Genomic DNA, 121896 nt, shown 5'->3' with positions numbered 1-121896 from the left:
ATCCATGCATGCATGATTGGCTAGATCCAACCAGTCGTGTGTTGTTTGTGACTGTCGACGGTGGTGGCCAACGGCTGAGAGTAGTCTTGGGTGGTTGGGGGTATTTTGGGTATTATTCATATAAATAGAGAGTGATTTATGTCAAAAAAATTAATATGTAAGGTTAAAAAAGGCATTTCGCACATTTGACCTATTGTTATTTAATAGATATATAAGAGCATGTGTCCAAAATGTTTATAATTAAGGGTAGAATTAGATGAACTGTGGATATCGTAATAAAAAAATAACACACTTTAATCTGGTCAAAACAGTCAGATCCATGCATGGCTGGCTAGGTCCAACCGGTCGTGTGCTGTTTCGATGACTGTCGGCGTTGGTGGCCAACGGCTAACAGTAGTCTTAGATAGTTGGGGATATTTAGATTCATTTGTGTAAATAGAGAGTATTTATGTCCAAAAAATTAATATATAAAGTTATAGAAGTCATTTCGCACAATTGGTAATTGTTATTAAAGATATTAAGAGCATGTGTCAAAATGTTTATTAATTAAGGGTAGAATTAGTATGAACTGCGAGTTACTCAATAATAAAAAAAAATAACACATTTTCATAATAAAAAAAAACACATTTTCAGATGGTAATCAAATTACCTCCTTTTACTACAATAATCAAATATTAGATTAACGATTACAAAATCTTTCGTTACTTGACACCTAAATGTGATAATTACGGATTGAAATATAGATTATCAATGTCATTTTTTATAACCCGAACCAAACGCTACAATAGTAAAAAGAACTCATTAAACCCACTCAAGTTTCAGTGTCCCACCCGTAACCATTGAGAATAATAGCCGCCCTAATAACTGGTTTCTAAAGCTGTTGATACGAGTAAAAACAAAAACTGAATTAAATAAAACGACATTATGCCTAATAAACTTGATATTCGGGCAACAAAATGATTTAAGTAATAATTTAGCTTCAAGAGATGGTGCACTAGTGGAGGACAAATCACATTTCACATTCATTAAATCACAGAAATGAGACTATTCTATCATCCAACTTGAATACAGGTTGGCCCCTCATTGTCAACAACCCAATGCAAGTCACAACTCAAAAGAATATCTGTACAAATAAATGTTTTATACACAGTTAAATTGGGCTGGTCATCCTAAAAAAGCGTTAGCATTTTGGTATGCTTGATCCTCACACTTCGAAGAGCCATCCTCTGTGACTTGGAGTGACTTGCCGATTATTAAGGAATCAATGTAATTCCGGAGCCTATACCGGTCTGAGTTTGTGAGAGAAAATGGTGGGTTGAGTATGAGAGATGGTGCTTCCTTTAGCAGGAAGCTTATCAATGCACTGCTTTTGAATACAACAAAGCTGCACTTTCTCATCACCCATGAGTCATCTACCTGCCAAGACATACAACTTTTTAAGTGAAAGTGGACAGCTAGTTACTTCAAGCAACATCTACTATCACCATTTCAAAATTTTATAGGGAATTCATATATCTTGTCTTTCTACTTATGACAGATCTAGAAACAACTTTGGCTCAGTGTTTTCATGTTTTGTAATCCTTATAAGAGGAAATTCCTCTAATTTGTGTCTCCAGCATGCTATAAATTTTGTTAATTGGATGCAGACAAGCATGATTTTGAAAATAATCAATCAGTAAGCCTCAGAGATACTTCAATCCAGGAGACAGTTACGTCTCAAAGGGCAAAGTTTGCAAGCCCCCTGTCCCCAAGGAAACAAAAACACGTGATAATTCTTCCATGACATGAGACTTATAAGCGTAGCACATTACCTCACCAATAAGTTCAATTAGTAAACAAATACAAGTTAAAATGGAGGGGAAAGAAAATACTTACACCACCAGTCTTCCCAGAGCAAGGGCAGCCTGAAATATCGTCTCCATTGCACAGGCATCTCTGTACCTCTGCAATCATATAAAACATAAAATATAGAATGAAAACGCGCACTGCCTTAGAAAAGAAGGAATAACAATAGAATCAGTGGATGGAATCATGTGATCTATAGGCTATAACTGTAAACCAACATAAGAAAACAGATAGGAAAAATGGAACATTTCTGTATAATTAAGAAATAAGTAAATAACCAAGCCATACCAGGCTCAATGACCTTGGCAAGTTCCTCAGCATGCTCAACTTCCCGAGAAATTCCCTCTCAATCTGAGAGGACATATCCTCTAGCCCTAGTGCGTTACATCACGACATTCTTCTGTATCAGGGTACCATGTTTCTGTCGGAGCTCCTCAACCTAGTAGTCTCTTGACTTGGACTACCATCCATAGCCGAGGCAGCCTGTGGATGACAAATATGCAGTGCCTGCTTCCAATTGCCAGAATCACAAGCTGGATTGAGAACGCTTCTAGATGCCTACTGCCTCCATCTATTCAAATAACAGTAAAATATCAAAATTTAAAACTAAGCAATACGATTGACAACTAGATTTTTGAGGTTACAATTATAATAAGTTTGAGTTGATCACACCAAGAAGCAGTGTTTTCAACATTTGTAAATGAGATTGCTGTTCTGATATATTTGCAAAACTACATTGTGTGGGTTCATGCGAAGAAGATTTTGGTGAAAGATAGTTTTTTCTGTTATGAAATTAGAGATGAAGTCTACAATGGGAATTGTAAGACCATGCTTAATGAAGAAAGAATAGTAATGATCTTTGCAGCTTCATGTGGATTTACATTTATTGATTACATATTTTCAGAGGAAACACTGGAAATCTTAAGCCTGGAATTCTAGAATTCAATCATTCCTCTTCTCATCTGGGTTTGACTCATCATATGAGTCAAGAGCTCCACAACTTTGCTCATTGGAGGCCTGAATGACGATCTTCTGCTACACAAAGAGGGCAATTTCTATCATTCTATCAATCTTCCCTTGTAGGATTCATTTTCAGTCTGGGATCATTACTTCCTGGCCCTTCTTGTGTCATGTGTTGTTTAGTCGCCCATTGTACCAAATTATTGCACTCGTCGTGAGGAGTAGTGATTGAAATCGGAAGCTGTCTTTCCACTCAATAGCTCCAACAGGACAACACCATAGCTGTACACATCTGCTTTGCTCAATATTTTGGTTCATCATCCATTCTGGAGCCAAGTATCCTCTCGTGCCACGCACCTTGGAAAACCCTGCGTCATGCGGTCTTTGAACAGCTTTGACAGACAAGTCGGCCACTTTAGGTTCAAGATGATCATCCAACAGGATATTTTGAGGTTTCACATCACAGTGGAGTACCCACTCTAGGCACTCTTCATGTAGATATGACAAACCCCTTGCAGTTCCTACTGCAATGTTGTATCTTGTTCCAGTCTAATTTGCTGGCTGAATCACTGAATAAGATTTTATCCAGTGAACCATTTTCCAATACTCATAAACAACAAACTTGTGCTCATTCTCAGCACAAAATCCCCAGTTTCACCAAATTCCTGTGATTGACTTCTATGATGCTCACCTCCGCCAAAATTCAGCATCTCCTTGCAAAACGCCTCCCAGTCTCTTCACGGCTATAACTCTTTCGTCTTCCAGAACTCCTTTGTAAACTGTCCCGAAGCCCCCAGTTCCTATCTCTTGCTTGAAATTCTTGTTGCCCTTTTCAGTTCCGCATAAGTGAAACGCTTGAAGCCCATGGCTAGTACAATGTATCCCATATGGCCAATTCCTCATGTATGTGCTTCCTGAAGACATACCACCATGCAAACCAATGCAAATTATTTCAATGACTGCGAAGGCACTCACGAAGGCAATCAAATATTTGATGTACGAGTTCTTGTGCTGTTTTTCCTCCCACCACATTGCCTCCAAGAACAAGAGCTTCATTTGAACAGTTCAGGTCATTTGCCCACCTTCCTCGGCTCAGAGAAGAAAATACGTTCCTTAAGAATCTTATATGCATATTGAGGGCTTTACTCGGTACACGAAGCCGTTTAGGAGAGTACCTTTCGGATAGCAGCTGCCTTGTCATCGTCGAATATCCAAACCCCTTGCATTGCAATCACTGACACCGATTCCTGCATTCTTCGAAGGAAATGCGTTACCATAAGGTAACCAAGTCATATCCATAGAAATCTGTGTTATTAAGCTGCATGAAATCCAATTTAGGTGGATACAAGGCAATTAAACGAAGGAGCGCAACCCTTGGACCAGTCGAATGATCATTTCTGTTGAAACCATCAGGGCAAATGCAAGTGATTGCGGGCTGTAAACGAAATACCATTTTCACCCACAACCCATGAACATAGCAATATAAACTTAACAGGGACCATGGATTTTCCATAGCCCGGTTGAATCATCTAAACTATACAATCTCAAAATTCCATCATAATCTAATGTTAAGCGCTCTTTGGACCGACTCCATAATCAGTTGCTTTGAATACAAAATTATCACTTGATCAAATGTCCAAATCATTTAGAATTGCTTTTCTGGTGCTATATAGGTGGTTCTGCACTACAAATACGGTCACCGCTGAACTTGGCAGTAGACACTTGACAATAGAGGACCATTGAAGATGAGATTCAAAACATTATTATCATCGAATTTCAAATTATAAACTCCCGATAAGTATGTACCTCGACTTCTCATAGAGACCAAGGTTGTGTTCTTGGTAAATGGCTGAGATGGAAGGAGTGTGTCCGTGGGAAATTCAAAACTCTCCCAGATGATCCTCTTGGCTTGGTTGACCAGTACCAAATTTCCTGTTTCAAGAAGCCGAGCTCGACACCTGCATTTGTTAATGTGTCAGTTGACCATACTACTGATTCATCTTCATCAGTCAAGACCAGATTCCCATTTCCACGGAGGGTTAATGTGGAAGCCTTCCATTAACTGGTTTGTCTCTGTTGGCCATCCAAACCACGGTCTTGTTACAGAGTTAGTGAACATATTGCAAAACAATATGCATTAGTGCCAACCTCGTAAAATCCACCAGAGAATGTCCCCTTGGTGAAGCTAGGAAATCATTCTCTTTGCAACAGCCAAGGAGCTTCCGCCGCTTAAATTGGAAACCCTGTGACCATGCTGGAGCCCAGGCCACTGGTATTAATATCAAGAGAATGAACAAATCAAGAAATCTCATTGTGGGGGGTTTTGCAAAAGATAACTCTCGAATAATCTTTCTGAAGCTTGATAAAAGACTAAAAGGTTGCTCCTGTAAGAGTATTATAAATGTCTCAGACTATTATAAAATAAAATTTATTCCTGATTGGAAAACTATAGATTATCTAAATGACTAAAAAATTGACATTCAACAAATCGTGTGGACCACGAGGGGGCTTTATAACATTCTGACTGCTTAATTGAAGACCAAAATGAAAAGGAAAGGAACTGAAGACATTATATATATATTTATTTTAACTTAAGATTAGGCCGAGAGGAACAATGACTGAATAGTAGTATCTAAGGCCATCTAAAAAGAGCATATTCATATAAACAAAGAGACTTTTATGATTTTTTAATGTAAAAAAACAAATTTTTATTCAAATTAATAGATCTTTAAATTTTAAGAGAAAAAATATATTTTTTCAAGAAAAAAACTTAATAAAATACATAAAAATTGTAATTTATTTTAAAATAATGAAATGACTCTCTAAACGTGGAGAGTTAAATTTACTCTTAATTTATATTTAAAGAATAAAAAATTATAAATACTTATTTGTATGATAATAAAGAGTTTAAGTCATATAAAAATACCCCTGTTATCTCCTTTGTCCTGATTTGTTTAAGAGTAATGGTCTTCGAAAGACAGCTATGTCAACGCGATAATGCTTAGACTTGGTGGCTTTATTTATACGTGGTTGACTTGATAAACTGGATTAATGTAAGATCATTATTTATCAAATCATTGCAAGAAACAATATTTTTTTCTTTTTCTCACGAATTAAACCGTTCTATTTTTTTTCTTTTTTTTACTTTCTCTCTTTCTCTGCGCACAACTGTAGCAATATGAGTCTGCAATAATATGTGCTGACATGAAGTACATTTTTCCGATCTGAAGAAAATTTCATTTTTTTTGTGTTGTGTGAGGGAGTTGAGATTCCAGCTATGGAGGCAATTTCTGTTTAGTGTTACTTGTATAATGAAAATCTGCTCAATCACTGAGAAATGATGTGCTTGCCTCAATAACACTCATATTTCAAGCAGCAGACTGTTAAAAAGATTAATTCGAGTTTCCTTCGAATCCAATTAGATCAGGGTTTGTGATGAATATCTGGTCAAATATAATAAAATATCTTACTCGTTCTATAATAAGCAATATGAACAGTACATTTTTGTGACTGAAAGACATAATTTTTCATTTTTCTTTGTGCCAGTGTTTGTTGAGCTGTTTGAGGTGATGATTCCAGCTATGGATGGTCAATTTTTGTTAGTCTCTACTTGTATAATGAAAATCTGCTCATCACTGAGAAATATTGTTGCTTGCCAATCAAATACCCTATAAAAGCAAGACTGTTGAAAAGACTAATTCGGTTTGCTTCTGATCGTATTAGATCAGGTTTTGTGATGAGTGCCTGGTCAAATATAATAAAATATCTTACTCGTTCACTTAATAATGCACAAATGTAACAATCAGTTTTAACATTAATAACCTCTATGTTTTTGTTTCTGTGGCTCCCGGTAATCAAAAACCGCAATTTAATTTCTTTCTTCTTTTCCTCTGATATAATAATTTCTTTTTCCTCTTTCTCTGATGACCTTATACTGTCAAAAATCAAAATTGTCTTTCTGGAATAAAGCATTCTTTTATTTACTTACATGCTACATCTGCAAAATGCTTTAAACTGATCTTACATGATAAACTGTGTATCCAATCATGAAAGCACAAAAATATACTCTAGCTAGAAAACGGAAGATGTTACAGCTGAAGTGCGTTAGTGATTGCCTGGACTAGGGACTTCAGATTCAGTTTCACATTCCAACAGGGTCGGACTACTGAATCCATTGTTGGTCTCTTGTTTCGATCTTCTCCACACAGGATATACCAATTTCAACAATGCTGCAACCTGTTTCTCACTAAACTTTCCATTCAATCTTGGATCCACCATGTCCTCTTCTATGTGTTCTTTCCACATTGAATTTTCCTTTTCACCAATCTGGTGTATCTTGTCAGCTCCGATCCTGCTCCTCACCATCCTCTACCACCCAATTCGAAAGTCGAATTCCTTTCACCATCTCTAGAATCACAACTCCAAAACTGTAAACATCAACTTGGCAGTGGCAGTAATAGGATGATTCAGAGCCCACTCTGGAGCCATGTAACCTTTCATTCCTCTAATTGAGAGAATTCAGAACCATGCTGCCCCTCTGAGACAACTTAGCCAGCCCAAACTGCAATCTTGGGCTCAAATTGTCCAAAAGAATTTTCAGGCTTCACGTCACAATGAATAACCCATTCCAGGCACTCGTGATGAAGATAAGCTAAACCCTTGGCTGTCCCCAAGGCAACTTTGAACCTTTCTTTCCATCCCAGAAAACCTTGTGAGAATATGTGCATGTCCAGATTGATTTTCCACATACTCATAGACTAAGAGTCTATGTCTGCCTTCGGAACAGTACCCCCACATTCTCATAGGTTCATGTGATAGGTGCGGGGGAGTTTATTAAAAAGACATTTGAAGTTTCCATTTAATTAAAAGGCTACAAGTTTTAAAATGTTAACTAAATAGCCATATTATTGATTAAGGGTAATTAGTGCTAATTAAGATAATGATCTTTTCAAAATTATACTATATTTCCACAAACCCGAAATGTTGCACATAAACCCAAAAACGTTCTTCTTCCCTCCGCCATTAACGCATCTACCTCTGATCTTTTCTTCTTCTTGGTTCGTCTACATCTTCTTCTTCCTCTGCATCTTCTTCTTCTTCCTCCTGTATATTCTTCTCCTCATTCCTCTATATCTTCTTGTTCCCCGCCATTAACACTTTCTTCTTCCCCACAATAACATCTTCTCGGCAAAGACCCACTCCTCTCTCCTGACATTTCGTCTAAGTATGTGTATCCTTTTTACATTTATATTTAGATTTACAAAGATTAATAATGGATGGGGTTTGGGTTATGATTTTGATTTAGTTGTTAGGTTGTTGGGTTGTGTTTGATATAATGCAAGTTGAAAGGAGTGAAATTTGTTGAAATTTGTTCTGGGTATTTATTTTCTTGGGTATGATGGATCGATTGTAGGTGGAGATGACTGAAAAGTGTTCTGGGTACGATGGATCGTTAAGCGATCTGGTAGGTCTGGTAATGCAGCAGATAGATCGCTTAAGCGATCAGGTATGGTGCATATGATCGCTTAAGCGATTGGTTAAGTTGCTGTATGGGAGCAGATCACTTAAGCGATCAGTAAATGGCATAAGAACGCTTAAGCGATCATGGTTGTTTATACTGGATCGCTTAAGCGATCAAGTGTATCGCTTAAGCGATCTAGTATAAATAACCATGATCTTAAGCGATACATCAGACCAAATATGCGAATGTGCAGATTCTTTTAAAATATTTGAACCCTTAGTACAGCATTTAAGAATATTGTTTTTCTTGCATTACAGGTAGTTGGCTATTATTATACATGGGACAAGTTGTTTTGGGTGTGAATATTTTGGTGAGTGGGTGGAGGAAGAAAGTAGGTGGAAGTGGATGGGAAGAGCAAAGAAGTTATACCAATTGCTGTGAGCACAGAGGTTAGTTTTGATGAGTTGATTGATGAAATAATTAGAAGAGGTAATTTGAGTTGCTCGCGTAGTGATATAGTTGTGAAGTATATTTAAGCAGAGCTCCTGAAAATTATAAGGTAGCTCCTGCTATATTAAAGTCGGATGAAAGTGTGAAGGTATTATGATTGATATGGCCAATAGTGGTTCGATGCGATTTTAAGGGTTTCTATGTAGAAAAACCGTTGGAGTTGGTTCAAGGAAGGGAATAACGAGGATGTAGGCGGAGATTTGCCTGGTTTTAATTTGAACTACGAGGCCATTGATTTGTTAGCTGAAAAATCAAGAGTAGAAGGTGAATTGGGTGGTGAGAAGGACACTATAGAAGAGGTGGTGATGGGGGGCAGAATGAAAATGTTGAGGAGGAGGACCCCGTAGATGTTCCCACAGATGTAAAGATTCCTTAAATACAGATTATGCAGAAGGCGTACATTGTGAGGAAGAGAACACTATGGTCGTTTATGTAGGTCAAAGGGGGCAATTGGAGCAGTAGTGAATCAGCTCATGTCTTTACGGATGGATCGGAGTTGCACATAGGGTATATTTGACAACAAAGAGGAAGTGGTGAGGAAGCTAAAACTTGTTGCTGTGAAAGGTAATTTTGAGTTCATCACCAAAAGTCAAATTCATTGGTTGTGACGGTTGCATGTCGTGACCGAAATTGCAAGTGGCGGATTTTATAGAAGGTTGGCGGAGTCGGAAAAGTTTATTCTTAGCACATAAATGAGACACATGGTGTGTAGTGATATCGACAAGCGTCCGTCGATGTGTTATTGGACAATTGTCAAAATCGGTTCGTCGAAGGGAAAGGTCCATCTCCTAAAGACATCAGAGACTGTGCGCACAGAGTTGGGAGTGCTGTTAGTTCATGGAAATGTTGGAAAGGGAGACAACATGCACAAGATTTTGTGAGGGGCACGCCGGAGCACAGGTACGCAGTATTAGAAGCATACCGTTATATGCTGAGTTGACAAACCAAGGTAGCAAGACGGCTTTGAAGTGGGACAGGAATATGATGTTTAAATATTTTTTGTTGCTTATGGTTCTGCTATAAGGGGTTTTGTAAACATGAGAAAGGTGTTGGCTGTTGATGGTTGCTTTCTGACGGGAAAGTATGGAGGTACATTGTTGGTGGCCACTGCACAGGACAGCGAGAATCACACATATCCTGTTGCATGGGTGTGGTTGACTCTGAGAATGACGAGTCGTGGACTTGGTTTTTTCAGCAGTTACGTACGATAGTGCCGACAGTGACGAGTTGTGCATAATACTGATAAGCACACATCTATAAAGAAGGGGATTGCCACTATTTACCGTCAAGCACATCACGGATTCTATATGAGGCACCTTGGTGAGAACATAAAACAAAAGTTTAAGGTGGCTGGCCTCCTTCAGACATACTACATGGCAGCAAAATTATCGGGTTGATGAGTTCGAGGAGCACTTCCAGCAAATCCGAATGAAGGATGTTAGAGTTGCTAAGTATCTTAAGCATGATGTTGGTTCGAGAGATGGAGTAGAGCTTACTTTCCTGAAGAAGGTTTGATGTCATGAACCGAAACCTAGCTGAGTCCATAAATTCGAAGTTGTTATAGAAAGAGAGTTTCCAATAGTTGCACTTTTTGATGCAATCCAAAGGACACTGTCGCGGTGGTTCCATAAGCGTCGTACGGAGTCAGATAATTTACTACAACCCTTGTTCCGTCAGCTGAAAAATTATACGAGAACGTATGGAACTGTCAAATGCACTGTTTGCCTATCCTCTTAATGCTCAAGAGTTCACTGTGCGCGGCTATGGTCGGATGCTCTAGTTAACCTTGTTAGAAAAACTTGCAGCTGTAAAGTGTTTGACATTCACGTTACCTTGTCCTCATGCACTAGCAGCACTAAAACAACAACGGAAGCCAGATTTTGTTCAAGAATTTACATGGAACTTTGCTCCCCTCTCTATATGACAGATCATACATGCTAGCATATTCAGAAACAATATATCCGGTGCCTCCAGAAGAGCAGTGGGTGTGCCGCCAGAGATGGCTGACATTATCCTCCAGCCGCCATTCAAGAAGACACCAAAGGGGAGAAAAAGGGTTAAGCATATTCCATCAGCCTTTGAGGTTCCCGAAAGAGAATAAGTGCTCAATTTGCAAGCAAACTGGCCACAAGAGAAGCAGTTGCCAGAAGTAATTAGGTTCGGAAGGATGAAATTGAGGGAGTTGCGAAGGGCAACCATGATGAGTTATTGTTTTCAATATTGATGTTTTAAATTTTATTGCTACCTTAATAATTATCTTTATATTGTGCATTCTTATTACATGGTCTAAATATTTGTTGGTGATTTTAGGTGGAATTAGATTGTCAAATTGAGGAAAAATTATGGAATTAATACGTGTTGGTAATTTTAGTTTGTCAAAATTCGGGAGAAAATGTGCAAAAGTATACATTGCCCACGATCGCTTAAGCGACTAAGTGTATCGCTTAAGCGACAAAGGTTTTCGTTACAGGATCGCTTAAGCGATAAACAGATCGCTTAAGCGATCGTGCACCTGGACTGATTGATTCTCCCCAGGTGAATGATCGCTTAAGCGATCCGTGTATCGCTTAATCGACCATGGGAAAAAGAAAGATTCGCTAAGCGATATCACGGATCGCTTAAGCAATCATGCACCTGGGCAGATTTGTTTCTGCCAACCACATGATCGCTTAAGCGATCGTTTTATCGCTTAATCGACCATGGGAAAAGAAGATTCGCTAAGCGATATCACAGATCGCTTAAGGATCATGCACCTGGGCAGATTTGCTTCTGCCAATCACATGATCGCTTAAGCGATCCACTGTATCGCTTAAGCGATTCTTGTGCAAATGATTTTAAAATTTAACAGATCACCCCCACTACCCACGGTGCCAGATTTTGGCCACCGGAGCCGGAATCTTATGGAAAGGTCGTTACGATGCACAGTGGTCGGATCTGCCCAATAGGGCCTTATATGGCCTTTTCCGGCCAGACGACCAGGGATGTGGCGGAAAAGGCCAGATGATCCGCCAGAACTGGCCGTAGACGAAAGGAGAGGTCCAGATCTTACCGTCTTCGACAGCCAAAATTATGGCCGTCATTGCGGTCAACGATGGCCAACATTTGGCCGTCATTGACCGTCAACGTCGCATTTCATTGAAAGTCCGTGACGGCAAGATGTGGCCTTTTCCGGCCACATCACGGTGGATTGGCGGAAAAGGTCACAAGTGGCCATTACCGGACATTTTCGGTGTTTGTTGCTGTCGGCGGTAGCCAGAATCTAGGAAGTTGGGTGGGTGGGGGTGTTTGGATTTTTAAACTTTGTGTATGCTCAAAATTAATTACTTAATGGGTCGAAAATTAATTAAAATATACTAATATTTCGGAAATAATTAAGCAAACAAATAAAAAATATACTGAATGAATCGTAAACCCCATGTTTAGTATAGCCATAAACAGGTGCTTGAACGAATCATAAACCCTATAGGGTTCATACTGACGTGTAAAAGAACTGTATGTTTAATATAAATGTAATAAGGAACAGGTGCTCTGAACGAATCGTAAACCCTATAGGGTTCATACTGACGTGTAAAAGAAGTATGTTTAATATAAATGAATAACGGAACAGGTGCTCTGAACGAATCGTAAACCCTATAGGGTTCAACTGACGTGTAAAAGAACGTATGTTTAATATAAATGTAAAAGGCACAGGGCTCTGGAAATTAATTCACTTAATGGGTCGAAAATTAATAAAAAATATATATATTTCGTAAAAATTAAGCAAACAAATATAAAAATATACTGAAAGAATCGTTAACCCATATGTTTAGTATAGTCATAAACAGGTGCTTTGAACGAATCGTAAACCCTATAGGGTTCATACTGACGTGCAAAAGAAATGTATGTTTATATAATTGTAATAACGGAACAGGTGCTCTGAACAATCGTATGAACCCTATAGGGTTCATACGACGTGCACAAAGAACGTATGTTAATATAAATGTAATAACGGAACAGGTGCTTGAACATTCGTCAACCCTATAGGGTTCATACTGACGTGCAAAAGAACTGTATGTTAATATAGTTCTTTTACAAGCAGTATGAATTGTATCGCTTAAGCGATTCTTTCTAAAAGAAACATGGTGCTTAAGCGATTCCTCTTAAAAAACAATGGTCGCTAAGCGACCAAATATACGCTTAAGGACTCCCTTAAGACACATGGTCGCTTAAGCGATTTAGGATCGCTTAAGCGATCTTTTCCGAGGCCGAATGACTTGCCCAGACTATGATCGCTTAAGCGACCCACCAGTAGCGTAAACGATTCTTTCTAAAAGCATGTGGTCGCTTAAGCGATCATAAGCGATCGTTTCCGAGGCAGAATGGCTTCTGCCTAGACTATAATCGCTTAAGCGACCCATCTGTACGCTTAAGTGATTCTTTCTAAAAGCAGGTGTGCTTAAGCGATCGTTCCGAGGCAGAATTGGCTTCTGCCCAGACTATGATCGCTTAAGCGACCCACCTGTATCTCTTAAGCGATTCTTTCTAAAAGCATAGTGGTGCTTAAGCGATCATAGACGCTTTACGATCGTTTCCGAGGCAGAATCCAGACTATGATCGCTTAAGCGACCCACCTCTATCGCTAAGCGATTCTTTCTAAAAGCATGTGGTCGCTTAAGCGATCATAGATCGCTTAAGCGATCGTTTCCGAGCAGAATTGACTTGCCCAGACAATGATCGTTAAGCGACCAACTGTATCGCTTAAGCGATTCTTCCTAAAGACATGTGGTCACTTAAGCGATCTGTGATGCTAAGCGACCTTTCTAGGCAGAATGACATCTGCCCGACATGATTGCTTAAGCGACCCTACGTATCGCTTAAGCGATTCTTTCTAAAATGACATCTGCCCACACCTTGGTCGCCTAAGCGATCTAAGCGATTGTTTGGAAAAGTCTTGGTGTTTAAGAGAAATATGTGGACAAACAAAAATATTATATGGACACACCATACATAGTAAATTCAAACTACTGATGAATTATCTTATAGGACAAACAAAAATATATCCCAAATATCAGATCCAATTCTTTACAATGATCACACATAGATAGTAAATGTTTACAATCCTGTACACTGCCTTATTTAGTTTTGATGCCAAAGAGTTTAGAGTCCACAGGGAATGGTACAGGGCAGTCCATGCTTGAAAAGATGCCCACGAAATCATTCTTCGATGCTTTTGGCTCTGAACTAGCATCCAACAAATTCAAGATGGTGCCTCCGTTGACTTCTGTGGAGATTGACCATTCCATCTTCATAAACTACAAGTCAAAAACTCAGTGTCAACAGTTGAAGTTATAGGTTTGAATAAAACAATCAACTCAAAAAACCCAAGTATGAACATCAAAATCACATAAACTACAAAATTCAGCGTCCAACATTCATACCTTTGATTGGGTTCTAGTCACTCAAAACGGATCCATTGCCCATGGAAGCAGTGACAGCCCAGCGCTCCGACGGTCTCTCATTGTTTCGTCATTCAAGCTGTCCATCGGGCTGTTGGTCATGTCAAACTGAATAAATTTCAGGGCATATGCCCCACATTCAGCGCTACAATAGGAAGAAGACATTAGCATTATAATAAACTATAGAACAAGTTTGATGTAAGTTAGTTTTAACAAAATTTACCTTGACTCATTTATTGGGCAGGTAGAGTGCTGAATTGGCCACTTTCGATAGTACCTGATCATCGAAGTGCCCAAACATGCCGCTGTCACGCAACGCCGCGGGAACAAACTGGACAGTGGGTCCACTCGACCTCCAACTGCTTGTCTCGACAAATGGTTGGGTTGCAGTCAAGGATCTTCAGAAACCCCTCCTCTAGATGCGCAACAGCGTATCAGTGCATCTGTTGACGAGGATGATGCAAGTACACTCTTTTAACAAAGGACCAACCGTGGCCATATTTGGGCCGACCCCCCTTACGACTGCATAATCCTGTCATCAAACCGGAAATCATCAGGGATGCAGTCCGCTGTTGTGCAGCCAATCGTTTTCACTTCGTCATTGCCTACATCACTAGCAACGGCATTTTTAATTAAAGTGCGATATGCCAAAACAAGCGTTTGTCTAAACGCCACATCGGTGATAGCACGGGGATACAACAGATCACCATCACTAGTCTGTCGTAGCCTCATCAGTGCCAATATCTCATCGAGTGCTGCATCAATAAAAACAACCAGATAAGTATAGAAAACACATGCAAAAATAGGAAAATTATGGAAAATAAATCACCGAGTCCTCAAGCCACGTTCCATCGTCAACAACTTCTGAAACCATTCCGGGGTAAACCCCTGTCTTACACTTATATGGCCATCAATTCCGATCCATTGTAATAGGCATAAAAGAGTTTTTTCCTTTCCTCTATTGTGCCTATACAAATCGACATTTGAGTCCAATTTCCCTTCCCCACTCCTCCCCCTTCCTCCATTTTACATCCTGCTTCCTTCGCCCCCCAACTCCCCCTCTCCTATCACCGCCCCACTTCCACCACAACCTCCTCAAACCTCCATTTCTGGTTGTTCCTCCATTGTTTCTCATTTCTTCTTCTTTACCTGGTCACTACCATGTAAGGCGATTTCACAACTGTCTTTCGGCTCTCTCTTTTAAGTCGTTTGCACTTCAACCGCCTTTAATTCTCCACCAACTTCTCTCCATTGTACCAACTCGCCCTCCATTGTACCTACTTTTTCTTCCCACCTTATCCACTTTCTTCTCCACCCTTTCATTGTTTCTTCATCTTCTCAAGCTTTGCATAAGGCTATGTAAAACTCTCAAACAGGCCGTTTATGAGGCAACAACCTCATTTCCCTACGCCGAGTCTCGGCAAAGCGGTACTTGTTATACCGGTTTGCTGAGGCATACGAACCTCTTCCTCCCTTTTCCTCCTCATCCTCGGCCCCCCGAGCTTCATTATCTCATCAACGACATTGTCAAGCAATGGCCCTGCAACTGCCATCACATGCGTGACCCTTTAGGTCCCGCATCAGGCGGTCTATCTGTTCATCCCTTTCATCCCCATTGCTCTGAAAGATGTGACATAGTCCTCTTCCGCTTATCCCCAATAGCGGTCAAAAGGGACGGACGACTCCTGCAATAAGAAATAAAAATCAATCAGATGAAGCAAAAAAAAGCAACTGCATATTCAAAAGTTACTCTCAATCTTACCCCAGCTGCTTGAATCTCAATATTATTGGCATAACCCAATGGTACAGCTCTCGAATGCCACCGCAACATCCTAGGAAATTGTGTTGCACTCACATTTTTGCTCCTCCCCCCCGCTTGCGAAGACAGGGATGGCCCGTACATCCAAGCCTACATTGTAAGAAAACAGTCATGTCATTATTCAAACACACTATTATAAAAAATATAAACATAGAGCTATTAATATTTACCTGCATTGCCCATGGGAAGCCAAACAAAATATACGTGCTTGGTTTAGCCTCCCGCCCCATTCGACATGCTTTAACTCCCATGTCTGGTTTTTTCAGGCTCTTGATGGTTCGCTCAAATGATATCCGTCCCCACGGATAAGAATTAAAGAACTCCAAGTCGTTACAAACAGCAACCAATCTTTCTCACAGCTTTTGTTGAGTCACAGCCAATAAGATAGAATGTAAACAATATCAAGCACACTTTTATCTTCTCTGCATCACTAAAACGAACTGTATATAGCCTCTTCTCTAAAACTTTTCCTGGAATAGACTTGCCCCTTTCAAAACCTTTTTACAAAGTTTATGCTCTCGCACTCGTCCTTACTGCGCTGCCTCCGCCTTAGTTGGCATTCCCGATCCTAAGCCGTCACCAACGCATACCATTATACCAAACGTAGTGGCTTTCCCCACACGAACCACATTTCATTTTTTTTTTGTTGCATTTTTATGAGTGCATCAACATGTAATGCACTCCCTGCCCCCAAAATGACTTTTTCCACTTTTTTCCGTTCTTAAAAACTGACCGAAACAAGTGCCACCAAAATCTCTTTCACCGTGCCTCATTCTAGCTAAAATGGCCCTTATTCTGTCCAAACCTCCCAGCTCAACCTCACCGTCACCCTTGCAGGGAGTAGGGTACCTTCTCACATAGGCTCCAACTCGTACTCTCTACAGTTTACGGTCCGCACAATCTGCACAATCGATATAATAAAATGTCATCAAAAAAAATAAACCAAAACCACTGTAGTCGCTTAATCGGATCGCTTAGAGATCTTTCTGGCTCATGCAAGATCGCTTAAGCGATTAAATCGCTAAGCGACCAGAGTTAACTGAGAATCTTAATCTGTGATTTGCCCAGACCTAAGATTGTAAGCGACCAAGAGTAAAACTCATGATCTCTTAAGCGATCTTTGGTCTGGGCAGAATCATCTGCCCAGATCTCAGATCGCTTAAGCGATCATTTATCGCTTAAGCGATCATTGCTGCGATCACGAGTAAAACAGAATAATCGCTTAAGCGATACAATGATCGCTTAAGCGAAATACAAGTACATTCCCAAACTACGTACCCTCTTCGCCGGCCTCTCCTCGTCGCCTGGATCTCCGGTGACTCCTCCTGGCCGAATTCTCGCCGGAATCAACCTCCTGGCCTGAATTCTCTCCGGAATCCTCCTTCTGGCCTGAATTCTCGCTGACTCCTCGTCTTCAGAACCCTTTGCTGGTTCTTCCCCTGTTCTTGTGCCGCCGGCATCACTTCTACATGTGGACCACTTCAATGGTCAGATGATACACGGAGCAACCATTGAACTGCTTGCGCCACCGGAATCTAGGATCGAAGTGGCGTTGGGTTCCCTCCTCATTGTCAGTGTCACTCATGGTTTTGGATTGAATTTGGTGTCAAAGTTTGCAGTTCGATCGAAATCTGGACTGTATCTCGGGAATGGCACAGTTTTCGTTACAGTTAAGGAAACGATTTTAGGGTTCAACAAATCGATCGAAAATCGCGACTATATCGCCGAAAATCGCGACTGTATTCGGTTTAGGGTTCAAGAAATGATTTAGGGTGCAAATCAATTGGTGTTTGCATCAGAAAAAATCGCGTCTCCTTTTGTTCAAGAAATCGCGTTTTCACTGATGAATTTGATTAAGCGACGTGAATAGTTAGTGGGGCTGTATTGCGAAATTTCAAATTTTGAAACTTCTCATATTTCTGATTCGGCCCAAATAGTTTTAATCTTTTCATTTTAACACCATTTTACGTGTTAATTAATCTAACTATGTCACGTCATCTTCTCTAAATTATAAAAATTTGATGAACAGTTTCAAGGCCATTTCTTAAATACATACTTGGGGGGACCGGGCAGCTAAATTTTCTCGATAGATTGCTCCGATTGTACTCACTTCTGCAAAACACTTCTTCTCCTTGATACAAATCTCCAGTCTCTTGACAGCCACCACCCTTTCATCTCCCAAAAAACCCTTAAACACAGCCCCGAACCTCCGCTACCAATCTCTTCTTTGAAATTTTTCGTGCCTTCTGAGTTCAGCATAACGGAATCTTGAACTGTAGTTGACAGTACACGATATCCGTCTTTAGTAAAGATGGCACACATGTCTTCTATAAACCGAGCCAACCTAATAGAAGGAAGATAAATCAATTGCACCAATAGCTAATGCAAACCAGTACATATAAAACCATCTCACTCTCTTGCCAGTAGTGTCATACATGGAAGGGGATCCATCATAATTATAGATTCTTGACATACAGGATTGCTGCCATTGAGACTATCGGATTTGATGCCTCAACACTGACTGGAAACTTCAAATATAGCTGCCTGGAAATGTTGGAGAACGGTAGCCATTGAAAAGTGCACTTTTTTGTGTAACAAAGCCTCCGTTCACCTATAGCTAATGCTCACACTGGCAATCACAAGCATAATTTCTTGCGAGATTCCATTGAGTAGCGTACTGTAATTGAGATCAAACGCATAGAAATTACTTTTTGAACCGTCAAATTCAGCTGCTGTGAGTTTGAACAAGTTCTGTTGAACTTAGGCTACAACCTTTGTTCCAATTATCGGTTCAGTTACCTCATAGCCTGGAGGGCTGAGCACTTGGGCTTCTGGTGTAGATACACAAATCCCATTTCTACCACAAATCCCATGAACTTTACATTGCTCATAATAGCTTGCCATGAAATCATCCATGATCCGTCAAATGTTAGGCTATAAAAGCCTGAGATTCCCACTCAATCCATAGTTAGCTTCTTTTGATCCCAAAGCCCACATCAAAAGCTCTAAATTGCCACTGTCATTGATAAGAAACTGCCTGCTGTGTGCTCTTATCATACATCAATCTCAGCACATATCATTATCAAAATAAACACATAAAATACCCAGAAGCATAATTCCTTTACCTAATCTGGAAATCAGCTGTGTGCTCTTTGTAAAACGTTGGTTTGGAGAATGTATTCGGTAGGATAATCAAAGCTTTGCCATAGAATTTTACCATCGCGTTCGTAAAACAAAGATTTCCAGTATCCAAAAGCTCTGCTCTATAGCACTAGTAGAGGTAGTGTTAGTCATCCAAATTACCGAATCATCAAACATCGGTTAGTACCATGGCACCATTTCGCGGAGAGTAACTTTTGAGCCCTGCCCATTGACTGGTCTGTCACGGGTGCCATCCAAACAACAATCTTTCTTTAGAATTGGTGAACAGATTGAGAACCAATAAGCATTTTGACCAAGGCCATAAAAACCCACAGGTGAAAGTTTGTCTGGGGATGATAACACGTCTGAAGCATCTTCAACTGATAGTGAAGAGCCTTACGCAACAAGTTTTGGCTTTTCGAAGTATTGAAAGATAAGAGTAGGAAAAGAGAACAATGAAAAAAGGGGAATTTGGGAAATGGCAAGGATTGGAACCCCATGCTTGCAGAAAAAGATGTTAGGGAGGAACGGAGTACGGCTTTATGCGGCTCTCTTTCTGATAAAGTTTGATGGAAAGATCAGTTTGATTTACAAAAGAGTATTAAATAGTGTTTGAAATTAACTTGCATAAAAGCAGATGTTATGGCTGAACTTGAGAAGTATAAGACACCAAGTACTGTTAGACCGATCGTCACAGTCTAAAAATTAAACCTAAGTACGTAGTTAGCGGTAAGCAGGATCGAATCCACAGGGAGCAAGACTAAAAAAATAATGTATTTAAGTACCGAAAATGAATTGGCAATGGATAATGAAACTAAATAGACTAATGCAAATAATGAAATAGTGCAATTAAAACTAATGAAAACTTATAATAAAAATGTTGCCGTTACGGTTTTGGTCCGACACGAGACCGACTCAACAAGTCTCCTCCACCCTCTACGACCCTAAACCTAAAGGCAAGGTAAATCAATGAAATGGTTTCCGACACTCTAGGTAAATCTATCCTGTCTCACCCGATCACTCAAGTCGATTGGTTAAAGACTATCATTGAACGTCGATAAACGCTACAAGGCAATACCACTAGTGGTACGCGATTAACAAATACAATCTGTCAACCGTAATATCCAATCAACAACTTCACAATAAACGAACAATAGTAGAAATTAAATTAAATCCAAACACACATCAATTACAATCGATGCGAAGTAATGTAAGCAATATTCATCATTAATTATTCCAAACCAACGTTATCATTCACAAGTCTTGAAAACATTAAATCAATGGACAACATATTCTCACAAGTTATGCCCAAATCACTATTAAAGTATCGAAATCAATCATGAAACGAAACAAATATAATCCGAAGCACAATACTACCAAATGTCCTATAATCGGGCTCATCCAACTAGTCGAGAGCTGATGAGGAGAGTCGTGGAGTCAATCCCGATCTGCCTATGCGGTAACAGACAACGGGAGCTTAGACGTCATGATGGTGATGACGGAGGCCGAAACGGGAAACGGAGTTGACCATGCGGAGAGGAGGTAACCGACAGGATATGGTGCGGAAAAGGGGCGAAAACGACAATGGACAGCCCGAATAGAACAGCCGCGGTTCGCCGGAAAACGTTAATGTTCCGGGGGGTCTCCGGAAAACGGTGGCGGAAATGGGAACCAAAGGTACCGATGGAAAGCTGGTGATGGGGGAGTTCAGATCAGGGCCGGGGAGGTGAGAAGTCGCCGGAAATGAGCAGGATCTGCCGGAAGAGAAGAGTCGCGACGGCAAAACCGCGGATTCCGGCGGTTTTCGCGGCGGCTGAGCTTGGAAATGCTGGATCCGGTATGGGAATGAAGATCTACCCTGGGGAGCTGGAAAGTCACCGAAAAACGGCCAAACTGGCCGGGAAGACGAAACGACGCGGTGGAAGACGAAGCGTCGCGGCGTAGTGGTTGGCTCACGGTGGTGATGAAGCGATGATGGTGATATGTGGTCGGGAAGCCGAAGAGTCGCCGGAGGTGGAAGACGAAGGGTCGCCGGAGTGGAAGACGAAGGGTCGCCGGAAAAATCTATGGATGGCAGCCTCCTGTTCACGCGATCTGCACTTTTCTTTTATAGTGCATATTGCAAAATTTCAGTTTTTTAGCCCTGCACAATTGAAAAGTGACAAAATCAGCCCCTTTAAATATGACATTTTACCCCCTAAACAGCTATAATGAGACAAAATTACCTAATCCATAAACCACAACTAATATCAACTCATATTTCAACATCATTCCAACAACGTTAAATCAAAGAAAATATATAGGAAGCGATTTTTCATGAATAAATTCATAAATCTTTAATGTCTCAATATACTTCAATTAACACAAATGGGGTATTTTTATCACCAAAATAGAGTCACTTTCATGACTCTAACACACTCCCCAACTTACTCTTTGCTCGTCCTCGAGTAAGTTAAGGAACTCTTTCAACTTCTCACAAAACCATACCACAACAATCATCAACAACCAGAATCATTCAAAAGGTAAAGTGAGAATTTGAACATACAAGTAAAACACAATCCTAAATAAAGAACTAAAGTTTCTGTCAAGATTGCCACTCCATTCAAGCTTCTCAAAACACATTTCATTCATATCACAATGTTAAAATGTCATGCAAAACTCCCCAACTTATTGACACGCAAATAATGCTCATTTTCACACAAGATTTTACATATAATTTCTTTTATTCATCACCCTTTTTTTTTTTTTTTTTTTTTTTTTCTTGTCTTAACTTCTTAAGCTTTCTAGAAGGTCCGTGTAACGGGTTTTAGGTCAATGACTCCCAAACCAAACGGCTATAGGGCACTAAATGGAAACACTCCTCGAACTTACTCACCGAACCAACTAGGCTACAAGTCAAGACTTTATTTCTTATTTCTTTTCTTTTTTTATAAAGCTCATGATCTAGTAATGATTTCTTAAGCTTTCTAGAGGACCCATGTAACGAGCTTTAGGCCAACCATCCCAAGCAGAATAGCTTTAGGGGATTAGGTGTAGAACACCCCTCGAGTCGTAATCACTGAGTAACTAGGCTAACAAATCAAAACCAAAATCATCAAGCAACATTTAAGCACCTAATACAGGCAGGATAATAAATGAAAATTTGCTCCAGGGCATGTAAAATATGTGGGAGACTTGCATAAACACTAAAACACCTGACATTTACACAAAACATGCTAACCACAATTATGGACAACCTAGCACAAAACAGAACCAATAGTTCAATGTTTAAAACCAGTTGCACAAAAATTTTCAAAAACCTCACAAAACCTTTCAATAGCACTTTAATTGCTTCTAAAATGGTGTAATTATGCATGAATTCATGAAAAAATTTAAAAATAACTCACTTTAGTTCACTTTAACCACTTTTGGCACTTACAGACAAGATTCAATATTTTCAACAAAAACATCATCATGCCACAAAAATTTAAGCACACTCTCCACAAACAGCATCATCAATAACACTTCACAAAATATCACACATCTCCAAAAAGTCTCATAACAACACTTCACAAAAATATAAAATCAAACAACACTCCCCAACTTCAAATGTCATTGTCCTCAATGACCCACAACTACAAATATCCTCCCACTAGCATCCAATGATCTCAAATGGCAATATGATCAAATAACATTAAAATCCTCCAACAAATTTGAGAAACAAGAAAATCTAACAATAATAGCATGTAAGGTGGAGATACAAACCTGAGAACAATGGTGGGGGCTGTCACACAGAGTTGTGAAGCATGCATAGGCGTAGCCTTGGACTAGTTAATGGTTTCCAAACATGACCAATCCTGCGAAGACAAAAACAACAAAACTAAAAGCAATAAAAACAAATTTACAAAGATGGGTGCCTCCCACAACCGCTAGTTTAAAGTCTTCAGACAGACTCAATGCACGACATGGCTAATGGGTTCTAATAAGAAAACACCTCAATCACCTCTCCATCATTAATGCCATCGACATAGGTTAAGTCTTTGGCCATTCACCTTAAAAACTGTCCCGTTTTGGGTTTGGATTTCAACAGCTCCGTGAAGAGAAACATTAAGAACATAAAGGGCCATCCCACCGTGACCGAAGCTTCCCCGGAAAGAGGCGAAGCTTAGAGTTAAAGAGCCACACTTTTTGATTATGAGAGAAGACTTCCTAACAATGTGTTATCGTGAAAAAGCTTAGTTTCTCTTTAGAGATGCGAGAGTTCCATAAGCTTCGTGTCTTAGCTCATCTAACTCCGAAAGTTGAGTTTCCTATGGGTCCCCGGCCGTGGTCATATAAAATTGAATTTCCTTGTGGCCCAATATGCTCTATGTTCAAGTTGCTTTACAGGTAATGGCATGCTTTCCAAAAACAAACCGATAAGGGACATGCCAATAGGGGTGACGATTGCGGTCGATAGCCCAAGTGACATCATTCAGACGCATTGACCAAATCCTTCGATCGGGCCGTCATTTTCTCTAAGATAGTCTTAATTTCCCTATTAGCACGTTCCACTTGTACACTAGTTGAGGGTGATAAGGTGTGGCAACTCGATGGGTGATTGAGTACTTTTTCAATAGTAAGCAAAGTGTCTATGTGAAATGTGAGCCACCATCACTGAGATTGCGCGCGGATGGACCGAAATGGCTAAGATGGCGGATTGAACAAAGTTGACGCACCTTAGATCATTGGTCTAGTGGCAATGGCTTCTACTCATTAGACACATAATCAACTGCAAGCAAAGATATTCAAAGCCAAAAGATGAGGGAAATGGACCCATGAAATCAATTACCCCACACATCAAACACTTCCACAATCAAAATAGGATTCAGGGCATCATATCTCGTCTACCAATTATTCCCTACTTTTGACAGAGTACAAGCAGCAATAAAAGAATGCTCACGAAAAAGAGGAGGCCAATAGAAACCACGCTGGAGACCTGTTAAAGCGGTCTCTTTGCCCACTATAATGACCACCACAAGCATAAGAATGACAAAATGCAAGTACATCCTAAACTGTGGTCGGGAACCACATCTCCTAACTATCTGGTCCGCACACACCCGAAAAGTCCAGGTTTCTCCAAAAATAATGCTGATGGTTGCAAAGAAATGATCTTTCTGAGTTTTGGTCCACCTAATGGTAAGTGTCCACGGCCAGTAATTGCGATATGGGCATACCAATGTGCTTTGGATTGGGATATCGCAAACAATTGCTCATCCGGAAAGATTCATTCACAACATTGGCTAGGACAACTCTGAAGAGTCTAGACAGGGTCGTGCGACCACTTATCACTACCCTTTTTATCTTTGATTTCTAGATCAACTCTTGCACAAACAAATCCATCGAATTAGTCTAGCTTAGTGTCTTTCTTGGCTAACAAATACCTGACTGTAACGTGGTCTGTAAAGACAACTATCCTAGACCCAAGAAGATAAGACCGGAACTTATCAAGGGAAACCACTAACCGCAAGCAACTCTTTCTCCGTGGTGTGTAATTACCTTGAGCATCGGAGAGGTCTTGCTTGCACGTAGTATCCACAAGGCTTTTTATTCCCCGTTGGGCCAAGGAGTGCAACAATGGCTATAGTCCGACGCTCACCACATCACTCAAAAGGTAGGTTGCACATGCAGGAGGTTGATAATGGGTGCTTGTGGTCAAGCTTCATTCAAAATGGTAAAGGCTACATCTACAGAGTCATCAAAAACAAATGGCACATCTTAGCAAGAAAATCACACCAAGGCTTGGAGATCTTGCTACAATTGAATTCTGGAGAAACGCCATAAAGCCTTGACATGGCCTAGGAAAGATGCTAATATTGTTTGACCGACGAAGCGGGGGTAAGTTTAGAAAATCACCTCTATCAACACCTTGCCTTATCCACGTGATATCCCCCTCCTTGGAACTACCATGAACCTAAGACAATTCTCCCTCTTGAACCATGAAGAGGCTCTTTTCCCACTAAGCAAGACATAGATTGGTCTCTTTGCAAACGTTACAAACACCAAACTCGAGTTTTTTTCGAACAATCATCCAAAGATGTACCAAACACAAGAAAATCATCCATGAGAACTTCAAGGATTGACCACCCATGTCGAGAAAATATCGGATACCAGCACCTGAAAACGTGCCGGTGCATGCACAACCGCAAGGGCATGCGACGAAAGGCAAAACGCCAAAAGGAATGAGAACGGGTCTTTTCCGTTCTTCGGGGGCAACTGGTACTGGTTATATCGGAATAGCCATCCAGAAAACAATCGAAAGCTTGCCCTGCATTTTTCTAGGATGTTGGTCAATAAATGTGGAGCGGGAAGGATTTTCCTAGTGGCTAGGTTGAGCTTCCTAGTAATCATGCAAACGTCTCCTCCTGTGTGGAGTACCGGGGGTGTTGGGAGATTCGCTACCCTTTTTACATTTCAACAACAGTGAGGGCCACTCTTTTAGGTACAAAATGGGGTTGGAACTCACCCCTTGGCTGTCGGATATAGTAAATGATACCGTATCAATCCAGTTTGATCACCTCTTTCTTCAACTACCGCTCCTCATGTTCGGGTTTAACCCTCTTTGAGCTTCATTGCACCTGTTTAGGAGTTCTCCTCACAAAAGTATTGGCGATTGCTGCAACAAAGACAGGGCAATCCCCTACGTCAAATCGGCTACCGCCAACGCGTTGCTTCTTATGTTGCTTATCAAGACCGCCACTAATCTTTCACTCTTGTCATATCTAGAGTTGGCGGCAATGAATCACGGGTAATTCTTGTGGGGTTCCTAGGCGAAAAATACTTAGAGTCTCAGGCCAGGCTTGTCAACCTAAGATTGTGGTGAGACTCAATGGACCTCGGTTGTGTCCCGTCTTAGACACATTGGTAAGTTTTCATACTTGATGTGTCCAAGGGTCGACGCTCTAAAGTGGGCGACCTAGCTGTATACGCACTAACTCCTGAATATCTCACAACACACTCAAAGCTAGATACGTCTCACCAAATGGATTCAATAAGAGTGTAAATTGGCATATCACATAACATCTGGTGGGCAGACCTCCCCAGACTGTCAATAGCATCAACATGACACTCGTTATCGTCCTCACGGCATTGGGGTCCCTAACCCAGCATTACCACATAAGTCCTCAATTTCTATTCCCCAAAGACCTTCATCTCTCCAGATCTACAGTTCAATGCCAGCATTGCGCGTACATAAAAAGGTCTCCAAATAATCGGTGGCCATACTTCACTGCTACGTATACTCCATGTCTAGACCAGAAAACCACCGAATTATTTTCCTCAACCTTAATAACACGTCTCTAATTAGGCCCATAGATTTTGACCGATCGTGTCAGCTAACTGTAGTATGACTTCAGTCGACTTGAGCTCACCTAAGTTAAACTGTTTATACTCCCGGAATGGGAATAAGTTCACGCCCGCCCCTAAGTCTAAGGAGTGCTACTATCAATCGTTGAACATTACCTATCACACAAGAATAATAGGAGCTTGGATCTTTTAACGTTGGGGGAATTGCGTTTGAGCAACCGCACTTACATTTTTCCGTAAAATGTACAGTCTTAGGTTGTGAGATTTCATTTTATCTCTTTTGCGTGCCACAAGTCGTTTGAGGCTTTGGATAAAGCAGGTACTTGCTATGGCATCCCTAAGAGTGGATGTAATCTGCACCGTCTTAACACAACTCAATCATTTCATCCATCCCTAGCGCTTTTTCCTAGAGTGGGGAAAATTTGGGGCCGCTCTAAGCCCTGAGGAAGGGTGATCTCGGTATGTACGATGCAGGGGAATGGGTCATTCTCCCCAACTTTTTCACTTAACCGGGTCTCGAACATCACTCAACAAGAGGCTCACTATCACTCTCTTTGCTTGGTCCATACCTACGAAGGTCTTTCTATGACCCCCTGGAATTTACTTCCTAAAGGCCTAAATAGCTCTCGGCCGCTCCGAAGAGTCATCAGGCCTTAGCTGTTCGGAAAAAAACCTCTCTGCTGAGAACCCACTAGGGTTACCCTAGGACGGAATAGGCAAAGGCCTGGTTCCCTCCTTTGACTGTGCGGCTATTGACCAATCTGGGTCTCTAGCTTACTACTAGATGGGAATGGGAATGGAAGTTGGGTATTCTGCTCTTAAATTCCTGGAAACTAGCATTCAGCTGTGTTAGTCTGCATGGTTTGAAGCAATTGGGAGCCATCATTGATTCTAAAGAACAGACACCGGAGTAGGCTGATGAACGGGAGTGTGAGAACCTGGTGATGGGTGTTGGATGGAAGGTGCTCCCTATAATGGCCTTGCTGATTTGAAGGTGTTCCGGTATGGCAGTTATAGGACATTCTGAGGGTGTTGTGGCTTCCATGAAAAATAGTGGTGGGTACGACACCAGGATTGTATTGTGGTCGATTACGGATCGCTCGTCTGGAAGCCTTGTGACAACTGCACGTGTCCCAAACGGGTCAGGGGCAGGTTCTCAATCTGGATGCGTCAAGAGTGGATGTGCATGCAAAACTCCTGATTCACCTTCTGAGAGGATTCGATTTCGGGGTGCCCTGTATAGATACAAACTGGTCAAATCGGTGGGCCAACACCTTAACTTGGAAAATAATGTTCATCGAACCGTGACACCTCATCACGCCACCTCTGGATGGCTGCCATGGAGGGATAGCATTCTAGACGCAGAAATGTGGTGCCTTGAATTTTCACTTAGGTCTCGAAGAGTTGCCATAAACTCATTCTAGTCCTGTGCATAAAGTTCCTCCACAGAGGCGGTATACATATTCCTATGCCTCTTGTGAGGCCGTCAGAAACTCGACTCATTGCCACCGAGGGATGCATGAGGGACACTTCCTAAGCATTTCTTCAAACGTTTTTCCCCAAACTCTCATAAATCCTCGCCATCAAAGTGACCGCGAAACTAGTAATGGGCTCGTCGTAGGCTGTTGGTTTTAACAATGGGATACTACTTTTTAGGAACCTTCATTGCATGGGGTCAAAGAGATAATGGACCCTGTGCACCAAGAATTGATGCCACTGTTTGGCTCGATACTTAAGTGCAAAATGGGAACAAAAATTAAGCGCACGACATCTTCTTAACATGTGAAGTCTAACTATGGAGCAAAACCTCTAAAAATCATCTAAGTGTTTGTTTGGCTCCCCATTTTAAATTCCCATGAATAATTTGGCACAATGGAGACACTAGTTTTGGCTCATAGTGGCCTGTATTGTTCTGGACATGGGGGATATGGATACATGAGGCTGACGTGTAGGTGGTGGGTACCCGCGAAATGTTGGCTAAGGGGCACATGGCGGGGTTCATCCTGGTCAGCAATCCTACGTGCTTGTTTTCTATCTTTACAATGTAGCGTTCAATTCAAGATTCAAAGGGAATAACTCTTCGTTAAAAGACCTTTAGTTTGCAATGCATCACCAAAAACACACAAAAGGCCAACAAGCAACGCATAGCAACAAAGTCAAAGAAAATAAACTCAATGACAAACTAAGAAAACAAATTTTATTTAAGCACAGAAACAAACTAAAAAAAATCTAAAAATCTAACGAAAACTATACGCAAGAAATTTCCACAACAAATGTTTAAGCAAAATAAATTTATCAATGCAACCTAAACAGATTATTAATAAGGACAAAAATCAAAACGTTAACGGAGAATTTACAATCGGGACGTGCAGGTATCTTCAATGCTCACGGACACGCTTGAAGCGTTTTTCCCAATTTGCAAAGTGCCTGCAAAACAAAAACAACACAAAGGAAACACCTATGCCACATGAAAATAAAAATAGAAACAAAAGGATAAATGAAATTACGAAACAACCTAAAAAGAAAATAATTAACTAAAAAGCAAAGAGACAAACTAAACGGGACACAAATTTAAAACAATCACCCAAAACAAATAATCACAGAAGAAAATAAACACCAATAAAACAACAAAAACAACAAAGATTAAATTAACCTAGAATAAAAACTATAACTACCCAAACAAACAAAGTCAAAAGACGTTGCTCACCGGGCAACGGCTGCCAATTTTGTTAAAGACCTATCGTCACAGTCTAAAACTTAAACAAGTACCCGTAGCTAGCGGTTAAGCCAGGATCGAAAGCCAGGGGAGCAAGGACTAACCACCTAATGTATTTTCTTGTGGATTAAGTAGCGAAAATGAAATGGCAATGGATTAATGAAAACTAAATAGAATACAATGCAAATAATGAAATAGTGCAATAAAACTAATGAAAACTTTATAATAAAATGTTGCGTTACGGTTTTGTCCGACACGAGACCGGACGCACCCAAGTTCCTCACCCTCACGGATCCCTAAACCTCACAGGCAAGGGAAATCAATGAACTGGTTCCGGACACTCAGGTATATTTATCCTGTATACCCGATCACTCAAGTTCGATTGGTTAAAGACATCATGAACGTCGCATAAACGACTACAAGCAAATACCACTAGTTGAGTACGCGATAAACAATACAATCTGTTCAACACGTAATATTCCAATCCAACCAATCTTCACAATAAACGCAACCTAGTAGAAATAAATAAAATCCAAACAACTCAATACAATACGATGCGAAGTAATGTAAGCATATTCTATTTAATTATTCCAAACCACCGGTGATCATGCAACAAGTTTCTTGAAAACATCTAAATCACAAGGGACAACAATAGGCCTCAAAACATTATGCCCAAATCATATAACGTATCAAATCAATAATGAAACGAAAAACAAATATAATCCGAAGCACAAACGACCCAAATGTCCTTAATCGGGAAATCCAAAAGTCGAGAGCTGATGAGGAGAGTCGTGGAGTCAATCCCGATCGCTATGCCGTACGACAACCGGGAGCTTAGCGCTCATGATGGTTGTGATGAGGAGCGCCGAAACGGTTGGAAACGGATTGTGACATGGAGGCAGAGGAGGTAACCGACAGCGAGTATGTGCGAAAAGGGGCGAAAACGCACCAATGGACAGCCCGGCATACGAACAGCCGCGGTTCGCGGGAAAACGGTAAATTTTCCGGCGGGGTCTCCGGAGGAAAAACCGGTGGCGGAAGGAAATGGGAACAAAGGGACCGATGGAAAGCTCTGGTGATGGGGAGTTCGAATCAGGTCCAGGCGGAGGTGAGAAGTCGCCGGAAAATTGAGCAGGATCGGCCTGGAAGAGGAAAGAGTCGCGAGGCAAAAACCGGGATTCCGGCGGGTTTTCGCGGTGTGCTGAAGCTTGGACAGCGGATATCCGGCTATGGGGGAATGAAGATATAACCTTGGGGAGCTGGAAAGAAAGGTCACCGGGGGAAACGGCCAAAAAAATGGCCCCCGGAAATACGAAACGACGCGATGGAAGACGAAGCGTCGCGGAGTGGTGGTTGGCACGGCTGGCGCGATTGCCAATAGCGATGATTTGGTGACCTCCAGGAGACCCCAGGCCGACAGAGAAGACCCCGCCACACGCCCCAGTCGCCGGAGGTGGAAGCGAAAAGGGTCGTCGGAAAAACTCTATGGATGGCAGAGCTTTCCTGTTACACGCGATCGCCACTTTTCTTTATAGTGAAATTGCAAAATTTCAGTTTAGTCCCTACACAATTGAAAAGTGACAAAAATCAGCCCTTAAAATATGACAATTTTACCCCCCTAAACAGCATAAATGAGACAAAATTACCCTAATCCATACAACCACAACCTAATAGAAACTTAGATATTTTCAAAATCATGTCCAAAACGGTAATTCATAAGAAAAATATTAGGAAGCGATTTTCATTGGCATTAAATCAAAATTCTTTAATGTATCAATATACTTAATTTAATCACAAATGGGGTATCTTTTATCACCAAAAATTAGAGTCACTTGTCAGGGACTATATGTTAGACTTTTACAATATGGTCCTGCACTTCTCCTTAATTACATTTTGGTCCCTGTTGATGTGGTCATACGGTTGTGTCTCTTGGGCAGTTGTCTTTGATGGAAAGACAACTGCATATAAGAAAGAGAAGTTTACAGGTCCCCATTCGATGCATTTTTTATTCCCAAAACCATCACCCAAAATTGCAGTCAAGTGGAAGATCCTGTAATTCATAAAGGAGCAAGAAGATCAAAGAAGTAATTGCTATGGCTGGAGGTTTGTCATTTATTTCCGCATATATTCCATGGAGTTTTTTAAACTGAAATTGATTGTATTGTAAATGAATATTGGAATATGAATATGTTTTACATATTAATCACATCCTCGCATAAGAATAAAAATGTTTGAATATTAATAACTACCGGATTCTTATTAATAATTCATACCTCCTTATCTTAATGCATGAAGCCATGAACATTGAACAGTACATTTTTTCCGTGATCTGAAAGACATAATTTTTCATTTTTCTTTGTGCCAGTGTTTGTTGAGCTGTTTGAGGTGATGATTCCAGCTATGGATGGTCAATTTCTTGTTTAGTCTCTACTTGTATAATGAAAATCTGCTCATTCACTGAGAAATGATGTTGCTTGCCAATCAAATACACTCATATTACAAGCAGCAGACAGTTAAAAAGATTAATTCGAGTTTGCTTCTGAATCCAATTAGATCAGGGTTTGTGATGAGTATCTGATCAAATATGATAAAATATCTTACTTGTTCAACTTAATAATGCATAATATGATAACAATCAGTTTTAAAATTAATAACCTCTATGTTTTTGTTTTTGTGGCTACCAGTAATAAAAAACCAGCAATTTTAATTCTTTCTTCTTTTTCCTCTGATTTTATAATAATTTCTTTTTCCTCTTTTCTCTGATGACCTAATACTGTCAAACATAATCAAAATTGTTCTTTTCTGGAATATAAGCATTCTTTTATTTTGTTCATATGCTACATCTGAAAATGCTTTAAGCTGATCTTACACGATAAACTGTGTATCCTAATCATGAAAGCACAAAAATATACTCTAGCTAGAAAAGGGAAGATGTTTACAGCTGAAGTGCAGTTAGTGATTGCCTGGACTGGGGACTTCAGATTCAGTTTCACATTCCAACAGGGTCCGGACTACTGAATCCATCGTTGGTCTCTTGTTTCGATCTTCCTCCACACAGGATATACCAATTTCAACCAATGCTGCAACCTGTTTCTCACTAAACTTTCCATTCAATGTTGGATCCACCATGTCCTCTATCCATGTGTTCTCTCCACATTGAATTTTCCTTTTCACGCATCTGGTGTATCTTGTCAGCTTCGATTCCTGCTCCTCACCATCCTCTACCACCCAATTTGAAAGCCTAATTCCTTTCAACATCTCTAGAATCACAACTCCAAAACTGTAAACATCAACTTTGGCAGTAATAGGATGATTTAGAGCCCACTCTGGAGCCATGTAACCTTTCGTTCCTCGAATCTGAGAGAATTCAGAACCATAGCTGCCCCTTTGAGACAACTTAGCCAGCCCAAAATCTGCAATCTTGGGCTCAAATTCACTGTCCAAAAGAATATTTTCAGGCTTCACGTCACAATGAATAACCCATTCCAGGCACTCGTGGTGAAGATAAGCTAAACCCTTGGCTGTCCCCAAGGCAACTTTGAACCTTTCTTTCCATCCCAGAAAACCTGGTGAGAATATGTGCTTGTCCAGTGATTGATTTTCCACATACTCATAGACTAAGAGTCTATGTCTGCCTTCTGAACAGTACCCCCACATTCTCACTAGGTTCATGTGATAGATTGTTCCAATTATACTCACTTCTGCCCAAAACACTTCTTCTCCTTGATACAAATCTGTTAGTCTCTTGACAGCCACCATCCTTTCATCTCCCAAAACACCCTTAAACACAGCCCCGGAACCTCCTCTACCAATTTCTTCTTTGAAATTTTTCGTTGCCTTCTTGAGTTCAGCATAACTGAATCCCTTGAACTGAGTTGAAAGTGCACGATATCCGTCTTCTATTAAAGATGGCACACCATGTCTTCTATAAACGAGCCACCAACCTAATAGAAGGAAGATAACTTCAATTGCACCAATAGCTAATGCAAACCAGTACATATAAATCCATCTCACTCTCTTGCCAGTAGTGTCATACATGGAAGGTGATCCCATCATAATTATAGATTCTTGACATACAGGATTGCTGCCATTGAGACTATCGGGTTCTGATGCCTCAACACTGACTGGAAACTTCAAATATATGCTGCCTGGAAATGTTGGAGAACGGTAGCCATTGAAAAGTGCACTTTTTGTGTAACAAAGCCCTTCCCCGTTCAGCCTATAGCTAAATGCTTCACACTGGCAATCATCCAAGCATAATTTCTTGCAAGATTCCATTGATGTAGCCTTACTGTAATGGAGATCAAACCCATAGAAATCTACTTTTTGAACCTCGATAAATTTCAGTTGCTGTGAGTTTGAACAAGTTCTGTTGAACTTAGGCTTACAACCTTTGTTCCAATTATCCGGTTCAGTTACCTCATAGCCTGGAGGGCATGAGCACTTGGGCTCTGGTGTAGATACACAAATCCCATTTCTACCACAAATCCCATGAACTTTACATTGCTCCATAATAGCTTGCCATGAAATCATCCATGATCCTGTCAAATTGTTGAGGCTATAAAGCCTGAGATTCCCATCATAATCCATAGTTAGCCTTCTTTTGATCCCAAAGCCCACATCAAAAGCTCTAAATTGCCACTTGTCACTTGATAAGAAACTGCCTGTTTCATCTAAAAAAGCTATTCTACTACTGTTATACGATGTTCTTCCATTTTGCCACACATTATAATCAGGATTAGGCCAATACACACTTGAAATATCGGGTCCATCATACATCAATCTCAATACATTATCATTATCAAAATAAGACATAAAATACCCAGAAGCATAATTTCCTTTACCTAATCTGGAAATCAGCTGTGTGCTCTTTGTAAAAAGTTGGTTTGGAAGAAGTGTATCGCTAGGATAATCAAAGCTTTGCCATAGAATTTTACCATCTGCATTCGTTAAAACAAGATTTCCAGTATCCAAAAGCTCTGCTCTATAAGCACTGGTAGAGGTAGTGTTAGTCATCCAAATTACCGAATCATCAACATCGGTTAGTACCATGGCACCATTTCGCCGGAAAGTAACTTTTGAGCCATGCCCATTGACTGGTCTGTCACGGTTAGCCATCCAAACAACACTTCTTTCTTTAGAATTGGTGAACCAGATTGAAAACCAATAAGCATTTTGACCAAGGCCATAAAACCCACAGGTGAAAGTTTTGTCTGGGGATGATAACACGTCTGAAGCATCTTCAACTGATAGTGAAGAGCCTCTACGCAACAAGTTTTGGCTTTTCGAAGTATTGAAAGATAAGAGTAAGGAAAAGAGAACAATGAAAAAAGTGGGAAATTTGGGAAATGGCAAGGATTGGAACCCCATGCTTGCAGAAAAAGATGTTATGGGAGGAACGGAGTACAGGCTTTATGCGGCTCTCTTTCTTGAATAAAGTTTGATGGAAAGATCAGTTTGATTTACAAAAAGAGTATTAAATAGTGTTTGAAATTAACTTGCATAAAAGCAGATGTTATTGGCTGAAACTTGAGAAGAATAAGACACCAAGTACCATGATTTCTACTTCTCACGTGCTGCAAGAAGAGAGATACTGGAAGGTGTAGAATTAGGGAACTTTTGAGGTACGGCCAGCCAGCCAATGGGGAGGCGTCTCAAAGCAAACCTTCAACATTAGACGACTGGACTTGTATCACTTGTCTACGTCTCTTTCTTCGGTGTAAATTTGAGACTTTAGTTGGCGGGCGGCGGACTTCTCGTCTGGGTTAGGAAATTTTTTATTATCTTTTTAAAAGATAGTGATAAATTGAAAAGTATTACGAGCTAGATAACCATCAAGATTAACGAAAAATATCATATTAACACGTTTGGTTTGGTTAAATTGTCTAGTATAAATAATTAATATATTTGATTGAAAGAAATAAAATATTATTGGAGGTATTTTTATTGAATTATCTTTTCTTTTTAATATTATTATTATTCAAAGTATTACTTTTAACCCCTAATATTTGAGAATTTTGTTAAAACATCACAACAACAAAAGTTTAAAATTTAATAAAATACTCTCAGCCATCCAAAGTAACTGGCGAGTGCTGGCCATTACCACTAGCCACCATCGACAATTGTTGGAACGGTGCATGACCGGTCAGATATGGCTGACTGTGCATCGATTTGGCAGGAAACGACCATATCCATTCTAATCGTTTTTAGCCTTTGATCTGGTCAGAAACAACCAGATCCATGCATGCATGATTGGCTAGATCCAACCAGTCGTGTGCTGTTTTGATGACTGTCGACGGTGGTGGCCAACGGCTGAGAGTAGTCTTGGGTGGTTGGGGGTATTTTGGGTATTATTCATATAAATAGAGAGTATTTATGTCAAAAAAATTAATATGTAAGGTTAAAAAAGGCATTTCGCACATTTGACCTAATTGTTATTTAATAGATATATAAGAGCATGTGTCCAAAATGTTTATTAATTAAGGGTAGAATTAGTATGAACTGTGGATTATCCGATAATAAAAAAATAACACACTTTAATCTGGTCAAAAACAGTCAGATCCATGCATGGCTGGCTAGGTCCAACCGGTCGTGTGCTGTTTCGATGACTGTCGGCGTTGGTGGCCAACGGCTAACAGTAGTCTTAGATAGTTGGGGATATTTTAGATATCATTTGTGTAAATAGAGAGTATTTATGTCCAAAAAATTAATATATAAAGTTATAGAAGTCATTTCGCACATTTGATTTAATTGTTATTTAATAGATATATAAGAGCATGTGTCAAAAATGTTTATTAATTAAGGGTAGAATTAGTATGAACTGCGAGTTACTCAATAATAAAAAAAATAACACATTTTTCATAATAAAAAAATAACACATTTTTCAGATGGTAATCAAATTACCTCCTATTTTACCTACAATAATCAAATATTAGTATTAATCGATTACCAAAATCTTTCGTTACTTGACACCTAAATGTGATAATTACCGGATTGAAATATAGATTATCAATGTCATTTTTTATAACCCCGAACCAAACGCTACAATAGTAAAAAAGAACTCATTAAACCCACTCAAGTTTCAGTGTCCCACCCGTAACCCAATTGAGAATAATAGCCGCCCTTAATAAACTGGTATTCTAAAGCTGTTGATACGAGTAAAAACAAAAACTGAATTAAATAAAACGACATTATGCCTAATAAACTTGATATTCGGGCAACAAAATGATTTAAGTAATAATTTAGCTTCAAGAGATGGTGCACTAGTGGAGAACAAATTCACATTTCATCATTCATTAAATCACAGAAATGAGACTATTCTATCATCCAACTTGAATACAGGTTGGCCCCTCATTTGTCAACAACCCAATTGCAAGTCACAACTCAAAAGAATATCTGTACAAATAAATGTTTTATACACAGTTAAAATTGGGCTGGTCATCCTAAAAAAGCGTTAGCATTTTGGCTTATGCTTGATCCTCACACTTCAGAAGAGCCATCCTCTGTGACTTGGAGTGACCTTGCCGATTATTAAGGATATCAATGTAATTCCGGAGCCTATACCGGTCTGAGTTTGTGAGAGAAAATGGTGGGTTGAGTATGAGAGATGGTGCTTCCTTTAGCAGGAAGCTTATCAATTGCACTGCTTTTGAATACAACAAAGCTGCACTTTCCATATCACCCATGAGCTCATCTACCTGCCAAGACATACAACTTTTTAAGTGAAAGTGGACAGCTAGTTTACTTCAAGCAACATCTTACTATCACCATATTTCAAAATTTTATAGGGGAATTCATATATCTTGTCTTTCATTACTTATGACAGATCTAGAAACAACTTTGGCTCAGTGTTTTTTCATGTTTTGTAATCCTTATAAGAGGAAATTCCTTTAATTTGTGTCTCCAGCATGCTACAAATTTTGTTAATTGGATGCAGACAAGCATGATTTTGAAAATAATCAATCAGTAAGCCTCAGAGATACTTCAATCCAGGAGACAGTTACGTCAAAAGGGCATAAGTTTGCAAGCCCCCTGTCCCCCGAGGAAACAAAAACACGTGATAATTCTTCCATGACATGAGACTTTATAAGCGTAGCACATTACCTCACCAATAAGTTCAATTAGTAAACAAATACAAGTTAAAATGGAAGGGGGAAAGAAAATACTTACACCACCATGTCTTCCCAGAGCAAGGGCAGCCTGAAATATCGTCTCCATTGCATCAGGCATCTCTGTACCTCCTGCAATCATTATAAAACATAAAATTATAGAATGAAAACGCGCAACTGCCTTAGAAAAGAAGCAGATAACAATAGAATCAGTGGATGGAATCATGTGATCTCATAGGCTATAACTAACTGTAAACCAACATAAGAAAACAGATAGGAAAAATGGAACATTTCTGTATAATTAAGAAATAAGTAAATAACCAAGCCCATACCAGGCTCAATGACCTTGGCAAGTTCCTCAGCATGCTCAACTTCCCGGAGAAATTCCCTCTCAATCTGAGAGGACATATCCTCTAGCCCTAGCGCGTTAACATCACGACATTCTTCTGTATCAGGAGTACCATGTTTCTTGCTGGAGCTCCTCAACCTAGTAGTCTCTTGACTTGGACTACCATCCATAGCCGAGGCAGCCTGTGTATGACAAATATGCAGTGCCTGCTTCCATATTGCAAGAATCACAAGCTGGATTGAGAACGCTTCTAGATGCCTACCTGCCTCCATCTATTCAAATAACAGTAAAATATCAAAATTTAAAACTAAGCAGTACGATTGAAAACTAGATTTTTGAGGTTTATAATACTTTAAAGAGAATCGTGAGGATATATAATAGAAGCACATAGCACACATGTAAGCAGCTATAATAGTTTGGTATTGAGTAAATTCAAAAGTTTAATACATCTAGACCATTTATAAGTCTATTGAATGACGAGGGAACGGCAATTAAAGTTCACCTAATCCAGACCTTTAAAGTCTAATTGGCTATTATGTACACTGGGCAGCTTCTGTCATGAAACACAAATTATTTTCCCTAATAATTCAAAATTAACACCCTCAATAATACCTATAAGGTCCTACTACTTGTATAAGCTCAGTTTAATATGTCCTTCAAGTACATAATGCTAAGGCCACGGCACTATACAGTAGTGAAAGAATCTAACATAAGTACAAATGAAACAAGTAATAGCTGATCCTGAGAAAATATTTAGACAATTGTGCCATATCAAATAAATAGATTAGGAACACAAACTTTGAGTAATTTTTGCAATGGGCTAAATATGATCACCTTCTGCAAGATATTATTTATGATTCATTCCCCATTACATAATCCACTTTCAACTAAGCAAGACATTTGTTTATTTAACAGACCCTGAACAAACTGGTTTGTTGCACGAACAGGCAAGCCATAACTTACCTTGCAACGTACTAATTCTGTGATGGAAGATGCATACTTCTGCAATGACTTTATCCTTGTCATGCCATGAGTTGATGGCTGCTCAAAAGCATCTCCAATATCCATGGATCCAAGTGAAGTCCCAGGAGCAGAACTCTGACTTTCCAGGCTTCCAATGCAACATATGTTACTGTTTGTGGAACCAATAATTGTCATAGGGGCAGTCGATGTAGTGTTGCTAGCAATAGATGTTCTGGGTGGACTATTAGATTTGTATGGGATGTGGCTTGGCTTTGATATACTCGCCGAAGAGGATGACACTTCTATAGGGGGTCCAGAGACAAGAACATAATCTTGATCAATTAGTTCCAGTGAATCTGCAACTGAAAATATTAAATAAAACAAATATAGTTTGTTAAGCCATTTCTTTGGATCTTGATGGTACATTACTTAAGAGAAAAGTGGCATGTAGTGGTATTCTTCATACCTCTTGACCGAGTCTCTGCTGATCTGTGGTCCATGGATTTTGGAGGTTCACTTAGTTTTTCATCTGAAAACTTATTGCTATCAATCCTAAAACCAGTACTTTCTAACTTATATCTGACAGTACTGCCATCTCTGGATGTAAGATCCTTGTTGTTTAAAGGATTTGATGTTGCTTGCCTTACATCAACTTTTGCATCTACAGCAAACCCATAAGTAGACTTCATTGAGGTTCTCCTTCTCAAAAATGAAGGGCTCCCCTCAGGACCGCTAGAATCATCATCTAGAAAGAAAGGTAGACAATCATCTTGAGAACTTTCCTCCGTGTCCCTCACAGAATTACTTTCAAGGAATGGAAAACCATCTGTTGATCTAGATGACCTACTCCTGCATACAAAGACGAGATCATCATTTTAAATATTGTTATATCAATATCATGAGGACTGATAAGCCTGTCTCGTTTACCTCAAAAGCCTATCCGGTTGCCTCTGAGAAAGGAATGGGTGATTGAAGAACTCCTCAAATGTCAGCCGTTCAACTATAAATACCAGAAAAACAGAAGATTCAGAAAATAAGGCATCACATTTTAGATAATAATCAATAAGGAACCAACAACTCTGATTCCAGAAAATATATATAGTGAACATTTAACACCAACTAGAAACAGTTTGCTTTTTAGTCCAGACCTTCCTTTTTCAAAGATCTCCTGTTCTTGTAGCATGGCACTGCACGCCTTTAGACTATTTAAGTTTCCACTTACAAGCTACATTGCAAATACATACCAGGATTACGCCGCAACAATTTCTTGCATAAATCTTTGCAGTCAGCACTTAAACCTTTCGCACCCAGAGGAAAATGCAATTCAGTTGATTTGACAATGTTCTGGAGCAACTGTGCAACAAAAGAGACAGAAAATATAAGTCAGGAAAGCTGTAAAAAGCTGCAAAATTACCAACTAGTACTACTACAAATTCATAATATAAGGTTCCATTTCCACGCAATCCATATGCCAATTTAGATGCATAGAAAAGAGAACTGAGTTAATTTAAACCTGCATCTGGTTGCTTCCAGTAAATGGGGTTTTCCCAGTCACAAGCTGAAAAAAAATGGCACCAACACTCCAGAGATCTGCCTGCGTATTCAGTTCAAGGTTAGGCAATCACAGAAAATGCTTATGAAGGCCTCCCATATTAAAAGTGTGAATCTCACCTTAGCATCATATTTTTGAAGTTGCATTATCTCTGGAGCCATGTAAAGGGGTGAACCACACAAGGTTTCTGCAAGGCCTCTAGGTTGCAAAGATCTGCCCGAAGAATAATATAAAAATCAAATTTGGACTACCACAACGTTTCTTGTCATACATACATTTGAACTGACACGTAGAAGTGGTATGTGTTAAGAAACTACATAAAATTCATTCTCCAGCTATATGAAATCAGATAAAAACACAATAATAAAGAGAGACAACTAACAGAACTACAAAGTCTTAGTTTTTTAGCAAAGATAAAATGAACAACTTGCGTGTAGCCACATAAGACAACCACATATATAAGGATTAAAATGTGGGCTCACCCACAATGATCCATGGGAAGCAAAAAAGTGAAGCAAGATGTGTGTGTGAGAAAGAGAAGAGACATTAACAGTAATAGATGGTGATAACAATGTTAATGATATACCTTGCAAATCCAAAATCAGCAATCTTCAAAACAGCATTGCTATCATCTGTGGAGAGAAGGAGATTCTGTACAAAAATTATATATACTATTAAGTAAATTGTTACATAGAAAAAAGATTTAATTGTTTTCATGTCCAAAATCAATATGTATAAAACATTCCCTTATGTCATCAGTAAAGTAACTTCTTACAAGGCAATTTCTTAGCCTTCTACAATCTCATTGAATAATTTACTCGCTTAAATGATACCATGTTAATTCAATTTCAAACTTAAATGTGTTTATAATTACAGACCCAACGCGAAAAATTATGTTTCAAACAAACCTGGGGCTTTAAATCCCGATGTATAAGATTATTGTCTCGAAGAACTTGTAAGCCCGCAGCTGTCAAGTACAAAATTTTCCAAGTATCACAACATGACCAAGTCAACCAAAATGCAACAGAAAACAAAGAACAAGAACAAGAAAATTCTTTTTCACATACCCAACTGCTTCATGAAGTGCTTCGCAGTTTCTTCCGGAACACATCCATGACGTTGAATATACATAGAAAGATCACCACCTTTACAATACTCCAATACAAGATGTAACTTCCCAGGAACCTATAATAAGACGCCAAAATTTAACAAAACTATATTAACACACCATAAAATTTCATGAGCTTATAATGTCTCTCTAATTAGAATAAGATAATAAATAGACTAACCTCAATTATGTCATGTAATCGAATAATATGAGGATGATTAATCCTCTTCAAAATAAAAATCTCCGACATGAGACTGTCTTGTAACTTCTTGTTGAGTCGACCCGTGACGATCTCTTTTATCGCCACTTCAGTTCCATGGATTCGGTGCCTGGCGTGCCACACCACCGAGAACGAACCCGACCCGATTTGCCGGCCCACCAAGTAGTCCCCAACCACCCGGCCCCTCCCCGTCGTTTGAGCCATTTAAAAACTCGAAAACCCTAAGTTTCGGGTCCGAATTTGCTCCTAATAATGGAATTGAAGAGTTCGTTGGATCCTCTGAAGATTCGAACCAAATTCAGAAGGATCGAATTGGCTGTTTCCTATTCGGTTGGGTTTTGATAAAATTATATGGGAGGAGATGTGTTTAATGTAAGATCCGATTTCAATTAATTAAAGATTAAAAAACACCAAAACAGTGTAATCGTGTGATTAATTGAGAAAATAATTAAAGATTAGTAGAGTTTTGATTTGATTGCTTCTGTCTAGAGGGAAGGGAAGCGTGGAGCTAGAAGTTAAAGAAGAGATTAAGGAGATAATGTTAGCATGTAGACGGTTGTAGGATGCACCGGAGGTGGCTTGTCTTCTGGATTGAGCAAGCCGTTGCTTGTTGGTCTGTTATTGGTCAGTTATGTGTCGTGTTATGGATAAGTGGTGATGCAAATCGAGTCTAAGTTAAATTTTGTATGATCTAAAGACGTGGCAGTCAATGATTGGTGGAAAAATAAAAGCACTTTCTGACTTTTAATATGCTTTTTATTTAATGTTAGGCAATAGTCTTCTTCAGCTCCTTTTGAATGAAAATATGTAAAATGGACAAAATTATATAATAAAAAAATTGGGGCATATTGGACATTGGATTTGCTTTAGTTTTTTTTTTTTTTTAAATATAATTTCGAATTCTTTTATATATATATATATAATTGTTCTTAAGCCTTATGAAAAAGAAAATTGTTACTCTTGACCTCTTTTTGTCTTAAACTTGTAATAAGAAGTCAATGATTGTACGTTGACTACTTTTGAGTTAGGGTAAATCTTAAATTAAAAAAAAAAATCTAATAAATTATTAGAATAAGAAAAAAGCGTAATTAACAGATGAAATATTCTAGTTAATTTTATTTTTTTTATAATAAATACAATTATACTAACATCAATAAGAGTATGATTATAAACTCTATTTCTTAAAATCTGAGTCAAATTTAAGAATTATTTTACCTTATTTAATACTTTTAGTATAACCTAATTTAATCTAAGAATAATGTTATGCACATAAAGTTGAAATTCAAATATATGTTACAATTGATTTGATAACACCATCTTACTTATATGATAATGATAAAAGTTAAGAATAATACTATAAATACAATATTAAACTTTTATCCAATATTTTTTGTTACATAATGTTTTATAAGAAATATTATATAAAAATATTGTACACATAGAATTATCCAAAAATCAAGTAATTTATGAAATAATTTACCTCGTTGTTTGGAATGCACGTAGCTTTATTGTATGTTTATTTTATTTGCACCGTATGAGAATGATAGGTCTGACCCCATCAATTTTCAAAAAGACTAAAAACTCTTATTTACATGTTATTTAAAGATATGATACTTTCAAGAGTCTTTTGGTAATTTAAGGTTTGTTATTTTTTTTCTGAAAAACCGATTAGCTTTTGCAACTTAACAATCTATTAAGAGAGAAATGAAGTTAACCCTTATTTTAAAAATAAAAATAAAAACATGGTTTTATCTCTTATATTAAGTTAATCGTAATCTTACACGGTCCTAAATGAACATCGAAAATTTTTATCCGAAATAATGTGTCATTTGTTAGGAAACGATCTAACCCATGGCAGCAGAAAACAAAAATTTTAGAGCACAGATCGTTTCCCATTAAACCAAGATCATGGCATAAATTATACAGTTTATATGTTAAATCAAAATCTGCAGTAATATGAATAATCAAAGTAAAGTTTAGAGTTCATACGCACGTTTGGAGGCTCTTTCAAACTTGTCTCTGCCTGTGTTCGTTACCGATTCAAAATAGAATCAAACCAGCGGTAATCCACACGAAGATAACCCGAAAAGTTAAAGAGGGATTTGCTAGATCCTCTTTAGCTTCAAGAATCAAATCAAGAATCAAAGAAACTTTGATTCAATAAAGTAAGGGTGGCGTGAGACTTGGGAGAGGGCTGTGTGGGTTTTCTTTTCTTTCAAAGAAAATGATTGAATGAATTCCCTTACTTTAATTCACATAACATTGCACTTATATAGTGCACATAAAACCCTATTCCAATAAGGAATATGCTTGGGTTTCAACCCAAACAGCTCCTGTGTCCAAACACTCCCAATCATGATATTTTTATTATAATTATTATTATTTTCAGTTAAACTAAGTTAATGTATTTATAGAAATACATTAACATATATATGTGTACATATATTTAAATATAATCTCACTTTTTTAATTTTAATATCAAATTAAATATAGGCAATAACCTAAACAAATTTAATTGTACTGTGAGATTACCAAAATACCATTTTGCCCTAAAAGACGAAAACGCTCCTTGCACAAACTGATTCTTAAATTATTTTCTACATGTGTGACTAGTAGGCTTCTCATCATACTAGCAGTGAGTAGTATCGCGATTAAAATCAATTAATCATCTCACTGCACACAGACCAAGATTGACCCCTAACAAGGTATCATGGCCACCTGATAGATTCGGATTCAGCAAAATAGTTACCTGTCAATGATATGGTTACCGTGCAATCAAATCTTTTCATCATCTGTTATCTTAACGAGATTAGGGTATAGAAATAGTGTCAACCTTAGTTTACTATATATATATATATATATATATATATATATTATATATATATATATATAATATATATATATATATATATATATATATATATTATATATATATATAATCTATATATATATATATTATATATATATATATATATATTTGTATTCAGTTATTGGACCAATGACCAGAATAATGAATTAGATTGAACAACAACTCAATCTCACTGTGATCACAGATTTATTGTCATTGTCATTAACTGAATTGCGTCGTGAGCTAACTTCTCCCATACCCATGAGTGATGAATCATCTGTCAATCTACCATAGTCTTGCTACACTTCTCGATGTAGTCAATCACTACCGTATTGATAGCTCTGAATAGAACTGCGTTAGGCTAGTGTCAAACTATACCAATCGGTGCACAAGACGCTCTGGTGATCTCAATCTAAGGATCATATGCACCACCATTCGTTAGAGAATTTGTTCTATAGACACTAGGGTTACCATCTATATGGAATCCTCTGGTGGGTTAGTTTAGTGAACTTGCCTACAGCAAGCAACCATATGTTGCACCAGGTTGTCACCCAACAACCTTAACAAGTGAGATCTATCACTGTCTTTCGACAAGATCGTTCAATACTATGATAGTCTTACCGTATTATCTATGCCTTTGGTCAGAATAATACTGAGGTTACGGATGTTTCTAGAATGACCATCATATGTGCTCATAAGATTCTCACTATCAATATTTGAAACACTTGATACCCTCGTCACGGTTCAACCATTCTATGGACATATATCAATACATACAACTATGATTTTACATGATATAGTAGATAATGTCTTTTATTGATTAACAAACATTATTACGAATAGTTAATTCCACAATAATTGATTAGCTCTAGGACACATACTCTAACATCATTTATATATTACTTACTATATCAACTCTTTATTTATTTACTCTTAACACGTCCTAAATGAAAATCTAAAAATTTTATCCGAAATAATATGTCATTGATATATTACTTACTATGTCAACTCTTCATTTATAAATGAGTAATATTACATATATAATATTTGATACAACATTTTTCATACAATATTATATAGCAAAATATGATTGATTGATTTTAAATTAAAATTAAACTTTTATCTAATTATCTTTTGCCACATAATATTGTATGTGTAGTATTATTTTTTATAAATATCACATAGGATAAAACAAATAATTTTGGGATATTTATAATGATAGACCGAGCTGATCTTAAATTAAATATAAAAAAGATAGCTTTAATGGCAGCAGTGTCTGGGTGGTGTAGTTGGTTATCACGCTAGTCTCACACACTAGAGGTCCCTGGTTCGAACCCGGCTCAGACAATATTAATTTAAATTTTTGGANCTGTGGTGATCTCAATCTAAGGATCACATGCACCACCATTCGTTAGAGAATTTGTGATATAGACACTATGGTTACCATCTATATGGAATCCTCTAGTGGGTCAATCTAGTGAACTTGCCTACAGCAAGCAACCATGTGTTACACCAAGTTGTCACCCAACAACCTTAACAAGTGAGATCTATCACTGTCTTTAGACAGGATTGTTCAATACTATGATAGCCTTACCGTATTATCTGTGCCTTTAGTCAGAATAATACTGGGGCTACGGATGTTTCTAGAATAACCACCATATGTGCTCATAGGGTTCTCACTATCAAGATTTGAAATACTTGATACCCTCGTCACGGTTCAACCATTCTATGGACATATATCAATACATACAACTATGGTTTTACATGATATAGTAGATAATGTCTTTTATTGATTAATAAACATTATTACGAATAGTTAATTCCATAATAATTGATGGGCTCTATAACACCTACTCCAACATTATTTATATATTACTTACTATGTCAACTCTTCATTTATAAATGAGTAATATTACATATACAATATTTTATACGACATTTCTCATATAATATTATGTGACAAAATATGATTGGTTGATTTTAAATTAAAATTAAACTTTGACCTAATTATCTTTTGCCACATAATATTGTATGTGTAGTATTATTTTTTATAAATTAATATCACATAGGATAAAACAAATAATCTTGGGATATTTATAATGATAGACCGAGCTGGTCTTAAATTAAATATAAAAAAGATAGCTTCGAAAGCAGCATTGTCTGGGTGGTGTAGTTGGTTATCACGCTAGTCTCACACACTAGAGGTCCCCGGTTCGAACCCGGGCTCAGACAGTATGAATCCAAATTTTTGGAATTTTAATAAAAAGCTTTCTTCATTTTTAATTAAAATCAGTTTATCTCTGAAAATTACAATTCACAACTAACCGTCTCTCCGTTAAAACGCTTCCACTACACAAAACAAAAACAACATCAATAACAGTATCTCCATCTCACAAAATCCACAACTTCGAAATCGACTATTTGCTCCTTCTTTCCTTTACTCTAGGGTTTCCTGCGCGCTTCATTTTCTTTTATTCCGTACAAGACTAATCGTTTTCTAGGGTTCAGTACAGCTGAAGTTGATAATCAAATGGATTGGGGGAATGTAACTGCAGAAGATCTGATCGACGCGCTTCGTGAAGTTGACTGGTCAAATCCACCCCGTCCTCTCTCCGAATTCTTCTCCAGATTCACCTTCCCCCGATCATATGCCAAATGGAACAGCCGACTCAAATGCAATCTCTACTAGTACGATCGTTTTTGCTTTTATGTTAATCTTGTTTTGATGTTCAGTTCCATTATTTTTAATGTTTTTGATTCGATCACTTTGGTTTCTGATCGTCGTTTCAAAGGTTGCCATGAGAAAATAACTTAATTAGGTTGTGTGAGAGAGTTAGCTGCAAAGTAATTTGAAGATTAGGGCTTAATTTCAATGATTTGTTTTGAATTGAACCGGTATGATTTCTGATGTAAATCTTTATAATCAGCTTACCTGCTGAGGATCCTTCCGAGAGTAAATTGAAAATTTATTTTCGAACTGTAGATATCTGTTAGCTTTCAGCGTAGTTGAGTTGAGGTTTGTGTTTCTCGGTATGGTTATCCTTAAACTGATGCTTTAGATGTGTGTGGTATGTTTTACTTTGTCTTATTAACAAATGGATGCATGGTTGAAAATCCAAGAATGGAAGTTACACTTTCTTGGTTTTTACCATTGGGTTGACATTTTACTAGCTTTGATATTAACATATGAGCTTTACATGTTTTTGCAGCTACCGAACAAACTACTTCATCATGATTACTCTTATTCTGGGTGAGTGGAGAAACTAGCTTTAGTTCATCACTTTTCTGTTTTATGCATGTGTTTATTTTGTTCTTAATTATGTTTTTCCAACTGCAGGATTGGGTTTCCTTAGAAAGCCATTTGCCATTGTTGCTGCTTTTTTGACAGCGCTTAGCATTGCATTTCTGAATGACAGGTAAGCTGTTTCACACCTGCTATCTCTCAGTAAGCATTTGCATTTTCATGCGTGCATGCGATGCATTTTAATAATGGTTTGAGTCTGGAGGCACAGAATTAACTTGGTTAAAATTTTGTACGTGAGAGTATGTATGGTGGGTTCTATACTTAAATTTTGTTTCCTTCGAGAAACAAACTTATGTTGTTTAATGCCTCCCTGAACTTACTCATTTGGTAAAATATTGTAATTTACCTTATCCTTTTGGATCTGAGTGAGCTAAGTCTGTTGGGATAATAAGATTCTTGATGTGGAAGAATTGCAAATCCAAATGCAACAAACATATTCTTGACCCTAAATTTCCAATCCCATGCCTACTGTGTGAAAACAACAAATAGTGTCTCATACATGAGGGCCTTTACTGAGATGGTAAAGTGTTTTTATTGGGATAGATCTTAAGCTTAAATATTTCCTATTTGAGAAAAGGAATAATGTTCCTGTAGTTATGATTATAGTGTTTTCTTTCACACCTAGTTGTTAAGAATTCTCTGTACAGCTTTGCAGGTACTTTTAGTGAGAAGGTATCAAGAACTGTGAGACAATTCTCTCCACATCTAGCTGCAAAGATGAGGCCTCCTCTTACGTAAGTTCATTTTCTGGTTATTTTGTTTGCAGAGCATCTGAAATTGCTACTTTAATTCATGCTTTTATTGTTTCCAGACCTGTAATTCGTGGACGTCCATCAGCTAAAAGAACAATCCACATATGTGGTCGGCCCCGTTGGGTGTTTGTCTTGCTATTTTCTTCTGGTATTTAAGCTATCAATTTTTTTCTTTTCAAGTAAACTGATAAAAACCTATCCAGTTCTTGACTGGAAATAGTATTAAATATCAACTGATTGTATGTCTTTCCCTTCTAGTGAGTTTCATCCTTTGGTATGTTTCCTGTGGTCTATTGACTGTCCTATGGGCACTTGCTATTGGACTTCTTGGTATGTTGACCCCGAACCTTTTGCAATTTTTTTTTTTTTTTGCCTTTAGCTCTTTTATATTGTTTATCTATCTCACTTTCTCTTTCACAGCCACAATCCTCCATGCAAGTTTCAGAACACCTAACTTGAAAGCACGTTTAAATACATTCCGAGAGGAATTCCGTGCGGTTTGGCGCAATTATAGCGAGCTGTAGCTGATGTCAGCTCTATAGGAAGTGAGTATTTTGAAAAGTTATTATTATTTTTTATATATTTAAATTATGGTCTTATTATTCAGCATGTCTACCTACATTCGTTAGTATCATATTATCAGCAGTTGCTGTCGTTACAAGTTTCTTTTCCAGTGCATGGTAGCTTAGCATCCTCTTATTCTTCTTATGCTTTTCTAGTTTTCAGCTATTTGTTACTGAATTCAATTTTATTTTTGTAATAGTTTATCATAATCTAATGAAATTTTGTTAATATAAAGGAAATATTAAGAGTTTACGAAATCAATTTTGTTAATATTTTGGGCCCTTTTTGTAATTTTAAGTCAATTGAGATTTTTTATGGACTTTCAATGGTAGTTTATAATTTGTACTTGGCATAAAGGTTTATATTTGAATTCTAAATTTCTTGTCTCTAAATTAAATTGATGAATGTTGTTTGCATGCAGTTAAGATGAATTGAAAATAATCTTTCTTTTTACATGGTTTTATTTCTGATTTGATTGAGTTTATAATCTCCGTTTCGTAGGATAAACATGGTTTAATAATGAAACTTATGAAAACAAGGGAACTCATCAGACCAAATACCTCTGTACCTGGCACGGTGTCAATGTGAATTTATATCATTGGCTATAAATTTAAACATTCATCTTGACACACTTGTTCTTTGAACAGTGGACACTACTTACTAAGTATTGCTGTGTTGTGTTAATTTCTCTCTTTTTTTTCTCCATTTTATGTGCTGCATTCTTTATAACATGTTGATCTTTGGCTTAACAAGAAGTTGTTTTTAGCTTTTTATTGCTCCTACTAGTCCTAGATGTGTTTTGGGAATCCATGTTTTGAATATAAAGGGTAAAACAGTCCATTTGTAACAATCGTCTTATATTTTAGATTATGAACTACATTGGTTATACCAATAAATGGCATTGGCCGGTGCATTCAATAATTTTCCCTTTAAGGCCAGTCTTATACGAGGATTGAGCTAGAGCCTAAGATCTTTACATTTATTAATTTTTCATTGTTATTTTTTTGCAATTATTTGAGATTGTATTAACAGCATTCTCTTTTATGCAGGGATTGAGTTTTTCATTGTGAAGCTTATACAGCTTCTTGTTCTGGATTGGGCTTTAATTGCTGCTGCTGTTGCTATAAAATAATTTCCTATAGGAGGACTAGATTTCTCAGGTAAAGCTGCCCAGTATTTGCAGATCCACCAGAGGGGTGTAAATTGTCAGGGCCTTTTGTTTTTGTAAAGCAAACTGTTTTCATTGTTTCCCTTGTTGGAAGAAGTTTTAGGGGATGTTTTTTACTGCACCAAAAAAAGGAAAAAAGAAAAAAAAAAAGTGTAGTATTTTCGGGCAAGTTCTTGTTATTACACCTGCTAGTAGTCTAAATCTTTAATGCAGAGATATTTACTGAACCATTCATGACTTTTATTAGTATATAGTGTAACCTTTCATTCTCTTTCATTTAAACTTATAAATCATACGAGTGGCTTGCATACTACGTATTGAGTGCTCCTTCAATTGAGCGCCTCCAAAGATAAATTTTTTATGTGGGAGACTAGTCATATATTATAGACTGTAGCATTGTCCTGATAATCTTTTGCACTTTTTATTTATGAGTAATGCTACAGTTATCGATGGGTGTGCATCGAATTTATGCACCAATGACGTGACAAAATCATAACCGTTGATTTATTATAAATTAATAATTAATCAACGGTCAGGATTTTATTACGTCATTCGGTGCATAATTTTGGTGTACACTTTTTGATAACTCTATCATTTTCCTTTATTTATTTATCTTTTGCACCACATGCCGAGGTGGCATCTCTTGTACGACTAGTGGACTATATCACCTAGAAGATCTTGGACAACCTAAAAATGAGATCATTGTTTCAAAAATCGGCCTGGCCCAGACGGTTGAATCGAGACTTGGAGCTTTCATCGGATCAGGTTACAAATTTTTCTATTTATTGAAAATCTTAAAAATTAGGATATCAATCCGTGAACAATTGAAGGCTGAAATGTTAGGGTTTTTGAAGAGGAATGGTCTATGAGTGCAATGTGGCAATAGCGTCAATTTTTGATGAGTGAATCGATCGGAAATTTCAAAACAATGTCATCGAAAAAAGCTCGTTGTTGTCAGCGATTGGGGAGGCGAACAGGAGAGGGGTGAGATTAGTTTTGGTCAGGAGGCTGAGAGGAGTGTTTTCGTGGTGATGGGGAGTGTTGTCATCGTTGGAAACATGTCCTATTTGATGACACTGATGGTGGTGTTTGGGGTGTTTTCGCAAGATTTTAAACCTATAGGAACTTGCTGTAATTTTTAGGGATATTTTTATTAGATTTCAAACCTTTGGACATGATTTGACTTGCCGGTCAAACCAGGACCCGACCACTTTGCCGGGTTTTACCCCAGGTTGGGTTTCGAAACATTGCATGAGATTACAAGTCGGAAAGAAACAGCATGATTTAAAAAAGGGTAACAATCTTAAGACATTCTATTTACGTGCAGAAAAATGATTACACCAAATTAGGTTCCAAGGCATCCACACTGCGCAAAGATTGAATCTACAGCTCAGGAGGGATCACTTGTACGTTTGAGAAACCATTGTCGTTACTACGATGTCCAAAGGCATTAAGTATTTAATTGAAATGGTTTCTTTATTCAGAACTTTGCTTAAGTGCCAGTTAATTGAATAGCATGATTTGAGGTTCTCACGCTGTGTGAATGGAATGATTTAGAATATGGTCCAGTGTGTTCTGTAATGGTCTAACCCTTTCAAAAGGTTAAGAGGTTGCCGTGAAGCAACTTCTTTGCATCTTTTAATTCTTTCCCAACCGTCCATCATTCTTTTAAGATTCATAACTACAGTCTACATATTGATATGTTCACATAACCTAAAATAATCAATTATAAATGCTGGTATTTTAAGTGGTTTAACTCTGTTTAATTCATATATATAAGATGGTGGTGGTGGGGTTCCAAAGGGTGCAACAGAGAATAATTTCAAAAGGGGCCTTTTAGTTATGCCCATATATTTTTAATAGCTGTAGACAATGAATTATTAAACCCCTTTACAAGATACGATTATGAAAGCAAGTGTTTGTGTCGGTCGTCGTGTTGAGCATCTAAATAAAGATTTGCTTATCTAAAGTATTGAGGTTTCCTTGAAGATACAACTCATTTATGACTTAACACAAGATCATATATTAAATTAATGCATCTAAACACGTTCCTATTTAACTACTTGTCCCATCAAATCAATATACATCGAGATGAAAAATTAAACTCTATGTGCCTTTTAGAGAAATAGAATTGAGGTTTCAACTACCGTAGCTGTAAAATTCTCAGGCTGGTCCCATGTTATTTCGGCCTCTTTTCAAGCTCTGTCCATGTGCACCACTAATATTCTCTCCCCCTCTCTTTAGCTGCCACCATTTCTCTTTTTCTCTTGAGAGAGTTTACCAATACCATTCACCCAGCCGCTTGCCAGCCGTGTCATATGACAATAAAGTTTGGCAGTTCAGTGCTGAGACGATGAGAAAAAGAATCAAAAGGTGCAAAAAGAAGTATCATTATGGAGCATTACCTGAACTGGGCACAGGCTTTGGCCTCTGCGTGGGGCTTCATGTTATTGGTAGGTCTCTTGTGCTGTTGTCTCAGCACACAACCTCGCCAACATGGCGATATAGCTGGTACTGGCGGTGGTAGTTGCAGTTGTGACGGTGGTTATGCCGGCGTGTGATCATCAAGCTTCAAGACAACTCAGTTTTTTTTTTTTTCCTCATACATACAGAGTATGCCTGTATTTTTTTTTTTTTGTTTTTCCCTGTAAACTTATATATAATTCTTTTTCTCCTTCTGGTTAGGGGATCGGTTTTAATGCTTGCAGTATTGAAGTATAGGAAAAAGTGAAAGGTTTTGGTTGAATTTTGTTTGCGACTACTAAAGAATTTTATTTCAAGAATTGATTCTTGTACAGTGGATTTTATCAGTCTGATTCTTGTTAAATCTAGAGTCTATAAATTATATGATATTTATCTTGAAGCCACCCTGTATGTTACAATTCTGCTCACTTTTAACTTCTTTTAACATATTTTTGGTGGTATTTATATATATTCTTGGAATGATATTGTACATTCATTATGTAATAAACTGATCAATATTTCTATTAGCTGATTCCCTCAACACTGTTGTTTCACAGGAAGCCTTCTTCCTCTTCATTCTCCTCACCGTTTAACAATACTCTTCTTGTCCAAATAAAAAAAAAAAAAAAAAAAAATCTCTGCGAGAAAGACTTTGAATCTAATTTCAGCTCAGTTTCCATTGATGGTGGTTGTACCAAAAGCAGGCCTCGAAGAAAAGAAACCAACTTTCCTTGGAAATTTAGTGTGTCTCAACCTTTCAACTACTCATATAACTTGACGTACGCCATCCACTGATAACACAAAAACTACATATTCCCCAATACAAAATCTAAAATCCTGATAAAATAAAACTTAATTTTGATAAGGTGAAAGAACAGTTTGTAAATAAATTATATGTATGCAGAAGACAAGTAATATAGCTGGTGACTTCAATCTTTCGTAGTGATTGAGATTGGATTCGATGAATGTAACGAATTTATGAACACACCTTTAATGTTCCAACACCTTCCAAACAAATGGGGAGACAACACTGTTACTGGCGCTCTGATTTTGCCCTTTTTAAATGCGGAAAACATATTGTCTCCTTCAGTTTGCCATTCTGGCTTCTTTGGTCTATACTAAATATTTCATCATTTCCTTCATTAAACTTCAAGTTTACCGTCCACAGATTTGCTGCTTTTTAAATTTGTTTAATGGTCTATTGTTCTGTGCTTGGGATGTCGATGGGGCGGCTGGGTTGAGTACTGAGAAATTTATGTCCTGCCCACCTCTTTTATGAATACCCAAATCCGTCCTATTATCTATTCTCAAAAGTGGGACGGGTTTGGGTTATTTTTTTCGAGAAAGCCTTGGATCGTCTCATTTAATCCACTTTTGTATATATATATATAAATAAATCTAACACAATGTATATACAAACTATTTTTTGAATAAATTACAAAATTATACATAACAACTTGAATTATCTAATATAAAATTATATTCAAAGTTTAATAATTCTCCACCAAAATTATACAAAGTTTATATAATTTTATAAAAATCTAATTTCAAATAACGTAAAATCATAATTCATATCTAATCTAACTACTTAATTTAACAGTATAAAATAAAAAAATATATATAATATAAAGTTAATGTGCATACAATTATAAAGTTAAATAAAATATATGATGTTAGTAATTATAAATTAAACAATTTAATTACATAATTTATTTCAGATTGGTAAATGAAGAAATTACAGTAAATATATTTGAAGTAATAAGTTTTTGGTGGTTAGGGTTTTCTTTTGTTTAAAAAAAAAAAAAAAAGTAAACAGTATACCTTTTATAGATAATACTTATAATTTAATGTTAAATATTATATATAATTATTTGTTCATGATACTATCCAAATCAACCACCCAAAATTTTACTATCTAAATCCAACTCATTAAGGTGGGGCTTTAACTACGGGTTATTTTGACATCTCTATTCCTGTGGTGAGTGCACAAAGTAAAATTAAGAGCTCAATTCGCGGTTCCATCTGAACCCTGCTTGCCTCCGAAATTGATCAGAAATTGGAGAGATCTTTTTATTTATCACCACAAAAGTACGTAATTAAAATACGGCGTTTAATTTAAGAAAGAACGAACGATTTTGTGTTTACAAGAAAATGACATTTCATCCATTTTGAATGGTTTTCTACGACTTGTATAAATGTCCATTAATTATTAAAAGAAATATCGTTTCGTTCAAAATTTTGAAATAAAAGAGACAATTCAAAAGGAGAAAATTAATATAAACGAAAATTGGAACACCATTGACCTGATAATATATTTAAGAAGCTCCTGCTCATGGGGAGATTCTAAAAAGCTCAGTTATAATTCATGGGCTGCTTTAGCGTGTTAAAGCAAAGAAAAGGCAACAGCCGATCCTGCCCTGCTAAATAGTGATAAGAGGGAGAAAACATAGCAAAAATTGTTTAGTGCCTGCTGTACCGAGTTCTTCCAGTCCTGTATTTCTGCCACTACTGCAGAAGCTGCAGAAGCTGTCGGAGGTGGAGATGGCGAGGTGGAGGATGCGGCGGTGGAGGTGGAGGATGCGGCGGCGGAGGTGGAGGAGGATAATTAGGCGTTCGCCGTTTTAATTTGTTGTGCGCGCGAGATTAAGATTCACGATTCATTAGTTTACCTCATTATCTATGTTTTGAGCAGTTTTCTAGTGTTAACGTTGCCATATTCTTTTATCTGTTACCAAAAGATTAAACTTTACAATAATGATTATATTAATTGGTTTATATTATTAAAAACGATTGATCAGCATCAAAGCCATAATTTTACAGTAAAAACTTCCGTGGCTTGTATTCAATCATTCTTTTACTTTATAATGTCTATTTAAATTCTTATTATTAAAATAATGTGTAGTTGTCAATTAGGTATATAAAACTTGAGCATAATTTTAAATTTAATGGGTTGACCTTGACACAATAAAAGGTACAAGTAATAAATTGCACTCAAATTAAATTCCCGTAAACTGCAAACCAGTCAGCTCCGCTAACCCTCCATTTTTTTAACCATTAACCAGAACCGCGTTCAGTTTCTTTGAAAGTCATAAAGTAGTTTGTTTCAGAAACATATTCCTGTTTTCAACGTTCTTATATTAAAAAAGAATGGGGAGCTCATTGGATCATGCGTAATGGCAGATAGAAAATGGATTTGGAAATGGGTCGGATTTATCCTCTTTTTCGTTTTTTCTTTATTGTTTTAATTGTTTCTTGTGTCAAAAAACTAGTAAAAAGGGCGGATTTGGTCGTCGTCGGATTCAAAACCATGGAGGAAGTGGAACGGCTGGAGGTGTTGCGATAAGCACAAATGATGGAGGTTATAATTCGCTGGAGCTGCTGCTGCTGCTGTTGCGTGAGCATAAATGATGGAGGTTATCATGGTGCTGCAGGCGATGGAGGTGGTTTTGGTGGCGGCGGTGGGGGAGGAGGAGGAGGAGATGGTGGTGGCGGCGGCTGTTAAAATTGTAAATATAGAGACCAAATGTATATATGGTGCTTCTTATTAGCTGGTGGAAGGTAAGCCAGCGTGATTATGACCTCAGTCTGTTTTTGTATACACTGTTTTCAGGCTGTAAATAGCCTGTAAAAATTGTTGGTTCATTTATATAAAACATGTATGTTTTTCATTTGAATGTGCTTTAATATTAAAAAAAAAATTATTCATATGAATTAGAATTATATTCATACTTCAAATAAAAAAAAAAATGTCACTTTACACTAGAATCTGTGTGCATTTGTACACAAATTCGTTATTTTTTTATTATATATCTAATCCATGGACCTAAGAGACTATCATTAGTTATTTCATTTAATGTATATCTTAATCCAATGGACCTAAGAGAAGCTATCATTAGTTATTTCATTTTAATGTTAATTCAACAAACCATTATATATAACGAATTAATGGTCAAGAATTTGACATTTTTTATAGTTAATAATAAAATTGTATATTATTCTCGAATTTGAGTGGTATAGGTTTTTATTTCTAGATAACAGAGAATTTACTAAATTAAATCAATCATCTATCATGGATAATATTATGTAAAATTAAAGAAGAACATCCTAGAAATTTTTAGATGCAATCTTATGCATAGGAACAGATTACATAGCTGGCTTAATTTTACACAAAACTTGGCATGGTGACACCCCAGGTCGCTATAAGAACATTGTTGAATATAAAAAATCAATTTATCATATTCACTCTTCTATTATTTTTTTCGTATTACTTTGTATATACATTTTTTTAAGATTTTTTTTTTTACATTTAATATTATTATAAATTTTAAGACTATATGACTGTAAACCTGATTATGATTCTTGATGTCCAAAGCCCCTGACAACTATTTAGGCCTGGGGCAGTAAAAAGTTGGCTCAAGTTATCTTAATAATAATTGAATTCTGCATTGATTTATTAGAAAGATTAATGGAATTAATTAGATTACGTAAAAGAATTTGTCACAATTCGAGGAATTGACCCTGAGAATTGGAATCCACACACGTAATCAAAGCACTGTGACAGTCAAAGCTTAGGAATATTCAATTCCTTAACGAATCAACAACCAAGTTTTGTTGAATTAAGACTTATCTGAAACCCTGTTCTGGTCACTTTTGCTTGAATATCAAATATGTCGAACTATATATAAAACGAAAAGGCCATGGATATACTATAACGTTCTGGTATTATTGTTGAGGGTAATCAATGGAAACTTGGAAAATAGCAATCTAATATTTGTATCGTTTTTCGCTTTCTTCACAGTTTTAGCTTGTCTTTGCCGCCGTCATCGTTGGGTAGGATTTGCTGGTGGTAGTTTCGGTGGTGCTCATCATCATCATCATCATCATGGTGCAGCTGCAGCTGCAGCGCAGGCATAGGCTTTGGTGGCACCGATTTCGGTGGAGCTGGAGGAGGAGGGCTGTGGCGGCGGCGGCGACGCGGTGCTGTGGTGGAGGAGCAAGTGCATGCTAAACCTGATGTCAATTTATGTTGAATCATATATCTGTGTCCACATAATGTCTTCTTGTATTTTTTTATATAAATCAACATTCCCAAGTATGGTAGAATTTTATTCCATTTTTTATTTTTTAATTAATTTATTCTTGTAATTGTTGAAGTTGTACTTCTTGCTGTTTTAATTCCTTATTCATATTATTTGAAGATGAACCAAGTAGGAGTTGAGAGAAATTTTGAAACTTGTACGTTTACTTTTGTTGTTTCAATGGAATTTGTTAGAAAAACACTAATTAAAATTAATAAAGACAATTAGTTGGGTACCCCTCAGGTTCAATCCTTAATGATCCTACTTATTGCCCACTACACATTTCGTCTCTAACAGTTGGCTTAATTTTAGTCCCATAAAATTTTTGTTTATTGTATTTTGGTCCTTCAGCATGTTTTAATAACCAATCTGGGGTGAAACCCGACAAAGTGTCGGGTCTCGGTTAATCGATTTCACCGGCAGGTCAAACCAAGTCCGTTTTGAGAATATTTGTGACCCTATGCAAGAGTTACTTTGAAGGTCTCTAATAATATAAGCATATATTAAAAAAATTATTTCAAATTTATTTTTCTTGCCTTTTGAGATGCAAAATCACTAGGAGAGTGGACGACTACCGATGGGCTAATAGGGTCAGGTTGGTGGGGGGTTTTAGAGAGCAGATATTGGAGAAGCGATGGGTGGCGAAATGGGTGATTTCCGATGCCAAGATTGACCTGAAAAGGTTTGAGAAGTCGCGGCCCAAAAGGTATCGGTGGTCGGCGATTGGCAGAGTAAACAGATGAGGTATGATAGGGGTTTTGGTGAGAGGGCTCAAGGGAGGAAGATGGTGGTGTCGGGGAAAGCCAACAACGCTGAGTACTTGCTGAAAAGACTGGAAATGGTTGTCACACGTGGTGGAGTTGGGTTGCGAGATTTGTCAAAAATTGGTCAAATGAAGGGCTATCAAGGTGGGAAAACACTTGGGAAATGATAAAGTGATGATTCTGGTCGCTTTGGCGAGAAAATCGGCTGGAATCAACTCCAAATGACCGGTGGCAAAAGAGGGGTGGAGATGATTTATGTGAATATCGAATTTTGGGATTGAATTGGGGGTGAGTAATTTGAGACATGTAAATGACCATTTTAACCTTTCATTGTTAAAGGAAATTCAATGTGTTAATTTAGGGGTATAAATTGGAATATGTAAAACTAGAGGTACAAATTTGCTATTTCGTCAAACTTTGGGTGAGAATATATGTATAAAGTTTATAATAAATTTGAGTCCTTTTTACTTTTTTTATTTTTTTTTTATTTTATTTTTTTTTTTGTGTCTGAATAAGAAATTATAGATTATTTTCATTTTTGTAATATATTCAAAAAAAAATTATAAAAAAATTGGGCCCTTTTTTACCCTATTTTTGGGAGGCCCTCACCTGCCTACCCCTTGAGCCGGCCCTGCTTGCCGAAAAGATCGAAAATGGTTGTCGCGGGTGGTGGAGTTGGGTTGTGAGATTTGTCAAAAATTGGTCAAATGAAGGGCTATCAAGGTGGGAAAACACTTGGGAAATGATAAAGTGATGATTCTGGGCGCTTTGGTGAGAAAATCGACTGGAATCAGCTCCAAACGACCGGCGGCGAAAGAGGGGTGAAGATGATTTATGTGAATATCGAATTTTTGGATTGAATTGGGGCTGAGTAATTTGAGACATGTAAATGACCATTTTAGCCTTTCATTGTTAAAGGAAATTCAATGTGTTAATTTAGGAGTATAAATTGGAATATATAAAACTAGAAGTACAAAGTTGCTATTTCGTCAAACTTTGGGTGAGAATATATGTATAAAGTTTATAATAAATTTGAGTCTTTTTTACTTTTTTTTTTTTTTTGGGGGGGGCCCCTTAGGGCAACCTGAATAAGAAATTATAGATTATTTTCATTTTTGCAATATATTAAAAAAAATTATAAAAAAATTGGGCCCTTTTTTACCCTATTTTTGGGAGGCCCTAGGCAGGTGCCTCACCTGCCTACCCCTTGAGCCGGCCTTGGGTCAAACTAGCATCCAAAAGTTTGAAATCCAACAAAAAATATCCCTAAAAACTATGTAATTCCTTATAGGTTTGAAATCTTGCAAAAAAACCCCAAACACCATCGTCGACAAACCATTAGATTATACGATTTATGGTCAAGAATTTGACATTTTTTATAGTAATAAAAATAAAATTGTATATTATTCTCGAATTTGAGTGGTATAGGTTTTTATTTCTTAGATAACATGAAATTTACTAAATTAAATCAATCATCTATCATGGATAATATTATGGTAAAATTAAAGAAGAACAATCCTAGAAATTTATAGATGCAATCTATGCATAGGAACAGATTACATAAGCTGGCTTAATTTTACACAAAACTTGCATGGGTGACACCCAGGTCGCTATAAGAACATTGTTGAATATAAAAAATCAAATTTTAATATTCACTCTTCTATTTATTTTTTGTCGTATTACTTGTATATACATTTTTTAAGATTTTTTTTTACATTTAATATTATTATAAATTTAAGACTATAATGACTGTAGAACCGATTATGATTCTTGATGTCCAAAGCCCTGACAACTATTTAGGCCTGGGGCAGTCTAAAAAGTGGCTCAAGTTATCTTAATAATAATGAATTCTGCATTGATTTATTAGAAAGATTTAATGGAATTATAGATTACGTAAAAGAATTTGTCACAATTCGAGGAATTGACCTGAGAATTGGAATCCACACACGTAATCAAAGCATGTGACAAGTCAAAGCTTAGGAATATTCAATTCCTTAACGAAATCAACAACCAAGTTTTGTTGAATTAAGAACTTATCTGAAACCTGTTTGGTACTTTTGCTTGAATAATCAAATAGTCGAACTATATATAAAACGAAAAAGGCCATGGATATAACATATAACGTTCTGGTATTTGTTGAGAGGTAATCATATGGAAACTTGGAAAATAGCAATCATAATATGTATCGTTTTTCGCTTTCTTCACAGTTTTAGCTTGTCTTTGCCGCCGTCATCGTTGGGTAGGATTTGCTGGTGGTAGTTTCGGTGGTGCTCATCATCATCATCATCATCATGGTGCAGCTGCAGCTGCAGGCGCAGGCATAGGCTTTGGTGGCACCGATTCGGTGGAGCTGGAGGAGGAGGGGGCTGTGGCGCGGCGGCGACGGCGGTGCTGGTGGTGGAGGAGCAAGTGCATGCTAACACCTGATGTCAATTTATGTTGAATCATATATCTGTGTCATAATGTCTTCTTGTATTTTTTTTAATATAAATCAACATTCCCAAGTATGGTAGAATTTTATTCTCATTTTTTATTTTTTAAATTAAATATTCTTGTAATTGTTGAAGTTGTACTTCTTGCTGTTTTAATTCCTTATTCATATTATTTGAAGATGAATCCAAGTAGGAGTTGAGAGAAATTTTGAAACTTGTACGTTTACTTTTGTTGTTTCAATGGAAATTTGTTAGAAAAACACTAATTAAAATTAATAAAGACAATTAGTTGGGGTACCCCTCAGGTCAATCCTAATGATCCTACTTGATTGCACACTACAATTTGTCTTAACAGTTGGCTTAAATTTTAGTCCCATAAAATTTTGTGTATTGTATTTTGGTCCTATCAGCAATGTTTTAATAACCAATCTGGGGGAAACCCGACAAAGTGGTCGGGTCTGGGTAATCGATTTCACCGGCAGGTCAACCAAGTCGTTTTGAGAATATTGTGACCCTATGCAAGAGTTACTTTGAAGAATAAAACAAAATACCCATATTTCTTAACACATACAATTATAAAGTTAAATAAAATATATGATGTTAGTAATTATAAATTAAACAATTTAATTACATAATTTATTTTCAGATTGGTAAATGAAGAAGATTACAGTAAATATATTTGAAGTAATAAAGTTTTTGGTGGTTAGGGTTTTCTTTTGTTTAAAAAAAAAAAGTAAACAGTATAACCTTTTATAGATAATACTTATAATTTTAATGTTAAATATTATATATAATTATTTGTTCATGATACTATCCAAATCAACCCACCCAAAATTTTTACTATCTAAATCCAACTCATTAAGGTGGGGCTTTAAACCTACGGGTTATTTTGACATCTCTATTCTCTGTGTGGAGTGCACAAAGTAAAATTAAGAGCTCAATTCGCGGTTCCAATCTGAACCCTGCTTTGCCTCCGAAATTGATCAAGAAATTGGAGAGATCTTTTTATTTATCACCACAAAAGATACGTAATTAAAATACGGCGTTATTAATTTAAGAAAGAACAGAACGATTTGTTGTTTACAAGAAAATGACATTTCATCCATTTTGAATGGTTTTCTACGACTTGTATAAATGTCCAGCTTAATTATTAAAAGAAATATCGTTTCGTTCAAAATTTTGAAATAAAAGAGACAATTCAAAAGGAGAAAATTAATAATAAACGAAAATTGGAACACCATATTTGACCTGATAATATATATTTATAAGAAGCTCCTGCTCATGGGGAGATTCTAAAAAGCTCAGTTATAATTCATGGGCTGCTTTAGCGTGTTAAAGCATAAGAAGAAGGCAACAGCCGATCCTGCTTCTGCTTATAATAGTGATGAAGAGGGAGAAAAACATAGCAAAAATTGTTTAAGTGCCTGCTGTACCGAGTTCTTCCAGTCCTGTATTTCTGCCACTACTGCAGAAGCTGCAGAAGCTGTCGGAGGTGGAGATGGCGGAGGTGGAGATGGTGGAGGCGGTGGAGGATGCGGCGGTGGAGGTGGAGGATGCGGCGGCGGAGGTGGAGGAGGATAATTAGGCGTTCGCCGTTTTAATTTGTTGTGCGCGCGAGATTAAGATTCACGATTCATTAGTTTACCTCATTATCTATGTATTTTGAGCAGTTTTCTAGTGTTAACGTTGCCATATTCTTTTATCTGTTACCAAAAGATTAAACTTTAACAATAATGATTATATTAATTGTTATTAATTGGTTTAATTATTATTAAAAACGATTGATCAGCATCAAAAGGCCATAATTTTACAGTAAAAACTTCCGTGGACTTGTATTCAATGCATTCTTTTACTTTATAATGTCTATTTAAATTCTTATTATTAAAATAAGTGTAATTAATGGTCAATTAGGTATATAAAACTTGAGCATAATTTTAAATTTAATGGGTTGACCATTGACACAATAAAAGGTACAAGAAATAAATTGCACTCAAATTAAATTCCACGTAAATTTAGCAGAACCAGTCAGCTCCGCTAACCCTCAATTTTTTTAAACCATTAACCAGAACCGCGTTCAGTTTCTTTGAAAGTCATAAAGTAGTTTGTTTCAAGAAACATATTCCTGTTTTCAACGTTCTTATATTTAAAAAAGAATGGGGAGCTCATTGGATCATGCGTAATGGACAGATGAGGAAATGGAAATTTGGAAATTGGTCGGATTTATCCTCTTTTTTGGTTTTTTCTTTATTGTTTTAATTGTTTCTTGTGTCAAAAAAACTAGTAAAAAGGGCGGATTTGGTCGTCGTCGGATTCAAAACCATGGAGGAAGTGGAAGCGCTGGAGGTGTTGCGATAAGCACAAATGATGGAGGTTATAATGTCGCTGGAGCTGCTGCTGCTGCTGTTGCGATGAGCATAAATGATGGAGGTTATCATGGTGCTGCAGGCGATGGAGGTGGTTTTGGTGGCGGCGGTGGTGGAGGAGGAGGAGGAGATGGTGGTGGCGGCGGCTGTTAAAATTGTAAATATAGAGACCAAATGTATATATGGTGCTTCTTAATTAGCTGGTGGAAGGTAAGCCAGCGTGATTATGAGCCATCAGTCATGTTTTTGTATACACGTGTTTTCAGGCTGTAAATAGCCTGTAAAAATTGTTGGTTCATTTATATAAATACATGTATGTTTTTCATTTGAATGTGCTTTAATATTAAAAAAAAAAAATTATTTCATATGAATTAGAATTATATTCATACTTCAAATAAAAAAAAAAATGTCACTTTATCACTAGAATCTGTGTGCAGATTTGTACACAAATTCGTTAATTTTTTATTATATATCTTAATCCAATGGACCTAAGAGAAGCTATCATTAGTTATTTCATTTTAATGTATATCTTAATCCAATGGACCTAAGAGAAGCTATCATTAGTTATTTCATTTTAATGTTAATTCAACAAACCATTAGATTATAACGAATTAATGGTCAAGAATTTGACATTTTTTATAGTTAATAAAAATAAAATTGTATATTATTCTCGAATTTGAGTGGTATAGGTTTTTATTTCTTAGATAACATGAAATTTACTAAATTAAATCAATCATCTATCATGGATAATATTATGGTAAAATTAAAGAAGAACAATCCTAGAAATTTTATAGATGCAATCTTATGCATAGGAACAGATTACATAAGCTGGCTTAATTTTACACAAAACTTGGCATGGTGACACCCCAGGTCGCTATAAGAACATTGTTGAATATAAAAAATCAAATTTATCATATTCACTCTTCTATTTATTTTTTGTCGTATTACTTTGTATATACATTTTTTTAAGATTTTTTTTTTTACATTTAATATTATTATAAATTTTAAGACTATAATGACTGTAGAACCTGATTATGATTCTTGATGTCCAAAGCCCCTGACAACTATTTAGGCCTGGGGCAGTCTAAAAAGTTGGCTCAAGTTATCTTAATAATAATTGAATTCTGCATTGATTTATTAGAAAGATTTAATGGAATTAATTAAGATTACGTAAAAGAATTTGTCACAATTCGAGGAATTGACCCTGAGAATTGGAATCCACACACGTAATCAAAGCACTGTGACAAGTCAAAGCTTAGGAATATTCAATTCCTTAACGAAATCAACAACCAAGTTTTGTTGAATTAAGACTTATCTGAAACCCTGTTCTGGTCACTTTTGCTTGAATAATCAAATATGTCGAACTATATATAAAACGAAAAAGGCCATGGATATAACATATAACGTTCTGGTATTATTGTTGAGAGGTAATCAATATGGAAACTTGGAAAATAGCAATCATAATATTTGTATCGTTTTTCGCTTTCTTCACAGTTTTAGCTTGTCTTTGCCGCCGTCATCGTTGGGTAGGATTTGCTGGTGGTAGTTTCGGTGGTGCTCATCATCATCATCATCATCATGGTGCAGCTGCAGCTGCAGGCGCAGGCATAGGCTTTGGTGGCACCGATTTCGGTGGAGCTGGAGGAGGAGGGGGCTGTGGCGGCGGCGGCGACGGCGGTGCTGGTGGTGGAGGAGCAAGTGCATGCTAACACCTGATGTCAATTTATGTTGAATCATATATCTGTGTCCACATAATGTCTTCTTGTATTTTTTTTAATATAAATCAACATTCCCAAGTATGGTAGAATTTTATTCTCATTTTTTATTTTTTAAATTAAATTTATTCTTGTAATTGTTGAAGTTATACTTCTTGCTGTTTTAATTCCTTATTCATATTATTTGAAGATGAATCCAAGTAGGAGTTGAGAGAAATTTTGAAACTTGTACGTTTACTTTTGTTGTTTCAATGGAAATTTGTTAGCAAAACACTAATTAAAATTAATAAAGACAATTAGTTGGGGTACCCCTCAGATTCAATCCCTAATGATCCTACTTGATTGCACACTACAATTTCGTCTCAGACAGTTGGCTAAAATTTTAGTCCCATAAAATTTTTGTTTATTATATTTTGGTCCTATCAACAATGTTTTAATAACCAATCGGGGTGAAACCTGACAAAGTGGTCGGGTCTCGGGTTGATCGATTTCACCGGCAGGTCAAACTAGCGTCCAAAAGTTTGAAATCTAACAAAAAATATCCCTAAAAATTATGTAATTCCTTATAGGTTTGAAATCTTGCAAAAACACCCCAAACACCACCGTCGACATCAACAAACTAGGGCAAACAAGGCCTTTTTTCCAGCGATAAAAACACTCTTCATCACCACGAAAATACTCCCCTCAACCTTCTGACCAAAACCCATCTCACCTTTCCCCAAATTTCCTTGTCAATCGTCGATAACAGCACGTTGTTGCCATCAATTTAGTTTTGCGATTTCCGATTGATTCACTCACTGAAAATCCCCTCCCTCGCTACCATTGCACTCACCGGTCCTTCCTCTTCAAAACCGCTAACATCCTAGCTTTTAATTGTTCGCCGATCATCGTTCTAATTTATAGGGGTTTCGGTGAATAGGAAAATTGGTAACCTGGCCCAGTGAATCGGTTCAACCGACCAGGCCGAGTCAGATTTTAGAACACTGCTTATCAGACGTCAATAAGACAATAACATTTTTGTCCATGTTATTAGCAAACTTTAGGAGCTAAAATGTTATTAATAGGGACCAAAATATTATTGAAAAGATCTACTAGACTAAAATGTGCTTACAACAAACCTGAAGGATAATATTTTAGGGTGCGTTTGACTTATTATTTTTATCCATATTCCCAATCATATTTTTCAAATGTTGTTTGGCACGTTTTTCCCAAAATATTAGTCTATTTTTTAATTTTTGAGGCCCTATAAGTTTATTAATTTCATAAATACCCCCAGAAAAAAAGTTTAAAAACTAACAAAAACACCCCCACCCACCAATACCTGCCAGATTCCGGCAACCACCGTCGATGGTAGCCGGAATCTATCACAATAGTCACACAACCACCGGAAATAGCCGATAATAGCCAGATCTGATCGAAAAAAGTCAGATCTGCCATCAACGACGGCCAAAGAAATGACCATCATTGACTGTCAACGACGGACATATCTTTGGCCGTCGTTTTAGCCTTTTTCGACCGTCGCAGCCACAACAGTTCGTAGATCTGGCCTTTTCAGACCAGATCCATGGTGGATTTGGCTGGAAAAGGCCATAACGTGGCGTTACGACACAAATCCGACCAGTCTGTGTCATAACGAAATTTTTTAGCCAGATTCCGACGGTGGTGGCCAGAATCTGGCACTGCAGGTGGTGGGGGTGTTTTTCTCATTTTATATATTAGGGTCTTTAATTAAATTAGTAAACCTAAGGGCTTTTTTATAAATTTTTAAAGTTTACCTCGTAATATTCCCCTATCCAACAATCCAATACTATCCCCAAAATCCTATCTAAAATAATAAACCAAACGCACCTTTAATCATCCCCTCTTTATATTCTCCTAATAGACAACATGACGATAAATATTGCATATTATTGTTATAGTCTTATTATTTTAATCTTTAAATATATTTATAAATGATAAGATGAAAAAGGAATGTTTGAAAGTAGAAGATAGTTAAATAGAAACTTAACCAATGAGAAGATACTGGAATGATAATAGCGTCAATTGGTTAACGACCAGTTTGTCTTCTCTTAACCAACCTAACAGCCCTGCAGACCTCTGGCACCCAATGCCGCCAAGAAGAAAAGAATTGTTAGTATAGCGAAATTAGTTACAGGCTACAGCTATGAGGAGCGAAAAATTCCGGAGAATTGTGTTCTTGTAGTTAGTTGTTCGTAGAAACAATTATCCATAGCGTGTATACATATATATCAAGCTTTTGATTAGAGAAATAAAGTGTACATTGTGTTCTGAGAATTCTTGCTTCTTTAATTTAGTTCTTTGTATACCGGAGGTGAAGAACTCACTGTCCAAGTGTTAAATTTTGCAATTTTTAAAGTTCTTAGTTAACTATAGAAGGAGTTTGAGATATAAAAAAGTTATTGGACAATAAACGTAGTGAGATTAAAGAAAATGGAACCTAATTGGCATGCTATAACCACAGCTTGGTCTAGTATGTTCATTGTACTTTTATTAGTGACTTACTTCCGAAGCTTTAGTAATAATCAGGTAGGGCATGGTGAGGAAGATGGCCAAGGTGGTGATCATGGCGTCACCACCATGGCCGAGGTGTAGCCATGCAAATAAATGGTGGCGCTCATGGAGGTCTAAAAATTAAATCTTTCAATGGTGTTGGCCGGCAGTAGCAAGCGGCGGACGTGGCGGTTAAATCTGCAATATTTGGCCGTATAATGCGATGCTTTTTTTAGCTGGCTGGAAGCAGAAAGAATCATCATTAACCATGAACCATAAGATAGAAAAATTTGTACAAATTACCTCTAATAGTTGAGTGGTTTGATAGAAACTCGTGGGTGCATTACTGAAGAGATCCTGAGTTCGAGTCCCTCCTCGGTTGCTAATAAGTGTAGCCACTGAAACTCTTATCCGATCGATAGTTTTAAAGTCTCAAAGGATTAGTAATAACATGCCATTAATACGTGAACATGAACATCTATTTGTTGTTACTTATTATTGGCTTGTCTTGAGGAGTCTTGACTAAAGATTCAATTGATGTTATTATATGTATGTTGGCTGTATCTTTTTATTAAGAATAATATTATATTTACACCACTCTTTTACATCATTTTCATTACATCATGATGTGACATATGTCATAACTATACAAATTTTTAATTATTTTGAATTTTTAATATTATAATAGAATTTGTATGGTTGTGGCATATGCCAAAATTTGTATGGTTGTGACATATGCCACATCATGATGTAATAAAAATGGTGTAAAGAAGTGGTGTAAATGTAGTATTATTCTTTTATTAATTCTTCTTACCATAGTCTTTTTTTTTTTTTTTTTTTTTTGTTAATTCTAATCATACAATTTTCCTTTTCATACTTAAATTACATAACCTACTCTGATCTTGGTTAAAATAAAATAAAATAATATACTAAAATACCAAACATTAAGCAACTTACAGTAACCATATCTATTAGCGAAATCTTTAACATTTCAATTTTGGATAAGATTGTCCTTTCACCTTTTTTTTTTTTTTTCCAAACCTAAAATTCCTCCCCTTAAATCAAAATTTCTAAATCAATATCATTATCAAATCACTTTTTATTAATATCCATAAGTAATTCTTTAACCTAATGGTTCTGTAGTTTAGCTCATGAGCAGATAGTTTTCCTAGAGAAAGTTTTCTCTTATCTCCATTAATAAGGGGTATTTTGGTAATTATATTATTTAATGATTTTATTGACATATGGGTGATTATCCTTATTTAATGATTTTAGAGTCCAAGAAGCAATTTGAAATCTAAGTAACTGTGTGGGGACTAAGCTTCGCTCGCCATAACGCGGTAACCTTCGTTTTGGACCATTAAAAAAAATCATCCTCCCATTGGATTTTGAAAGTTATTCAACATGCAGAATTTTTCAAAGCTCTTGGATGACTATAAAAGGAGTAATACGCTGAAGAACTTATTGGATTATCCATCAATAAAAGAAAATGGAAAGTTGGCAAGCTGCAATTATAGCCCTTTCTGCTATGTTCTTTATTGTTTTAGTTTTGTTTTGTCTCCAAAGATTAACTTGTCAGGGAGGTGGAGACGCCGGAGATGGCGGAGGTGGAGGCGCCGGGGATGTAGCCATAGACATAAACGATGGTGGAGATGGTGGAGATGGAGGAGGTGGGGGCGGCGGAGACGGCGGTTTTGATGGGGGTGGAGACGGCGGTTTTGATGGGGGTGGAGGCAGCGGTTGTGATGGGGGTGGCGGTGGTTTTGGTGGTGGTGGAGGAGGTTTTGATGGGGGTGGCGGCGGTTTTGGTAGTGGCGGCGGTTGTGATGGTGGTGGCGGTGGTGGAGGAGGCGGTGGCGTCTTTTAAAATTTCAATATTTGAGCAATACATATGGTGGTTTTCTTGTTTAGGTTGATACATAGAAGATTATGAGGCCATTTGCCTATTTGTATATTTAGGTTATTTCAAATACCATACTGTATACATTAATTTTCTCGTATGATGTATAGATATTCGTTCATTCATTTAATATTTTTTAAAAGAGCTGTACGTATCTTATCATTAATAAGAATTATTTGTGGCATTTAAGAATATTAAATATTGTTGGTTCTCCCTTCTGGCATACTGCTTGATAATTAATGATTTAATTGATATCCTTAAACTTTATCTGGATTGACGAACAATTGAAATGAAAACAAATAATTAAATAGCAAAGTAAAAGTTCCACTTTGACTTGGGCTAAAGTCAGATAGAATCAGATAATCGGCTCCTTCAAGATTAGTTCATCTTCAACGTTAAAAGATGAACCAAGTCAACAAACCATCCACGTCGCTAATATTACAGACGACCAAGACTGTCTCTCATGCTTTCCTTAAGAACCAGAAAATATATAAATTTTAAGCATTATATGAAATTATTTCTAAACAGACGTACGTATCCTTTTTATTCTGATCATACACAAATTCTTTTCATAGTTAAATTAGATATATTTCACTAATTTTATCTTCTCTTGCCAAGTTCCTTAAATATTTTAATTTTAACTCCAAATTCTTTTTTTTTTTTATCATAATAATTAAGATAAATTGAATTCAATAATTCCCCGAGTGTCTTTATTTGTCAACATAACTTACAGCCGAAAAGAAATTGTTAAGGTTAAAATTATAAAAAAATTTGGTATCTTACCATTTTAACTACGTTAACATTTATGTTTGGAGAGGCGTTAATTCGTAAAAGAAAAACTATGAATGATGTATTGGTATTGTTGAGCTGTAATGAAGATGGAAACTTGGAAAATCATACTCATAGTTTGGTTTTCGTTGTTCGCGATATTCACCTTTCTGGCTTGCCTCTGCAAGCGTTTTCGCTCGGCACGGTTTGCTGATAAAAAAGAAGTGGGTTTGGAGCCGGTGGTGTTCATCGTATGCGCAAGTGCCGGCATAATCTTAGGTGGCAACACTTCTTTTGGAAGTGGTAGAGGAGGTGGTTGCGGTAGCGGCAATGGGGATGGAGGAGGAGGAGGACCTAATGCATGTTGATCACTTGATGATTGCTAAAATTCTATTCTTATTGTTTTGTTAAAAAGAAAAATTGTTCTTGTAGTTAATTTTTTTTTTAACCATGCACTCCATGACTTCATGCTTTATCTTCTCCATGTCCAACGTCTGTTCTTGTAATTAATTATTTGCTGATGTTAATGTTGGTTTTTTAATTTATTTGTAAGATTCGAGATATGTTCCCATTTTCAGGTCATCTCCCAAAGAAGTCTACAGCATTTTTTTAAACAATGAATTTGCATGACTCTGACTGGTTTAAAATATGTAGCTTGAACTGGCACTGATTTGTCAATAGCGTCATTAACATTATGATATGGAAACGGGTCTTGCAGGGGAATTTCTCATACATTGCCATTAAGTCTTCCTCTACAAATTTTCATTATAGAATTTATTTGAATACTAAAGTCAATTAGCAAGCAGTGGCTATAAGAATGCCAGAGAATTTCTGACTTCAGTATGCTTTGGAGGAAATGAAATTATATGCTATATTGCTCATTAGTTTTGTGTCGACTTTCGCTGCAATCTTGTTTCTAATTTGCATTTGCAAGGTATGTGAAAAGAAGAACCAAGAGAAAGGGTCGACGGCCACACAAGGCAATGACACTAGAAACGGTGGCATGGTTGTAACGACTTCTGGGGGTGGTCCAACTTCAGATGTTGAAACTGGCGGTAAAAGTGGTGGTTGTGGTGGATGTTGTTTTTTGGTTGGAGGCGCAGATGGTTGTGGCGGTGGTTGTGGTGGTGGTGGTGGTGGTTGCGGTGGTGGTTGTGGTGGTGGGGGCAGCTGATCAAACTGTGTGCTCTATTATTTTCCTAAAACGTGTTTTCACTTTCCAGATTGGTTTCCCAATGTAAGTAGAGAAAGCATTGAATGTTAAATATTAGAAACTTTCTTGTTAAATGTTATATACTGTATAAGCATATGTTCAGGATGCAAATCCGTATGAAGGATTTTATTTTAATTCCCAACTTTATTATCTGAAATCAGGTCATTTTTCACTTTTCAGTCTAATTTTCGAGGAAATTAAAAGCTTAAATTAAATTTAACCAGAGTCAAAGAACAAAAAATTAAGGCTAATTTTTTTTTTCCTTTAGAGGAGTCGGAAATCCCCATCACAGGTCGGTAACTTCTTGCCTTTTCTTGCCTGACTAATTGGTCTGGTCTTTTTTGAGTCTATGTGCTCTGGTCAATACGCTTGTGCTCATTTTTCATTTTTTGTTTGGTTTGAGCTTGCGAGCTCCATTAGGGCGCTTGAGCCCATCGCCCTCCTTTGTTTGGAGCATGCGTGCTCTCTTTTGGATGGTTGTTTCCATTCTTTTGTCTAAAAAGATGGACACATTTGTTCTGTTCTTCTCTAGATCTCTTTTAGAGGTATGTCCCTATTTCTCTGCTTAATTTTTCTTCTTTTATAAAATTTACCTTTTTCCAAAAAAAAGTTATTGCCTTTTCAGGTAATCAAGGGAAATCAAAATTCATCGATAATTTCCCAAAATATAAACGTTTCAAAATAAAGAAGCATCAACAAAGAAAATCTAGCAATTTGTACACATGTATCACCAGTCCAGATTATAAATTAGCCAGTAAACAACCAGCTCTTTGTTTGTCAAATATAATTTACAGCTAAATTTTGCTTAATAAGATTCCCCTTTCTCAATACTCAATAATGGTTGAATTCCTGAAGTGGGCATGATTGAATTTGTTCAAGCTAAAGATTTATGTTAAGCCTGTATTTGATTAAAGAAACTGAGATGTAATGCAAGAAACTATTCGTAAAATGAAATGAGAAACCATGAAAGTTAAATGTAAACTGCATAAATAATATCTTCCTCATTTAAGTGTAACTGTTGGGGCTTCTGATGCCTTGATGCTTCATCACTAATTTCATAATCATGCTTAAACCACAACATTCCTGTTAACACACACACACACACACACACACACACACATATATATATATATATACACACACACACACACACACACACATATATATATATATATATATATATATATAACTTCAGTACCGATGTAAAATTATGGATGCAAGCTAATTGGATTTATCTTTCAAGGAAGCTGTGATATAAAACACATTTGTCTACCAAACACAAAAGCCAAAAAAAAATGAAAATAAATAACATAGGTGGAATATTTTTGTTGCCGGAAGAATTGATGAAGCAGGCTCAACAAGAGAAAGACCGGCTCTCAAAATTGGAAGAACCAGTAAAATTAAATAAAGCATAAGTAAACGGCTCTCAAAAGAAGGCTCAAGGCTCTGTTCCATCAGCTTCACATTACATATTTTTACATGACGATGCCATAGCTGAATAAATTAACATTTCGATCATGACTGATTTAGTTGTTGAAATATTAACAGGAAGGGCCAAAGAAAGTTTAGAATTTTGACAAATTTTTTGTATAGTTTTGTTAAATCTTTGATTCTCTAGAAAGAGAAAATTAAGTCATCACATTAAATAATGTAATTAAGTATACGATATTCAAACGCTGCATTACCCTCAACTAGTTCATAGTTCAGATCGAAGATCATAGCTTACTCTTCTTCAAGAATTACAAATTACTCCCGGAGATGCATACTAATATGAAATGGTATAATATAAACATTTAGGAAATCTTTTAAAACTAATTTACAAATAATTAAATAAATTTACGAGTCAACAGGAATGACTTCTGCCCTGCAGGTGGTGCATTATGGATATGCTGAAACGGGCGGTAAATACTGATCGTTGTGGTGGGCTGAATTTATGCTCTAAACACGCTGCAAAGTAATTTATCTGAAAGTGATTATTAAAAATAAATAAAAAATAAACCTAAATAAGAAGAGTTTGTGTTTTAAAAAATAAATAAAAGATATTAAATAAAAGAGATGATCTAGGTTTCATTTTCTTTAATTATTGCTTCCACAAATAGAAGTTTACAGGAAATGTTCAAATCAAACATGAGATGAATTTATTGACCAATCCACACACGTAATGAAAATATTTAGAGAAGTCAAGGCTTATAAATGGGAAACTTGTAGCTGCAATTAGCAATAAGAACGCTGAGGTGTGTAATATCAATTTGTATCCAGAACTTTTTTGGGGTTTTAAAAGCAAAGGCGTACACTTGCACTTAGTTTGAATAAATCAAACACTACAGCACAGGCCTTGCTATATAAAACAAACTATCTACTTAGTTGTACCCATAATTTGATCTTCAATGTTGGGTATATTTTCATTTTTATGTTGCCTCTTCCGCCGTCGTCGTGGTGGGAGAAAGTTTGCTGGTAGAAAAAACAGGTTATCTGGTGAACATCACGGCAGAGGAAGAAGGAGATGAGGCGCCAGAGGAGCAAGTGCCTGTTAATACCATTTTTATCATATTGAATCATGTAATACTTTGTTTCTTAGGCTACCCAATGAAATAAGAATAGTTGCATTTACATGTTATTAAATTCCTAAAAGTATTGTGTGTACTTTTTTTTTTCTTTTTTTTTTAATCTTTGGGTGAGTTATCTATAAAGATTTTTCCTTTATGTAGACAATTCATTCAAACACTTATTAAACTGGTCATATTTTATGGAACATAAGATACATATCTAGCTAATTTTAAAATGACAAAGTAAAAATAATTTATCAAATATACCAAAGATTAATCTAATGCTTGCTTACACATTGATCAAACATATTAATCACTAAACTAATCACTACAAAATACCGGCTAACAAGTTAGTTTCTTAATCAACGACTTAAGTTATCATGTAAAGCAAATATAAGTACAAGCTAATTGAATTTGCATTTCTTACCTTGGTCAATTAGGCTTGTAGGATGTTCTGTGGGCCCCTGAGGATTGGGCAAACTCGACTGACAATTGTGCACGGATACCTCAGTTATTAAAAAAAAAAAAAAAAAAAAAAAAAAGGTTGCATTTTAAGATCATATAGGCCACCATTCTACCAAACAATTGAGATATGAAGTGGTAACAGGAGTTCTGTCCAATAATTCTACAACTAATTTACACAATCCAGAAGGTTCTGCTTCTGGTCATGCTTTGAAGCAAGCAAAGCTATAAAGCCAGTCACCCAATGGACGCAAGTAAAAACCCAAGAATGTTTTCAGAATTGTTCAAAGGCTCAATAAATCAAAATTGCAATGGATAACAACCAGGAATTAAGAATTGGATGCACCCACAATCGGGTGATAAATTTTATCTGCCACTTCAGATGATCTCTTATGTACCAAAGCTACGATCTCCTGCATCTCCAAGTCCAGGTACTATAAATCTGAAATTTACCATTCAGTATAGGTGTGAAACAAAAATTACAGCTGCAAAACAACACCCAGATTCTAAGCTAATTATGCATGAGAATAATTAGAAATACCAACCCTTTGTCATTGACAGTAGGATCGATGATTCCAGTGTAGACATAAAGCCTGAAAAAACCAAAAGCAAGCAACAGAAAAGGGTCAGGCTTTAGGAATAATCAAGTACATGAAACTTGAATATGAATATTATATTACCCAGGAAACTTCTCACTGAGCTTTTGAAGGGCTGGAGGAGCAGCCACAGCAGATATCTGTGAGACAGTAGTATCTGTAAGTAGTGAACTGAACGAAGAAGTGTAACTAAATAGGACTCTGTATTGTGTGTTGAAGTGAAGACTGAACAGAGCTTCAAAATCTATATAAGCTGAGCATTGACAACCAATATGTTGATTGTAATGCTTTTGCACATAAGTTTGACTCAGGAGGCCAATGTTTAAAATAGTCGTTAGACAACTAACTTTATTCAATAAAATTTGCAGGAACATTAAGATTTGTAGCAGAGCTACAATAATTTCCAAATCACAGCAAATAGTAGTCACGAAAACCGTCTGATCAACAATTCACTACTTTATACTGGCAATCAAAGATGCAAGCAACAGTATAACTTGTATAAATTACTTTGCAGCATTATAATTAGAGCAATGTTAGTTTTACAAAGACACATACAAAAGAGATATACAAAGATAATCCTCACCCTTGATTTTCATGATTTCTCTCTCTCTCTCTTTCTCTTTTTCCGTTTTTTCTTTGTTTTTTCTTCTGGATGATGTCACTTTGTAACCCACTTTGTATAGGTCTTTGTAAGGATAGCATTTTTCTTATAATTATGAAGAAATCATAGAATGCAGTATTGATAACGTTGCAATAATATCCACGAAATTATTTCTACAATAAAACACCTTCCTCACATGCCATATGCATCCTAATCATTTAGTAATAACAACTGTATATAAACTTTATTAGAAATACACAGAAGGATGTCAGGTAAGTATATACCACTCTAATTTGCTTGTTTTCAACTCCACGTTCTTTTAACAGGTTGACAGAGGCCACAATCGTTCCACCTGAAATTAATTAACATAAGTATTAATTTGAGGAAATAAACTAAGAAAATGAGGAAACAAACCACTAAATACCACACAATCCTAGACGACAACAATGACTTAACAATGTCTTTGGGTATGCTTACTAGTCAGAAGAAGTTGATATCCAGTTTGGAAGGGTAACATTAAATCTAAAGATAACTTTTGCTCAGATACCGTCATGCATTTTTCAACTTCAGAGAAAACAAAGAAACAAGAGAGAGAAAGCTATATGCTTAAATATGCTGAATGTGATGCAAGAATTTCCAGTCATTAGTAGGATAAATTTAACACCTGTTGCAAGCATAGGATCTACTACAAAAACTCGTGAGCCCTCCGGAAACTTTTCTGGCAACCTACAAAAGATACAACAAAATGTTTAAGGGCAACAATAAAGCGAACACCAATACAGAAGTTAACTCAAGGAAAAAACAAAACATGAAATTGAAGCCCTAACAGGTTTTCTACTGTAAAAATTTGTATTCATATGAAAATAAGAAATATTTTATAGATTATTGTTAACAGATATTAAAAACCGTTTAACACAAATACACTTGGTAAATATTCGCCATTTCTGTAATAGCAAATCCTTACTTATTCAGATATATTGTCGGCTGAAGTGTCTCTTCATCTCTGCTTATACCTTAGTTAGCAAGACAGAAAATAAAGCCATTAACTATTGATGCCAAACCACATAAAAGAATATGAAAAGACATCTCAAGTCTTGTACAATAGTTTAAAAAATGAAAAGTTGCAAGAACCAAAGGTGTTAAAACTTTCAGAAAAGAAAAAGAGTGGCAAGAGATTGGATGATCATCGTAACAACAAGCTTACAGTTTCAGATCTCAGGATACAACTTCTTCAACCACACTTTACAAATGACAGCCCATATTTAAAGATTGCTGGACCCTCTTAACTGTTAAACAAAGACAAGCCCCAATGTGCCCCTTCTACTTTGCAAGAATGAATGTTCCTTTACCTAGATGGAATGTTTTTGTCGCAGGCAAGATTGATGTTGCATGCTCAGCAAGAGCAAGACCAGCTCTCAGAATTGGAACAACCTGCAAAAATAAAAGAAAGCATAAGTGACACTCAGCAAAAAGCTCTTATCAATTTTGTGTTACATGACCATGAAATAAACTGAATCACTTTACATTTCGATCACAGCAGGTTAGTTTATAGAAATATAAACAGAGAGGACTGAACTTCTAAAAGCATCATCATAAAGTAGTTGTTTATAACCACCACAAGCTAGATAAATACGTATAATGCAGTGTACAAACATATAAAAAAGTAAAAAAAATAAGCACTTTAAAATTGCCACTAGATACTGACCGCTACAGGCTCTCTTGGGTCAACAAATTCAACTGAGGCAACACCCATAGGCGACTGAATTTCCCCTGTGACAGTAGGCTGACAGTGACAGAAAACACATATACATGAGAAAAGCATATCAAAGAAACTTTAGAAGTATAAACAAGTTTCTGCTAAGGAAGCAAAACTACATTTGTTTTCACAATCTTTAGTTCTGACACAGCCATTTAACTTATTTTTCTGGCTCCCAACAATGACATATAACTGAGATTGGCATTTTGCATGCAAGACATGAATACTGATAAGAAATGGCATCACATAAACAATTAGAAACCCATTCTTTATGAGGAAAATAAAAATATAGAACGGTAAAAATAACAGCTGAATAATGCGTAACTATACCAACTTACCAACCAATCCCTAGAAGCTTCATAAATAAGTAGCCTTCCCAACTCAGCCATTGCATTCCCTATGAAACAGAGGTCATATGAATATTAACATAACAACAAATAATAGAATAGTTAATTATTATAAACAAGTTGAAACAAGTCACAAGACAACTATCTGGTTAATTACACGAAATAAAAATATAAAATAAAATAAAAATACGCACTGAAAATGGGAGAAGGAGTTTGTTCATTTCTCAAAACTGAAACCCAGTGCTTAATCAACGGATGCGGTGGCACAAATACCTGGAAATTCCATAACATAAAAACGACACTTTTTAATTCTCAAAAGAGAAGAAGAAAATAGCAGAATAAGACAAGAATAGTTTGAGAACAGTAGTGTATAGTGAACAAACAAGCATTCGATCCTCGGAAATCGGCTTCTCTTCCGTGGCCATGTGCGACTTCACAGTAACAAAGCTACGGCGCCGAGTACACGAATACGAGATCTAAATAAAATTGTGTTCACAATTCAGGTTAAAATGAATCTAAGAAACAATTACGGCAGAAACAGAGAGAGAGCGTTTGAATTGTATCACCTTTTTGGGGTGATGACTGATAGAGGAGGGAAAGAGTTTAAGGAGGAGAGGAGAGCGAGGGTTTGGGGATTGAAACTGGAGATGACATGTGTCACCAAAACGCGGCGTATCGGTGGAGCACCGGAGAGTTATATTAATGCTGCACGCCATGCATCCGATGACTTCGATCTCTCGGGGAGCTGCAAGTGAGAGTGTTTGTGACAGATTGGGTTTCCGAATGTGTCATTTTCTTTGGATAAAATGGTGTTGCTACTGGCCCATGGGCTAATGATAGGTACATTCTTTGGCCCATGGTCTAGTCCGTACATTCATTGGCCCATGGGCTTCGTACATTCATTGGTCCATTGGGCCAGTGATCACGCCCTTAATAAAAAAAATAAAAAATCCGGGATTTTGGTAGAATCGATAGTCCTTTCTTTCTGCAATTTTTAATCAATCATGTCTCCGTTGCCAAAGAAGACAAATAACGCCACAGAGTTCCAGTGCCGCGGATGCAAGACTGTTGGAATCGGCACCAAATATCGATGCCAGGAGTGCGATTTTGACATGCATGAACAAACCTGGCCCATAACCCTCTCCTCTTTCACGCACACTCAACACCAACTATAACTTGTCGTCCGGAAGGCAGAATCCACTCGCCAGATCGACCGCATCTGTGATGTGTGCCGCGACGGCGTTGAAGGGCTTTTCTATATGTGCAAGGAGTCTGAGTTTGACGTGCACCCGTTATGCACGACGCACCGCACCGCACTGCATCCCCTGCACCCGTTGACGCTGCAACCATCTTCGTGTAGTAGGTGCGCAGTTTGTGGAGATGATTGTAGTAGTTCTTGGTGATACAGATGCGGGAGTTGTAGTGTTGATATTCATATCGAGTGTTTTTTATCAGCGTCTGATGCGTCAACGTCTAGAGGTTGTCCTCCGTATTCTATGGTCCAGTTGCTTTGAATCTTTGGTACCCTTCTTTGCCTGCATATATCCTTCGTATTTGTGTTCTCGTGATGCTGATTCTTCCAATACGTATCCTGTTCCTTATACTCGTGGTACTGATTCTTTCAATACTCATCCTGCTCCTCTTATGGTGCATATGCTTCGGATAATCCGTATTTGTATGGTGCATATGCTTCGCATGATGTGGTAAATAAGGCGGCGGCGGTGTTCGGGGTTGTCCTTAGGGGTGGACATTCTTGGATTAAACATTTCAGTGATTTCCGAGAATAATTCCGAAATATTCCAGGCAGTTTGTTTTTACGTGATTGGTGGTTTGCTGATTATGTTATTCTTAAATATTATTAATTTTTTATTATACATATGATTAACGTAATATTTGCTATTCCTAGATTTTTAGATTTTTATTTTAAGTGGTTTCATTACCATCAGCCGGAGTTTCTCAATCCACCTAGAGAGTTTTTAAAATTTTACTTTTTTATTCATAAATATTTAATACATTAATACATTGTTCATGTGAATGTACTATAGTTTCCATTTTATAATTTAATTTTTCTTTTGTCTCAACATATTTTAAATACTCTATCCACTATGATATTTGTTTTTTTGGAAAATTATATTAAATAATCTTAGCCGTATTCTATAATTTCAGACTAGAAGAATACCCTTAAAAACCCAAAGGATGTTGAAGAATGAGCTGCTTTCAAAGTAGTTAGCCGGTAGTTTGTTATGAAGTTAGTTAATTAGTTTTTTAGTTAGTTAATGTTTGTTGAGTCTGTTATAAGATGATTGCACAAAATAAACATACACTGTTGTAACTCTAATTCCCAATTCAATGAATTCAATATCATTTTTCATTTCTGAATTAGTTTCATCATGGTATCAGAGCAGTTTTGCTTTCTCTAAACACAAACTTGTTCTTTTCTTCCAAAATTATTCTTCATTGTTACTACTTTCTGTGCTACATCAGTGGCGACCTTGACCTCCAATTTAGCACAAGATCTATCTAATCCCTTTTATCTTCATCCTAATGAAAATTTTGTTGTTGTACTTACTTCTCCCGTTCTTGATGGTCCCAATTATCATACCTGGGCACAATCTATGAAGATGGTATTATTATCTAAAAACAAGTTGAAGTTTATCGATGGCTCCATTAAAGCTCCTCCAACCATCGATTCTTTGTTCTCTACCTGGGAAAGATGCAATACTATGGTACTTTCTTGGCTCACTCATTCTCTTTCATCATCCATTAATAGTAGCATTTTATGGATTGATAAAGCTTATGATGTATGGGATGATCTTCAAAAACGGTTTTCACAAGAAGATATTTTTAGGATCTCAGATTTGCAAGAAGATATTTATAGCTTTAAACAAGGGAATCGAAGTGTTACTAATTACTTTACCGAATTAAAGATTCTTTGGGATGAGTTGAAAAACTTAAGGCCACTTCCTACATGTACTTGTGCAACACCTTGCTCTTGTGCGGTAGTGACTACTTTCAAGAATTATCAGAACAGTGATTATATCATTCGATTTCTCAAAGGTCGTAGTGATCAATTTTTTGTTGTTAGATCTCAAATCATGCTCATGGATCCACTTCCTTCAATCAACAAATTCTTTTCTTTAGTTTTGCAACAAGAAAGGCAGATGAGTTTGGAAGTTGCCAGAGTGTTTGTTCATAAAGCTGCCAAAGAGAATTCTCCAGCTAACAAATCACAAAACACTTGGAAGTTTAATTCATCAAGGTCACAGAACAATGGATATAATCGGTTTTGCACATTCTATGGCAAACTGAGACATATTGTTGAAACTTGCTATAAGAAGCATGGTTTTCCACCTAGTTATAAGTCCAAAAGTCATAATCCCACTGCTCATAATGTAATTGCAGAAGAGAATATCACATATCTTCCTATGCAATCTGATGTTTCTGTCAAGAATCAAGAAGGTTCTGGTGTTTCTTTGACTCAAGATCAATATCACCAATTGCTTGCTTTGCTCTAGTCATCCAATTCTGAGTAATCATCCCATGTGACTAACTAAGTTGTTGTTTCTCAGCCTCAGTCAACCTTACTTCTCATTTTTCTTCTTCAGTTTCAGGTTGCCATTTTGCTTTAACCTATCCTAAATCTCCATTATGGATTGTAGATACAGGGGCAACAGATTACATTACCCATTCTTTGTCTTCCTTTGATAGTTATAAACAAATCAAACCAATCTTAGTCACATTACCGAATTGTTCCAAAATCATTGCTCAATATTCTGGGGTTGTAAATCTCACTAACAAGTTGGTTCTGACAGATGTACTCTATATTCCTGATTTTTCGTTTAATTTGATATATGTTACAAAATTGACCTCCTCATTGAATCACTGCCTAATCTTCCAACGTTCTTGTTGTTTAATCCAGGATCTGACTTTGTGGAAAACGATTGGTTCAGCTAAAGTGCATGATGGCCTATATGCACTGACAAAATCTCCTGTTTCTGTAGCCAATTTTTCACAATCTTCTTCTATTTCTTTAGCTTCAAGTACTACCTTATTTGATATTTGGCATTATAGACTTGGCCATATATCTTATTCTAGAGTGAAATACTTAGCTCTTTGTATTCCTGGCCTTAAATTTCATGACAATAAAGCTTATACCATTTGTCATTTGGCTAAACAACCGAGGTTACCTTTTCCTATGAGTCATTCCAAAACTTCTAAATGTTTTGATATGATTCATGTTGATATTTGGGGTCCCTATTCAATATGTTCTGTTCATGGTCATCGATTTTTCTTAACTATCATGGATGACTATTCTAGATTTACACGGATTTACTTGCTTAAACAAAAATCTGAAGTTAGGCAGATAGTTCAGTTTTCCTTTACTCTTATAGAAACTCAATTTTCAGCTAAAATAAAAACCATTTGTACTGGTAATGGTGCTGAATTTGTAATGCCTAATTTCTATGCCTCAAAAATAGCCTATCATCAAACATCTTGTGTTGAGACACCTGAACAAAATGGTGTGGTGGAATGAAAAACACCAGCACATCATGAATGTTTCTAGGTCCTTCCTATTTCAGTCTAATTTGCCCAAAGTGTATTGGAACTATGCAGTACTTCATGCTATTCACCTCATCAATAGACTTCTTATATCTTGCAAAACAGATCACCATTTGAGCTTTTATATCATAAATCACCTCACTGTGATTCTTTAAAAATATTTGGCTGCTTGTGTTTTACTTCAACTTCACAAGCTCACAAAACCAAATTTGATTTTAGAGCCAAGAAATGTTTTTATTTTTTATTCCCATCTGGTACTAAAAGTTTTGTTCAATTAGACCTTCATTCTAGATAATTTTTTCTCTCTCAGAATGTTTTCTTTTATGAATATATTTTTCTTTTTTCCAAACCTACAGATAATTTTGTTCCCTTACCTCATAATTCAACCTTTTTAGACCCCGATCTTTGTCCTGCAAATGACACTTCCTTATCTGAATCAACTTCATTATCAACTGGTAATTACTGGGTGTACCAAAAAAAAAAAAAAAAAAAAAAATCCTTAAGAAGGTAGGTCAAATTTGGCCTCAAACAGTTCTTTCACGATTGGATAGGGCTAATCTGAAGTCAAATCTAACCTTACACAGCGCCAATTAACTTTAGAATCTCTTATTGAAAGATTTGAAATTTGTGTTTTTTTTTTTTTTTTTTCAAGTATTTCAGTAATATATTGTACCTAAATTGATAATTTCCTATTTAACAAGTAAGAGATTTTTTATAAGTTCCTGAGTTTAAGTCCCCTTAAGCACTAATAGGGGTTATCACTGAGGCTTTTACCTGGCCAGTGGTTTCAGAGGATTAGTTGAGGTGCATGCAAACTGACCCAGACACATCCAAAGATAAAAAAAAAAAAAAAAAAAAAAAAAAAAAAAAAAAAAAAAACAAATAAATTGACAGCCAACATAAACTTCTCAAAATTCTTGCCTTAAATTTCATCTATGGATAAAATCCTTGTTGCATAAAGCTATGAGAAATTGCAGAGTGGTGTATGTGTGTGCATGATTAATTGATAATTTGTCAACGTCAACCACATTATTCCTGGATGCTTGGATTTCTTACGTGGGTTGTTCTTGTTCATCTTCTCGTGCGATCCTAACTATTTGAATTATCAAATAGATTTGGGTTCATGGGCTGTAATGGGTTTATTTACAAACCACGGAGTTTGATGGGCCATTGCCATCACTATCAGGTCCATCACTCTTACCGGGCTGTTTCAGCCAGTGTTATTACCAAGAGTTTGTTCAATTCACCCTACAACAATGAATTAGAGCATAAAGAGTGACAATAATAAAATTTTCAAATGAGCCACATCCCTTTTGAAAGTATTACAAGTTAGAAAAATAAAACATGAACAAAAACAAAGAAAATGTCAAGCAATATGGAAACCAAGCAAGGCGTTTTGGAGTGTGTAAGATATCCACAAAAAGCTTATTCTAAACTCTACGTCATGGCAACTGGGAACCTAGTGGGGACCATTTTCGGGGCCAAAATCCACCATTTTAGCTTGTTTCGAGGCTGTTTTGAGTTTTCTACTCGTTTTTTTTTATGCTGGCAACTGGTCGCAGTTTGAGAACTGAGAACTGATCGCGATCTGAGAGTTGAGAACACGACCTGAGGCTGTTCGTAATATCAGAGCTAAGAGCTGATCGCGATTTGATAGGAGCTCGACCTGAGAGTCTGAGACATGTGATCTGAACGATCTGATGCAAACAATCTCAAGTAGACGAGAGAGTTTATGAGCTTGATCAAAGGCCATAAGGAGCTCGATCAGAAAGCGCGGAGTTTGATCTAAGAACTCGAGATCAGCGATCTAAGCGCTTGGAAGCATTACCTAAATGACCTAAATGCGTGATCTTGACGATCTTGAATGCGCGATCTAAGTGTGCATTCAGCGATCTGACCACGCAGTCGGAAGCTAAAGATCAGCGATCTGAATCTGAAGATCAAAACGATCTAAGCGTGCGATCAGCGATCTGGTCACACGATCTAAAGCTACAGATCAGCAATCTGACCAAGCGATCGAAAGCTAAAGATCAGCGATCTGAGCATGCAATCAGCGATCTAGACACACTCTGAAGCTAAAGATCAGTGATCTGAAATTGAAGATCAAAACGATCTGAACGTGCGATCAGCGATCTGACCACGTGATTGGAAAGCTGAAGATCAACGATCTGGTCACGCAATCTGAAAGATCAAAACAATTTGAACGTGCGATTAGCGATCTGACCACACAATCGGAGAGCTAAAGATCAGCTATCTGAAGCTGAAGATCAGTGATCTGAGCGTGCGATCAGCGATCTGACCACACGATCGAAGAACTTTGATACTCACAATCTACGATCTGACCACGCGATATGAGAACTCTGACGCGTGTGATCTGACCACGCAAGCGGAGAACTCTGATGCGTACAATTTACAATCTGGCCACACTATCCGAGAACTCTGATGCCTGCGATCTGACCACACGATCTTAGAACTCTGATGCATGCGATCTTACCACGCAAGCGGAGAACTTTGATGCTTGCGATCTGCGATCTGACCACACGATCTGAGAACTCTACCGTGTGCGATCTGGCCACGCGATCTGAAGCTGAATATCAAAAAGATTTGAACGTGCGATCAGCGATCTGACCACGCGATCGGAGAGCTAAAGATCAACTATCTGAAGCTAAAGATCAGCGATCTGAGCGTGCAATTAGCTATCTGACCACGCGATCGACGAACTCTAATGCTTGCGATCTGCGATGTGACCACGACATCTGAGAACTCTGACGCGTGCGATCTAGCCACACAAGTGGAGAACTCTAATGCGTGCAATTTGTGATCTAGCCACGCAATTCGAGAACTCTGATGTGCGTGATCTGCCATCTGACCATGCGATCTAAGAACTCTGATGCGTGCGATTTGACCACGCAAGCGAAGAACTCTATTGCATGTGATCTGCGATATGATCATGAGATCTAAGAACTCTGACGCGTGCGATCTGAGAACTCTGATGCGTGCGATCTGACCACTCGAGCGGAGAACTCTGATGTGTGCGATATGCTATCTGACCACGCAATTGAAGAACTTGGACGTAGGTTTGAGACCTGCATGGGCCACCAAACTGTTGATATTTGATTTTAGACACCAACGACTCGCACGTGCAAAGTTCTAAGAAAGTCTTAGAAATTACACGTGATGGATCCATGAGATTTGAATATGATGCTGAGGTTATATATGTTGCAGAAACATAAATAATACACTGACAATAGAGGTTTTATAGTGGTTCGCATGCTTAAGACAAATCCTAAATCCACTGTTATTTTATTATTCTCTGAGTATTTATATGATATTGCCTATAAGACATACAAAGATGAAGAGAAATAATGAAGCTCAAATCTATATCTAGCTCTCATATGCCCAACCTCCTTTTTCGTGAAGAGAGGTGTTATTATACTCCTTTGAGGTCAATGAGTGCTTCTGCAAATTGCCTTGACACGTGGAGACCACTTCTTAATCCTTATAACTTTATTTTGATAAAGTTGGGACAGGTGTGCGGTCTTCATCCACTCATAGACAAAACTTGAATCTGCTGGATTGGTGATAGTTGTATCCCTTTTGTCTTGGGGCGACGTGGCAACTCCTGGACGGCACAAAGCCTTCTTGAACTCTGATTGGTTGGTGCTGACATCAATGCTATTTTTTAGGCATAACAAAATAAAATAAAAGTGGCATTTCGTTCTATCATTCGATCTAAAAGGGCAGGGGAGGGTCAGGGAAGCAGTTTCTCTAAGCAAGTGTTTTGTGTGCATATTGAGCTTTTGATTAAACTCTGATTATAAAAAATGAAGGTGAATAAAAAAAAAATGTAAAACCGTATGGTTTAGTATCGTAACTATCGTTTATTTTTTTGTTTTTTTTTCTAAAAATAGTTTTTGGTTCTTGGTTTATTTTAATCGAAACATAACAAACCAAATATAGTTTATCTTTTTGTTTTTTATATTTTTTTAAATACTTTTGAAAAATTATAAAAAGTTCTCATAAATATCAAAAAGCCCTTTATTAAAAAATTGATAAATAAATATAGGTTGACAAATGAATCTCATAAACCCGATGTGTGCATAAGCTTTTTTTTACTACAAATAAGAAGTATCTTCTCGATTCCTCTCCCGGAAAAAAGTGGTCCGTCAACAGAACTTACCTTGTTGTGATAGGGGTACCGGTTTTTTGATTTTGATTAAGGAGCCATAGCTTTACAACGATAGGTGAATGAACGATCGTTCTTAGGGAAGAACAACTATTCCTTCATATGAAGCGTCATGTTCATGTCCGAGTAAACTTTTCAGCTACAGTACTTCTGCATACAGAGTAATTTTTACTTTGAAATATATATATGTAAGTTTGATTAAACATAAATTAATAAGGAGTTTAAATATATATTACTGTAGTTTGATTAGAAGTTTACATTTAATTGAATTAAATGTAAGTAAGAATAGTATATATGCGTGGAGATTAAGGATTATTGGATGGCTTGATGATAAAAAAGTAAAAGACATTTCATGAGTTTTTGAGTTTAAGTTCTTCCAAGTATTAATAAGAGTGGTTATTATAGTTTTTGCCGATCAGTAGTTTTATGATTCCAAAAAAATTAGTTGAAATGTATACAAACNTGGTGGAGCCGAAAGTATGAAGAATTACTTGCTCATTTCAGTCGCCATCCGATCATCAACATGGACAATGAGAACCTCACCCACTGCTTTCCTTCAGTGATCGTAGGGCTCATATCACACGGGCCTATGATCATAAATCCCAAACTGCTACCGCACCCGAAAACCCTTCTTGATTTCCAAGCCATCCTTCAAAATGCTTATAGCCAGGATCCTGATGAAATTCCATCGTCCCAACGGCCTAGGCTCGTTTTAGTGAATAGAAATGCTAAAGTCGGCCGCATGATTATGAACCTGGAAGAAGTTATAAAGACGGCAAATGAGGTGGGGTTTGATGTAACCATCTTCGAACCAGCACGAAACACTTCGTTGGTGGAATCATTCAAGCTAATTCATGCAAGCCATGCAATGTTGGGGGTGCATGGTGCAGCATTGACAAATTTCTTGTTCCTTCGTCCGGGTTCTGTGTTAATGCAGGTGGTGCCAATTGGGACACAATGGTTATCGGATACGTATTTCAGAAATCCAGCTAGGGTTTTGGGATTGGAGTATTTGGAGTATAAGATTAAAGCAGAGGAAAGTAGCTTGGCAGAAAGATATGGGGCTAATGACACAGTGCTAACGAACCCAAAAGCGTTTACCAGAGGAAATTGGAAACACATGCATGTATATCTCAAAACCCAAAATGTCAAGTTTGACAAGGTTAAGTTGAAGAGATACTTGAAGAATGCTTATAGAAAGGCCAAGATATTCATGGACAAGGAAAGTTAGGGTTGATTAATTTTCTCAGAGACATGTTAACTATCTATGATGATGTTTATAGAAGTTTTTCAGTTTCTAAAGATACTGAAATATATTAAATTCATATTCATAGTAAAATTTGAAATTGTAATTTTATTTATTCGTGAATCATTGTTTTTTTTTTTTTTTAAAAATTATGTAATTAAATGACTAATGAATTAGTGATTAAGTGAAAAATAATTGAGGGCCAAGCTTAATTGGGCCTTGCTGAAAAAAGCCCAATTTAACTTTGGGGTGGACAAAAGGTATAGGTATACAAATGAAAGACTAATTTCACTTGCGTCAATGTAATTAGGCTTGGCCAGACGAGGTTGTAGACTCTTGCAGGGGAGGCCCATTTTTTCATGTGCAGATTTATGCCTATTCACTCTTGTGCATCGGGAGATCCTTCATCCTCTGTTCATCACTTATCCGAATTCTCTGCGGGGTCAACGGGGTCAAAATAATTAACTTCACAGAGATTTTTTTTTTTTTTTTTTTTTGAAATATCAAAATATTAGTGTTATTTTAATTAAAAAGCCAATGTAAGTTATTAATATTAAACATGTAAAAAAAAAGTTAAAATACACACTTAATTAAATGATTTACATATTTTCCTTTTTTATCGATAAAATTATTTTTTATATAAGAAAATTCTCAAGAGATAATCAAATGCTTAATTACTTTAATCAAATACTTAATTACTTTAATCTCAATTGAAAATGACTAGTAAAATTCAGGATAATCTCATATCAAATGACAATGACAATGATATTTGATAGAAGCACTTTTGTTTAACAATAATGCTACAGACATCGACACTTTGTACCAAAATGTTAAACCGAACAATATATCATCTGAGTCAGACGAACCATGTAGTATGTTAAGAAATATTTCACGAATGAATGGTTGTCTATCAAATATAGACGACGGTCTATTTTTATTAGATAACCGTTCATTTAAAATAGATGAACGTCCTTACTTTTGGACAAAAGTCTATTTATAAGAACGTCCGTTTATAGTTTAAATTAAAAAAAAAAATTAAAAACAAAAGTAATAGATGGGTGTCTCTCTTAGATGGATGCATGTCCATTAAATAAGGGCTCTACTCTATAATAGAATCTTCTCTTTCCCGCAATGTTCCTCTTATTTTCTTCATCTAAACTCCTATTTCTATTTACGTTTAAACACAAACACTAAGTAAAAAGAAGTTTATCACTTAGAACTGCTTATATCAATAAAGTCAAAGGGTCCACCATCTATAATAAAAAATAAAGTAAAAAACAAGTGTCATGCATACATCAATGCAGCCAAGGGATCCACCATCCCAAATAAAAAATAAAGTAAAGAAATAGGTGTACGTGTGTGTTGGGATAAAAGGAGGGCCTTGACCATTTTTAGACCGATCATTGTGTTGATTGGTTCCGCTTAGGTCGGCTATCATAGTTTCTGGACGAGGGAAAAGGAAAAGGAGCAGCACTTTCTGTAGTTGTATAGGTCTGGGCTCTCTTCTTCTTCCTAGTCATCTGCAACAACTGCCAATCCCGCCCTCTTTCTCTCTAAATAGGTGTCATGAATGTTAATAGACTTTGGCTAAAAGAATGAGATTACTTTTGTTTGTAATTTTTTTTTTAAATTGAAACAGTAGATGGGTGTCCATCTAACAGGACGTATATCCATTAAGTAGGGACGCCCTACGCCCATCCATAATATATGGACAGACATCTATTATTTTTTTATTAATTTTTTTAATTTAAACTCTGGACGAGCGTCATTATAGGTGAACTCTCGTTCATAGTAAATAGACTCTTGTCCATATAATATGGACTGGAGTTCATTTCAAAAGAATGACCGTTCATTTACGAAATATTACTTAACGTGTTATGTAGCTTATTTGACTCAGGTGATACGTCGTTTGGTTTAACATTTCGGTGTAAAACGTCGGTGTCCGTAGCATTACGAAGATTAATTAAATGCTTTAACATTAAGCACTTAGGCTAATTAACCCAATTCAATTTGCTAATTATGAAGATTAAGGAAACAATTACGGCATACCATTGACGTTTTACTATGAATGAGGTCAAGTTATATCAACTTAATTTTTGGACTTAAAAATGTGATACAATTTTTTATCTTTATTATTATTATTATTATTTTACAATTCAATGATTATTTTATACATTACTTCATTACATTATAAATAGTCAACAAAAATCTATTATGGAATTTACAAATTAATTATAATTTATAGTAAGACTTGTTAGATATAACATTAGTAACTTGTTAGATATGTAGGAAGACTTATGTGTATAAAATTAGATATTAGAATTTAGAAAATATTATTGTCTAAAATGGATATTAGAATTAGATATTAAACTAATACAATGCAATTTATTGCGTCTCTCCATCATTATAATACATATAAAGCTCATCTTCCTTCTTCTAAGTAATTGGTAAATTTAATTTACAATGATTTTAATTTGCTTTTTTATAAAGTTCATCTTCTTTAATTTGTTTAGTTTGTTTCGTTGATTAATTTTTAACTATTTAAATTAATATAAGATTAACAAGATTGATTGAATATTGATGAAATTGTATAGAAATTAATGTGGCGTAATGCAATCGTTCACCTTTACCAATTAGTTAATGAATGGATATGTATGAAAGGTGCATTTCATTTCGGCAACAATAATGCAGAGAATTAATTCTATGTGTCATCTTCAACATCAGCTGGTACGATTGTAATGCTTCCTTATCCAAAGAAAATATGAACCAGGGAATTAGTTTGTTGCATTTTAATGACAATGACTGCACGAAATTTATTACTATCTCTATATAAATTATAAGGTACATTTTCTTTATGGTTAGTTGGTGAAAACATCAATTTCTACACATTTAATTTAGAATTGACGTCGAAGAGACTGACATAATGGGCAATTGTCTGAACTCTTGGCTCAAAAATTGCAGGCTTGGATACTGCTAGTCTGCTCTACCATACACTTACACTCAGTCCTGGATACAAGATTAATTATAGATGATAGAGTAGATATTTTTCAGTTATTGGGTATCGTTATCCTATTTTTGAACCGTTGGATTATGATTAAAAGGTTGATTTATCGTATTCTAAGGGTTAATACAAAGTTGAAATTAACATTAACCCTGATCAATATAAATGGAACAAATATATATAACAGTAGACGACATGTCCCACCCAAGGTTTGGCCAAATCCCGATTGGTACCCCTTGTTTCATAAATTTCAGATTCCCACCCTTAAATGGATGCCGTTTCATTTTTTAAACCGTTAAGGCTAAAATGGTCATTTCATTCACTGTGGCGCTCTCTCTCTCTTTGTTCCTCTCGTTGTCTCCCTCTCTCTACAGTCTTTCTTCACCAAGGCCTCCCATCTTCTTCTCTTCCCTTCCCTTTCCTTCTCTTCTTATGTTTCCTCTCTTTGGCCGGCGACAAGTGGTGGCGCTGAGTTCCAGCTGCATCGTCAACACCCTCTACCACCGCTGGCCAGGAGATCCCAACCGAGATTGCCGCCATCACGGCTGGGCTCTCCTGGCTAGGCGGTGTCTGGTCTCGAAACGGGAGGGATGGATGCACGAATCACAAATCCATCTCCACTACCCCTTCGCCTTGCCGTGGTCGATTGCACGTTCAATCGCGCGAGTCCCTGCCGCCATTGGTTGGAGTTTTGTGTTACGGGAGTGCTTGTGGGAGTTTGATTGCTTGTTGATTTGTTGGAGTTTGTTGATTGTGTGTGTGTAGTTTGTGGAAGTGTGTTGATTGTGGAAGTTTGTGGGAGTTTGATTGTGTGTTGTTTGTCAACCATATCCACCACCTTGACCCAGCTGCCTTCCCAAGCCGCCCCCCACTTATTCGACAAAAAACCTCACCCACCCAACCACATCTACGCACGACTGCCCCTGTCGTGCGGAGGGAAAAAACTGACGACTTGTAGAGGGAAACGTCGCAAAGTACGACTGTCGTGCGGCCCCTGGAGTAGATCGTGGACAGCAAATGGTGGGTGGGGACGGCTGGTGGTGGGGTGTGTTTTGTTGAGAAGAGGACAGGGGTTCGTGTGATGGTGGCAGGGGAGATGATGAAGAAGGAGGTGTAAGGGCAGTTTGGTAAAAGAGCCCTTTGCCCCTGTGTCAGAACCCATCCATCACTAACGACGTCCATTTAAGGGTGGGAATGTGAAATTTACGAAATCAAGGGTACCAAGGGGTTTCGCTAAACTTTGGGTGGGAACATCTAGTTTACTCTATATATGAAGTCTCATTACACATACAAGCCATACGTATAGAAATTAAATTTGATATTCCACCATGATTGGACTAGTAAGTTAAACTATCGATCTCATGAAAGTTAGGTTGCAGTCACATCAAGTTGTGGACAGGTTTCTTCTTCAATAAAGTAAAAAAAATTTCACCATGCATGCATTAAATTTTGCAGTATAAATATTCTTTGTAATGGTCATGATGAATGCATATTATAGAAGCTAGCTAGAGGTTTTCCATGGATGAACATTCAGCTCAAGAACAACTTCTTCTTGTTCTTCCAAGTGTTAATCTCGAGAAGAAGTGTTTCTTTTTATCTTCACTCAAATGGATTCTCACGATAGTAACGTGGCTTATTTTCATTACTTGGGTCGTTCTTGCCTTTCTGTTCCCACTCAACTTGACGTATGAATTTATTTTGAGTGCCACCTCTTTCTCCTCCGGAACTTTTCTTGGGCTTGAAGGTAATAGTTATTCTTCTATTCAATTATATTCTTAATTTTAATTATATTTGTTTTCTTATTAATATCTTAAACTTATTTTGTAGGACCTGTGTTCTTATTATTCAGCGGCCCCATTCTTCTTATTGCATTTTTCTCGATACCATATCTTATCATTTCTGGGAAGGATCAGAAAGTCCAAGAGTATGTTCTGTAAATGGGTACTTCTTAATTATATATACAAAAATTCTCAAGTATAGACTTAAAGTCTGGACCTGAATTCTTGCTAACAAGAGTTAACTTATGATCACACGTAAGATTTTGTTGTTTCTCTCGTTAAAAAACAAAAATCTTACTTGTCAAAGTTACCCCATGTATGAATGAGCTTAACTCTCACAAGTAAGAGTTGAGGTACGGATATTGAAAAAATGAGAATGTTTGTAGGAGAGATTGAATAATTGTATATAATTTTATGAATATACAATTAATTTTTGTTTGCAGGAAGAAGGCTCCAAGTTACCGGTTATGCACATTTCCTCTTCTTGTGGATGGACCTCTTGGTGTTGTTTCTGCGGCTGAGTTTATTGGAATTCTCCTCTTTGCTGTATACCTTGTTTGGTGTATTTATATTTATGCCATTCAGAATCTTAGCTCCGTTAAAGATGAGTCCCCATTCACAACAACCACACAAAAAATGTACGTAACCTAAACCTTTGGATCATAATCCAAAGATTGATTGAATATCATAAACTAATGGTTTGGATGGAGAGTAACGTTATCCCAGTAAATATAATTTAATTCCTTTATTTATGACTGCATGACTAACTTGTTTGCTGTGATTGGGACGTGGCCAGTTGTTACATTTTGGATATCTGGGGATTTTCTTTGGCGCAGATTGGGATAATCTTGTTGGCATTTCTGTTTATTCCAATAGCGAGAGGGTCGATTCTTCTTCGTCTCATTGATATACCTTTTGGACATGCTGCAAGATATCATGTATGGCTGGGACATCTCACTATGCTCTTCTTCACTCTCCATGGACTCTGTTATGTAATTGAATGGTCACTACAAGGAGATCTTCTTAAAAAAGTGAGTCATCCTTCAATTTATTCTCTTTCAGAATTAATATTTATTGTTTGCTTGAAAAATAATTTGGGGTAATGTATATATACACATAACAAATTATTAACATTCATTAAGATATTTCAAGTTTTCTCAATTAACCGTTGGATTGAAATAGATGAATAACATATTCTATATTCCTATTTTAAATCTTATAAGGATCTTTTGTTATTGATTTAAAAACTTTTACGTCGTAATTATTTGTTACATCAATATTATATATAATATGTATGTTACCCCATAATTAGTTCACAAGTGTCTATTCATTGTATAATTATGTGAGACAAGCGTATCACATCAACTATATACGGTTTGACAAATTATATCTAACTTCAATTAATATAATCACGAGTGAGATGTGTATTTAAAGCTAACTTTTATGTACAATTTGCAGATGTTAGAGTGGCAGGAAAGTGATACAGCCAATCTTGCAGGTGTTATTGGCCTCACAGCTGGTTTGTTGATGTGGATCACTTCACTTCCATTCGTGAGGACAAAATACTTCGAAGTCTTTTTTTACACACACCAACTCTACATAATATTTGTCATCTTCTTGGCTTTGCATGTTGGTGTAATCTTTTTCAGCATAGTTGCTGGAACTATATTCCTCTATATGCTTGATCGATTTCTGAGATTTTGCCAATCTCGAAAGACTGTTGATATAGTTTCAGCCACATGCTTTCCCGGTGGAATTGTAGAACTGGTCCTTTCTAAACCTCAAAGTAATTACTTCCAGGGCTTTTGTATTATCTGTATACATATGCATGTGCAGTGTCATTTTCTGATTTGGATGTCCATCCATTTTTTAAATCTTGACAATGACTTTATTATCTTTGTGGTTGACAGTTAACGCTAACGATAAAATTTTATTATCTTTGATGAAAATTTGGTAAATCATTATTCAACACTAATTAATGAGGTTTTTATTTTGAAAAAATATGATACTTTGCATAAGAGTCCAACTATATATTATATATAATATAAGTGAATTAACTAGGTTAATTTTTTTTCTGCAGGTCTTCACTGCGACGCCCTTAGTTTTATATTCCTTCAAGTTCGAGAAGCATCATTGCTGCAATGGCATCCTTTCAGTGTTTCATCTGTCAGTGGTACTGGTGAACATCAGTTTTCTATTTTGATAAAGACTTTTGGTGAGTGGACACAAAATATAGAAGAAAATATCTCAAATGTTTCTGCGGTAATTGAATTATATCAAGACGGAATAAATCTCCAATCTCCTTTTAGGATGATAACAGCTTCTGTTGAGGGGCCTTATGGACATGAATTACCACACCACTTAATGTAAGTCATTAATTATCTGTAATTAGACCAACTTAATTATATTGAAATATTAATTTGGACTGACTTGGTAATTGATTTTGTTGTTTTAGGTATGAAAAGCTTGTGTTAGTAGCAGGTGGCATTGGGATTTCACCATTTCTGGCTGTATTGAGTGATATTTTTCATCGAAAAAGGCAAGGGAAACCTTGTCTAGTGAAAAATATATTAATTGTCTGGGCAGTGAAAACATCAAACCACCTATCTCTTCTTTCCCTGATCAACAGGAACTTCTCCAATATTGAAGTAAATCTTGATATCCTAATATATGTCACCCAGCAATCTCAACCTCCATTGGTAGGTCCACTACTTTCATTATCAGTCCATTTACAATACAATTATGATATCAGTGTCTTTTTATAAGTTTATCGTTGAATTTTATAAAATTACAACGATGGACTCGTAACAATAATGGTGGACTTATAACATTGGTTAATTTTTTTTGCTGTTAACTGCAGGATGAAGAGGAGGGTAGACTAGTTGAATTCAAAGCCACAAACTCTTTTGTTAGCCCTGTCTACAAAGGAAAAACCATGTCTGTTCTGGTTGGTACAGGAAATAATAATATATGGTTTGGGATATATCTAATCTCAACTACACTTGGCTTCATTGCTGTGGTGTATTTGTTGAATGTGTTTTACATAAACCCTAAAGACTTAAGTTTGGGTTGGTACCATGGCCTTCTCTTTGTAATATGTATGGTTGTCAGTGTTTTAATCTTTGGAGGACTTGTCGTTGGGATATGGCATCTCTCAGAAAGGAAAATGAATGGTGAGGATCATCATATAATAGAACATAATGAAATAGAACATCCTACAGCAGATAAGGATTGTTTAAGTCAAGATCTATATACTTCAACAACAATTCGGTATGGTTCAAGACCAGATCTCCAAGGTACATTTTCTGCATCTACCATTTATTACTCTTCAGTTATTTTTGAGAAAAGAGATAGGAGAAAATCTATGGTATGTGTTAGTACTTAAGCCCAAGGGAGAGCCCAATCCAAAAAACCGGCTTGATAGGTGGGATAACCTCTAGACTTAAGTGTTACACTTGGGGGGTGTGAGATCCTAATGTGGGATCCTAACATTGCACCCCCCTTCAAGAGCCGATGTCTACGACGACTTTCACTTTTTCGAAACTGACCCGACGGTAGCCATTTCCCTCTTTGAGCGGCTTCACTCACCTATCAGTTATTCGATGCAACACCTTCTTCTAAGAAGAGAACGTTGCACCTTAATTTAGCCTATAAATAGCCATTTCCGCAGCTCAACTCTCAACGAAAACACCAATATTAGTACTCAACCCCAAGAGAGAGCTCAATCTAAAAGACCGGCTTGATAAGTGGGATAGCCTCTAGGCTTAAGTACTAAACTTGGTGGGTGTGAGATCCCGATGTGGGATCCTAATGGTATGGTACGGCGATTGTATTACTGACGTAGTATCACAAGACAATACGTATGTTCTATAGGTTTTCATAGTGAATAGGATAAACATACATTAATTCGCTACTCTTATGCAGATGTTTTGATTTTTTTAAATTCCGGAATATATTAGAGGATGCCAAGTAATTAAAAGACAATTTTACATGCATCTTTATGTTAATAATGCTGAAACTGACATGTTTGTGATTATGGTGGCAGAAATATTTGAATCCATAAGTGAGCGATGGGGCCATGTTGATGTGGGAGTTATAGTATGTGGTCCTCCAGCTCTTGAATCAAGCGTTGCTAAGGAATGTAGGTCATTGAATCTGATGAGAACAAAACATTATCGTCCAATTTTTCATTTCCACAGCCATAGTTTCAGTTTGTAAATTAACAAACAAACTAATGGTTAATCATGATCATGATCAGCACCAGTTCATATTATATTGTATCAACTGCTTCTGATTTGATTGAAAAAACTTAGGATGCAAACGCAGCTGCAGTTACAACAACCAGTTGTTTATCATATATCTACAATCCAATCTTCCATTTGACTGTTGGTTATGCTTCATACATATTCCTGGTTCACAGAAACAGAGATATTAGATAATATTTTGTAGTTTCTGCATATTGAAACAAGTTGTTTATCATATAAGTTGATATTAAATCTCTGCTATATACAAAGCCTAAACCTTTCAAATTCTAATTAATTTTAATCATGAAAAAGGTGATTCTAACATAAAAACTAAGTGCAAAAACCAGTCGATTAATTCCTTCAGAGAATAGCATCCTTCTATGAATGATATAATTAAATGAGTGAACTCAATCGGTTTCTTTATGCATCAATACAAATATGTGGCCATCAGCAGATCCCACCATTTTGTCATCAAGATTTTCAGAAAATGACGTTCGTAGAAAAAAATTATTGCCTTTTCTATTATGTTTATTCAGTCTTATCATTAATAAATAGAGTTAACACATGTTCCCAAAAAATGACCATTAACAAATCAGTAATACTACACTTACTGATCAGCCTACCGATTTTCACATATCGATCCACCTGCCCAATTACCCAAATCTCAAAATTTAACTCAATTCAGTATGTCAAATCGGTAGTTTAATCGGTAACTCAAGCATTATTGTTAACAAATTCATATCCGTCCAGCACAATTTTGTTAGTAATTTTCATTATGAGAAAAGGTAAATGGTCAAAAGTTCATTATTATTGAGGGCAGAATGGTCAACAAATATTTAGTTGTTTGAGAAGAAGAAAAGAAAAGGATGACGCACGTTAGCAGCACCACAGTCACGATTTTTGCCTCTTTTGGGCCGATCCTAGTGTTCAAAATTACTTCTGAGACCACCCACAAAATCCTTATCACCTCCTATACAAAGCCCAAGCCTCCATTTGCCATCATCACTCACCATTTCCCACCACCACCTCCATTCTCACGGCCGACTCTTCAAGCTGGATTTTCGATCGATTTTTTTCTAGAAATTCCCCCAGACACCAACATCACACTCCCCACGATCCACTCTAGAAAACCCTTACCTCTATCATCGTCCCTTGTTTGTCGATCACCGATCATGCACCGCGCTACCTTTCAACTTCCAAGCCGACTTCCGGCCGTATTCGGTGTTAGAAATCATCCTTGCCACCACCAATCGACTCCCTGGATCTTCCTCTTCAAAAGGCCCAACATTCTTGATTCCATTTGCTCAATAATCGTCTGCGATTGAAACTTCTCCACCCTAGGGTTTTCAAGTTTTGATCGATTGATTAGGTCTGATTCTTCGGTTTTTGTGTTTGTTGGGTTCAAAGACGATTGAAGAATGTTTATTTATAATATTTGTAATTTGTTTATTTATTTTCTAGTCACCGGCACTCCCCAACATCGATGGCAATTGCCAGCAATGGAAGAGGTTAAGAAGAAAAAAAAAAAGAGGGGTTTTTTTTCTTCTTAAATCGCTATATTTCCCACCCAACCCATAGGAAAACATAATATTTGAGTAGTGAAAAGGTATTTTAAAAGTGGGCGGGTATAAATTTGTCAATGGGCCATTTTTTGGGTTAGGAACATATGGTTAACTCTTAATAAATTTTACAATTTGACGAACAGTAAATCAACAAATACAAAACTTTGCTCTAGTTTCTTCAAGTTCATGGTGAACCAAAAATCTTAATGTTGAAGTGCAAGCTCTATCCAAAAATCTTTTGTGTTTATTTTAATGATAACCAATTAAGCAACGTGGGGATTTTCTTAAAAGTGAAATCAAATTATTAAGCCAGCTTCCCCTAAATATGAGCTAAATTAAAAACCACATGGGTATTTAGTAAACGTGTTTTCTGCATTCTCAACTTCATGATTGAAAAAACATGTAATCAAATTAGAAGAGAGAAATCGTTGCATTCACTGTATTATTGGACTCTCTTAATACTTTTATTAGTAAAACAGATTTGACCATAAATGACTCTCATCCATTGGATCAATCTTATGATAAGAATTGAAAGTTCGAATAATGTAACAATTTATAAGGTTTGTTTGACCAAAGAATCAATATAATATATATAGAGTTGTGATTTTGTTACTTCACATATTTTATATTATCTGTGCGAGATTTATCTTTTTCATCAATTCAATGGTGTTAAAACAGGGAGAATCAAAAGCTTTGTATTGAGTAGCATACTTTGATTCTCATTCAAAGTGTCAAAGACTGTTTAGAATAACAATTGACTTGATTTTGATAGCCTAACATAAAGAGAGAATAAGCAGTTACAATCAGCAACTTAATGATAGATAATTACTGAGAAATAATCAAACCTAAAAAATCTTCAACAGTTTAACTGTGCTTGATTTGTGGTTTCTTCTCAATAATTACGAGATGTTGAGTTTGTACTAAAGTAACATTTAATAACTAGTTCCAGTAGGCTACAAACAGGGGTTAAAAATAAAGGACTTAAAATAATGTTAATATAATGATTAATTGCAGAAGCCTGCTTCTCAACTTGAAATGCGAAATTAAGAGAATTGTGTTCATACACAATAGGGGCTCTTTTTCAACTTTGAAATGTGTAGACCATGATTAAAGTTACTGAAGGAAATAAAATTGTCAGTTTGTATTATAATAATCTCCTCGTGCAAAATTCTTGCTTTAAAAAGAAGTTAAAGTTGAAGGCATTACATTATGATTTTTAATAGTTTCTTGGCATGATTCAAGGTTTGTAAGGGGCTACCTCCCAATTGCCATTGAATGGGAAATTACTAATGATATGAGATGAGTAATGGAAAGCTTCATTTCTGGTTATTTATGATTAAGGTACAGATTTAGTGGACCTTCTCTCCCTCAATAATTTACATTTGACAATTGACAAGTCACAACCACCTTATGTTTTATGTTTTTTTTTTCTTTTTAATTCTTTGTATTACTTGGAATCAAAGCCACCACTCATTCCAAGATTCCTTACAAGTAACAGTTCTGTTACTAGTACCATCACCAAAACTCAGAGGGCTGCAAGTTTCATTTGTCCACACTTGTAATTTGTTAATTCTGGTGGGAATTCATTTCTCATCAGATTTTTTAAGCAATCAGTGGACACTGCTCCCCCTTTTTTTGTGTGGCTTTGTTTTAGTTATCCTTAATTCCAAATTCTTTTCATGTATAAAACGACAAATCCTTAATATACTTGGTTTTTATGGGACTGGGGTTCCACAAAGTTTGGAATTTTTCCCATCTTTACTTGTATTTATGTAGCTTTGGCCTTCTGGGTTCACTCATCAGCTCACTGCACACCAGAGAAACTCTGAAAAAGAAAAAAGAAGTGATTTTGTTGCCATGGATGAACCTCTTCTTCAAAATGAAGGTCTTGAGGCTCTTTATGTGAAGAAGACGTCTCTGTTTGTATCATCAGTCAAATGGGTTCTCAAGTTTTTAATGTGGGTGCTTTTTGTTGCTTGGATTGCTCTCATTTTTGTGTACCCATCAGAATTTGGTACCCAACTGTTTGAGAAATGGATTCAAGCCACCACTGGAACTGTTTTCGGTGTTACAGGTTGGAAAATTCAAACTTTTGGCTCTCTATAATTCATCTTTGTTACTGTTGTCTTGTTAGTCGTCTCAAGTTTGATACTTTGTAATATTGCAGGAAGTATATTTTTGGCATTCAGTGGACCAGTCCTTGTTATTGCTTTTCTTTCCATTGTGCATCTTATTATCTCTGGGGAAGAGGATCTCCCAAGGTATGCGATTCTGTGATAGTGAATATTTGTCTGTTGTATGTGTTATTTTGTAACATAGAACTTATGTTTAGGAAGAAGACTTCAAAATACCCGCGATTTCGGTTGTGGACATTTCCTATGCTTGTGGATGGACCATTTGGAGTTGTATCTGCAGCTGAGTTTGTTGGGATTGTCCTGTTTGTTGTGTTCGTAATTTGGGCTGTTTATGCTTACACCATGACTAATATCAGTCTCCTATCCAAGTTCCAGATTCCTTCTAAAGAGAAAAGGTACCATATCTTATCTTTCATAGATCAATTCTATTGCCCCATTTATTGATTTTAGTTGTTAAACTTTACTTTTATTAGAAATCAATTGGTTATTGTAACTTTAGTTTGTTGAAGTCGATAGGTTTTGCCAATTCATGAATGCTCTCCTTTTCGCTTTTCGCTTTTCCTTTATCTTTTTTTTTTTCTTTTTACTCTAAATACTGTCAGCCACTAATTCTGGTTACACTCATTTTAGAATGGTTCTCCATCAATTCTTTTCTACTGCTTGTTTAAGACTCCTACTTTTGTTTTTAATCGAAACTGCATATGAGGACTACTTTAACTTTGTTCTTACTGGCTAAAGCATGACCTGGATTCAATCTGAATTGATTGTTTGCAAATTTAAATAATGAAAAATGTTAGAAGAAATAAAATATAATAATTGGAACTTGGTTTAGTTAATTTCTATACAAGTCCAGTTCAAAATTTGGTCTGATTGGAATTTGAAAGCTTGAAGCTTCAGCCCTGTTAAAGTTTGTAGTTCAATATTTTTCAAGTTCAACCAGTAATTTGATTCTCACATCCATTGGCCTTATCATTGTACTGGTCCTACCGTAGATTCTTACGCATTCACATGTCTGAATTTTTTTTCTCTGTAATGGATATTCTCTGTTCGTACACATGTTCTGCTCCGCAGCTCTACTTGAATATGTTTTGAGATACTGTTCAATATTTCTTGTTCTCATAATTTTCTTTTATTTATTTGTTAATCTTCTGCTGGTCTAGCACTACAATTTCAGTAGGTTGTTATCATTAAACATGTAGCATGTTACCTTTTCGATTCTTCAAGAGGTTAGTGTTAGCAATTCATAAGCTTTCTTGTTCTTTCACTTATGAGGATCAATAATATTTGCTGACTTCCTGGTGTCCTTGAACTTTCAGTCTTTTCATGTTGGAATTGTCTGGACTTCGCTTTGGTATGATTGGATTACTTTGCTTGGCATTTTTGTTTCTTCCGGTTGCAAGAGGTTCTGTTCTTCTCCGCCTAGTGGACATCCCTTTTGAGCATGCTACAAAATATCATGTGTGGCTGGGGCATCTTACCATGCTGCTTTTCACTCTTCATGGGCTATTTTATGTGATAGCATGGGCTATTCAAGGTCGCCTCCTAAAGGAAGTGAGTCCTTACACACTTAATTCTCTTGCTCGTATGAATATATGTGCTTAAAAATAGATGTATGTTTGTAGACGAAATATAATGCATACATATTCATAAACATGTTTGTGCTTCACTGAAAAGACTGAAGTACTCCCTTATTGCATATTTTAATTTTTTTTCATGCAGTTACTGGAGTGGGCAAATGTTGGTATTGCTATTCTTCCAGGAGTTATCAGCCTTTTAGCTGGCCTGATGATGTGGGTGACATCACTTAATCCTGTGAGAAAGCAATATTTCGAGTTGTTCTTCTACACCCATCAGTTATATGTAGTCTTTGTTGTCTTCTTGGCACTGCATGTTGGTGATTTTATTTTTAGTATAGCTGCTGGAGGAATATTTCTTTTCATACTTGATCGCTTTCTGCGGTTCTGCCAATCAAGAAGGACGGTAGATGTACTTTCAGCCTCATGCCTTCCCTGTGGGACTGTGGAATTGGTTCTTTCAAAACCTGCAAGTAACTATAATGCTGCATGAAGTTATTATTTTCTTGAAAAATTTTAGCTACCATATCATTAATTGGTTCATCTTTAACTATGCAGACATGCGGTACAATGCCCTCAGTTTCATTTTCCTTCAAATTCGGGAATTATCTTGGCTGCAGTGGCATCCTTTCAGTGTCTCCTCTAGTCCTCTAGATGGTAAATATCATGTGTCTGTTCTCATAAAGGTTCTTGGAGAATGGACAAAAAAGTTAAGGGGAAATATTTTGAGCATATCGGAGGCTGAATCCGAAGAAGAGCTACCTAATACCAAGATAACAGCTTCTGTGGAGGGGCCATACGGACATGAATTGCCATACCACTTAATGTATGTAGAGTAAATCTTGATCAAATGTCTGTGCATAATAGCTGATCATCAATTGTAATGTTATTACACATTACAATTGTATTTACTGGAGATTCAGATTGATTGCAAGTTTTATCCTTTATAAGCTGATGATTTGACTTTGCCTTTATGTTCTCTTAGGTATGAGAACCTAATCTTGGTAGCTGGTGGCATTGGAATTTCGCCATTCTTGGCTATCATAAGTGATATTCTCCACCGTCTTAGGGAAGGGAAACCTTGTCTACCAAGAAACATTTTGATTGTTTGGGCAGTGAAGAAATCAAATGAGCTTCCTCTTCTTTCAAATTTGGACATGGAGTCAATATGTCCATTTTACTTTGACAAATTAAATATTGAGTCTTGCATATATGTCACTCGAGAATCAGAACCTCCCTTGGTAGGTTAAGTTTCTTCTATTATTTTTCCTATATAATTTTTCCTTGATACTTTTTTGTTAGAATCAATTAATTGAGTTCTGGCATTTCATTTTTTTTTTTTCTGCAGGAAGAGGGTATGCAGCACAAGGCTATGAACTCTTCTGTTTATCCTGTCTCCAATGGTTGTGCCATGTCGGTTTTGGTTGGTACAGGAGATAATATATGGTCTGGGCTATATGTTATTTCATCTACAGTAGGCTTTATTATTTTGGTGGCTTTGTTGAATATCTTCTACGTAAACCGCTTCAGCATAGATTCATGGTGGTACAAAGGCCTTCTTTTTATAGCTTGTATGGTTGCTGGTGTTCTAATATTTGGAGGCTCCGTGATCGGTTTATGGCATCTCTGGGGAAGAAGAAATTCTGCAAGAGTGGAACATAAGGATGATGGGATAGGAGTTGACAGATCACAGAATGTCAAGACTATGGCACACAAGGATATTGAACCAGCGAATCCCAACAGTTCAACTGTTATTCGGTATGGTTCAAGACCAGACTTCAAAGGTATTTTCTCTCTTACTTCCTTTCTCTTTTTCGGTACAAAACCATGATGATATATTACATAAACAAATTAATATAAATATGGAAAAAGAAATGTCAGGATAGGAAATACTTTAGGAGAAAATATCAAATGGATGATGAAGCATTGAGATCTCTGAGATGTCCTTTTTTACTGCAGAAATATTTGGATCCATATCTAACAAATGGGGCAATGTTGATGTGGGTGTCATTGTGTGTGGTCCGCCGACTCTTCAGTCAAGTGTTGCAAAAGAAATCAGGTCACACAGTTTAACCAGAGATAGCCATCATCCAATATTCCATTTCAACAGCCATAGCTTTGATCTGTAGAAGCTACATCTTCTTTCCAGCCATAATAACTTATAAACACGCATACACCCTTCCTATGAGGAGCAGTCGTAGCTTTGTATATGTATCTGTATATATAGGGTTTCATATTTTGAAGATGTTTTCTTAACCTTCATATTATATACGTGTAGTTATTGTTCAACATATATAATATATAGATATCAATTTACAGTATCCTGATTCCTGAGCTCTGAAATAATGTCAATGCAACCAACACCACCGTTGTAATGAAAGAAAGTCAATTAGGGGGATTGTAAATATATGGAACATTTTATGCTTGAATTTGATACTGTAAATTTCATCAAATTGCTGCAATATTGATGTTGAACAGACAAGAGCCTAAGATCATACCGAAGCTTTCTTGGGGGAAGAAATTATCCAGTTATATTTCCGAAAAAGAAAAACATGTCTATTGTTGAATACAAATGATCAAAAAACTTAGCTTAACAATTAATTCATTTAACAGCTGAGAGTCATCTCATGTTCATCTTCATTTATGTATGACAAATTCCCATAGAGNTATATAACAAATATAAAAATTAGTAAAACAATGTGGTCCCAAGAACTCATCTTCTCCATATAAAAAACAAAAGAAAGGGCACTATGGAATGGGTAAAACAATGTGGTCCCAAGGCCAAGTCCAAAATAAGTTTAAAAACTATCTTCTTACTTCCTCTAACTTCAATATATCATTACAAATAAATAAAAAATGGATGCAATTTGTGGTCCCAATGACAATTTCATCTCCTAAATCCTAATCTATAATTTAATCTTAAATTTTTAAAGTAAAATAATACAAACATAAAATGTATTACCTGAAAAATTGAAGAAAAAAGGGACTTGTTGGCTTGATAGGAGGAGAAAATTACACTTGTGTGGATAAAGCCTTAAAGGAAAAGAATTGGCTTTATAGGTTATCGAAGAGGAAGAAGACGTATGAGGGAAGGAGAATGATGGGTTTACTTTTAGCAGGAGAACGAAGGGTTTACTTTTAGTTTCATAGCCCCCAAAACAAAAAAAAAAAAATGTAATTTATTGGGTATAAATATATAATCTAGCTTTTCGGTATTTTAATTTTATATAGGGGTTAATTTCTAAAAACATAGCAAAAATTTTTGAAAGTCAAGAAGGGTCAACTGACCCTCCTTGACCCCCCCTCCCTCCGCCCCTGTTAATGGGCATAATCTTGATATTTTCATCCATTATCGATGTTCTTGAAATTGTGGCAAAAGATGGGTCAAACTCTGAGCAAAGATTTCATGCAAAAAAACATATTTAAATTGATGCAATCATTTGACTTTGTGTTTAGTCTATTTTTTATGAAAGACATACTTGGCTTTACAAATGAATTTTCTCAAGCACTACAAAGAAATATCAACATATTGTAAATGCTATGAATTTGGTTGAAGCATGTAAGCAAACTTTACAATTGATAAAGAATAATGGATGGGAGACTTTATTAAGCAAAATTTATTCTTTTTGTGCCAATCATGACATTGATGTTCCTAATATGGATGACAAGTTTTTTATTCAAGGGCGATCACAACGTAAGGCTCAAGGTATCACAAACGTGCATCATTACCACATTGAATTATTTTGTAATATCCTAGATATGCAGCTTCAAGAGTTGAATAATCGTTTCAATAAGGTAAACACTAAATTGCTTATTTGTTTGGCATGTTTATGTCCAAATGAATCGTTTGTAACATAAATTGATACGCCTTGTCGAACTTTATCCTGATGATTTTTCTGACTTAGAACTCATGACACTTGATTCTCAACTTGATGTTTACATTTTAGATATGCACTCTAATGTCAAATTTATGGGATTGAAAGGGATTGGAGATCTGGCAAAAATAATGGTTGAAACTAAGAATGATAGAGTATTTCCATTAGTTTATTTGTTGATGAAATTAGCATTGATTCTACCCGTTGTCACTGCTAGTGTAGAGAGAGTATTTTCAACAATGAATTTTGTGAAGAATCGTTTGCGAAATAGAATAAGTGATCAATTGTTGAATGATAGCTTAGTTGTGTATATAGAGAAAGATATATTTGATAGTATTGATAATGAAGTCATTATACAATACTTTCAACAGATGAAATCTTGTCGAAGACAATTATAAATGTACTAGTTAATGAGAATTTTATAAATACAAAATCTATGCTTATGTTAATTTAAAATTGTATTGTTCTTTTAACTTTGACTCCCCTATACATTATTGCTGGCTATGCCCCTAATTGTACTTGGCTACTTCAGGGTTCAAACTCAGATTTCGCATGGGCAGCTTTTGAAAGAGTGGTTGGACCATTAATTCTCAGCTGAAATGGATTCCATTGAAGTCATTTCATTCATTTTTATCAAAGTTGCCAAGAAGAAAATTCTTAATACAATGGATGAATGTGTATTTGACCAATAAATACAACATTGGTAAAGAAAAGGCTCAAACTCAGGTTTTTGTCAATGTCAATTAGCAACTCTTTCACCAAATCCTCATGTTTAATAGAAGCACTCATCTCCAAGTTCATTCCTATAACCAAAGTACAGACAAAATAGTCACTAAAAATAAATAAATAAATGCAATCCACATCACTTGGATGCTAAGTAAGGGATTTTTTGTTTATAATCCTAAAATAATAATTCTAAAAAAAAAAAATAGCAATTAATATAATGTTGAGTAACTACTTACTAGCTTATATATGCTTTTAGGTGAAATGACAATTTAAAAACAAAATTCAATTTAATATCTAAATCCTATAGTACCTTAAAATGAGTTGATATATATATATAACATCTTAAACTATTTTCAGAGTTAGTTTCGTTTCCTTTGTAAGCATATACATAGATATTCATAACATGTTATTTATGCATGGTTTATTAATTTTTCTTAACCAAACATGAGAATAACTAGGATTTATTTTTTCTTTACCAAAATGATAAAAAGAAAGAACACAAGTATATAATTAAATATAATGAAACAGGTGCGGATTTGAACTTGAATATTTTGCCCAGAAATTAATAAGTAGTCGAAAGTCGATAGCACCTCCTCTCAAATATATATATTTTAATCATAGAGAAATGCCATTTAAACTTATGGTATAAATATATAGTTGAAAATTTAAATCAAATATTTTATTTAAAAACATCCTATTCCGATAAGTAGATGTAACAAGCTCCATTAAAGTGCGAATAACTCAGATAAGCTGAGTTAAAAAAAATATTATTATTTATGGGGGGCCTTGACTTGACTAAAAACAAGTCAACCCATCTGCCAATTTTCTTTATTTAACCAGTTTCCTTCTATCTGTTTCCGGCAGAAAAAGTTTCAAAGATATTAAGTTTCCATTACCAGATAAAACCACTATGCAGCACTTTACCCATCCAAACCATTTATTATACAACGTAAATGACGACGTAGAATACTTGTGTGATGGATGCAATACTAAAGGAGCTGGCACAAGATATCGATGCAATTTGTGTGATTTTGATCTGCATGAATACTGTGCCACCTGCCCCATGGCTCTCTCCTCTGTCATGCATCCACAACACCAACTCAACCTCCTTGTCCGCACTCCAGAAGACTCTCTCCAGAACCCATCCCGTTTCTGCCATGTGTGTCGCGAAAACATCGGAGCCCTCTTCTATAGTTGCAACTACTGTGAGTTTAACGTGCATCCAATATACACCCAGTTCCCTCAGCAACTGCGCCACGTGTTACACCCGGACCACCCGTTGACGCTGCAGCCTTCTTCGCCTGGTTTGTGCATGGTTTGTAAAAGAGAGTGCAGTTTTTGGCGCTACAGGTGTGGGATCTGTTGTTTTGATATCCATTTCGAGTGTGTTTCAGCTTCCTGTGGTGCGTCAAAGTCAACGTCTGGCTCAGTCCTGCAATCAAAATCCCTTTGCAGCGGCAGCACCACGGCCCGGTTAGTTGTGGCCCTTCTGGGTTCAGTCCGTATCCTTAATCAGCATGGACTAGTAATTATATGCATCACAGTGGTGGTGAGGTTGGTCCAAGACGAAGAGGTGCTCGCCAATTAATTTGCCAGATTGTGGGAGCCTAACTGCTGGAGTAATTACCATATGGTGTTGGACTGTAGGTTTTTTATTTTCAACATCAACTCCTACGGAATAATCTGATTGTAAGATTTGTGTGTTTATTTGATCAGTTCTCTCTTTCATAGTCTGAGTGCTGGCATTCTCTTGAATAAATATCACTTAATATCCTACTTCTTGTTCCTACGGTTTAGGCAACTCGTTTTCGTTATCCAATTGCGTGAATTATGAAAACCCTTACCTCTCTTCTTGTGTTAGCATGACAAGCCCTTTAATTTGGAGTTAGTTATAGGGTTTGTGTCGAGTTACGGGAGAGACAATTACTATAGGGCGTGGGGTTAGTTATAGGGTTTTATATTCGAGTCACACGGGAGAGGTAATTAACGGGTTTACCAAAAAAAAAAATCTTAAGAAGGTAGGTTGAATTTGGCCTCAAACAGTTTTTTCGCGATTGGATAGGTTAATCTGAAGTCAAATCTAACATTTCATAGCGCCAATTAACTGTAGGATATCTTTGATGAAAAGATTTGAAATTTGTGTTTTTTTTTTTTTTTTTTAAGTATTTTAGTAATATATTGTACCTAAATTGATAATTCCCATTTAACAAGTAAGAGATAGGTCTAATATTCCAACCCAAAACTAACTAATCTTTTTATTTATTTGTCCTACATATCACTGACGAAGACTCTGTAGCTAAGATTATTGTCTTTATTTAATTTCAACTAAATGGCACACAATGAGTCATTGAAGAAGACTTCACTATTCATTTCGTTATCAAGGACCTTGATATTCCTCTCTCATTCTATATGATTATTCATACAAAATTTGATTTAATAAAGTAACTAATCTTACCTTATCCTGTAAATATATTGATGAGTGGGCTAGTGGCCCTATTCAATTTTTTTTTTTTTTTTAATAACTCCTTATTGTATTGAAAAGAATAATAAAAAATACAGCCTAAAAGAGGAGACACCCTTTCAAGCTATCACCCTTGGGCAGGCCCAAGAAAACTATACAAAGACCGAAAATAAAAACAAGGATATACAATCATTTACCAGAAATCCCAAATAAAACAGGCCTTAGCAAAAACAAGACTCAAAAGGCTAAAATAAAAGGAAGTCAGCAGGCCCACCCGAATGCATCCCTTTCTTCTCAACTTTCTACTAAAGCCCATATGGCCTTGCCCAAAAGGGTCTAAGAAGCTGTACAGCAAAACAGCAGGCTTCAGGCCCAAAAATATACTCCCTGCCCAGCCCACAGAAAGTCTAGTCACCGCCCAGATCCAAAACATCTTCAGCCCGTCAAGCAACAGGTTCCTTAGCCAGCATAGGCCCAATTAACATGCTGAATGGTCCAAAGCCCATTTCATTAATTAAGATTTTGGTTTGGATTTTGTTTGTCATTTTTTAAAGTTTCAAAATAAAAAACAAACTAAACCAGTGAAAAATAAGTTTGGGTTTTGTTTGTCATTTTTTAAAGTTCAAATGTTTAAAAGCCTATTTCATTAACTAATACTTTGGTTTATAAATTATAAGTATGGAGTTAATAAGTTTGGGGTAACATTTAAGTTTGAAACTGTGCCACTTGCTGCACCCGAACCAACCTTTGACGCTGCAGCCTTCTTCGTCTGGTTGGTGCATGGTTTGTGAAAATGAGTGTAGTTCTTGGCGCTACAGGTGTGGGATCTGTTGTTTTGACTTTTGATATCCATTTCGAGTTTGTTTCAACTTTCTGCCAGTCCTGAAATCACATCCTCCTCCAGCTCCACCTCAGGTCCCATATTTTGGTTATGTTTATGGTGGTGGCCCTTCTGGTTCAGCCCGAACTATAACATGTATCATCATAATTATATGCAGCATTGCTATGGCGGTGAGGTTGGTCCTCCAAGACGAAGTGGTTTTTACAGAATAATTATGTACCAGATTGTGGGAAGCCTAACTGCTGGAATAATTGCCAATGTGGTGTTTGGATTATAATTTTTTTTTTTTATCTTTTTATGTTGATCCCCATAGGAACTTCAACTCTTCCCTTGAATAAAAAATTTTACACCCCTCATTCGATTCGATAATACATCATGCTTCTTCAGAGCAGCTCATTGTTATTTCGTTCCTAAGGTTTAGGCAACTATCTTTTATTTTCCAACTGCGTTAATTATAAAAACCTTGATCCATATTTTGTTAAAATAATATTTATCTTATTTTTAATTAAAGTTAATTGATATTCATATATCATTGATATCTCTATTTTCAAGAAATATATTTTTTAACATTTTAACTTTCAAATCCCCTTCTTCTGCCTCCCTTTAGCTAAGTCCTTCAAGTTTGTTTGGTAACAAAGAAGAGTGGTTAAAATATTATATGCATTTTTATTAACCGGTTTACCTCTTAATCGATTCGGTTTCGGTTCAGGAATAACGGTTAAACGGTTCGGCTAAATGGTTATGAACACCCTTTCCCAACAGAGTATTTTATGAAATGCATGGGTTTTTCCTTAATCCATCTCCAATTAATTGGAGTGATTAGTCCTACATATCATTGACACGATAGCTTAGGCAACTACCACTATTTAGTTTTTGTCTCAACGCATCGAGTCATATATTCATTACTCATTTTGAAAGACCTTATGTATCCTCATATTTATCAATTCATAAAAAAAATTAATATACGTAAACACCCCACCAAAAAATAAATTGACAAACGAATCTCATAAACCCAATGTGAGAGTTGTCAAGTACTAAATGATTTTGACTAAACACGAACGGTCGTTTTTTAAGAACAAATGATCATTCTTTATGAATGAACGACCGTTCTTAAGGACAAACAACTATTCCTTCATAAGGAACGGTCATTCCTTATAAAAAAATGATCGTTCTTAAGGATAAACGATTATTCCTTTAAAAGGAACGATCATTACTTATAAAGGAACAACTGTTCTATTCATAAGAAACCTTCATAAGGAATGATTGTTCATTATGAATGGAACAACCATTCCTTTTTATGGAACAGTTATTCTTTATGAAGGAACAACAGTTTTTTATTAATGAATAGTTATTCATCCCTAAAGAACTACCATTTATATTTAGTCAAAATCATCAGTTAATATAATAATATTAACTCAAGTGTCACTATAGATTTGTGAAAGAAAAGTTATGAGATTAGTTTTTTTTGCTTAGTATCATCCAAAATTGATAAACCAAACTAAACTGAACCAAATTTATTTTACAATTTGTCCGGGTACTTGCTATTCAGTTTGACCAAAAAGTCGAATAGTACTGTAATTATTTTTCCCTAATCGAAAAATAACATATTAAGCTTACTTGTTTTGTCTGATTGGATTATTAATACTCCAAGTATTTTGGCGGAATATCTTACAAAGTTACATCACTTTAATTATGATTATCTTAAACAGATATGCAAAATCTCTTGATTATATTAAAAAAAAAAACTTTCGGCAGGTCACATGAGACATGTGTCCTGGTATTCCCCTTCATAATCAAGAGGAGGTGAGCCCCATGGAGAAGAAAACTGAAAAACTTTCACGTGAGAACGTATCTGACACGCAGTTGCTTTGGCAGTTCCATTGTCATCTATTATCCATACGTGTCGATCTCCAGACCGTCACTTCAAATATCTCCCAATCTCTTTCGTCATCTAAAAATAATCACAAGGTGTCACACCACCCCATACAGTTCCAAATCCTTCTCTATCTATAAATCAACTAGCGTTCCCCATTCGCCTCACCCACTTGAAAGGCAAAAACTCTCTGCTCCTCCACTCACAAAGTCACACCACTAGAATTTAAAACTCCCAGACCTATTCGTGCCATCAGACAAATAATACTCTAACAACCTTTTTGTATAAATTTTTTATAATAATTCTGATAGGATAGTTTATAATTAGTTAATTTATAACTGATCCCATATAGATTTTATATGAATTCTATTGATTAATTATAAATTTATCAATTATGAATTATCACGTCAGAGTTATGAAAAAAAGTTTATAAAAAAAGTTATTGATTTAATATTTACTCCTATTAGAAAACTCCATCATACGTACCACTAATAATTTACATTATATTTGCACACTACTATATAAAACTCAATCATTGTATACACATGGCTCATTTTTTCCACATATTAACAAATAAGAGAGATTCTTTAGTTGGATGATCACTCAATCTCATAATAACCACCAAAGTAGCAAATGAAAAAAATTTGTGACCTGGATGACTCAATGGTTAAAGAGCAAAAAAAAAAAAATTTAGGATGTCATTAGAGTTCTTACTTGATCAACAGTTTCAAAGTCCGAAAAGATTAATTAAAGTACGTGTAAATTAATTCGAACACTTCTGATAATTAAAAAAAATTATATTTAACTATTTTACATGGATGGTTGGGTTTAGGTATATTGATTAGATTTGAGTTTTACAATTTAAAATACTTAAATAATATAGAACTAAGGGGTATTCTAATATTTTTAATTAAAAAAAAAAAAAAACTTAAATCACTACTAAGTGATCTGATGAGAAAAGAGCAAAAGGAAATTTCATAAACTCTTAAGTTTGAGTTCTCATAGACCTTAATAGGAGTAGTCACTGAGAGTTTATCTAGTCGTTAACTTTAAAGTTTCGAGAGATTAATTGATGTATATACAAATTGGTTCAAACACCTTCGTTCACTAAAAAAATAAAAATAAAGAAATATTATGTAAAAATTTATTAAAGTCAACATAGATACATCTTAATAATTTAAAGAGTTAAACGAAATGTTCACACCTTAAAAAATGATTTATTGACAAATTCATATCCACCCACTTTTAAAATGCCCTTCTATTGTCTAAATATTATATTTTCCTTTGGGTTTGGTGAGAAATACAATAATTTACGGAAAAAAAACCCTCCTTTTTCTCCCCTTTTTATCTCTTCCATTGCCAAGTAAAAAAAAAATTTGACCTGATATTTGCACACTATTTTATAAAACTCAATCATTGTGCCGGTGGCTCATTTTTTCCGCATCTTAACAAATAAGAAAGATTCATTAATTGGATGATCAGTCATTTCAGTGTTTGTTTTCCACCCTATAACAAGCACCTACTTCAGCAAATAAAAAAAAGAGCAAACGTCACGTTCCCACTGAAGTTTACCAAAATCTCAAATTCATCCTTGTGATTACATTTATTTCAGATAGTCACTCTTAATCTAACACCGTTTCTTTTAATTTAAAGTTAAAGGGTAAAAATATCAAAACCACATCTCTCTCAACTCATCACCATTGATTGCCCTCTCATCTCTTTCTTCTTCGTCTCTCCTCCATTCTGATACTGGAACTCCATTTTACATTTTTTTTTTATACCCATTCTTCCTCTTCTTCTCCTTTTTTCCTTTTCTCTTTCTTCTTTTCTTCTCTCTTCTAGATTCTTCCTCTGTTCTCTCCACCAACTACTTCCCCTCACCATCCCCACCAAAACCCTGACCAGTTTGCTCCTCGTTTGTTCCCGAAAATTAAAGATAAATACTAAAGACATGTGCATCTTAAAAAAAAAAAAAGGTAAAATGAATAATTCTCAACATGAACATGATTATTGATTAAAGATCCGAATATTATGTTTGTACACAAATCATTTTCACCTTATAATAATAAACTTTTTTTTAGTTATATGTCTTATAAAATAAAAAGAAAAATTGTTGACGTAAACCTAGAAGACTGTTGGGTGACAACGGCGAGCAGCGTGGCCAAATGGCATTGGGGTTTTGGTAGGGATGGCGAGGAGAAGTAGCTGGTGGAGAGAAGAGAAAAAGAAAAAGAGAAGAGGAAGAGGAAGAATAAGGTATAGAGAAGAGAAGGAAAAAAGGAGAAGAAGAAAAAGAGAGAGAAGGAAAGAAGGAGAAGAAGAAAAAGAGGAAGAATATGGAAGAGAGAAGAGAAGAAGAAAGAGAGAGAGAAAAGAGAAGAAGAAGAAGAGGAAGGATGGGTAAAAAAAAGTGTAAAATGAAGTTCTTATGTTAGAACGGAGGAGGGACGAAGATGAAAGAAGATGGGAGGGCAATCAATGGTGGTGAGTTGAGAGAAATAGGGTTTTGACGCTTTTACCCTTCAACTTTTAAAATAACAGAAACGATGTTAGATTAAGAGTGGGTATGTGAAATAAATGAAACCAAGGGTATAAATTTAAGATATTGGTAAACCTCAAGTGGGAACATGTCATTTGCTCTAAAAAAAAATTATAACTTCTAGATAGGTCAAAGAAAAAAAGAGATTTGAGTTCTTAGTTGAATCCCTTTATATTAACGAGACTGCTATAGAGTTTTGATCGGACCAACAGTTCTAAGATCCCGAAATATTAATTAAGGTACGTACAAATTGGTTTGAATATCTCAAATGATAAAAAAAAATATAATTAACTATTTTACATGGATGGTTGGGTTTAGATATACTAATTCGATTTGAGTTTTACAGTTTAAAAAACTTAAATATTATAAAAATAAGGGGTATTCCAATATTTTAAATAAAGAAATACTTAAATCACTAAGTAGTCATAACAAAGAACAAAAAGAGATTTTATGAGTTCTTAAATTCGAGAGTGGTCACCGAAAAACTTACATGGTCTTTAACTTTAAGATTATGAGAGAATAGCCTAATTGTCCCTCAATCGTTTAAAAAAATAAAAATGAAGAAATATTTATTAAATTCAAGAAAGGTACATCTTAATAATTTAAAATACAAAATATAGATCATGCAAGCAAGCTGGCCAGATACTTGGTCACCAAAAAAATAAAATAAAAAAGAATTATGTAAATATTTATTAAATTCACGAAAGATAAACTGAATAATTTAAAACGAAACGTTTGAGTGAATAAGGTCTTACCCTTTAACTGCACGTTAACTTTGTCAAATATAGCGTTATTTTAAAAACAATACGCTTGATTTTTGTTTTGCTGGACGGATGGACGGCCTTTTTTTATTAGATTTTTGGTGTTAACGTTGGCAAAAGTTACATCGTTATCAAAAAATAAAGAAAGATAATAAAAAGAGATAACTATAATTTATAAATATATGATTGCAGAGAAAGAGATGGGAACCACATGGTCGTCTGTGTCTGCGACGCGGCCGATTATAGCGTTTGTCTTTATTCACCAACCCACTTAACACCTCAAACTCAAATTACCATGCGACCTCCACGAAGGTCTCAAACCATGAATTGATTCCCAAACGACGTCATTAAAAAAAATATTATATTAATTAAATAAAAAAGAGAAAATATTATATTATCCTACTAAACTGTAAAGATATTAAGTTCATCTCAACCATCCAGTGCAGAATAAAGAAATTTATCATGATTTAATAATAGTATGATGAACAGGAGTGCATTGTATAAATACGACTTGAACTCCAACTCCTTGCCGTGCTTGAGCGCCGTCTCGTCATTTGATAGTTGAACGCTTGTCCACCCTCTCTTATTGCTGGTTTTCTGTTCCCCTGAGTTGACTCACCCATTCTTCTTCCTCTCCCCTCCCTTCGAAGAGGACTCCATGGATCCTACTCGAGCTTTCGTCAAGAACGTTAGGCGTCTTGTCGTTAAGGTAACTTCGCTTCACCCTGTCAGATTTTTTTTTTTGTTTTTGTTTTTGTTTTTGTTTTCTTCTCTTGTGCATTCAGTTTGTACTTTCATTTATTTAAATCTATATATTTTGTCGTAAACAATATTCCGTATGACATGTATAGAAAAGGAAGCAAGATGTGATAATCACTTAAGGTTTAGTTCAATGGCTTAGTCTCAATCTAGCAGCATTTAAATTTAGATTTCATTAATTTCAATTTGAGGCTATTGTTGATGTTTCTTGAATTAATTTCGATTTTTTTTTTTTTTGAATTTAATGAAGGTTGGAACAGCTGTGGTTACTCGTGGTGATGGAAGGTTAGCATTGGGCAGACTTGGAGCTCTTTGTGAGCAGGTGCGTTGGACATTAATTTATTAATTTGATTTATGATAAAAGAAGATAGAAGAGTATTCCGGAATTAACAGTCAACCATGGATTATGCTGTTTTAGATGATGATGTAACTTTCAAATAAATTGTCTTGCAGCTTAAAGAGCTAATTTCTCAAGATTATGAGGTCATTTTAGTTTCTTCAGGCGCGGTTGGTCTTGGTCGCCAAAGACTAAAATACAGGAAATTGGTCAATAGCAGGTTCTTATAATTTCCTTAATGATTAATTGAATCTTTTTGAGAATTTCCTTCCTTTAAGTTATGTGCACGTTTGTTTTAATTAGTTGAATCTTTTGGCTAGTAGTAGAAGTTATACCTAAATTATACTCAGTAATATTGAGAATCAATACTTATTTTGCAGTTTGGCTGATCTCCAAAAACCACAAAATGAGCTTGATGGGAAGGCTTGTGCAGCTGTCGGGCAGAGCAGTCTTATGGCTCTTTATGATGTACTGTTCAGTCAGGTAAGATTTAATCGATTTTTTTTTTTAATTTTTTTTTTTTTTTTTGGTGAATGTGGATCTCTAGTTTTGTGCTTTTTTAATTTCACCCTGCTTTCTAGTCCATTTGCCAAATCCATTTCTTGTAAGGCTAACATGATATCCTTTTTAATGCAGCTTGATGTCACCTCATCTCAACTTCTTGTGACAGATAATGATTTTAGGAATGAAGATTTCAGAAAGCAGCTCTCTGAAACTGTTCAATCGTTGTTATCTCTAAAAGTTATTCCCCTTTTTAATGAGAATGATGCAATCAGTACTAGGAGAGCACCATATGAGGTATTTATTTACTTCTGATTAAAAAAATGATTTTTTGTGCATACTTTGTTATGATAATTTCCTTTTATTCCTCCCTTTAGGATTTAGGAATTATGTTACTGTTTGAAATATTACCCGTAAGTGTAATATTGCTAGTTGAGCTCAAATTAACAACTTCAGATAGGGAACTCATTAGTAATATCTTGCTAGGCTCTTATGGCTTGGCTTATGTTCTAAGCCCTCGTGTATCATAAAATCCATTTTGCAGTTTACCATTTCAGTTTTTGGGAGATTAAGAGTCAAATGATTCTCATGTATATATCCTAGATACACGGAATTACCTAGCATGCTCATACATGAATGCATGCATACACGTAAACTGTTGTGGTAGGAGGTGATTATATAGCCCTCCACCAGATCATCAAATTGACCAAACACTATAAGCACAAATTACTATGGGAGTACTGGCCCAGGCAAAGGGGATCACAACAAAGGCAATTATTCAAGTTATTATTTGTAAGTGACTAAAGCCTTGAATTGAACGATATGTATGATAAAATGGTAAAACACTTATCAAGCTTGTTGTACTAGGTGATCATGGCAATGAAACCTCCCAACAGTTACTATGTTTGGGCCCTTCAGATCAAATTTCCTTTGTTTTTTTTTTCCTGATACATATTTGTTTCTTAATTCTGTTTTTGTTTGTATGAATTGCTCATTTGAGTTTTGAAAACATGCCCTATTACCTCTAATCATAAAAACTGTTTGCAGGATTCATCTGGCATATTTTGGGATAATGATAGTCTGGCAGGCCTATTGGCTCTGGAACTAAAAGCTGATCTTCTTGTTTTGTTGAGCGACGTAGATGGCCTATATAGTGGTCCTCCAAATGAGCCAAACTCAAAGCTGATCCACACATATTTAAAAGAAAAACAATCAGAAATTACATTTGGAGACAAGTCAAGGCTTGGTAGAGGGGGTATGACTGCTAAGGTTAATGCTGCTGTCTGCGCAGCTTCTGCTGGTATCCCCGTTGTTATTACTAGGTATGACCAAAGTTTGTAACAATTGGCAAAAGCTACTCTACCAGACTGATAATCTTGATAGTATACCAAAGAGAATCATTGTTATGTAACTTTGTAACGTGAAACGTTATACTCATAACATCATATGTGAAACTTGCAACAAACATGAGTTGTGACACGGAATGTGAAGTTATAACACAAAATGCAAGACTAGTAATAGTTACAAATCACGTGTGGTAACCTTAGTCTGGTACTTTTAGCAAGACCCACAAATATTGTAATTGGGTCATCATCAATTGTTAGTCCAGATGCTTTGCTTTCGTTTGTTATGTTGGGATATGTTTATAGATCAGTTATCTTGTCATTTAAATGTAGTAAAAAGCATGCTAGTTTTCTTGTGTAGTCTGGACAGTTCCTGGTTGTAATTTGATTCTGGTTCCATCTCTTTTGAAGCGGCTATGCCACCGACAACATTCTAAAGGTACTTGAGGGAGAGCGTGTTGGCACTCTCTTTCACGAAGATGCTCATTTATGGATTTCAGTGAAAGAAGTTGGTGCACGTCAGATGGCAGTTGCAGCACGGGAATGTTCTAGACGGCTTCAGGTAGTCTATTTCAGTGTCTATTTTCATCTCCTAAACTTTTGATATTTGTGGACACTTTAATTAAAACTATCAAATAAGTAGTTAGATTGGAAGTTTGAATATTTAAAATAAATTATCCCAACTGCAGGCTTTACAGCCTCAAGCAAGGAGGAAAATTTTATTGGATGTAGCTGATGCCCTAGAAGCAAATGAAAGCTTGATTAAAGCTGAGAATGAAGCTGACATTGCTGCTGCTCAAGAGGCTGGTTATGGGAAATCACTAATATCTCGTTTGGCCCTGAAGCCTGGGAAGGCAAGCACCTGTTGATTACTGTAGTTCTTTTATGATGGAGTTTGATAGGAAACCCTATCTCATAGTCTTTTGTTATTGTTCTTTACAGATCTCTAGTCTTGCAAAATCCATCCGTGTACTATCAGACATGGAAGAACCCATTGGTCGTATTTTAAAGAGAACAGAGGTCAGGATTACTTCCAGAATTCTTTTAGTTTGGTGATCCATGAACCAAGGATATTTATGTCATAGGTCTTCTTTCTATGAGAATGATTTTATTTCTGATGTACAGCTTCTGTTTTCAAGTTGAATGCTGTAGTGTAGAAATGAGACCAAGTTTTAATAGTATGCCAATAAAAATGAATCTGAGTATCCTACTGTTTCTTTGCATTAATCATTTCTGACTTTAACCCATTTGGTAATTGCTTTTTCATTCAGCTTGCAGATGGACTTGTCCTGGAGAAAACATCAAGTCCTTTGGGCGTCCTCTTGATTGTATTTGAGTCTCGACCGGATGCCCTAGTCCAGGTAAAAGATAATACACTTTTTATCAAATCCTCAAGCATGTATTTTACTGATAAGACATTATATGTTGTTAACATATTTGTAATGAGAAACTGTAGTTGTATTTATCGATTTTGTTGTAAGGTATTTATGGTGGACCTATGACTGAACTATATCATAAACAGATCTTCCTATCCACACCAATGACGAGAATTTCTCCATTCCTCTTGTCTATTATTGTAGTTCCCTTAATGTTAGGTTCCTTCCTCTTTTGTTCTGTGTTCTTTCAGCTCAAACTTGCATCATGGTTTATTGACATCAACTGATAGGCATGTGTAAAGAGATGTAAAAGGGGCTTGGTGGCATGTACCTCAGACTATTGATCTTGAAAGTCTTTTGCCACCCTAAGTAGTGTTAGAAGGTTGAATAGTAAACATGATCTTTGATTTGTTTCTTGGTCCTTTAAGTAGATGTCTGAACTTGTTCTGGTATTACACCCCTAGCAATGTATTCTTATTCGGTGAGTATTTCTGTATGGATGATTTCATATCTAATATTTGAGATAACTTGAGTATCTCCTATGTTTTTTTATTCAGTTTTTTAACGGGAATGAAATGTCTGAGTATAATATTTTGTTGATCTGGTTAAATTTTTGAGCCTTGAATCTTCTTTTTCTGTTGTTAGGTTTTTCTCCTTTGTGTTTATATTCTAAGCAGGGATAGCAAAATTGATCTTTGCATGGCTTTCAACTAGTTGATGTTAAGCTTATAGCTAAATTTCATGGTGTGCTTGTAGTATTTATCTTGATTGATTGACCCTTTCTCTGTTTCAAATGCTTCAATAGATAGCTTCATTGGCCATCCGTAGTGGAAATGGTCTGCTGCTGAAAGGAGGTAAAGAAGCCAAGCGATCAAATGCAATCCTGCACAAGGTTTGATTCACCGAGTTTAAGCAACGATTCCTTGTACTTGAAAATAAAGTTAATCATCTAGCCTTGCCATACTGGTTATTATTGTTTCCAAATTTCATTCGTTCTGTAGGTCATAACTTCAGCCATCCCAGATACTGTGGGTGAGAAACTCATTGGACTTGTGACTTCGAGAGAAGAGATTCCTGATTTGCTCAAGGTGGATAGTGAGTTGTGAAGCTGTTGTTGATTCTTTAGTATATGGTGATTTTATAACTAATTTTATTTGCACAGCTTGATGATGTTATAGATCTTGTCATCCCCAGAGGCAGCAATAAGCTTGTTTCTGAAATCAAGGCATCAACAAAAATTCCTGTTCTTGGTCATGCTGGTAAGAAAGGATGTCCCTCTCTGTCATAATACACAAACTCAAGCTTCTGTTAAAGTTGCAGCTTTTTTTTCTCAGATGGAATTTGTCATGTTTATCTTGATAAATCGGCTGACATGGAGATGGCAGCACACATTGTTCTGGATGCAAAGATAGATTATCCTGCAGCCTGTAATGCTATGGTAATTCCAGTTCACATTCCATTTGACTAACTACAAATGTGTACTGATATGTGTGCCCATGACCATATTTGAAGGACTTCAACTTGTGTTTATTGCAATGTTCAAGAATTTTCTGGTCTGAATTTTTTGTCACATATCTGCCTCTTGTTTTTATCATGATATTTCCAGGAAACGCTTCTGGTACACAAGGATTTGTCAAGTAATCCCAAACTCACTGAGATTATTGTAGAACTTCAGCGTGAAGGTATGCATAAATAACTATCCCACAGTTCTAATTATAATGGATAACAGCTGGTACATTCTATTGGTGTGTTGTCTGAGAGTATTTATTTTAAGATTGTTGTTCTGAATCAAGAACTGTAATCCCGGAATGAGTTTAGTGTTGGTTGAGACCAGATAATTTGGCACAGCAAAAGTTTACTTTCCTGAAAGTCTAGATTTAAGATGACACTTTAGTGCATGACCAGTTCTGTTAAATTGTTGAGGTGGAGATTGCATTGACAAATATCTTCCCAACTGCAAATTCATCTTCTGCAGGTGTTAAATTATTTGGAGGTCCAAGAGCAAGTAATTTGTTAAATATTCCGGAGACACACTCATTCCATCACGAGTACAATTCACTGGCGTGCACAATTGAAATTGTGGATGATGTTCATGCTGCCATCAACCATATACATCAACATGGAAGGCATGTTATAATATCATTGACATCATTTTATTTTTTCTTTAGTTTGAAACTTCTTGGGGATGAAGTTAGTATTATTTTTATTTTTTACTTTTAACTTCTTTCAAACTTCTTTTTCTGCAGTGCTCATACAGATTGCATTGTCACAGAAAATCATGAAGTTGCTGAAATATTTTTACATCAAGTTGATAGGTAAGCCTGATTTTTCATATGCAGTTCAACATGTACATGATGATGGCTTATCTTATTAACCAAATTAGCCAGTTTTTAGGAGGAAAGATACCATTAAGATATCATTGTAACCCTGCTTTTGAAGAGAATATTAGATAGAGGAGAATGTTTTTGTTCTAAAGAGAAAATTAGTTTGAAGAACTTGGACATTGATTTCAGCGGTAGCTATGAATGACTAAAAAGGATTTGAGGTTGTCAACATG

General features: G+C 36.3%; 12 protein-coding genes, 2 non-coding genes and 2 pseudogenes across 15 annotated transcripts in view; 11 read left to right on the top strand and 5 right to left on the bottom strand.

Annotated features, from left to right (window-relative positions):
* Positions 1-3005: 3005 nt before the first annotated feature.
* Positions 3006-4058, bottom strand: LOC116111984 (annotated as a pseudogene).
* Positions 4059-6909: 2851 nt separating this feature from the next.
* On the bottom strand, positions 6910-18503 carry LOC116111983 (annotated as a pseudogene).
* A 13574-nt stretch (positions 18504-32077) lies between these two features.
* LOC116111968 (putative receptor protein kinase ZmPK1) lies at positions 32078-34717 on the bottom strand. The gene has a single exon (XM_031398141.1). The coding sequence runs from the start codon at positions 34578-34580 to the stop codon at positions 32163-32165; it is 2418 nt and encodes an 805-aa protein (XP_031254001.1). The 5' UTR covers positions 34581-34717; the 3' UTR covers positions 32078-32162.
* Positions 34718-36662: 1945 nt separating this feature from the next.
* Positions 36663-42002, bottom strand: LOC116111965 (serine/threonine-protein kinase ATG1c-like). Of its 2 annotated transcripts, none has more exons than XM_031398137.1 (13): positions 41472-42002; positions 41250-41367; positions 41091-41149; positions 40769-40833; positions 40302-40395; positions 40144-40224; positions 39875-39983; positions 39558-39630; positions 39097-39473; positions 38631-38992; positions 37651-37939; positions 37380-37450; positions 36663-36907 (listed from the first exon to the last, which is right to left on the bottom strand). In XM_031398137.1, exons 1-13 carry the CDS (start codon positions 41712-41714, stop codon positions 36677-36679), a joined length of 2172 nt encoding a protein of 723 aa, XP_031253997.1. In that variant the 5' UTR covers positions 41715-42002; the 3' UTR covers positions 36663-36676. The 2 variants fall into 2 exon arrangements, with proteins under 2 accessions (XP_031253997.1, XP_031253996.1); XM_031398136.1 differs by having other exon boundaries at positions 39097-39479; positions 41472-42001.
* Positions 42003-45632: 3630 nt separating this feature from the next.
* On the top strand, positions 45633-45705 carry TRNAV-CAC. The gene has a single exon. It is a non-coding gene; the product is annotated as a tRNA-Val (tRNA).
* An 811-nt stretch (positions 45706-46516) lies between these two features.
* Positions 46517-46590, top strand: TRNAV-CAC. Its single transcript has one exon. It is a non-coding gene; the product is annotated as a tRNA-Val (tRNA).
* A 74-nt stretch (positions 46591-46664) lies between these two features.
* On the top strand, positions 46665-50422 carry LOC116111961 (PRA1 family protein A1-like). Its single transcript, XM_031398133.1, has 8 exons — positions 46665-47046; positions 47568-47608; positions 47696-47774; positions 48310-48396; positions 48474-48562; positions 48673-48744; positions 48835-48959; positions 50028-50422. The coding sequence occupies exons 1-7, from the start codon at positions 46889-46891 to the stop codon at positions 48936-48938; spliced, it is 630 nt and encodes a 209-aa protein (XP_031253993.1). The 5' UTR covers positions 46665-46888; the 3' UTR covers positions 48939-48959; positions 50028-50422.
* Positions 50423-63078: 12656 nt separating this feature from the next.
* LOC116111981 (glycine-rich protein DOT1-like) lies at positions 63079-64955 on the top strand. The gene is made up of 2 exons (XM_031398158.1): positions 63079-63394; positions 64741-64955. The coding sequence occupies exons 1-2, from the start codon at positions 63079-63081 to the stop codon at positions 64953-64955; spliced, it is 531 nt and encodes a 176-aa protein (XP_031254018.1).
* Positions 64956-68961: 4006 nt separating this feature from the next.
* On the top strand, positions 68962-69339 carry LOC116111980 (glycine-rich protein 23-like). The gene has a single exon (XM_031398157.1). It carries the CDS (start codon positions 68962-68964, stop codon positions 69337-69339), a length of 378 nt encoding a protein of 125 aa, XP_031254017.1.
* An 874-nt stretch (positions 69340-70213) lies between these two features.
* On the top strand, positions 70214-71314 carry LOC116111979 (loricrin-like). The gene is made up of 2 exons (XM_031398156.1): positions 70214-70345; positions 71075-71314. The coding sequence occupies exons 1-2, from the start codon at positions 70214-70216 to the stop codon at positions 71312-71314; spliced, it is 372 nt and encodes a 123-aa protein (XP_031254016.1).
* A 3212-nt stretch (positions 71315-74526) lies between these two features.
* LOC116111967 (uracil phosphoribosyltransferase-like) lies at positions 74527-78454 on the bottom strand. Its single transcript, XM_031398140.1, has 12 exons — positions 78228-78454; positions 78045-78137; positions 77856-77934; positions 77653-77711; positions 77264-77341; positions 76908-76989; positions 76523-76571; positions 76223-76284; positions 75843-75910; positions 75042-75097; positions 74907-74954; positions 74527-74803 (listed from the first exon to the last, which is right to left on the bottom strand). Exons 1-12 carry the CDS (start codon positions 78375-78377, stop codon positions 74752-74754), a joined length of 876 nt encoding a protein of 291 aa, XP_031254000.1. The 5' UTR covers positions 78378-78454; the 3' UTR covers positions 74527-74751.
* Positions 78455-79041: 587 nt separating this feature from the next.
* On the top strand, positions 79042-81176 carry LOC116111978. The gene is made up of 2 exons (XM_031398155.1): positions 79042-79330; positions 80146-81176. The coding sequence occupies exons 1-2, from the start codon at positions 79042-79044 to the stop codon at positions 81174-81176; spliced, it is 1320 nt and encodes a 439-aa protein (XP_031254015.1).
* A 5754-nt stretch (positions 81177-86930) lies between these two features.
* LOC116111962 (alpha-1,3-arabinosyltransferase XAT2-like) lies at positions 86931-87638 on the top strand. Its single transcript, XM_031398134.1, has one exon. The coding sequence runs from the start codon at positions 86931-86933 to the stop codon at positions 87636-87638; it is 708 nt and encodes a 235-aa protein (XP_031253994.1).
* A 3465-nt stretch (positions 87639-91103) lies between these two features.
* On the top strand, positions 91104-96788 carry LOC116111940 (ferric reduction oxidase 7, chloroplastic-like). The gene is made up of 9 exons (XM_031398101.1): positions 91104-92398; positions 92482-92578; positions 92876-93070; positions 93229-93463; positions 93891-94218; positions 94513-94798; positions 94888-95131; positions 95293-95728; positions 96478-96788. The coding sequence occupies exons 1-9, from the start codon at positions 92173-92175 to the stop codon at positions 96648-96650; spliced, it is 2220 nt and encodes a 739-aa protein (XP_031253961.1). The 5' UTR covers positions 91104-92172; the 3' UTR covers positions 96651-96788.
* A 2963-nt stretch (positions 96789-99751) lies between these two features.
* LOC116111966 (ferric reduction oxidase 7, chloroplastic-like) lies at positions 99752-104339 on the top strand. The gene is made up of 9 exons (XM_031398139.1): positions 99752-100312; positions 100406-100499; positions 100571-100768; positions 101690-101924; positions 102093-102420; positions 102506-102773; positions 102933-103188; positions 103296-103731; positions 103907-104339. Exons 1-9 carry the CDS (start codon positions 100096-100098, stop codon positions 104074-104076), a joined length of 2202 nt encoding a protein of 733 aa, XP_031253999.1. The 5' UTR covers positions 99752-100095; the 3' UTR covers positions 104077-104339.
* Positions 104340-115503: 11164 nt separating this feature from the next.
* LOC116111949 (delta-1-pyrroline-5-carboxylate synthase-like) overlaps positions 115504-121896 on the top strand; it is a 7793-nt gene continuing 1400 nt past the window's right edge. Inside the window, exons 1-17 of the mRNA XM_031398111.1 lie at positions 115504-115732; positions 116033-116104; positions 116236-116339; positions 116500-116602; positions 116756-116917; positions 117668-117942; positions 118375-118525; positions 118653-118817; positions 118906-118983; positions 119235-119324; positions 120145-120231; positions 120341-120427; positions 120502-120598; positions 120674-120777; positions 120946-121021; positions 121315-121465; positions 121586-121654. Of these exons, the coding sequence (XP_031253971.1) occupies positions 115682-115732; positions 116033-116104; positions 116236-116339; positions 116500-116602; positions 116756-116917; positions 117668-117942; positions 118375-118525; positions 118653-118817; positions 118906-118983; positions 119235-119324; positions 120145-120231; positions 120341-120427; positions 120502-120598; positions 120674-120777; positions 120946-121021; positions 121315-121465; positions 121586-121654 (1922 nt within the window). The 5' untranslated portion in view covers positions 115504-115681. The remainder of the gene's footprint in view (positions 115733-116032; positions 116105-116235; positions 116340-116499; positions 116603-116755; positions 116918-117667; positions 117943-118374; positions 118526-118652; positions 118818-118905; positions 118984-119234; positions 119325-120144; positions 120232-120340; positions 120428-120501; positions 120599-120673; positions 120778-120945; positions 121022-121314; positions 121466-121585; positions 121655-121896) is intronic.

The sequence above is a fragment of the Pistacia vera genome, unplaced genomic scaffold (genome assembly GCF_008641045.1).
Source record: "Pistacia vera cultivar Batoury unplaced genomic scaffold, PisVer_v2 Contig655, whole genome shotgun sequence".
In the NCBI taxonomy this organism is placed as follows: Eukaryota; Viridiplantae; Streptophyta; class Magnoliopsida; order Sapindales; family Anacardiaceae; genus Pistacia; species Pistacia vera.
This window is presented reverse-complemented; position numbering and strand designations above follow the sequence as displayed.

Bases quoted from the DNA above. Each gene is read 5' to 3' on its own strand.
- LOC116111980 (XM_031398157.1), top strand. From the start codon at position 68,962: ATGGAAAGTTGGCAAGCTGCAATTATAGCCCTTTCTGCTATGTTCTTT.
- LOC116111965 (XM_031398136.1), bottom strand. From the start codon at position 41,714: ATGGCTCAAACGACGGGGAGGGGCCGGGTGGTTGGGGACTACTTGGTG. The intron at 40,225-40,301 runs GTGAGATTCACA...CTGAATACGCAG, and splicing joins TTCAAAAATATGATGCTAAG to GCAGATCTCTGGAGTGTTGG. The intron at 38,993-39,096 runs GTATGAAGAATA...TAATATTTTCAG, and splicing joins AGCAGAGACTCGGTCAAGAG to TTGCAGATTCACTGGAACTA.
- LOC116111981 (XM_031398158.1), top strand. From the start codon at position 63,079: ATGGAAATTTGGAAATTGGTCGGATTTATCCTCTTTTTTGGTTTTTTC. The intron at 63,395-64,740 runs GTTAAAATTGTA...CTTTCTTCACAG, and splicing joins AGATGGTGGTGGCGGCGGCT to TTTTAGCTTGTCTTTGCCGC.
- LOC116111962 (XM_031398134.1), top strand. From the start codon at position 86,931: ATGGACAATGAGAACCTCACCCACTGCTTTCCTTCAGTGATCGTAGGG.
- LOC116111961 (XM_031398133.1), top strand. From the start codon at position 46,889: ATGGATTGGGGGAATGTAACTGCAGAAGATCTGATCGACGCGCTTCGT. The intron at 47,047-47,567 runs GTACGATCGTTT...ATGTTTTTGCAG, and splicing joins CTCAAATGCAATCTCTACTA to CTACCGAACAAACTACTTCA. The intron at 47,609-47,695 runs GTGAGTGGAGAA...TTCCAACTGCAG, and splicing joins CATGATTACTCTTATTCTGG to GATTGGGTTTCCTTAGAAAG.
- LOC116111968 (XM_031398141.1), bottom strand. From the start codon at position 34,580: ATGGGGTTCCAATCCTTGCCATTTCCCAAATTTCCCACTTTTTTCATT.
- LOC116111940 (XM_031398101.1), top strand. From the start codon at position 92,173: ATGGATGAACATTCAGCTCAAGAACAACTTCTTCTTGTTCTTCCAAGT. The intron at 92,399-92,481 runs GTAATAGTTATT...CTTATTTTGTAG, and splicing joins AACTTTTCTTGGGCTTGAAG to GACCTGTGTTCTTATTATTC. The intron at 95,729-96,477 runs GTACATTTTCTG...TTATGGTGGCAG, and splicing joins TTCAAGACCAGATCTCCAAG to AAATATTTGAATCCATAAGT.
- LOC116111966 (XM_031398139.1), top strand. From the start codon at position 100,096: ATGGATGAACCTCTTCTTCAAAATGAAGGTCTTGAGGCTCTTTATGTG. The intron at 102,774-102,932 runs GTATGTAGAGTA...ATGTTCTCTTAG, and splicing joins GAATTGCCATACCACTTAAT to GTATGAGAACCTAATCTTGG. The intron at 103,732-103,906 runs GTATTTTCTCTC...TTTTTACTGCAG, and splicing joins TTCAAGACCAGACTTCAAAG to AAATATTTGGATCCATATCT.
- LOC116111979 (XM_031398156.1), top strand. From the start codon at position 70,214: ATGAATGATGTATTGGTATTGTTGAGCTGTAATGAAGATGGAAACTTG. The intron at 70,346-71,074 runs GTTTGCTGATAA...TGCATTTGCAAG, and splicing joins AAGCGTTTTCGCTCGGCACG to GTATGTGAAAAGAAGAACCA.
- LOC116111967 (XM_031398140.1), bottom strand. From the start codon at position 78,377: ATGGCGTGCAGCATTAATATAACTCTCCGGTGCTCCACCGATACGCCG. The intron at 78,138-78,227 runs GTGATACAATTC...AATTTTATTTAG, and splicing joins TCAGTCATCACCCCAAAAAG to ATCTCGTATTCGTGTACTCG. The intron at 74,804-74,906 runs GTTGGTATTTCT...GGTAAATTTCAG, and splicing joins CCTACTGTCAATGACAAAGG to ATTTATAGTACCTGGACTTG.
- LOC116111978 (XM_031398155.1), top strand. From the start codon at position 79,042: ATGATTGTAGTAGTTCTTGGTGATACAGATGCGGGAGTTGTAGTGTTG. The intron at 79,331-80,145 runs GTATTTGTATGG...GTGCTACATCAG, and splicing joins GCATATGCTTCGGATAATCC to TGGCGACCTTGACCTCCAAT.